This window comes from Schistocerca cancellata, chromosome 5 (assembly GCF_023864275.1).
Source record: "Schistocerca cancellata isolate TAMUIC-IGC-003103 chromosome 5, iqSchCanc2.1, whole genome shotgun sequence".
Classification (NCBI taxonomy): Eukaryota; Metazoa; Arthropoda; class Insecta; order Orthoptera; family Acrididae; genus Schistocerca; species Schistocerca cancellata.
In genome coordinates, this window is record NC_064630.1 from 614,064,149 (window position 1) to 614,208,327 (window position 144,179).

The 144,179-nt window shown below is 41.1% G+C and overlaps 1 protein-coding gene across 5 annotated transcripts; it reads left to right on the plus strand.

The window, feature by feature from the left end:
• The first annotated feature begins 3,331 nt into the window (after window positions 1-3,331).
• Window positions 3,332-83,521, plus strand: LOC126187641 (retinol-binding protein pinta-like). 5 transcript variants are annotated; one of them, XM_049928839.1, is made up of 8 exons: window positions 3,349-3,416; window positions 3,609-3,726; window positions 12,385-12,554; window positions 34,265-34,424; window positions 39,065-39,314; window positions 48,704-48,814; window positions 62,081-62,186; window positions 83,233-83,517. In XM_049928839.1, exons 3-8 carry the CDS (start codon window positions 12,404-12,406, stop codon window positions 83,382-83,384), a joined length of 930 nt encoding a protein of 309 aa, XP_049784796.1. In that variant the 5' UTR covers window positions 3,349-3,416; window positions 3,609-3,726; window positions 12,385-12,403; the 3' UTR covers window positions 83,385-83,517. The 5 variants fall into 5 exon arrangements, with proteins under 5 accessions (XP_049784797.1, XP_049784796.1, XP_049784799.1 ...); XM_049928840.1 differs by lacking the exon at window positions 3,609-3,726 and having other exon boundaries at window positions 3,332-3,416; window positions 83,233-83,518; XM_049928842.1 differs by lacking the exon at window positions 12,385-12,554.
• Window positions 83,522-144,179: the final 60,658 nt, after the last annotated feature.

The window sequence follows — 144,179 nt, forward strand, 5'->3', positions numbered from 1 at the left end:
ATGCGTAACAAGGATCCCAAAAAACTTTCCAGGTGTACGCCTGAAGCGCCTTCTGCCTCTGTCAGTTACTCTGCACTTTAGAAAACATGCCATGGCCATCGTACTAAGAAATCCGCAACCCAGTTACCAATTTTGTTTGACGTGGTACCAAGTAATATGTTTCTTCGGGAGCCAAGAAATATTGCATCTGCCTTTACTTGGTCCACGGCATTCCGAATGTCATGTGAGAAAAGCACAGGACTGGTTTTCGTATTGTCGATGTTTTCGGATGTCATGCTGATTGGCAGGGACGAGATCATTCCGATTGAGATACGTCATTATGTTTGAGCTCTGAATATGTTCTAGAATGTTACAACTGATGGACGTCAGTGAGAATTTTGCCGATTAATAATGTTATGATTATGGTTGGCAGCAGTGACCTATGCTTTTGCCAGTCAATAGCCACACTTTTTTGTACGGCCTACAAGTGATCTACGGTACAATGTGATACTCATCTGCAAACTCTGTGTAGAATCAGACAGATATCTCATTCGGCCTTGGAGTCCTACTTAATTTTAGCGTCTTCAGCAGTTTCTCAACGCAACTGACGATTATGTAACTCATCTTCGCAGTGGTACGAAAAGTAAAGTAGGCGGTAGTTTGGTATTTTCCATAGTAATGGCACATTTGAATAAGTAATTCCCATTTTCTGTTCTTCTTTGCTACCCTCAGTTTCAGTTGCTGTGCCACTGACACCCTGTGCATATAACTATAACTTTCTAGGGTTTTTGCTAGAGTTCTTTCGATGGTATTTTGATACGTTAGTCGTCGAAGGATTCAAGCGTTCCTCTCTTTCCAGCCAACTGCGTTTCATTCAGCCTCTCTCTATCCCAGGTCCTATGTTTTGTTTTAAATCAGTTTCTTTAGAAATTTCTTTACAGCGACTGTATCCCATGGAGGGTCTCCACTGTTGTGAACATACCAAGTAAGTAACTATTCAGAGCATGGTCTATTATTATTTAAATGTTGGGCCGCAGTTCTTCTACATGCTCCTGTCCAGAGGTTAATGTATTGAGTTCCTCTCCGAACTTCCTAAACGCGTGCACCTTCCTACTTCTTATAGTTGTCCTCTGTACTTTAGTAATTATTGTTGCTACAAATGCCTCGTGGTCATTCGTATCAGTTTCAATAAGGACATTCATAAAGAGATCAGGTCTGTTTGTTGCCACTAGGCATATTTCCATCATAAGTGCGCTCCTGAACTTTCTTTTCTATGTGTTTCTCAGGGAATGTGACGCAAGATGTGCTGTCTTCTCCCAATCACTTCATCGCTGTGCAATCACTACAACCAATATTTTCTATAATATTTTTTTCACTCGTTTTCTGCCCTTCTCATTTCTCCTGTCTATCGTCCCTCCCAAGCGCAAGCTAACTATTCCTAGATATCGTAGCAAGTTAGCTGTTCCTAGATACCATAGCATGTGTCCCACTAATCAATGAATTCCTCTTGTGTCTTCCAAAGACTTCCTTACTCCTCTTGCTAGTATTTCTTGATTTCGTACTCTTATCAAATTTTGTTGCAGGTATTATTTCAATAGCAACGTTCGTGAAGTTTACGTATAATGTTGCGCTGTACGAACATATATGGGCCATAGATTTTACTGCCGAAATAATCGAAATTGTAAATTTGACTAAGGTTTGACTTTTACAGATACTTTTTATTCCAGTAGAGTCACTTCATACAAGAGTTATATTATAGTCAGAAATGCGTGAGCTATATTTTGCCGACGTCTTTGACGTTTCATCGCAGGGCGCTGAGGATTATCTTCGGCGCCAAGCATATTCTGCACGCGTAGTGATAAACTGCCTGATTTTCTGTTATTTAAAGTAGATTCCATTTGAATATCATTTCCAGACGTGTTAAATAGAACCCAAAATTAAGTGTACCCCGCCAAAATTAGCAATTTTTCCATAAAATCGGTAATAGATATGCGGATCCTTTGTACTACATTATTTTTTAATCATTTGTACAAAACGTTGTGCGGATCACCTTTTCTGCAGTGCGTTCAAAGGTTTAGATTTCTTAACGGAGTCGGATGACTCATTTAACCTACGAATTAAATCAGTTTCTCTGATATGTACACCGTCTTTTTGTACTACTTGTCCACGTGGTGGTGCAATGATTATACAACTCCTTCTTTGACTCGAGTTTCTTATTCTGTTATGATGGTTTCAGTTATCTTACGTATCATTCACCTCCTATATTTCAACAGAAATTGTAGCTAACTAGGAATTACCAATCAGTCCCATTATAGTTATGAATTGAGTCTTATGTCCGCCACCGGTAGCTGAGTGGTCAGTGTGACAGAATGTCAATCCTGAGGGCCCGGGTTCGATTTCCGGCTGGGTCGGATATTTTCTCCACTCAGGGACTGCGTGTTGTGTTGTCCTGAACATCATCATCTCATTCCCATCGATGCGCAAGTCGCCGAAGTGGCGTCAGCTCGAGAGATTCGCATCAATCGAACGGTCTACCCGACGGGAGACCCTAGTCACACGACATTATTTTATTTTAATTCAGTCTTATTACATTTATTTTTTTATACAGGGAGTGCAAAACCTTTACCATTATTATGAGATAGAGGAGTTGCTTTTAAGCTTACATTTATAAATCTGCCGAAACCCTCTGCCACTATGAAATGCGTATGTTTCAGCAGTTCTCTAGTGACGATGTTTTCTGTGCAGCGCCGGCCGGAGAGGCCGAGCAGCTCTAGGCGCTACAGCCTGGAACCGTGCGACTGCTACGGTCGCAGGTTCGAATCCTGCCTCGGGCACGGATGTGTGTGATGTCCTTAGGTTAGTTAGGTTTAAGCAGTTGTAAGTTCCAGGGGACTGATGACCTCAGATGTTTAGTCCCATATTTCTCAGAGGCATTTGAACGATTTTTTTTATGTGCAGCTTTTCTGTTTTCTAAATCTTCCAGATTGCTTATTAAGTTCCGATTTCAGTTACGTCAACTGAAGTTTCTTCTGGCATCTTTGCCTCTGAATCTATTTCCTCTGATTCCATTGTTTCTTGTAGAACTCAATACATTTATCTTCATGTTTCAAGTTATATGCACTTAGTCCTTAATTTAGAACACCAGATTTCTAAGATTTTGTCATCAATGAACTGGTTTAATTTCTTCTGTTTAACTGTAGCCTGTCAACCAAGATGATGGTGTCTATTCATTCCTGAGTACTCTGGCTCCGTGAATACTTTTATCATTTGTTATCATCTAACAGCGGTTCAACAAGTTACGTGTATTCCAGAGTGAACCGCTTGTGCAACATTTTCGCAGTTCCTGCCATAAAACCGGTTCAGCAGGTTTTCAGCAGTAGCTCTAGGTCCGTCGCCGCGTGCGGAGCAGTAAGACAGCTGAGGACCATTCTCTGACGGTAAGTGTTTGCGCATGTTTATCTTTGTATAGCTACAGTCCTTGGCGGCCAGTTGTTGTTTTTCTATTTTGAGTTTGTTGTGAAACCATATGAAATAGAAAACTCATACAATTTTAGTTGATTCCGAACGTAGTCTATTCAAATTTTGTTACGCTGACTGAGTACTACATGTTGCTTTTGTATCTGAACTAGTTGTTAAGTGCTCAATGGGACGCTGAAAGTGACAACAGGGAATGCAGCAAAGGAAATCAGTGTCCACCGCACTAAGAAGACTGTGACGTTTTACGTCTACGATGCCAAAAAGATATTAGTGAGTACCCAGTGAACTTTTAAAAATTTGTTAGAGCATAATTAATTGAAACTGATACATATATCGAAAACTGTAAGGATTTTCGGCGTACTAATAGAAACAATATAGAAGACGGTGTCTGCACTGGCGATTCGTTCCCAAATAGTGAAAACTAGCAGTCAATAACATAGGCCTGCAGCACATCGTAGGCTTTAAGGATTAACCTAAAAGGTACTTTTGTACAAGTGATACCAAATCTCTGAGTCTCTCCTCGTCACTCTGACATGTAGAACCTGCACAGACACCGCGAACTGATATATATGTCAGATGCGCCTTTTGTCTTTCAAAACTAATTTTGTACGTGCTGCATTGTGTAGTTAGACGTACTTCCCTACTATTAAGTAAACCTACGTCTCTGCCGAGTTTTTGCGTGATGACTGATGAGTTCATTTCTAGCTTTGTTATCTATAAACTCTCTCCATCCGAACACGATCCCGACCGACCGCCGTGTCATCCTGAACCGATAGCCATCACTGAAGGCGGATATGGAGGAGCATGTAGTCAGCACACTGCTCCCTCAAAAGTTGTCAGTTTTCGTGTTCTCAGTAAGCTAGCTCTCCAATTGGCCTCACAACGGCTGAATGCAGCCAACTTTCCAGCAGAGCTCTCATACTAGGACGGTACCCAATCCCAGTACTAGCTAACTACGACAGCGCTTAACTTCGGTGATCTGACGGGAACGGTTGGCTTGTTGTCGGTGATCAATAGGAATTCTAACGTGCTTCTGAATAAGCGCATTTTCTACAATTTCTTCATCGTTTTGTAAAATGTAATTAGTATTATTTTTAGTTCCGTTTGGGCCTTACCGTCCAATTTGCGTTTGACATATACAGAATTACCTCACATTTCAGTTGTCACAAAAGTTTTCCACTAATGAATCGTTCTTAATCTGTTGTTCTATTTTCGCAAGAAGCTCCTATAGATTCTTGGTAACATCGGTTATGGTCGCTTCTAAGTCTGTAATTATTCTTAGTGGTCTTCCTCTATCTCATTACACAGTGAGCACGTTAATGCAAAATCTAGAATGATTTTCATAAATATATTTCGTTTCTTTTAAAACAGGTATCAATGTTCTGACAATAATTAAATATCTGTAATACTGAGTTTAATTGTCTTGTTTTCGATAAAACCCACACCTCAATTTTCTCCTTGTTCACTTCCTCCGTAGCAAAAGACATACATCTTGATTTTAACTCTATTTCTCCTTCGTTTGACTCTGCACTTCTGGGAATCATTCACTTTCGGTCTGACTTCACTAAACTATCCTAGAATCTTTTAGTTCCCTGTCTACGCCGCTGTAACGTTACAGGGCCTAAGGACCTGACTGAAACAGTCGAGCAGTGCTAAAACTCGTCAAAGCAATGTTCGCCACCGTCTAAATAATTCTTAGTCTCAGATTCTACTCCTTAGTTTCAATGACAAATATCGTCATTTAGCAGTAAGTCTTTCTGACAATCAGTGTCGTATTCGACGACAAGAGCAGCATATTCTAATAACCTGAAATTTTCGGGTAACATGAAACTGTATACCAGTTAACTGAGAGAATTTATTTATTTACACGTCATTGAGGAGCAAATCCCCAAGGTCATGGAACGTATCAGTACATGAATTTACAACATAAAAATAATAACAGATAAAAACTGTTTATGAACCAAATACGTCAAGCCGTAAGTTTAAGTAAACGCAATCAACAGTAAAACATAAGAATCAGTTTAATTTTTCAAGAAACTTCTCGACAGAATAGAAAGAGTGACCGATGAGAAAATTCTTGTTCCGGTTTAAAAGTGTGTGGATTACTGTTAATATTTTTGAATTTTTGTGGTAGCTTATTGAAAATGGATGCAGCAGTATACTGCACACCTTTCTGCACAAGAGTTAAGGAAATGCGATCAAAATGCAGGTTTGATTTCTGCCGTGTATTAACACGAGTGAAAGCTGCTTGTTCTTGGGCACAAGCTGATACTGTTAACAAAAAATGACACTGAAGTACACATATATTGAGAGGCCAATGTCAAAATAACCAGACTAGTGAACAGTGGTTGACAAGAATTTCGCAAACTTACACCACTTATTGCCCGAACCACCCGTTTCTGAGACCAAAATATCTTCTTAGAATGGGAAGAGTTACCCCAAAATATAATACCATAGGACATAAGCGAATGAAGATAAGCAAAGTAGACTAATGTTGATGTCGAACGATCACTCACTTCGGATACCGTTCGAATAGTAAAAATGGCAGCATAAAGTCTTTCAACAAGATCCTGAAACCGGACTTTCCACGACAGTTTACTATCTATCTGAACAACTAGAAATATTACCTGCTGAGTTTCACTAATCAGATGCCCATACTGTGAACTTAAAACGTCGGGTTTCGTGGAATTGTGTGTTTGAAACTGTAAAAAGTGAGTGTTACTGTGATTTAATGTTGGTTTGTTTTCTAGAAGCCATGAACTTATGTCATGAACTGCATTATTTGAAACCGAGCCAGTGTTACACACAACATCCTTTACTACCAAGCTAGTGTTATCAGCAAACAGAAATATTTTAGAGTTACCCGTAATACTAGAGGGCATATTATTTACACAAATAAGGAACAGAAGTGGCCCCAACACTGATCCATGGGGCGCCCACCCCCTCCCCCACCCATTCGACCGTACCTCACTCAGACCACACCTCACAACTATTCTCAACACTGTCAATACTGACCTTTTACTGTATGTTGCTAAAGTAATAGGAGAACCAATTTGAGCTACTCCCCGTATTCCGTAATGGTCCAACTTCAGGAGCAATATTTTGTTATCAAAACAATCAAACGGCTTAGTTATTTTAAAAAAATATGCCTTGCGTTGGAAATCTTTCGTTTAATCCATCCAGAAGCTCGCAGAGAAAGGGGTCTGTAGCATTTTCAGTTGTAAGGCACTTCCAAACCGAACTGTACATTTGATAGCAAATTGTGTGATCCAAAATGATCAATTATCCTTTAATACACATCCTTGTCAATAACATTAGCAAACACTAATGGCATAGAAATAGGTATAAAAATCTCTTAATGATCCCTTTCTCCCTTTTTATAAAGCCGCTTTACCACTGAGTACTTTTATAGTTCAGGAAACTGACCATTCCGAAAGGAAAAGTAACAAATATACCTAAATTCAGGGCTAACATGTGCAGCACAGTACTTTGATATTATGAGAGGTACTCCATCATATACATTAGCATCCTTAGTCTTCAGTGATTTAATTGTTGAGTCAATCTCCCACTTGTCTGTATCACAGAGAAGTATTTCAGACATCAATCTCGGAAAGGCAGCCGGCCGCGGTGGTCTAGCGGTTCTGGCGCTGCAGTCCGGAACCGCGGGACTACTACGGTCGCAGGTTCGAATCCTGCCTCAGGCATGGGTGTGTGTGATGTCCTTAGGTTAGTTAGGTTTAAGTAGTTCTAAGTTCTAGGGGACTTATGAACTAAGATGTTGAGTCCCATAGTGCTCAGAGCCATTTGAACCATTTTTTCGGAAAGGCACTTGCCAAGAGAGTTATTTGATTCCTTGTAGAAAATAAATTTTTATTTAATTCACGGGCAATGCTCAGAAAATGATTGTTAAATACTGTACATATATGTGATTTATCAGTAACAAAAATATTTTTACCACGAACTTACTTGATATCGGCTACCTTGTGGTGCTGACCAGACACTTCCTTCACAACTGACCATATGGTTCTAATTTTATCCTGTGTAGTAGCTATTCTATTTGCGTACCACATACTCTATGCCTTTCCAATAACATTTTTATGCACATTATAGTCCTGTATGTAAAGGGATACTGTAGCTTGATTGTGACCACTTCCAGCATTTTGATATGATTCCCGCTTCGTTGTGCATAATATCCTTATCCCACTAGCCAGCCAGTCAGGTTGCCTTTTACTGGTAGTACCCCGTTTCGAATGTTTTAATGAAAAGAAACTCTCAAAGAGCATGAGAAATGTGTTAAGGAAAGCATTATATTTGTCATCAATGTTATTGGCACCATAAACATTCTGCCACTATTGTTCCGTGATGAGGTTTAGAAAACACTGTATTGGCGTTGGATTAACTTTCCTACATAGTTTCTAATTATATGTGACATTTGCTTGGGTACAAAAGTCTTTTGTGTTAAAATTTGTGCATCATGGCCCGAAGAGCAATTCACCCTTTTGCTAACAGAATGCCCATCTACTAATGAAGAATGAATAAAATACTATCTATGGCTGTGCTACTGTTCCCCTGTACCCTAGTTGGAAGAAACACAGCCCGCATCAGATCATATTAATTTAGGAGATCTGCCAACATCCCTTTTCTTGCACTTTACACATAATTAGTATTGAAGTCACCACATATAACTAATTCTCGTACTTCCTATAAAGTGAATCAAGAACCCTCTCTAGTTTGAGGAGAAATGCTCTGAAGTCAGAGTTATCGGACCTATAAACAACCACAATTATAAGTTTAGTTTCACTAAATTCAACTGCCCCTGCACAACATTCAAATATTTGTTCAGTGCAGTGCCGTGATACGTCTATCGACTCAAATGGAATACGTTTTTACGTAAGTGGCCACTCCTCCACTCCGCAATGATCTCCTTGAAATACAGCCAGCTAATCTGTATCCTGGTCAAGGAAGGCTCTGAATTGTCCAATTATTTAAGTGGTGCTCCGCTATACCAATAATTTCAGTCAACATCTATAAGCAGTTCATTAACTGTATCTCGAATACCCCTTGCATTTTGATGAAATATGGTAAATCCTTCTCTGCTTGGAAACATGACGTCCTCTGGAGGTTATTCCTTAGTTAGAGGGATTTTCTTTAAGCAGGTATACCTATCAGCTGACTTAAATCTGAGAGAGGTACAGTACAATGACTGGGTCTACACGTTTCTATACCTTTATTCTATGCAGTACTGATAGCCGCTTCAATACAGCTCATATCAGTTCATACGTCGTTACTTACGTAGTAACGTATTCAAATTTTAGAGAAACACGATTCGGTGTCATATCGACCGAAATGTTCACAGGGAAGGTATAGTTCCTCCTTTCATAATAGTTCCTAATTATCATTCCTGTGGACTTACTAATCCGGCAAACTTTCTTCAAACTCAGAAGAAAGGAAACTCCTTCAAAATTCGAGATCATAATTAACATTTCACTCACAACACTGGAAAAGTCAGGAAGAATGGCGAACTCGAAAAATCAATCATATTTCCTAGGCTTAGTCTTACAAAAACGAGGTTTAAAAAAGTACCGATTAAAAGTTAAATCAGCTTATCCTGTTGTTTTAACTGTTACCTCATATTTTCTGTAATAGGATACATAGGGTATTAGTTATTTCTTGAAGGAATATAATTTCATCTCACTACTTCTGTATATTTCCTGTGTACAATATTTTCCACTAAACACCTCTAAATATGTGTTCTGTGGTCTGTTACGATCAGATTCGATATGTACAGAAAACTATCGTTGAGAAAGATTTTAGCTCGTCGGAAAATTCGACACAGCACCTGCTGCAGATGTTGTACAACCCTAAATTCCTGCAGTTTTGAATTTGTTCCATTACCTCATCGACTGGTATCGTAACGGCGGCTGCAATAATAGCCGACAAACTATGACAGTTCCTCCATCGTCTTGGATTTAAACTGGGCACTGCGTGTGCGCATCCAGCAAGAAACGTAAAAGATGTTTTCCGATACGGTGTGTACCACTTCTGCAATGATCTGACAGCTGACGTAACGTAGTCGTTGGTTTAGTATATCTGTAGAGTCTTAGGCTAGATGCAAAGTTGTGACGTCCTTATAATTAATACCACGAAATTTCGACATGAATGGAAGTTGATTAGAACACATTTCAATATTTTTGTTTCTGTACCCAAACGTTTAGAGGGTCGCGTCTTATTGCAACACGCGTAGGATTGACTATGTATTGATCTTGAGCACCTGGTATAATTTCGTTATATTCTATATGTAATAGTTTCTTTGTATAATTGTAAATCATCTGTTGGCTATGCCATTAAATTCTGCTAACTTGTCTTCTTTATGACGCAAGGGTCCTTTTATTGCCAAGAATACCCACAAATGTTTGGTGTCTATGTGTATTTTACATTAAATGGAAACAAATTTAGATTGTGCAATAGAGGGATCAGTCTTCAATTTTAGTTTCTAATATACAATATGTTTTAGTCAGTGTTTGACCTTCTGCCTAAGTTACTGATACTAGTTGGGGAGTTTAGACATTTTTCCATGGTGTATGGGTCATCCATACAGACAGAGTATCGTGATATATTATTTTAGTTTCTATTCTGTTATCAACAGTTCCAGAGAGAGCTGTATTAAAAAGTTTCCGATGCCGCTGAGCAATTATCATACAATATTTCTTGAAGGAATACACTTCCATTTCAGTACTTCTGTATATTCCCTGTGTACAATATTTGAGCTTTCGTACCATTATCGAGTACAACGCTAAAAGTAAGAATACTAAAACAGCAACACATGAAGTAAAAAGATCAAAAAAATTACGATGTATTAGATGGAAGTCGGTGTAAAGTTAAGAGATATGCACTTAGACCATTAACGTAATTTGCTGTGTACCGTGCAGGGTGACATATTATTTCACGTAATTATCGAGTACAGTGCTAAAAGCAAAACATGCAGATAACAATCCATAAAGTAAAACTTTTGAAGTAAGCTAATATACAGTTACGAGAGATGAACTTACTTCTTAGACCATTGACGCAATTCTGCTGAGCACTGGCTGGATGAGATTTACACAGTTCAACACATTTGCTTAACATCACGTAAATGGTGCAAAATTAACATCTTGTAGGAACGCAGCACATTATCGTACAAGCATACCATATATGGGAAAATCACCTCAGTGCAGGTAAACAATAGACTAGCAAATGCCTTTAAGGTATAACTATGAAAGTGATGTCAAGGAACGTAAACTCAAGACGACTTGACACATTAAAATGTAGAAGGATCACAGATACACTGAGGTGATAAAAGTCGTAGGGCAGCGATATGCACTTATAAAAATGGTGGTAGCATCACGTACACAACGTATAAGAGGACCGTGCATTGGCTAAGCTGTCATTTGTATTCAGCTGATTCATATGAAAAGGTTTCAGACCAAATTATGGAACTAGAAGCATCAGAAATTACATTTCGGAAATCGTTAAGGAATTCAATATTCGGAAATCCTCTGCGTGAGGAATGTGTCGAGAATATCAAATATCAGGCATTACCTCTCACCATGGACAGCGCAGAGGCTGACGGCTTCTCTTAACGACCGAGAGCAGCGGCGTTTCGCATAGTTGTCAGTGCTAATAGATAATCAACAGTGCATGGAATAACCGCAGAAATAAATAAGGGGCGTACGACGAACGTGTCCGTGGGAACAATGTGGCGAAATTTGGCGTTAATGGGCTCTGGTAACGGACGACCGACGCGTCTTTGCTAACAGGACGATATCACCTGCAACGACTCTCTTGGGCTCGTGACCATATTGATTGGGCCCTAGACGACTGGAAAACCGTGGCCTGCTCAGATGAATCCCAAAATCAGCTGGTAAGAGCTGGGGTTCGAGAAGGGCGCGGACCTCACAAGGACATGGACGCAAATTGTCAACAAGGCACCGTACAAGCTGGTGGTGGTGGTGGCGAAATAAAATACAAAATCCAAAGAATCATACACGACGATATAGTAAACTCCATAATAATGTAAAGAGTACTAAATATAACAACAGAACTGAAAGAACAGGAATGGGGGAAGGGAAGCTAGTGGGAAAGGAGGTGGGGAGAGGAACGGGAGTAGCTATTGTTACGCTACCATCTAATAATTTTGTACTTTTTTTCGTGTGTTTCTTACAGAATTTGTTTCCTTTATTATTCATAATATATGTGCTCTTCATGTTATTAACGATCCGATGTTTACAAGTAAATGCAAAGATGATGTTTCAGAGGGCCACACCCAAAAGTAACCACATACTGTACGGTTCGATAAGACCTAATGCTTGTAAGCTTGTATCATTTGCATTTTTGATGTGTCAGGTCTTCTAGAGTCTACATTCCTTGACATTACTTTCGTAGTTACATGTTAAAGGCATGTGTTAGTCTCGTGTTTACCTCTTTTGGACTGATTTTCCTGAATAAGATGTCCTTGCACGATAATGTACTGCATTCCTACAAGTCATTATTTTCTACCATTTATATGATGTTAAGCGAATATTATGCTGCACAGTACTATTTTTATTTCATATCTTACTATTTGCATATTCCTACTTTTGGCACTGTACTCGACAATGGCGTGAAATTACGTATGTATTTGTTTAGATCCTCTAACTGTTTAAGTCACTTATCTTACAGAGGACACCTGAAACACTGTAACATTGTAGCAAATGAAAATCCACATCACCACCCAGTTTTGATGGTTACATTGTATGGTTGCATTGTACACGAATTGCGATACTAAAACATGCAACACAAGGCACCACCGCCAGTTAATCTATCGCGTTTCCTTCGCGTGTAGCATTACGACCTAGGCTGTAATATGCGACAGAAAAATTGTACCTGAGGTGTCATTCTTTTGTGTTACAGGAAGTTTACTTCAGGAAGTATGGCTACCGCAATCGAATTCAAACTTCCGACGGAGGAACAAAAGGCGCTTGTTCGGCAAAAAGTGGGAACGACTGAGGAAGACATTCGACAGGCTGTATCGAGCTTACGCAGCTGGCTGCTGGCACAACCTCATCTGCCCCACCTGATAGGTCAGTCACAAAGACCGGTTCAGCGCGGAAACTCGTTTCCGTGAGCAAGGTCACTAGGCAGCGGTTACGTGACATACGTCCGCCATGACAGCGGTAATGGTAGTAGTAGTAGTAGTAGTAGTAGTAGTAGAAGTAGTGGTAGTAGCAGTAGAATATGTTTTGTCGTTATAAACCAAAGAGAACTGCACGTTCTGATTGTGAGGCAATACTGCCTTGAATACAACTTCAAAAGGAGGACGCACAAAAGATTGTTACTTGCGTTGATCTGAATCATCGTCCTCACGTGCAGAACAAAAATATCACTTGCACTAACAGTCTTACAATAGAGGGACGACGTCCTTCACCACATTCATTCAATAGACACAAGATCTAATTTTTTTAATCTGATAAGAGTAATCTTTTTATTCTCGTTCTTCTGCCTTCAGTGACCGGTACAGTCAATATAAATGTAGAAAATGGGTTGTTTATTTCAGTACACATAGTCGTGATCGCATTAAAGTTGTTTATTTTTATTTTTCGCTGACCAGTTTCGATCTACTAAGAGATTCATCTTCAGATCTTATATTCGTTGATGAGCGTAGGAACCGTTGGTGTGGAACAGGTCTATCTGTGCAGGTGTGGAGAACGCTGGATTGCTGCTTTCACAATAGCTTTGTTACGGAAAACCCTTTGATGAGAAAGCTATGAGCTACACACGTTTTATCATTTGTACAAATTGTGGTCGGATCTTCTATTTTGCAGCATATTCAGAAGATTTCCTGCCTTGAAGTAAATGAGAGAATTACGTAATCTGAGAATAAAATCATTTTCCATTATAAAACATAGAGCTGTATTACTATTTTTTATTGGGGAAAGCCGATTTCGGTCCAATATCAGACCATCTTCGGGTCTCAAAAGCAACTTAGTTATGCATTCTCACAGTTGCAATACCAATTGCAACTTGTATTTGTGGTGTCACCGCCAGACACCACACTTGCTACGTGGCAGCCTTTAAATCGGCCGCGATCCGTTAGTATACGTCGGACCCGCGTGTCGCCACTATCAGTGATTGCAGACCGAGCGCCGCCACACGGCAGGTCTAGAGAGACTTCCTAGCACTCGCCCCAGTTGTACAACCGACTTTGCTAGCGATGGTTCACTGACAAATTACGCTCTCATTTGCCGAGACGATAGTTAGCATAGCCTTCAGCTACGTCATTTGCTACGACCTAGCAAGGCGCCATTGTCAGTTACTATTGAGATTATGAATAATGTACCATCAAGAGCGATGTTCACCATTTATGGATTAAAGTTAAGTATTCCACCAGCTACGTCAGTTTTTTCTACAGTCTAGTTTCCGTGTCCTGTTCCAGACCTCATGCCAGCCTGCGTGAGCTAAAACGCGTGCCTTTCGGCTTCCTCTCATACCGGCGTTGGCTCTCCTGCCAACCCACAACAGTAATAACTGTGTGTGTATAACGTTTATATCCTGACAATGTCAGAAAATGTTGTGTGCGCTGTGTTAACAAAGAACTCAAAACATGATAACAGGGCCCAACAGTCGTCTTTGTTGTTGTCAGGACAAAAATGTTATGCACAAACAGTTAATAATAGTGACGGAATGGTCTGATACTAGACCGAGATCGATTCTCTTCAATAAAAAAAGAGTAGTATAGCAGTTTATTTTATAAAGCACTTTTTAACCTCCCTAAAGGCTGTTCAACTCCGCCTACACAAAATGTTTCAGTTTTTTACCGTGTCTAGAAGGCTCTCTTTTAATCTGATTTTGTAACACTTCAATTTAGGCCTGTGGTTTGGGGGCAGTATCACTGACTAATAATCCAAAACATCCTGGGTTACAAGTCCAGCCTCTGATTAACCTTTCAGTAAAAATCGTCATTAATGGCGGCCGAGGACCTCTTCATTCTACCAATGACCTTATTAAGGACGACAGAAGAGCAGAAAGAGTTTCAGGGCAATCTGTTCCCATTTGGGAGGTAACCTGCCCCCAAAAGGCAGAAGAGTCGGAAATGATCCACAGAATGAGGATTTGGAAGGCAATGGAAACCACTACATTAAGAAAACACAGGGTCATAGCTGTATGTGACCTGTATAGTCGGGAAAGTGTCATGATGATCTCTCCATTGGCAAATGATTCTTGGTTAGTCCTCCATTCGGGTCTCTGGGAGAGAACTGCCTGCAGGGGAGCTATACAAGAGTAGAAGATTATTCGGTGCAAGGGTACCCTTCTACAGATCGGGCCATAGGAGATTTAGAAAACCTGAGAAGCGATACGCTACAAATGGCTCTGAGCACTAAGGAACTTAAAATCTGAGGTCATCAGTCCCCTACAACTTAGAACTACTTAAACCTAACTAACCTAAGGACATCACACACATCCGTGCCCGAGGCAGGATTCGAACCTGCGACCGTAGCAGCAGCGCGATTCCGGACTGGAGCGCCTAGAACCGCTCGGCCACCACGGCCGTCTATACGCAAAGGGACAGTGGTTGTCATTTAAATGAAAGATGAATTTAAGTTAATATCAACAGAAGATGGAATGTGTGTGAATGTAGTCTGTCTCAGCGTACTAAATTATCAATGAGAAGCTCTCAGGTTTCCAGGAAAATGGCAACATTAAAATACCGCGGTACTTTCATACTGATTCCGGGATAGAAACCCGAAAGCTTTTCATCGGCAGGGGAAATGCAGCAATGGGAATAGGATTCGTTATGAATAGGATGGGAAGGCAGAGAGTCAGTTATTTCGAATAATGCAGTAACAGGATTGTTCTTATCGTTATCGGCAGGTAACCAACATAAGAGTAATAATGCGGGTATATATGCCGACATCATAAAAAACAGAACATGAAGAGATAGGAAATACCTATTAGGGCATTGGAAAGGTAACAGTATGTAAATAAAAATGATAATATAATAGTAATGGCTGATCGGATTGCTAGGGCAGGGAAAGGAACTGAATACGTTTTACGGGCGAATATGGACTCGGAATTAAGAATGAGAAAGGAGAAAGGCCAAGAAACCTCCACAGTCAACCTCAGCTGGTTATATCGAATACACTGTTCAAAAATTGCAATAGGACGCAATAGGACGCTTGGAGACTCGGGGAGATACCACATGAATTATATCATGGACAGGTAGAGATTTTGAAATCATATATTGAATTACATAATAAGGTGAAAAAAAACAATGGAATACCTCCTAATATCGTGTCAAACCTACTTTTGCTTGGCGTAGTGGAGGAACCCGACACAGCATGGCCTCAACAAGTCGTTGGAAGTCCCCTGCAAAAATATTGAGCCACACTGCCTTCATAGCGCATACAATTGCAAAAATGTTGGCGCTACAGGATATTGTGCACGAAAAGTACTCTCCATTATGTTCCATAAATGTTTCACAAGATTCATGTCGGGCAATTATGATAGCCAAATCATTCGCTCGAAATGTCCAGAATGTTCTTCATAGCAATCGCGTACAACTGTGGTCTGTTGACGTGAGGTCGTTGTTTGGAAAAATGAAGTCCGTGGATGAGTGAAAATGGTCTCCAAGTAGGAGAACATAACCATTTATAGTCAATGATCGGTTCATTTGGACCAGAGGTCCCAATATTTCCATGTAAACACAGCCCACACCATTATGGAGCCGCCACAAGCTTGCAAAGTCTCTTATTGACAACTTGGATCCGTGGCTTCGTGGGGTCTGCGCCACATTTGAACCCTTACCATCAGCTTTTACCTATTTAAATCGGGACTCTTCTGACCAGACCACGGTTTTCCAGTCGTCTAGAGACCAGCCGATATGGTCACGAGCCAAAGAGAGGCATTGCAGGCGATGTAGTGCTGTTAGCAAAAGCGTCGCCCAATAACGCCAAATTTCGTGCCACTGTCCTAGCGGATACGTTCGTCGCACTTCTCACATTGAATTCGGTGGTTATTTTTCGTCGTCTTGTTTGCTAGCACTGACAACTCTGTCCACAAGCCGCTGCTCTCGGTCGTTAAATGAAGGCCGTCGGCCACTGCATCGTTCTTGATGACAGGTAATTCCTGAAATTTGGTATTCTCAGCACACTCTTGACACTGTATCTCGGAATATTGAAGTCCCTAACGATTTCCTAAATGGAACGTCTCATGCTTCTAGCTCCAGCTCCAGCTCCACCAATACAATGCTCTTTTATAACTTGTGTACGCAATAATACCATAATTGGTATATGTGCATATCGCTATCCCATATACTTTTGTCATCTCAGTGTAAAGTGTACCCAGTAGCAGGTATAGCCTCATACCACAGTTTAAAGAAGGTTGAGTTTTAGTAGAATCGTCAGGTAGAATGTGGGTCAACAAAGTACTGACGAATTGCTATAATGAATACCACAAGGTGTATTTCAGTTGAAGACCAACAGACCTCTCTATAAAGGGCAATGACAGGAGATGCGCAGACGAATACATGTACAAGGAAGATACTGCAACTAACTTTGGCTAACAGAAGAAATCTTCGACTAAATAAGGCACTATAAAAACTTGGAGAAGAAAACGTATAAGTAACTAAGGAATGTAATAAATAGGAAATGCATGGAAATAGCAGCAGAAAATATTTCACGGCCGGAAATATCATTCCATTATAATTATCCGGGCTGTTATGCCGTGGTCGGTTGATGAATGCTGTGGTGATTCCCAACGTTTCGTCTCCGACTGCGGGAGACATCTTGAAGATGTCTCCCGCAGTCGGAGACGAAACGTTGGGAATCACCACAGCATTCATCAACCGACCACGGCATAACAGCCCGGATAATTATAATGGACAGAAAATATTGCAACAAATAGAAAAAGATCTGCTTCTCCCAAGGACAGAATGAACGCCTTGAAAAATGAAAATAAGTTTCGGTAAATTTAAAGCAAATGCTTCAACATTTAGCGTGGAGGAGGATATCCTCTCAACAAGAGAGAGGACCAGTCTGATGAAGTAATAGAGTAAGACATGGGAGTCGATGTGAAAAACATATGGGAACTTGTATTAGATTCAGAGTCCAACAATGTTTTGGAAGACTTGTTGTGATCAGATAATACAGCAGATTGATAACTGTATTGATGTCTAAAATCATTGGGGGAACTGACATTCGTAGTTGGTTCCTAATATTTGTTAAAATGCAGACGTACCAGCACCCTTCCTGAAAAATATCATCCACACATTTCTGAAGTTAGCTATAGTCGATGAGTCCGAGAACAACCACACAGTCAGCATAACAGCTCACGCATCAAAGGTGCTGAAGAGAGCAATATAAAGAAGAATGGAAAACAAAACTGAATATCTTAGGTGATGAGCAGCTTGGCTTTGGAAAACCTAAAGGCATCAGAGAAGTTGCCCTGACGTTTCTGTTGACAATGGAAGAAAGTCTTACGATAAATTATTATAGAATTTGTCGATCTAGAAGAAAAAAACATTCGACGGTATAAAATGGTCCAAGACGTTCGAAATTCTCAAGAAGGATGTGCAAGCTATAGAAAATACCGGATAAAATGCGATACGTTAATGGCGATGATTAAGGGTTTGGGGAGCAAGGACAGTAGGTGTAAAACAAAGAAGGCACGATAAAAACGAAAGACCGAGAGCAAGCAACGAAGGAAGTAAAATATACATCCATGAGTTGGATTCAAATTCAGATTAAAGTAGTATCTGTAGTAATATTTACTGATGGCTTTTCTTCCCTCTGGGAGCCGTAGAGGAAGACGGAGTCTGGAACATATACTCCGAAAAAGAAACTGAAACGTTGTATGTAACCCCTACTTTAATATGAAGAGGCTCAGTGGTTGACAATGGACTGACTCTTTAAGACAAAAGACTGATGAAAAAAAAGAGAGTTGTGGAAGTTCAGTGTGGTACAACACCGTGTGAAAACACGAAACCCACTTGTGACTGGTAGAAATAGGATTCAGACTCCTTTCGTCTCATCCGCAACTGTTTTATGCTGTTTTCGCATATCAGCTGAAACATATACTGCGATTATTGCTTGGTAAAGATCATGACGGTAGTCTTTCATCATCCTTTTCCATAAGGAGCTTATGCTCTGTACAATACCTAGGTAGCTGCCTGGTCATGAAAACTGCGTCTTCCTTCTTATTTATCTTTATCTCAGATGTAATTCTTATGGTGTTCTCAGTCTAGCAGAGACGATGTCTGACCTTGTCATGTATTAACGTGGCTTTCTCACAGCATTTTTTTTTATTTCCTGTTGTTTGCGAGTGTAAGGCCGTGTATTTCTCAAGCCACGGAGAATTAAATAAGGTAGCCTTCATTTTCTGAGTTTCGTTTAGAGTTCCGTTTCTTCTTAAATCGCGCGAATTTTGACGGACCAGCGCTCAAAGAAACTAAATCAGCATCTCACTACCGAATTTTAACAATACCCATATATCGCACAGCGCAGAAGCTCTATATCTGATCAAAGTAATAGTGTAAAATTTGATTTATTTAACAATTTATTTTGGTGGCATTCTCTAGAGCAGGGATTAAGAAATCTTTTCTCTGTGGGGACATTTTGAGAATACCGGTACTATTATGGAGCACTTAGTTTACGTTGAAGATTAATAACATTTTCTTTTTTAAATATGAGAAATACTTGCTTTAATCAGTGATTACTTCAAATTTAAATAAATAGTAATAAAAAGGTCCAAATGAGTTAAAAAAATAGTCCCTTTAATATGTCGACAAATGATCGCCATAATGTTAACGATAACAGCTTTCGGTGGTGCAGTTACTCATTTCCTGCGGAAAATCAATCTCCTGCAGAACACAGTTTGCGAAACCTTGTTCTAGAGGATAGTGCATCAAAGCAGATTTGTCCATGTCAGTGAACAGTTCGTGAGGTCACTTGACTGTAAGTTACGTTGCTAAACCATAACTACAACCGAGATATTCCAAATCAAGCAAAAGACACATCATATTTAATAAAATGTGCCGGGCTTTTTTGCGGTGGTCGAATGGATTTCACACTGAAGCACAACGTGTTGCCCCCATTCGTCGGAGACATTCTCAGGGAGGAACGTAGCTTTGTTGAATGTCCGATTCACACACTGGATCGCTACTGACAGCAGCAAAATTCCACTTCTGCGTGCTTCCGCGCAGTGGTGTGACGCCACATGTTTTGAATGCCCAACCGAAATTGGCATTTGTCGACTGCCACCGTCCGCCGTTGCTTATCACCCCATTGTGGAAGATTGGAACACATCTTTAGCACCGAAATCCAGATGTCATTCAGTTCCACGTCCACTTTCTTCCTACTGAGATTCATAGGGTGTTTTACAATTTTACAATCTCTGTGGCCTTTCTGTGTAGCCTTTCAGAGTATCCTCCTGTGACTGTCAGCACTTGAGTCTCATCAAAATTAAAGTGACGATCTCGTTCCGCAAGGCTGGTCTGTTAATCTCCTCTCTTTCGCAGTTGCCCTTTGCTCTTCTAGTCGTTTTTAACCGTTCTTTTGTAGTATTCACATGTATCTGTCCACGACTACAGTGAATCGCGTAAATTCCTGTTTTCTTATTTTTTCCCCCAGCGGTTGGTGAGAATCCTTGTTCGATTGGAGATGATCTAGTATCTCCCGGGTGTGTAGTTTACCGTAATCTACGACTTTTTTTAAGATTTTTCCTACGCGATCAGCAACGTCCTTAGTGAAAGACAGGGAAGCTTTCGACTTCGCCGGCGCTTCAGCATCGCTATGATTTCTACACTGTGGTCTTATCTTTCTTTTCACCTCATCGAACGTATAACTATTCTTCAGCAATGCTTTGTTGAGAATTTTTTATGATGCCTCATTTTTGTTGTGGGTGGTGCTTCCAGTCTGTGTTCGTGGGTTCCGGTACGTGGATGATACGTTTGGTTTGTGGCGGGATTGCAGAGAGGAACTAGGTCGTTTTCACAAACATCACAAATGGGTCACAATAAGTACGTTCTCATTTTCTCTCACTTAATATTATGTAAGTGCATTGGTCCAGGACAGATGGTGAATTAACGTGAATGGGTTGGTTTTCAACGTTCCTTGTGTACTGCGAACAGCTAAAAATTACCATCGTTTCCCCAGATGACAGAGTTGCCTTATGCAGAGCAAAAGTTAGTGTCAAGATTGTTTGGGTCCAACGTGCCAAATATTGACGATGTCTGCCAATTAGCGGTCACAAATAGGTACCAGCTCTTGTGAACACCGATGTGCATATGTATGACATTGATTCTGTCTTACCAAACTTTCCAGACGTGGCAGATTTCTTATGTTTGGTATCTCGGAGTTGGGGGAGCGATGGATACGCAGATGCCCTTCGCTGCACGAAATTTAACGAAACAAGGAAGAAACAATCGGCTGTGCGAGGGGTACTCATAAAAAGTTTTAGTTTTCATCACGAAAAAATAGACATACAAAATTAATTTTTAGTTTATCATTCCATTAAGAATGCGGATGCTCCCAACGACTGTGATATGACTTTCAAATGATAGAGCACAGCAATTAGTCGTCCTTTTCTTCCGTGTTTTATTACTCAATTATCAATGCAGTATTTCATTATATCAATGCATGTCCTAGTACGTCAGTCCACTATTATGTGGACTTCTGTGACAGTTCGTTCAAGACTGTGCTCTATCATGTAAAAGTTTCTTGTTTATTAGCAGGTTAATGCCAGCAGTCCTGGAGCACATTGAAATGCCGCGCCGTAGTACCATAGCACATCGCTAAACGACCCGAGAGAAAAAGGAACATCCCACTGACATATGCTAACGCAAAAAATAAATATAGCAACACCAAGAAATGTTGATGTAAAGTAATGGAATACATTTGTTAAGGTAACATATTTAAGTGATTAACATTGCAAGTGACAGCGCGAGAAAAGCCATTGGATATGTGACATGCTGGTACATTAATATCCAGTGTAACAACCCAAATGTTGAATGCAAGCATGCAGACGTGCATGCATTGTGTTGCACAAATGCAGAATGTCGCTTTGGCAGATTGACGTCCATGCCTGTAGCACTCTGTCAGTCTGTAGAGGGACAGTTAGTTCAAAAATGTTTAAATGTGTTTGAAATCTTATGGGACTTAACTGCTAAGGTCATCAGTCCCTAAGCTTACACACTACATAACCCACATTATGCTAAGGACAAACACACACACCCATGCTTGAGGGAGGACTCGAACCTCCGCTGGGACCAGCCGCACAGTCGATGACTGCAGTGCCTTAGATCGCTCGTGACAGTTAGTGCTGCTTGTGCATGACACCGGAGTTGTTGTCCGGTTATGTCCCATGTTCATTCGACTGGAGACTGATCTGGTGATTGAGGAGACCAAGGCAACATGTCGACTCGCTGTAGAGCTTGTTGGGTTATAACAGCGGTATGTATGTGAAGGTTATGCTGTTGGAGAACATCCCCTGGAATGCTGTTCATGAATGGCAGCACAACAAGTCGTTCACCAGACTGACCGACAAATTTGCAGTCAGTGTGCGTGGGATAGCCACGAGAATGCTCCTGCTGCCATACAAAATCGCACCCCTGACCATAACCCCATATGAAGGCCCAGTGTGTCAAGTATACAAACAGGTTGGTTGCTGGCCTTAAATTGGCCTCTTTCTAACTACCGTTTCCCCACTTGCCCTGAGGCATAACCAGCTTATCAGACAGCAAATTTACCTCCATCCGCCTCTCCAATGAGCTCTCACTTCACGCCACTGAAGTCGCAAATGGCGGTGGTTTGGGATGAGAGGAATGTGTGTTACAGACCATCTCTCTCGGAACTGTCCTTGAAGTAACCGATTAGAAACTGTTCGTTATGTCACTTTGGGGCTACCTGCTGCTTAAATGGCTGTTGCAATAAAGTCATAAACCCAGCACCATTGTCTTACCTCTCTGTAATGCCAATTGGGTGTCCAGAGCCTGGTCTTTTTGCGACCGTATATTCATATGACAACCGCTGCTAGCAATCATTACAGTGGCTCCATTCTTGTCAAGTCCTTCTGCAGTATCGCAGATGGAACACCAAGCTTTCCATAGCCCCATTACTCGACTTCGTTGAAACTCAGTAAGGTGTTGATAACGGTGTAGTAGCGGTATCACTGTTTAAGACAGGAAAACGTTATCTTTGGTGAGATATTTCTGAGCACACAAGTTACAGCCAGGTGCAGGCCTGTTGACAGTAAGTTGCGCTGACCAGCGGTTGCGAAGTAAAATGGAGGCCACAGGGCCGTAGACACTGAAACGTCCCCTTAGAAAAAATTATGAATTACTGTTCTGATAAACCTCTTACATTATTTGCTTTTCAAACAGCTGAGCAAAACTGAACGTACTCAAACATTCACCAAAGTGACACACAATATTTTTAGCGCAACGCAATCTGACTTTCAGTAATCGCTACAAAGAATGGCCCTGACTAACATTAACCTATACCTTTCACAAATCACTTACCTCACAAAAATCTTCGTTACTCGAACTACTGCAATTCAGCGAGCGCCACTACTGCCAGCTAAATAAAAGATTCAAACGACTGAAGGGTCCGAGGCTCGTGGTCGTGCGGTAGCGTTCTCGCTTCCCACGCCCGGGTTCCCGGGTTCGATTCCCGGCGGGGTCAGGGATTTTCTCTGCGTCGTGATGACTGGGTGTTGTGTGCTGTCCTTAGGTTAGTTAGGTTTAAGTAGTTCTAAGTTCTAGGGGACTGATGACCATAGATGTTAAGTCCCATAGTGCTCGGAGCCATTTGAACTATTTTGAACTACTGAAGGCACTAACTACTGATAGGCATAGTTAGCAAATGAAAGATTTTGATAGAGAACAAACAATGTATTTACCTTAATATTGTTGAAAATTCATAATATACATAGCGGTTCATGACATCCAGTCTTACAAATTTCAGAACTCCGCCATTTCTCTCCCCACATCCACCACTGCTGGCGGCTCACCTCCAACTGCGCAACGCTACGCGCTGTTAACAGCCAACTGCCCAACACTACAATGGCAGACAACAATGCAAACCAGCCACAGACTGCACACAGCACAGCCAGTGATTTTCATACAGAGCGCTACGTGGCGTTACCAATATAAAAACGTAAACAGCCTACTTACAACACGCTGAAAAGAGTAAATGCAGCAGCTTGCATGGCGCAAGTTACAGGCAGAAGGGGCCCACTGGCCCAACCCAGGTGTTATGAGTACATGACTCGGAGCAGTGTGGTAGCAAAACAGAGGCGCACAGCCGCACATAAATAGGCGCCGGTTCACTAACAAGGTATTCAAATGTGACAGAAGATGGGATATCAGTGATCCAACACATGGCGGGTCGCTGTTTCGACCCCTTGAGGCCAACGTGGGTCCGCAGGTAGGCAGTGGCAAGCCACGCCATGGCTCGCTACCTTGGACAGTCTTGTAGGCTCCCAAAACATGCCGGAGGCATCCCGAGGCGAGGGCCACTGATTCGGACGCTGGATCGACGGTGCTTGTAGTCACCGCGATCTTAGCCACGTCAGCGAGGAAGCACGCAGCGGGCCACCTTGCAGATCCCATTGGGTGGCGCTGAGGCATCTGGGACGAGGACCACTGAGTTGACTGCCAGCGTATCCTGACATCGCAACACCTCCGTGGCTGTACAAGGCCGACACACAACAGTGCATTGCACAGGTCGCTAAGGCAGCCATTCAATGTCAAACCATTTCACAGACAACTAAGTGGTGTCCTTAGCATTGTGGGGCCTGCTGATGCAGACCGAGAGGAATGGGGAGCACTGTAGCCGGAAATAATAAAGCACTTTGGAAACTCAGACAAGTTTTAATATGGCGCATCCTTACAGTTTCCATCCACGTCCAACGTTATAATCTACATTTAGGGTCACAATAGTGGGCATAGTCTGTACAGTACGACATTTGAGACCACTGCCTGCATTACAGTCCCAAATTGTTATGAGTATTGACTAATTTTTCTTTTTGAGTGTTGGACGATTTCTTTCTCTTTTTTTTTGTTTGTGTTTAGAGTATGGCTCCTTGCTGACCATTTTAGATGTTTTGCGTAGGCATAATGTTTTTGCCATTATAACTGTTCGTGTGTTTGGGGCAGTAAGATGTTGTTTTTCGTGGCATTTAATTACTTTTGTATTGGTTCATGATGATACTGTGTATGATGATATTAAGCTGAAGGAAGTCTGCTTATTCTTGTCCTTAAATGTTTTATTTTGTGACTAACTGGGAATGAAAACAACACAATGGCAGAGTCAGGGATGCAAGGTGTGTCGGAACAAGAAGTGCTACGGATTTTGTTGGAATAGGTAGCACCATTGACAGTGGACAATACGCAGTTGAGAAGGGAATTAACATCTAGAAGTTAGCAGGAAACCGCATCTTCAAAAATGTTCAAATGTGTGTGAAAACTTATGGGAGTTAACTGCTAAGGTCATCAGTCCCTGAGCTTACACACTACTTAGCCTAAATTATCCTAAGAACTGTGCCCGAGGGAGGACTCGAACTTCCGCCGGGATCAGCGGCATAGTCCATGACTGCAGCGCCCTAGGAAACCGCATCTGATCAGTAGTTTTTGCCTAGGGTGGTGCAGAAGGAGATTGACCCAGCTGCCACAAGTTTGATTATTTCGTTTTCTGGCAAGGCATCTGAGGATGTGCGTTCGTTTGTGGAGGATTTGGAAACTTCACCTGTGATGAATGGTTAGTCTGATGAACACCTGTTACATGTAGCCAAGATTAGATTAACGGGTGAAGCGAAGACGTATGTAACGTGTTCTGAGGCCTCAAGGAAGGCAGGACAGTTTAAGCAGTTGAAGGAGAGGCTTTTACAGAGGTACAAGAAACAGAATAGCGCTCGGCACTTTAGAGAGAGGTTGAGTACCATGACGAAGAGACAGGGGGAGACGGTAGAGAAATTTGCGGACAGAATGAGAGAAATTAACGAGTATACTTATGAGTTGAGTCAGAGCGATGAAGCGAATGGTGTTCTGTTGCAGGAGGCCAAGCAAAGGGCACTTAATGTATTTTTGAGGGGTTACTGGCGTATATGTCGCGGAAAGTGCGTGAAGGGACTATAAAAGATTTGTTCAAAATGGTTCAAATGGCTCTGAGCACTATGGGACTCAACATCTTAGGTCATAAGTCCCCTAGAACTTAGAACTACTTAAACCTAACTAACCTAAGGACATCACACACACCCATGCCCGAGGCAGGATTCGAACCTGCGACCGTAGCAGTCCTGCGGTTCCGGACTGCAGCGCCAGAACCGCTAGACCACCGCGGCCGGCAAAAGATTTGTATTTGGCCATTCAGGTGGCAATTCAATGTGAGGAAATACACGTGGCAACGGGGGTATGTGACAGACAAACAGTGATTACAGCAGGCATAAAATGTTATGTGTGTGAGAGAGGGGTGGAAATCAGCAGTGTAGGGGGTCGAGAAGTGGAGTTAGTAGAGCTGGACAATCGTTAAATGGCAGAGGGGGCCCAAGACCCACCTACGGGAGCTCCCGTTTAATTTCAATGTTACAAATACGTTTGCACACGTGGAATCTTCAGTGGTAGGATCTATAGGAACTAAAACGTTTAAAATTTTGTTGGACAAAGGGGCGCAAGTGTCAGTGGTCACTAAGAGTTTAGTGGGATGATGGAAGCTAGACCCACCACGTTGTAGGTTGCGTGGAGTGGAGGATAAGGAGGTCACACCTTTGGAGTCAGTGGCAGTTGAGTGTCCAATAGAGGAAGTCCGATTTGATGCATGCATGGATGTAGTACCCTGAGTAAGTGAGGGCTACGACATGATCTTAGGAGTACATTTCTTGCATCAACATAATGACAAAATTGACTTTGGACAACGAACTTTGGAACTTGGTGGAATGTTATTTCTGCTAAGGGAAGCTGTTATCAATGCAGAGCTGTTGCGAGGGGAATTCAACGTAATGAACAAACCAATTGAGCCAAGTACATTGGCCTTAGGGCTTAATTCACATGAGTGCAAGTCTAGTGGCACCGTTAAGTCGCTTTGGGTAAGTGTAGAGTCAAATCTACCTGTGGGTAAGGTGTGTGTTATTGAACCACTGGAGGATAATGAATTTTGGGATTGGGTAGGTTTTTTTATTTTGTGAAACGTAGTATTGTACACGTACAAGATGGAAACGACGAGAGAGTAATCCCAATGAACGTGGATAATTTTAGCACTGTAGATGTGAATTTCTGAAAAGGAGTTTTAGTAGCGAATTTGGATGTACCAGTTGACAGAGATTGGTGTTCGAGAGGTAGGCGTAGCGATCGACCACTAACTGCCTATAGAACTGCATTGCATAACAAAGTTAAGCATTTGAAAGGAGGAGAAAAAGAACACATGGAAGAGTTGTGGGAGTATAAGATTTGTTTGTTCCCTGAGGGCTGTTACCAGCATCTCCATTAGTTCAACATAGTATACCAACAGGGAACAAAGCACCTGTTTACCATAAACCATACAGAATACCGAGGTATCTTCAGCAGATTGTGTAGGATTTCATTGACCAGTATCTTTTGGAAATTATTATGGAGCATAGTAATAGTTGCTGGGGAGCGGGCATTGTCATTGTACCTAAAAGATCTATGGATGGAACAAAGTAATTCACGTTCTTTGTGACTACCAATACCTCAATAATAAGACAGTGCTACAGAAGAATGCTGAAGATTAGATGGGTAAATCACATAACTAATGAGGAAGTATTGAATAGGATTGTGGAGAAGAGAAGTTTGTGGCACAACTTGACCAGAAGAAGGGATCGGTTGGTGGGACATGTTCTGAGGCATCAAGGGATCACCAATTTAGTAGTGGAGGGCAGCGTGGAGGGTAAAAATCATAGGGGGAGACCAAGAGATGAATACACTAAGCAGATTCAGAAGGATGTAGGTTGCAGTAGGTACTGGGAGATGAAGAAGCTTGCACAGGATAGAGTAGCATGGAGAGCTGCATCAAACCAGTCTCAGGACTGAAGACCACAACAACAACAACAACAACAAGACAGTAACGGATGCATACCCCATAACAAACATATTGGAGACTTTGGATCACTTAGGACTGTGCCAGTAATTTTCTACGATGGATTTGATAAGTTGTTATCATCAGGTAGAGGTGTCTCTAGAGGATCTTCCAAAAACTGCTTTCTCTGCTGTGGGAGGCCATTACCAGTCCATCAGGATGCGATTCGGTTTGAAAAACGCTCCGGCAACGTTTCAGAGGTTGCTGGACAGTGTGTTGAAGGGTTTGTCTTGTCTATTTGGATGCCATTATAGTGTTTTAAAGAAGCATGGATCAGCATAGACAGCAGTTAAGGGAGGTCTTCATGAGGTTAAGAGCAGCTCATTTGACGTTGAGTCTAGATAAGTGTCATTTTGCATTGGAAGAAGTAAAACATTTAGGTCATATTACCAGTAAGGTTGGAATGCGATCAGATCTGAGGTTGGTACAGGCTGTAAGGGATTTTTGGGAACGGAAAACAGTTAAGGAAGTGCAATCATTCATCAGAATTTGCAGTTTCTATTGAAAGTTGGTAAAGAGTTTTGCAGATTTGGCGTAGCCATTGACGCGATTGTTACGGAAGGTTGTGAAATATGAGTGGACATAAGAGTGTCAGAAAGTGTTTGACAAACTGAAAGAGGTGTTATCATGAATTCTGGTTCTTGTGTTTTCAGATTTTGAAAATGAATTTATTTTGGCATGCGATGCATCGAATCAAGCATTAGGGTATGTTCTTAGTCAGGAAATTGATGGGAAAGAACATCCTGTAGCCTATGTGTCCAGGCAGCTGAATGTAGGAGAGAGAAATTACTCAACAACAACGAGGGAGATGATATGTGAAATCACATATTTTAAATATTATTTGTATGGGAGAAGATTTTTGGTAGTGACAGATCATCCTGTGTAGAAGTGATTGTTGAGGTTGAAGGATACGTCCACTAGACTCGCTAGGAGGGCTGTAAGGCTAGTGAATTTGACTACGAGGTGGTGCACATGCCTGGGAAGAAGCACAGTAATGCGGATTCACTGACAAGGGAACATCCCCATCGCACCCCCCTCAGATTTAGTTATAAGTTGGCACAGTGGCTAGGCCTTGAACAACTGAACACAGATCGATCGAGAAAACAGGAAGAAGTTGTGTGGAACTATGAAAAAATAAGCAAAATATACGAACTGGGTCGTCCATGCGTAAGATAGGCAATATTAAGGGCAATGTGAGGTGAGGAGCTCTGTGGTCCCGTGGTTAGCGTGAACAGCTGCGGAATGAGAGGTCCTTGGTTCAAATCTCTCTCGACCGAAAATTTTAACTTTTTATTTTCAGTTTATGTGAAAAACTCATATGTTTTCATCACTTTTTTGGAGTGATTATTACATCCACAAGAAAACCTAAATTGGGCAAGGTAGAAGAAACTTTTCACGCATTCGCCAAGTGTACTAGTTAGGTGGGTTGACAACATATTCCTGTCATGTGACGCACATGCTGTCACCAGTATCGTATACAAAATATCAGACGTGTTTTCCTGTGGAGGAATCGGTTGACCTATGACCGTGCGATCAAATGTTTTCGGTTCCCATTGGAGAGGCACGTCCTTTCATCAACTAATCACACGGTTTTGCAGTGCGGTCGCAAAACACAGACACTAAACTTATTACAGTGAACAGAGACGTCAATGAACGAACGGACAGATCATAACTTTGCGAAAATAAAGAAAGCAAAATTTTCAGTGGAGGGCAGATTTGAACCAAGGACCTCTCATTCTGCAGCTGTTCACGCTAACCACGGGACCATGGCGCTCCTCACCTTACATTGCCCTTAATATTGCCTATCTTACGCATGGACGACCCAGTTTGTATATTTTGCTTATTTTTTCATAGTTCCACACAACTTCTTCCTGTTTTCTCGATTGTGCCAACTTATAACTAAATCTGAGGGGGGTGCGATGGGGATGTTCCCTTGTGAGTAGAAAGATGGCGAAAGTAGAAGTCATAGGTTATGACCTAGCAATATGGCAGGAATTACTGGACACTGACAACGATTTTAAATTGTATCAGATAAAACCACAATTTAATATGTATGATGGTCTTCTATGCTGGGAAACGAAGTTAGGGCCAAGGGTAATAGTGCTGGCAGAGATGAGGTTTTAAAAGAAGCACATGAACATGAGTTAACTGGTCATGGCGAGTGTAGAGCCATTAATAGGAGAGTGGCGGAGAGGTATTGGTGGAGAGGCAGGAAAGCAGATGTGGATCAGTATGTCAAGAATTGTATACCATGTGCACAGACAGCAGATTTGAGTCAGAAACAGATACAGCTACAATGATTGCTGGAAGAGACATGTCCCTTTTCTATGTTGGGAAGTGATACCTTAGGACCTTTCAGTCGAACACAATTGGGGAAACGATTTGTTCTGACAATAATAGACCATTTTTCGAGGTATGTGGAGACGGTGGCTATGCCAAATCAACAGGCAGTAGTGGTCATTCAAGTATTAATAAACAATTGGATTTTGCGAATCTGTGCACTGGAGAAAATTATTACTGACCAAGGGACCAGCTTCATGTCAGATTTAATGAAGGAGCTGTGTAAGTTGTGGAACATCAAGAAGTTGAGGACGAGTGTGTAGCATCGACAGACTAATCGAAGGACAGAATGGGCACAAAGAACAATCGGGAATATGCTGTGTTTCTATGTGGATTCTCATCACCATCAGTGGGATGAGTATTTGAAGCATACTGATGTGCATTCAATGTAAAATCGATACCAATACCGATTTGTCTCCATATGAGGTCGTGTACGGGTGAAAAATGCTGTCACAATTTGATTTAGTGAATGTACAGAAATGAAGGACCAGTGAATCTGTATGTACATTCGTGAGGACGATTCATGATGTTTGGAAACAGGTACAAAAGGCGAATACGAAGGCTTTGGAAAGGCAGGAAGACGCAATGAAATGGAAAGGAAGTCTACCGTAGTAGAGAGTAGGGCAATGGGTAATTCTATCCGCCAATATACACCAAAAAGGAACACGAAGAAGTTTGTCACGAGGTATCAAGGGCCATACCAAGTTGTTGAAACCACATCCCCCGTTAATGTTATGCTGAAGCTGCCAACTAGAACAACGATAGTACACATTGGGCGGTTATGGCCATTTAAGGGTTTTCCAGATGTGATTCCAGGTTTGTCAGAGGAAGGAAAAAGGGAGAAAGAGCGTGAATAGAGGCATTCAGTGCAGAGAAAACCAAGAAGATAGAGTACAGCATGATGTACCATATACTTTGCGATCCAGAAAGTAGTAGATTATTTGTAGTTCTTTGTTTTCTTGTTATGTATCATTGGGTTTGCGTCGATTAATTAGGCATTGTATTTTCGTATGTTGTATATATTTTCGAGTATTGAAGAGGGAAGAAGGGCAATGGTGATCCTTGTCCTCATGTCACAGAAAAGAGGAGCGTTGAGCAAGTTTGTAGAAATAAAAACTGAGGAGGTGTTGCTGATCTTGGCAGTTAACAGCCAGTATGCCGAGATGACAAGTGAGTAATTATGTAGCTGCCATAGTGGGAAGGTAACAGTATGTCCAGTCAGGGTGATAAGCACCAGTCTGGACACATGCACAGTGTAGTTACTTTTAGACAGGAGGGAAGAAATGGACTCTCCAAGGGACATCATGGAGCCAAAATTGAGCTTGCAATGTGTCGGGATGCATTGGAACCTCTCCACCTGCGAAAATTAATAGCAGTAGCAAGTTGTTTTGAGCAATGAGCATTTGCAGAAACGAAACGTATAGGGCTTGAGGGGAGCGGAATTTTAATCAGTGGAGCTGCATGTAACATAATAGGACCAATCTTCTATCTGCTAGCGTCAATTTAGGGAATCACGCAATTGAATGTTACACAGTCATGGCTGTACTGCCCAGAAGCAACTTTAGAGTTTTTACAAAGGCAGAATCCGACCTTGTTAAATCAAACTCTGGAGTCAGTCAGTTGAGACCCGTAAACCAGTTCATTTCAGAGCAAGAGGGGCGCATATCAGCTGAACAGCTTGTGCAGGATATCGCTCGATATAGGGAAAGGCAACAATATGTAACGATCGTTTTGAGCACCTCTGTGCCAAGTGCCATCACAGCCTTAATTATATTGTGTGTTTCTTTCATTCTGATCAGGCAGAGAGCCAATTCCACGAGGGAACCGACAGTAATCCAAATCACTGTGATTGAATACTGAGGGCATAAGATGGGTCGGTAAGAGGTTGATCGAACATTAAGTGGAGTGGTCATCCAGTAAGGAATGTTTACGTTTTGTCTCAGGTCATTTGTTTTAAGAGGACTAGACCACTTCTAAGTTTCCTAACAGTAGTAAATGTGTCAGAAGTACGTGTCAACCCAAACAAGTTGAAGAGTAGTTAGAGGTCGGCCCAGGGACCGGGTCTTTCCCAAGGGGGGAATAATGTAGCAGCACCACCGTTTAAGATAGGAGCAGGTTAGCTTCAGTGCAATATTTCTGAGTGCTCAAGTTACAGTAAGTTATGATACCAGTGGTTGCGGAGTAGAATGGAGGCCACAGGGCCATAGACCCACTGAAAAGATTAAACACAGCAGTTTTCATGGTGCAAGTTACAGGAAAAAGGGGCCCACTGGCACAACACAGGTGTTACGAGTACATGACTTGGAGTGATGCGTTAGTAAAACAGAGGCACACAGCCAATCATAAATAGGCGCTGGTTCACTAGCAATGCATTCAAATGTGGCTGCTCTCTGGGATGGTGGGGCATGTCGCACCACCAGCTACACGCAGCAGCAGATGAGGCCCCAGCATTCCAGTCCATGGTGGGTCGCTGGTTCAACCCTCTGAGGCTAACGCGGGTCCACAGCCAGCCAGCAGCGGACCACACCACGACTCGCTACCACGGGCAGTCTTGTTGGCTCCCAACACATGCCAGAGGCATCCCGAAGTGATGGCTGCAGATTCGAATGCCGGATTGTGGCCACTTGTTGTGACTGCGATCTTAGCCATTCTGGTGAGGAAGGACGCCAAGGCCCGCAATGCAGCTACCAGCAGGTGGCGCTGAGGTGACATGGATGAAGATCACTGAATCGACTGCCCCCACATTCTGATGTCGCCACAACTCCGCGGCGGTACAAGGCCGACACACAGCAGTGCATTGCACAGGTTGATGAGGCAGCCATTCCATGCCAAGCCGTTTAGTAGACAACTGAGTGGTGTCCTCAGCATTGTGGGACCTGGTGATGCAGACAGAGGGGAATTGGGGGCACTGTAGCTGGAAGTAATAAATCACTTGGGAATCTCGGACGAGTTTTAATACGGCGCATCCTGACAGTTTCCCTCCACGTCGAACATCCCCCTACAGGTCTTTATTGCCTTAAACGCGTTCTTGACTAATATCTAGTTTACACGTCGAGTCTCAAAAGTATCTAACGCCCACGACATTTACAGCATGTGTTTTCCATCAGTGTAATTTTTTCTGTCAGTGTAATTATGGCTCTTTAGAGGCACGCTATGGTACCATGGCGCAGGGATTTCAACGTGTACAAAGATTGCAAACATGTGCATACAAATTTATTTACGTATTGTATCTTTTTGAGGTGACATTTTTGGAACTTCAATTATTCTTCTTATGGGTACAACTGCTAGAGTGAATAGATATATACAGAACATGACATGAGAGTCCTCAAGTCCGATTCCGTTTCGACATCTTTTACCTCCTTCTCATGAGGGTTGGGTGGGTTGTTATAGAATACTGTTCTTTTTAACCAAATATCCTCACTGGCTATGAGTGGGGTTTTTGGGACAGGGTTTCAGGTTCCGGCAAACGCCTAGGAAAACCTCCCTAAAATCTTTAGTGGAACCAGCAAATTCTGATGACAGCCTGCTGAAATTGTCACTTGAAACAAATGAAATGGACTTCTCTTGATTATCTGAAAGACAGGAAAACCAAATAAAGTTACGCTAGTAGTCTATCCATAATTTTTACAGGCTTAAGACTGGATCCGGAATACGTACTGCAAGAAGCAAACATAGAGAAAATAACTCTCTGCAAGGAAACAATCCGAGCAAGATTTTGGTGACCACTTACTGAACTCCCTGAATACCAACTTAGCTTTCCCTTTAAATGGTGGTAGTGCTGTTGCATTCTTCTTAACAATAATAATTAAATGGACACCCTAGCTGTAAATAGGCGTTGATGTACTTCATTGAGGACATGTTGAAAATGTGTGCCCCAACTGGGACTCGAACCCGGGATCTCCTGCTTACATGGCACAGGCTCTATCCATCTGAGCCACCGCGGGCACAGACGATAGTGCGTCTCCAGGGACTTATCCCTTGCACGCTCCCCGTGAGATCCACATTCCCAACATGTACACACCACTACATTCGTAGTGCGCCTAATAGATGTTTGCCCATCATACTCATTACTCGTGGTAGATTAATCTACCAAGTCCCGTACGAGTTCGGGCATAGCGTGTGCGTTCGCACAAGAAGGTCAATGGCCGGGAAGCCATATTTTAACTATATATGACGGTAGTATCTGTTCCCGAAAGAATTACATCAACGCCTGTTTGCAGGTAAGGTGTCCATTTAATTATCATTTGATTTCTAGCAAAGCTGCATGGTCATCCACGGTAACTGTTCTTTCGGGAACAGATACTACCGTCATATATAATTCGTGTAATATTATACCATGCCAAATATTCCTTATTTTATAATTTTGCCAGACGATGGGCGCCTGGAACGTATGTACATCAGCTGCAAATGCAGCATCGAGAAAAGTAAGAAGATGTTGGACGCCTACTATACACTCAAGAACAGATTTCCGGAGCTCTTACTGAACCGGGACCCTCTGGGCGACGACATACAAGACATCATAAAATATGTGTAAGTCAATAGTTTATGATGATAAAATATCGTATATCACAGAAAAAATTAAATATAGTTATTTGTTTTGTTATATAAAGTATTCTACTTGAGAGATATTTATGCCTCAAGTGATCTCTCAACCATTACATTATTATAGAATTTTAAGTACTGACATTGAAAATGCCGTGATTAAATTCAATATCTGGTTAGCTCCATCAATATGTATTATTTATTTAAAGAGGTATCTTGGTCTCGAAGTTCCAAAAAATGTTTTTAATGCTTATTTTGTCTTAATAATATGTGATAAAAAGTATTTTGTCAGGAAATAATTTTTTATAACTGAAAATCACGTTTGAATCGAAGCAAGCATACGCCCATTCTAGACGTACTCGGCACTTGGCCGTTTGCGACTCCGATCGATATATCTTTCCCCGTATAGCTGTTCTAACATTCTACATCGAAAAATATATCGATATAAATGATGTACTAGCGCCCCTGATGTCTCAACTACAAGCTTTCGACAAAAGTTAGATGAAAAATCCAGTCATGGCGATAGCTTATCACAGAAGTCCAATGAATGACAAACCGCAGCACGATTACTGTTCTGAAAGTTATAAACGGAAGGAAACTGACATAAACAGGAAAATGGACACTTATGATCGTAAACCACTACTGATCAGTGAAGTTATTGAAGCTATTGTGATGTGCACAGACATCTGACTGACGACACTTTGACGGAGAGATGACTTGGAGCGTGAAACACTGAGTTCATTAATTTGGACTTACGCCTAAATCACGTATTTTCTAGTATAAAAGTCGTACAGATTACTAACAATAGGACGTACGTCATTTTTAAGGACATATGAAAGGTTCCTGCATTACATTCAAGTCATGGGAGTGATTATCGGCGCCACAGCTTGCTCTTTCATCAAGAAATGAGACCAGAAACCTCTGAAGTACGAGGGTAAATCAAATAGTATCCGCAATTTAGTTATATTTTTGTGTATTTGGTTGTACCGTCGTTTTACTTTGATCACGCATGCTTTATTTATTTGTTGTTATATCTTTTCAATTTTCAAGTTGCTAGGTTCATTATCGCTGCCGTGCTGTTAATCATGGCTGCTCCGCTGTCTATATGCACCAAGGAAGAGAAACGTTCAGTGGTCGGTTTTTTGTCGTCGGAAGGCCGAAATTCGTCGAAGACTCTCGGTACAGTACGGGAACAGTTTTTTCCCACAACTGAGTGTCTATGAATGGATTGAAAAATTCCGAAATGGTTTTCACAAGTGTTACGCACGATGAAGGAGCCGGACGACCGTTTACCGCCACAAATGAGGAAACCATTGAGCGTTCACGTGAAATGATTGTCTTAGACACACGATTAACTATTGAAGAAGTGGCACGTCATCTGAAAATTAGTCACGGTTCTGCCTGCAAATCATCCACAAGTGACTTGGGTTTCATAAAGTTTATGCAAAATGGGTCCCAAAACAGCTCACACAGTTGCATAAACAAACACGCTTGGACATCTGCAAAAAAACATTTGGATCGATATGATAAAGAAGGAGACGACTTCTTAGACAGGATCATTACTAGTGACGAAACATGGAGAGCAAACGGCTGAGTATGGAATGGAAACATCCAAATTCGCCGTGGAAGAAGATGTTCAAGACCCAACGGTCCGCAGGAAAACTGATGCTTACGGCCTTTTGGGACGCACAAGGTCCAGTACTGGAACATTATGGGGAAAGGGGCACAAAAATAAGCAGTGTACGTTACAGTGAGATGCTTACCGCCAGGCGAAAGCCTGCAATTCGAAACAAACGCCGAGGATTGCTGTCAAAAGGTGTTGTGTTGTTGCACGACAATGCCCGTCCACATACTGTTGCCCACATTGCTGAAACGCTCCAGAAACTCAAATATGAAGTACTGGATCATCCTCCATATAGGCCAGATCTTGATGCTTCTGACTTTCATTTGTTTGGTCCACTCAAACAGGCATTAAGGGGCCGTCGATTTGTCTCTGACGAAGCAGTGAAAGAAACGGTGCATTCCTGGCTCGCAGCTCAACGACAACCTTTTTTCATGAGGGAATCAGGAAGCTTGTACAACAATGGATCAAGTTCGTTGAAACGCAAGGAGACTATGTCGAAAGATGATGTTCTTGTAAGTTTCCTGTTTGACTGCAATAAAATTTTATAACTACTTTGCGGATGATAATTACCAATTGGCGGATAATAATTACCCCCATATTAGGAACGGCTCTCATTCCAGATTAGGTCTGTGGCTAAGATAATTGCAACTAGAAAGCCTCGCGTTTCTGAAGATGAGATGTTCGGAGAAGAGGAAGGTTCACTTGTAACCTCCCCTTCACTTATCGACCTTAATGACAGTGAAAAATTAAAACGCTTGTACCTAATGGAAATTTGGGAAAAGCAATCGTCACCGAAGTTAATTTGTCGGTTAAGAGGGAGGAAAGGGTTACATCTAAATGAAAGGAAAAATGCCAATGAAACTGGTGGAAATTACTTTTGAAAAGGGGTAAAGTTAATAAAGAAAGTAAATGTGCGGCCATTACGTTAACAATTAACTAGCGGTAATTACATATTTGAGATATGGGGGAAATTACGGTCGCCAGTCCTATGGACAATTACTATAGTAACTGAAAAGGAAAGGTTATTACACATATAATTAGTACTAGAAGCGTGGCAACTGAAGGTTGACACGTGTAGTGTGAAAACTGAAAGTTTGTCAAAAGTAATAAATTTCACTACACTCTGTCTTAATTTAGCAAAAGAATTAATAAAACCGGAAAATTGAAAGTTAATTTAGTGACTGAAGTTAATAGTGAGCTTTCTTTCTGAAGCACATCGAAATTCAGTAAAATACGGTTAGTCTTGGACTACCTCAACAATCATTTCAAAAGCTACTGGAATCTACGCAATTTAGAAATAAGAGATTTAACTTTGATCTTGAATTAAACGATTCTGAACAATTAACAATAGTAAAATTTAGTACATACCAAGCTGAGCTGCAGTCACAGGTAAGCTAAAATACGGTAACAAAATTCGCTCTCTTAATTTGTGACTGTGTAATCTGAATATTGTAGCCAGCTATGAATACCTTAACTGAACTTTGAAATTAAAGCAGTGAAATCGAATGATGCTGGCGTTTGAATTTCAACGACACTCGGGTTCATTCCGGAAAAGGAAGGGACCCTGCTTGGTAATGCAATTGGGACAATGAGCAACAAAGGTAATTTTGTGATGCAACAATTTTAAAAGCTGAGGTCTGCCATACAGTTCTAAAACTTTATGTGCTTCCAGTCTTCCTTGTTGGTTGATTGAAGGTTTGAAGCCGTCGATCGAGGAGGTGGCGACAGACACTCATTGTCGGCCGTCGCTGTTGCAGAAGCTGGATGTTGGCGCGCCTCCTTCTCGACACGGTCACCAGGCGAAACGGGCTCTTGATGTGCGCCAGCTAATGCTTCCCGTCCGCGACACCGTGTCAGAAACTATCATCGCAAGTCGAGTGCAATTACATACTGTTCAACCCCGAAAGCGCGGCAACTCGCGGGAGCATCACACAACACACCTGCTCCACTGCACCACCCCAGCCAAACTCCCTCTGCTTTGCCCGCACTCCACGCGGCAGAGTTAACACTACCTAAGATCCTAAACATTTTGGTTCTCCACACGACCTATTGATGTATTCGTTCGATAGCATAGTTTTCCCTAGGCCAGACCCAGCGTATAAAAACAAATAATATTCACAAAACAAACCAACACATATATATATATATACACAAACAGTAAAACAATTACAATATATAAAGAGACAGAAATGTCATATCTTCAGGTGACAAAATAAGGAAAAATCTATAGTACAATAGATGGAAATAGAAGGATATGCATTTCCCGCATTACACACTGTATGGACAATGAACAGCAGATTAATGGAAAGTTGAAATGTTTTAAAGGTATACAGAGAAAAACTAACTCAAAACTTTAAATAGCATTTCTCAAGTCAAGTTTTTAAAGTAATCTGCACGATTAAAAAACAGCTTGGTAAAATTGGATGCCGATTTAGATTTAATAAAATGGGCAGTTGTAATTTTAGCTTGAACCTTAAAGGGAAAATGAATTTTTCATAAATTTTGTTATCTGTTTTCATTTAAAGGTAACAAAATAGGTCGATTTTCCGTACATACATTTTCAAGTGGCCGCCATTTTGAACTGCACTTCAGGAAATTTAATTTTCGTTGTTGATGCTCTAGGTAACTGAATTATGATAACGTACATATGTTTAATCTTGATTGCAGACATATACTTCACCCTCAATCGTACGAACTGTTAGGGGCGCACTGGTTTTTGGCCGCCATTTTGTGATGTATAGGCTCGTAAATATACAGTCCAAAAGATATTTAAATAGTGTTCAACATATATAATTTTATTTGTTAACAACTATTTGTATGAAAAAATATTTTTTTGCTTAGAAAATGTAGAGCATGAACATAAAATAAGGCACCAAGACGGGAAGCCCCTGTTCGTTCGTCCTTGGTACGTGCCTAGATCACTCTTTCGTTTCGAAAACTCTATTCAGTGTATGATGTAGACGTTAAGCGATTTTTGCCTTAGCAGTTTGTTACTACTTTGCAGGACTCTGGTAATAATGCCACGTCTCACGGAGGACGGTCACCGAGTAACCTGCCTCACTGACATTTGTCCCGACGCAACGAACATGGAGATGTTCATGGTGTCTAAATTGAAACTAATGGCCACAGAATACATTCTTTCATTCGACTATTCTATTGGTTACATTATCATCATGGATATGAAGAATCTTTCAGCTGCACATGTAATGAAGATAGGCGTCCGTGACATTCGGGCACTGGAAACTATTGTCAGGGTGCGTATCTCTCACGAAATATTAATGTTATGAACAGTGTGAATATATTGCTAATAATGAGAGATATTTTTCTCTTTTTCTCAATTCTTTTCTTCCGTTTTATTTATTCTGTACGTACAGGGTGATCAAAAAGTCAGTATAAATTTGAAAACTTAACAAACCACGGAATAATGTAGATAGAGAGGTAAAAATTGACACACATGCTTCGAATGACATGGGGTTTTATTAGAACAGAAAAAAAAGTTCACAATATGTCCGACAGATGGCACTGGACAGCAAAACTGCTACCGTGACGAGTGAGAGGTACGCCGTTATGTTACAGAATCGCATCGTTCCCAGCCTGGCTGATAAACACCTGCTGGAACGTACGATGTTTATGCAGAATGGCGCCCACCCCATATTGCTAGACTTGTGAAAGATCTCTTGCACGCGTCCTTTGGTTATGATCGTGTGCTCAGCCACCACTTCCGTCATGCTTGGCCTCCCAGGTCCCCAGACCTCAGTCCGTGCCATTATAGGCTTTGGGGTTACCTGAAGTCGCAAGTATACCGTGATCGATCGACATCTCTAGGGATGCTGGAAGACAACATCCGACGCCAATGCCTCACCATAACTCCGGACATGCTTTACAGTGCTGTTCACAACATTATTCCTCGACTACAGCTATTGTTGAGGAATGATGGTGGACATATTGAGCATTTCGTGGAAAGAACATCATCTTTGCTTTGTCTTACTTTGTTATGCTAATTATTGCTGTTCTGATCAGATGAAGCGCTATCTGTCGGACATTTTTTGAACGTTTGTATTTTTTTTGTTCTAATAAAAACCCATGTCATTCCAAGCATGTGTGTCAATTTGTACCTTTCTATATACATTATTCCATGATTTATTCAGTTTTCAAATTTAGCCGGCCGGAATGGCCGAGCGGTTCTAGGCGCTACTGTCTGGAACCGCGCGACCGCTACGGTCGCAGGTTCGAATCCTGCCTCGGGCATGGATGTGTGTGATGTCCTTAGGTTAGTTAGGTTTAAGTAGTTCTAAGTTCTAGGGGACTTATGACCACAGCAGTTGAGTCCCACAGTGCTCAGAGCCATTTGAACAATTTTTTTTTTTTCAAATTTATACTGAATTTTTGATCACCCGATATATCTTTGATGGTTTAGAATATTATTTTCTGTTCAGTTTTGTTTTTTAATGCGATATGTTACTATGTTTTGGTTTATTTACATTGCTGCAAGAATCTCTTCCAACTCAATGTGCAAAAGTTTTAGAACGTGTTTCATTTTCTTTGTAATGCTTATGTGCAATGCGCTGTGCAGAGTCAGTTGCAATATGCAGCACTATTGTATGAAAAGAGAAGTGAGGGCGATATCGACAGTTGCATGCGAAGAGTGCAGACGGATGGTGTACAGTTTTGTGGGATCCGTGTGGTTTAGCTTGTGTAATCGTGCTAGACTGAAGCACATAGAAATTTATGGCCGCGTTCCTTTTTTTTAGACTCTTAACATTGTTAGTTTCATTCAGTAATATAAACAGCAGTGACAACGTTTGCGGGAATGTACTATTATTGTCCTGAGAACTGAACTATTTTGCAACTAACGGAATTGTTTAAACTAAATACTTTCGAGTTAATATCTCGTGTGCAACTTAATGAGCTACCACGCGCACTAAAACATTAACTATCGCCGTGAAGACTTTCAGATTGATTGTAGTGTGTGGCGCTGTTCTCGCCAGAACTGTAAATTCGCGATCGTGATTGTTAAAAGCGTATGGTTCGTAATATCAATATCATTGGGTGGAATTGAATAAGACACTGTTTTCAAACCGTGTAAGGAACGTCAGACTCAGACCCATGCGTATCGAACGTTGTAATCGCTCATATACGAAGTCAAATCTATACAACGATTACGTCCGACCAGCCAGTGACCACAGAAACGCGAAGTAGGATAATATTTTCTCATGGTGGAGCCTATCTAAACTGTGTTTACGTTTAATAAGAAATCATACTGTGGTAACCTCATTGTCATGTGCGAGTATATTTGTCTTCTACAGTTGTATCTAAACGAAATTATCGTTGTTTCTTAATTATTCACGAATGTATTTGTGAGAGTTTTCGTGTTAAATGTTCTACTGATGTTTGTAACAAGACTTTTACATGGTTCCTTTCGGTAAGTTAGGAAAGTAATACAGGTTTCCTTTGAGTTTAAATAACCGAATTCACGGTCAAAATTACGCAAAGCAGGTCTCTGAAAACCGGTTTCTTCGCAACAGGCAGTCCTACAGAGATGTATAGCTCGGAGTATACGATCGCGTCTGATGCATAACCGAATCTGACTCCATTTCTGCATTGACCATGATTATATTCATAATGAAGGCCATCTATCACTAACCATTTAGTAGATTTCAAAATTAAAAAAATTCGCTGTCATATTTCTGTCATTGTAGTCAATTAGAACTACAAAATCTATGGAAGCAAGTATTTCATTATCTAGTTGCTGTGACTAATTTGTTTGTAGGCGTAGTTGCTATCTAAATGCCTGCCTAGTTTTTCTATTTGTTTCTAGTGATATCGCTTGACAATATTACGTAATGTACGCTGAACAGAGTAGTGGAGCTCCGAAAAGAAATTCTATGTAGAATTACGAACTAGCAGCCATAGTGGTGACGAAAATCTAGATGTAAATGTTGCCAGGAAATAAATTAAGAAGGTGTTTTGTCCCTACCTTCTAAACGAGTAATTATTTTAACTATATTTATATGAATCCGAAAGTGGAATAAATTATTAAATTAAGATAGCTTAGTTGATATTATTATTTGTTATAATTCTACGGATGGCAGTTGAAGATTAGATGGTTAGATGTAATAACTAATGAGCAGATAATAAATCGAGATAGGCGGAAAAACTTGGCACAAGTTGACTGAAAGAAACGCTTAGGAAGCAAAGGTAGTTGCACGCTCTGTTCCAAACAGAGCTCGCAAATGACCACATGCAAAACTTAATACATATTAGCGAGTCTGCAAAAAGAGCGATGCGCAAAGCTTACGGCAACTACCACCGTCACACCTTAGCAACCTGCCTTGCCCAGAACTCGAGAAAGTGATGATGATGATCGTTTGGCGTCATCGGCTGGGAGGCCCCTCGCGGGGCAGGTCCGGCCGCCTTGGCGCAGGTCTTATTACATTCGGCGCCACATTGGGCGACCTGCACGCCGGATGGGGATGAAATGATGATGAACACAACACAACACCCAGTCCCTGAGCGGAGAAAATCTCCGACCCAGCCGGGAATCGAACCCGGGCCCGGAGGACGGCAATCCGTCACGCTGACCACTCAGCTACTGGGGCGGACTCTCGAGAAAGTGTAGGTCCTACGTAAAACCACTAAGTAGATCTAAGGCTTCTATCCAGTCACTAGTTGATAAGTGTAGGGGAAAGGGGGGGGGGGGAGCATAAGAGAACAAAAGCCGAAGTTTTAAATTTGGCATTCAAGAAATCGTTCACGCAGAAGGATTGTAAAAACATACCGTCGTTTGACCGTTGCATGGACTCCCGCATGGAGAATATAGTAATAAGCATCACTGGTGTAGACAAACAACTAAAAGTATTGAAAGTAAATAAGTCACCAGGTCCTGATGGTACCCAAATAAATTCGGTTTTGCGAAACGTACTCTACAGCATTGGCCCACTGGAAAAAAAAGGGGCAGGTCACTCCTCTGTATAAGAAGGGTGAAAGAGCTACTCAGCAAAATTACAGAAGAATGTCCTTAACGCCGGCCGGAGTGGCCGAGCGGTTAAAGGCGCTACAGTCTGGAACCGCACGACCGCTACGGTCGCAGGTTCGAATCCTGCCTCGGGCATGGATGTGTGTGATGTCCTTAGGTTAGTTAGGTTTAAGTAGTTCTAAGTTCTAGGGGACTTCTGACCACAGCAGTTGAGTCCCATAGTGCTCAGAGCCAATGTCCTTAACATCCATTTGCTGCGGCTGAACAGATTCTGAGTTCGCATATAACAAATTTCATTGAGAAGGAAAAGCTTCTGTCCACAAATATGCACGGTTTTAGAAAGCATCGCTCGTGCGGAACTGTCATTTCTGGCATGAGATCCTGAGAAGCCTTAATGAAGGCCGACAGGCGGATTATATATTCCTAGATTTCCCTAGAGCATTTGACACCACACCACACGACACTGTTGATTGTTAACGAGGGTACAATCATACAAAATAGGTTCCCTGGTATGAGAGTGGCTCCACGAGTTCTGAAGTATCGGAACCAAGTACGTTGTCCTCGACGGCGAGTGTTCATCGGAGACAAGGGTATGGTCAGGAGTGGCCCACGGTAGTGTGGTTTTCTATGTACATAAATTTTCTGTCGGACAGGTTAAGCAGCAGTCAATGATTGGTTGCTGATCATAGGAAGGTGTCGCTGTTGAGTGTAGGAGAAGAAAAGATGAGTTAGACAAAATTTTAGTTGGTGTGGTGACCTGCAGCTTGCTCTAAGTTAAGAAAAATGTTAGTTAATGCAGAAGAGTAGGAGAAACAAGCCCATTATGTTCGAATACAGTACCAGTAGCGTGCTGCTTGACACAGTCTCGTCGATTAAATGTCTAGGCGTTACATTGCAAAATAATATGAAATATTTTTCCAAAGAAAATTCCGCACTGCCTGTATCAATGATTTTTATTAAATCTGCGACCGGTTCTGCACCACTTATCGGTGCACCCTCAGGCAATCTGTACAAAAAATAATATAATAAGAGCTCATATAAACTATTCAATCCCTCAGTTCTGAGGTATAGACTGAACATTTAAACAATCAGTTTTTTGAATGAGACAAGAAAGTACTCACATACGCTATTTATAACAAGGTAACGCTGAGCATTGCCCCGTAGCCACTCCCCAACATTCACGTCCAATATACCGTCACCTGGTGAGAGCGGTAGTTAAAATTTAAAAATCTTTTTTAAATAATTTTTAAATGATAGGAGCGGCAATGACCTAGAAAATAAAAATAAAATACGATGCTTATAAAGCTCCCCTAAACACGAACAACGAAGAGCGCAAACAGTAGCATCAATCGGTGATATGGTGACCCGCTATCCAGAACAACATGCGGGTGTTACACGTGGAAAATAAGGACAACACCCTTAATGTTTTGGAAGAGGTTGAAATCCCATCGCTCCTCACTTAATGCCCAGATCGCTCTGAGGCACAAGGGTCATTTAGAAAATTTTGAGTACTTAAACAGGTAGCTTTACCCCTATAGTTCTCTTGTTGGTAGGTTCTGTCCTATATATTTTTATGCGTACTCAGGGCCTTACGCATTCAGAACCACCACATTTGGGTGGCCGGTGTGGCCGAGCGGTTCTAGGCGCTACAGTCTGGAACCGCGCGACCTCTACGGTCGCAGGTCCGAATCCTGCCTCGGACATGAATGTGTGTCATGTCCTTAGGTTAGTTAGGTTTAAGTAGTTCTAAGTTCTAGGGGACTGATGAACTCAGAAGTTAAGTCCCATAGTGCTCAAAGCCATTTGAACCATATTTTGAACCACCACATTTATTATTCTTACGGTTTTAACTAACTGCCGTATTTTATATTGGCCACCTAGTATGGTATTAGACTTTAAAAAAAATAGACATAAGAATTTGTTTATGAAATGTTCAGCACCCCTCCCCTCCCACCCTCTCTTCACATCTTGTACACGTCATCCGGCCTCTGGCGTGTCCAGTGTCGCGCGGCTCCTCTCAGCTTGCACGGTAAGTTCTGATATGTTTACATGGCCCTAATTCCGCTGTTTGATCATGTAATGGTTGCGCTGTTCGTCGTTCGTGTTTAGGGGAGTTTTATCAGCATCGTATTCTTTTTATTTTCTTATTTTCTAGGTCATTGCCGCTCCCATCATTTAAAATTTTTTAAAAAAATATTTTTAAACTTTAACTACCGCTTTCACCAGATGGCGGTATATTGGACGTGAATGTTGGGGAGTGGCTACGGGGCAATGATCAACGTTACCATGTTATAAATAGCGTATGTGAGTACTTTCTTGCCTCATTCAAAAAACTGATTGTTCAAAAGTTCAGTTTGTACCCCAGAAATGAGGGATCGAATAGTTTATATGAGCTCTTTATTATATTATTTTTTGACAGATTGCCTGAGGATGCCCCGATAAGTGGCGCGGAACCGGTCGCAGATTTAATAAAAATCATTGGTACAGCCAGTGCGGAATTTTCTTTGGAAAAATGTCGAAGTTTGGCTGTGGTTGCCCGCCCTACAAAACAACATAATATGAAATGGAATACTGGGGGAGGTGAGTGGCAGACTTCAGGTTGTTGGAAGAATTTTAGGAAAGTGTGCTTCATCTGTAAACGAGTCCGCATTCATGACACTAACGTGAACTGTTGTTGAGTACTGTTAGACTGTTTGGGATCCGCATCTTGTCGAATTAAAGGAAGACATCGAAGCTATGAGGAGGTGGGCTGCTAGGTTTGTTAGTGGCAGATTCGAACGTCAAGCAAGTAGTACGGAGATGCTTCTGGAACTCAGTTGGGAATCACTAGAGGGAAGGCGACATATCGAGAAGCGCTCATGAGAAAATTTAGATAACGGGCGTTTCAGACTGACTGCCGCCAACGTAAATTTTTCTCGTAAGAATCATGAAGATAAAATTAGAAGAGATTATGGGCCGGCCTGCGTGGCCGAGCGGTTCTAGGCGCTTCAGTCTCAAACCGCGCGACCGCTACGGTCGCAGGTTCGAATCCTGCCTCGGGCGTGGATGTTTGTGATGTCCTTAGGTTGGTTAGGTTTAAGTAGTTCTAAGTTCTAGGGGACTGATTACCTTAGATGTTAAGTCACATAATGCTCTGAGCCATTTTTAGAGATTATGGCTCGTATGGGGCATACAGATAGTTGTTTTTCCCTCGCTCTATTTATGAGTGAACAGAAAGGAAAATGACTGGTAGTGTTATAGGACACCTTCCGGCACGCACCATACGATGGGCTTCCGGAGTATGACTGTTGATGCAGATGTAGGAAGAAAAGATCACTAGAGAGGATTCATCCTGAGGCATCAAGGAATCGTCAATTTGGTAGTATAAATGTGAGTGTTGAGGGTAAAAACTGGAGGGAGAATAAGGCAAGGATACGGCAAGCGCATTCAAATTGGTGTAGGTTACGGTAATTGTTCGGAGATGATGAGGCTTAGATGGGTAGGCTAGCGTGGAGAGTTTCATCAAACAAGTAAAATTTGTACTGAAGTAAAAAATTTATAATCATTAAGTTAGGATAGCTTAATTGATACAATAATATTAGTAGTACTTGTTGTACTTGTTGTTGTTTATGTTATCTACTGACTGTCTCCTTTGAGAATGATATTACATAATAATAACGATTTACGAGGGTGAGTCAAATGAAAACCTTGAATTTGTAAAAACAAATCGAAATTTCGCGCCGTTGTCCTGTAAGTTGGTAGCGTGCTACAAACAGCGTGCAGAATCGCTTGTAGGTGGCAGCATAGTGCAGATGCACACATGCCGTCGCAGTGTCAGTATAAAGATTGCTGCCCCACTTGCGACTTGTACCATGGAAGAACAGCGTTCCGTTATTCGGTTTTCGCGTAGTGAAGGTGTGAAACCTATTTAAATTCATCGACGAATGAAGGTTCAGTAGGGTGATGCATAGTTGTCTCAGCAGCAAGTCTACGAATGGAGTAGGAAGTTCGCAAATGGTGTGGCTTCAGTGGAAGATGCTCCTCGTCCAGATCAGGCACAACGAGTTGTGACTCCACAGAACGTTGCAGCAGTTGAAGCCATAGTGTAGGAAAACCGCCGAGTGTCACTGAATGACATTGCAGCATGTTTACAGATTAGTCATGCGTCAGCACACTACATTGTGCGTGATGTGCTCCAGTTTCACGAAGATGGGTGCCACGGCAGCTGATTCCTGAAATGAGAGAACGACGTGTTGATGCTTGTGAAGAACTTCTTCGGCGCTTTGAACGAGAAGGTGACGGCTTCCTTGCAAGAATCGTTACTGGGGACGAAACCTGGGTTCACCTCCACCAAACCGGAAACGAGTGTCTTCCTTATCCACCACACTCACCAGACCTGGCCGCAGGCGATTTCCGTATGTTTGGACCACTCAAAGACGCAATGGGAGGAAAGAAGTTCCGTTCTGAAGAAGAGGTACGCCACACGGTGCATGAGTGGTTGCGCGGACTACCAAAAGAATTTTTTTCTAGAGGAATTTATACACTTTGTAAGCATTGAGCGTGGGGGAGATTATGTTGAAAAGTGATACAGCCTTGTACCACTTCTGCACAATAAATAATATTTAAAAAATATTTAAGGTTTTCAAAAATGGTTCAAATGGCTCTGAGCACTATGGGACTCAACATCTTAGGTCATAAGTCCCCTAGAACTTAGAACTACTTAAACCTGACTAACGTAAGGACATCACACACACCCATGCCCGAGGCAGGATTCGAACCTGCGACCGTAGCAGTCCCGCGGTTCCGGACTGCAGCGCCAGAACCGCTAGACCACCGCGGCCGGCTTTAAGGTTCTCATTTGATTCACCCTCGTATCTTACAAATTAACACATGCGACGAGCTGCTGTGCAGATATTCTGTACAACTGAATTCAGCTGTCGCCAACGGTCTTCGATATTATCTGCGGGATTATAAGTATTCATAAGTGCAGTTTTACGTCATATTCCTCACTCTTGTATTGCTCTTCGTCTTAATAACGAGCAAGAGGTTTGGTTAAAAATTGTCCCATTTTAAGTAATTTTGCTCCAAAATGTAGGTCTTGTTAGGAAAACTCATTCGCCTTTGATTAGGTGCGATTAAGCATAAATTTTTGTTAAAACTCACAAATCAGGTACTGAATCTATTCTGCCGAATATATCACATATTTACGGTATTAATATCATATCCAAAGAATGTTCTAATTCATGTACCTCTGTCCGACCCGTAACGATGTTCCCACACAAATAATTCCTTCGATGATGGAATCAGCGATGTCTCAACTTGCTTCACTGGAGCTCCCGCAGGGTTCTTTTACGGGGTGTATTTGGTATTTTAAAAGATGGAGAGAGAGGGAAAGAGAAAGTTTGGGGGGGGGGGGGAGGGGAATCGGAGCAAAGGAAAGGGGAGAAGAACCAACGTATACATGGAATTGTGCACGAATCGCATTAACTGCTTCAAATGGAAGCTGCGCACGAATTTAAGAACCAACATGGGACTTAATCTTAAGTCTAATGGTTGGCAGCATAATATGATTTTCACCTTAAATTTTTCTCAGATTGACTGATACGTTTCACAATATTAATTAATCTATATCTATGTGTTGCACTGTAAACTAACGTTGTCCCTTTTGTTTTCATGTGCATTTCACAGAGAGCATATTCCCGCCGTATTGTGGCCGTACACTTGATAAATGCACCGAAGGTAATTGATATGTTACTTTCAATCGTGTATCCAGCCATTCCGGAGAAACTGCGGAGCAGGGTGAGTAAGTGGATTTGACTACAAGCGCTCTGGTAATTGGTTTTAATGATAGCCCAAAAAGCAGTGATGTTCGCCAGTTTATATGTATTATGTAATAAATTTGATTTGCAAAACCACTGAAGTTTCTCCTTTGCCTTAACACGTCTCTGACTGGAATATGACGGCACGAAACTGAAATAAACAACCATTAAGAATAAGAAATGAAAATTTCGAATTTATGAATTACAGGACGGTTATTTTTAACTGCATATTAAAAGAAAAAGCGGTATATTTATTCGATAATCGGTTAGTAAGCACATTTGACGCTTCTTAAACTACGCAGACGCACCTGCTTATGAAAAAAATACTGTCGGTCACAGTGAATTTCAAACTTTTGTGTCTACTATCTTCTGTTTTATCATTCATAAATGAATTTCTGCTACTGAGATAGCTCCTAATTTCAATGAGCAACGATTCTGTGTCTGGCTTCGATCGATGTAAATACACTAATCAGCCTTAAATACACCAATCAGCCCCGTGCATAGTTAATTTTTATGTCTTGTGAGTAGCAAATGATTGTTATTACTCTTCCGGCCGCGGTGCCGAGCGGTTCTAGGCGCTTCAGTCCGGAACCGCGCGACTGCTACCGTGGCAGGTTCGAATCCTGCCTCGGGCATGCATGTGTGTGATTTCCTTAGATTAGTTAGGTTTAAGTAGTTCTGAGTTCTAGGGGACTGATGACCTCAGATGTTAAGTCCCATAGTGCTCAGAGCCATATGTGTGTTCTTACTCTCAGTATTAGAAATGTAGCAGTTAAGCAACTAATTTTCCATATTCCAGACAATTATGACCCACTAAGTTATTGAAAACGAAAAATGTTACGTCGGTAGTAATAGTATTGTTGTTGAATTATTTACTAAATGAACACAATGAAGTGAACCGATTGTTACTTTCACCGAAACAGTACTACAGACGCTATTTCACATTCTGAATATGCAACAATCGTATAATACAAGATACTTCCTGCCCCGTTAGCTCCAGTAACGGGTTTCTCTATTAGACTGTTCTTAAGTATCAAATAATTATTTCACACCAGCATGAGTGACTCTTCTAGAGTCCTTAATCGTTCCTACATAATGATTGTATCCATCTAAAACGTTTCTGACCCGTGCTTCCTCCAAAATGTATTCTCGTAACATTAACGTATTTTTCTAGGTATTCCACGTCTTTTATGTTCAGTATTCAAATTACCTTTGCGTTTAGTACATCCAAATTGCCTTCTTATCCTTGGACGCACATTCTTCCCGAATGCTAACGTCCACTTATACTGCTCTCCAGTATTGCATTGCAGAAATAAAAGTTAGAGACGTCTCTCCTAATAAGGCTGTTACTGAGATCGTAATGTTTTTATGGATAGCTTTCTTGACGAGTCCTAACCTTTCATTTGTCTTTCTTGCTTTCAATGTCAGCACATTTCAACACAGCTTTGATATCTTTCCTCTTATTTTCAACTTTTCATCACGTGCTGCCTCTTTCTCACTGTTACTCATTGCTTGTTTTCTGCTGTTCACAGTTGCACCCTAAAAATAATTCATTTTAATAGTTTGCAAAAGTCTTCATTAAATACAATACCCTGGGTATCGGCATCCAGTGGCATATCGGAATCTAAATTTGTCCTTTGCCAATCCCACAACATTCAGTACTGTTACAGTAGAACTTTTGTGTTTCACTACGAATATAGAACCAATAAAATGCTAACAAACGTGATTCGGAAGCTGTTGACATTTATAGAACGCTTTATATCTTATATTTAGACAGTTATTGTGAGCAAATTTTGGAAGCGAGTAATCCATCTGTTCTTTTACTAATTACCACCAAGAGTAGGGATCGTTTGAACTTCAGAACCCGATATTTGCCAAAACGACGCTTAGTAGACTAATTTCTAGAATATTTTTCCTGTATAATACAACTAGCTGACTACCTGGCATTGCAAAGGTATGCACTTAACCCAGATTCTTAGCCCATCTCTACCTACTCCCCCCCCCCCCCCACCTCTTTACCTGTTACCCGCGCCCTCTTCTCTGTCCATCTCCTTCACCTCCTCGCGACTCCATTCTCTGTCTTTCTCCTCCTGTCCCAGTCTCTGTCTGTCTCCTCCTGCCTCCTCTAATTGCTCTGCTTCTCTCCATATCCTCCATTCCCCACCTCCGATTCAATCTCCAGCTGCCTCTCTCTCTGTCCATCTCCTGCTCCCCTTCTCTCGGTCCATTTCTGCCTCTTCTCACTGTCCATCTTCTCTTCACTTTATACGTTTATTTGTTCCTCACCCATCTCTATGCCCATCACTTCTTCTTCCCTCTTTCAGATCATCGCCTACTCCACACTCTCTATATCCATCTCTCCTCTTTCCTGTTTATCTGTAGTGATTTTCTTCCTGTAGCTTCTATTTCAGGCAGTTCACTCTCACTGAAGGCATGTCTCCTGAACAATGTGCCCTACAGTGGTGTAATTCGGCAGATATATTTAGTGGTGTATTTTTACGCTGTCTGCGTAATGTGTTGGAAATAGAGTTAGTTGACAGACGAAATGAAGCATAGCGCATGACGCGCCATTTCTTCATTTAGCTCAGTGTTTTTGATGTCATATCTATCTACTATTCCCCCCTCCCTCCATTTCTCCCCTCCCATTTCTTTGTCGGTGAGTCCTCCTCCCTCATATCTGTGTTCAAGTCCACATGCTCCTCTCCCCTTTCCTCTCAGCCTTACCACCTCCACTCCACTAGAAGGTTGCTGGTACATATTCCCACAGTATTTCTTTACAGCTAGTAATATGTGTATCACGTTTGGTTGAAATCAACGCAGATACTTAGGAGAAGCTTTGCCAGAACACGCACATGTTAATATGCACTGACGGAAAGAAAGTGGCAAATCTAAGGTGGAGTTGTGCGACATAAACCAAAGTTAGTCATCATTCGATGACATGTATTCAAAGTTCGCGCTAGTCGTATAACAATGGATCTAGTAGCGTTATTATGAGGATGCAAATCTAATTTGCTTTAAAATGAGAAGTGTAGCGTTCGTGTGCGTAATTACCTTTGAGATTGGACGCGATGAGCTGAAGTTAATCAAGAACGCCTTTAAGGCGACAAAGACACCATAATCCACACCTAACAAAGATTGAAATAGGTAATGTAACAGGGTTGCGAGAAGCTGGATGCATCTTCTCTGATATTGCAGAAAGCCTTGGCAGGAACATAGCCACTGAACATGACTGCTGGCAGCGGTGGTCACGGGAATGTAAGATCGCAAGAAGACCGGTCTGCGAACTGCCGCGTGGCACTACTGAGAGGGTGGCTCTGGTGCATCGCACTGCGTCCACAGCAGCAATTGGAGCAGCGGTTGCTACCACAATGAGACAACAAACTGTTACAAACCGCTTATATCAAAGACATTCTAAGACAGGCCCCCCTGTAGAGTACATTCCACTCACACCAAACCACCGCCATTTGCGAGTTCAGTGATGTCATGCGAGAGCTCACTGGAGGGCAATGTTGAGAACTGTTGTGTTTCCTAATGTAGGCGTGTTCTGCCTCGGTAACAGTGGCATTGTTAGGACGCCAATTTCGGGCCTGCAGCCAACCTCTCTGCGTACTAGACACACTCGACCTACACCTGGAATTTTGGTGAGGGGTGCGATTTCGTATGACAGCAGGAGCGCTCTCATGGTTAGCCCACGCACTCTGACTACAAATTTGTACGACAATCTGGTAATTCGGCCTGTTTTGCCTCCATTCATTAACAACATTCCTGGTGGTGTTTTCAACAGAATAACGCTCGCCCTCATACGGATGTTGTAACCCAACACGTTCTACAAAGTGTCGACATGTTGCTTTGGGTTGCTCGATCATCAGGTCTGTCTCCAGTCGAATACATAAGGGACATGATCGGACAACTCCAGTGTCATCCACAAACAGCATTAACCGTCCCTGTATTGACCGACGAAGCGCTACTGGTATGGATGACCATCCCACAAATTGACAGTCGGCACTGGTGCAACACAACGCGTACATGTTTGCGTCCTTGCATTCAACATTCTGGCGCTTACAGTTGCTATTAATGTACTAGCATTTTACATTTCCAGGGGCTCATCTCACGCCTTCATTAACCAGTGATCTTGCAATGTTAATCGCTTAAATATATTACCTAGCAAATGTATAACCGAAATTTCATTACGCTACATTGATTAGAATTCGGTGTTGAGATTTTTCTCTGTTAGTGTATTGCAAATAGCTTTAAGTACTATGGGACTTAACATGTGAGGTCATCAGTCCCCAGTGTATTGCACATATATTTACGAAAATACATACATATTTGTACACATATTTCACCTGTATCTCTAGTGAATTTCTTCCTGTAGCTTCTATTTCCGGCAGTTCACTCTCACTGACGTCATGTCTCCTGAACAATGCGTCGTACAGTGGTGTAATTTGGCAGATATATTTAGTGATATATCTTTGTACTGTCTGCGTATTTTTTTGGGAATAGAGTTAGTTGCAAAGACGAAATAAATTAAAACATAGCGCATGACGCGGCATTTCTTCATGCAGCTCAGTGTTTATGAAGTCATATTTGCTGATCTACACGTTTTTTTTTCCCGTCTGAGTGGTTTGATACGGACCGCCAACATCTTTGTCTCAGAGCAGCACTTGCACCAACTTCCTTAATTATTTGCTGGATATATTTCAATACGAGTTTTCCTCTACAGTTTTTATACTCTGCATCTCCCTCTAGTACCACGGAAGTTATTCGGCGATGTCTTAAGAGATATCCTACAATCCCGTCCATTCTTCTTGTCAATGTTTCCTTACATTCTGTTCCTCGCCGATTCTACAGAGAACCTCTTCACTCCTTACCTTATTATCAGTCCACCTATTTTTCAACATTCTCCTATAGCACCACATCTCAAATCCTTCGATTACATCCTGTTCCTGTTTTTCCGTAGTTTATATTTCACTACCGTACAATGCTGTGCACCAAACGGATATTCTGAGAAATTCATTCCCCAAATTAAGGCCTATAATTCATACTAACAGCCTTTCTTGGCTAGGAATGATCTTTTTGCCAATGCTAGTCTGCTTTTTATGTCCTCCCTGATCCCTCCGTTATGTGTTAGTTTGCTGCTTACTTCGTGATTACCAATCCTGATGTTAGGTCTTTCGCTGTTCTCGTTTCTGTTACTGCTCATTACTTTCGTCTTTATTCGATTTAATTTCAATCCATATTCTGTACTCATTATACGTTTTCGCTCCATTCCATTTAGCAAATATTTTAATTCTTCTTCTTCTTTCACAGGGGACAGTAGTGTCACCAACGAATCTTATCATTCATGTCCTTTCACCTTGAATTATAATGCCACTCTTGAACGTTTATTTCCGTCATTGCTTCTTCGATGTATACATTGAACAGAAGGGGTGTCTTACACCCTTTTTAATCCGAGCATCTTCGTTCTTGGTTCTTATACATATTGTATATTACCCATCTTTCCCTGTGCTTACTTCAATTTTCCTAACAATTTCGTACATCTTTCACCATTTGACATTGTCGAACGCCTGTTACAGGTCGACAAGTCATATATACGTGTCTTTAAAGCCAAACTGAGCGTCATCTAATACATCCCAAATTTTCTTTTTCGTTCTTTTGTTTATTATTCTTTTCGGAAACTCGCATGTATGAGTTGTTTAGCTGATTGTGCGATTGTTCTAGAACTTGCCGGCTCTTGCAATCTTCTGAATTCCGTAGATAATTCTTTTCCAAAAGTCAGATGGTAAATCGCCAGACTCGTACATTCTGCACACCATTTACCCGAGTGATTCTAGAAATTCTGAATGGATGCTATCTATCCCTACTGACTTATTCGATCTTAAAGCCTGGAAGGCTCGTCTAAATTCTGATTCTAATACTGGATCCGCTATCACTTCTATACCGACTCCTGTGTCCTCTTATATCATGTCATGAGATAAGTCTTCACCCATATAGAGGTCTTCAGTGAACTCTTTCCACCTACCCGCTCTTCCTCTGCGTTTAACAGTGAAATACAATTGCACTCTTAATGTTACCAACCTTACTTTCAATTTCACTCAACGTTGTTCTGATTTTTCTGTATGATGAGTCAGTGCTCTGAGCAATCATTTCTTTTTCGGTTTCCTCACATTTTCATGGAATTATTTCGCCTTCGCTTCCGAACACTTCCTGTTTGCCTCATTTCTAAGTGTCCTTATCTCTGTATTCCTGAATTCCCAGGGACGCTCTTGTACTTCATTCTTTCACCGATCAACTCAAATATTTATTCTGTTACCCACGGTTCTTCGCTGTTACCTTCTTTTTGCCTAAGTTTTTCTTTCCAACTTTTGTAGTTGCCCTTTTTAGAGATGTCCATTCCTCTTCAAGCGAACTTCTTACTGACCTATTCCTGATTTCAGTATCTATACCCTCAGAGAACTTCGAGCGGATATCTTCATTCCTTAGTAGTTCAGTATCCCACTTCTTTGAGCACTGATTCTTCGTGATATTGATTAATTTACAGCTTACTTTTCATCACTACTAAATTGTGATCTGCTTCAGGATACGCCTTACAATTCAGCATCTGATTTCGGAATCTCTACCTGACCATGATATAATCTTATTTAAATATTCTCCTGACCTTTCCCAAGTGTAATTAGTCTTTCTCCTCTCTAATTCCTTGTACCAACCCCTTATTCCCCTGTAACCATTTCTTCCACTTTTCCCCTACAACCGCATTCCAATCTCTCTTTACATAGTGAATTTCTCGTTCAATAACCTCACACACTTCCTCTATCTATTCATCTACGGCTTATTACTTCAGCACGTATACCTGAATTATCGTTGTCAGTGTTAATTTGCTATCGATTCTGATGAGAACAAACCTATAACTGAACTATTCACCGCAACTCACTATCTGACCTACCTTCCTGTTCATAACGAATCCTACTCCCGTTATACCATTTTCTGTACCTGTTGATATTACCCTAAACCCATCTGACCAGAAATTCTTGTCACTTCTCCATTTCACTTCACTGACCCCTACTGTACCTAGATTGTGCCTTAGCTTTCCCTTTACAGATTTTCTAGCTTCCCTACCACATTCAGGCTTCGGACATTCCACGCCCTGACTCGTAGAGGATTCCGCTTTCGTTGGTTACTCAATTTTTTTCTGATGATCACCTCCCCCACCTCCCACCCCTTGGCAGTCCCATGGTGACGATCCGGATGAGGAGCTAGTCCAGAATCTTTTGCCAATGGGGATATCATCACACACTTTTTGTGTTGCATATCCTATGAATACACACTATGTGTGTTTAATGCAGTGGTTTCCATTGCCTTCCGCATCCTTATGCCGTTGATCATTGCTGATTCTTCTGCCTGTAAGGGCAGTTTCCCACACTAAGGGCAAGAAAGTGCCCAGAACCTCTGTCCTCTCCTCTGCCCTCTTTGACAAAGCTGTTGGCAGTACGAGGGTAAGTTCTCATGCAGGAAGTCATCGCCATTGCTGACGATTTTTATTCAGAACGTAGTCAGTAGTGGTGTTTGAGTTGGGTATCAATGACGTTTTACTTACTAATCAAAGAGGGTGTGTTGTCGAGTGACAACTTTTCCGGATACATTTAGCGGTATGGGCAAATACTTTTTGTCAAATACGTCGTGAATGCAGTTGCTACTAAAGACGTAATAAACAGTCAAAGCCGATCCGGTATTTTTTCACGCATCTCAGTGTTTATGATGTCGTCCTCAACTGCGTTTGCCGGCCGGAGTGGCCGTGCGGTTCTAGGCGCTACAGTCTGGAACCGAGCGACCGCTGCGGTCGCAGGTTCGAATCCTGCCCCGGGCATGGATGCGTGTGATGTCCTTAGGTTAATTAGGTTTAATTAGTTCTAAGTTCTAGGCGACTGATGACCTCAGAAGTTCAGTCGCATAGTGCTCAGAGCCATTAACTACGTTTCGTACAATAATATAATTTTCCACGTAGATTCTGTGGTATATAAAAATACTGTGGCAAAATTTGTTTTTTATCCAGTTAGTAGTAAAAAAGCAATAAATTACAGCGTAGTGTGGGAGTTTCTTGCATTAAAGTGGAAAGCGTTAAACTTTTTTACTTCCATCATTTTGTGGGGGCTACTAGCGACAAAGGATTTCGTAAAGTTTGGAAACTGTGTGTGAAGATTTTTGCAAATCACTATGTCCTCTCATTTTCAAATACTAGATGAATAAAGTGTTCGAGTGTCGTAAGCTACACAATTTTTCACTTTCTTCCCGCTCCTCTGATAGGTATGTGGTTCTTATCGCCATAGTGATTCTCTCCAGACAGTAAGGCACGTTCAAAGTTAGCTGTAGGGATTATGAGGGGTATCTGTGGAAATTGTGAACTGTGTCTATTAAAATTACGCGAATAATAAACTATTGTAATTTACCGCAAGGTGTCTAAGGCCCTCTCCTCAAATGAAAGTGTGCAATCTGTTCTCCGTTAGGCAATCGATCTGTTCATAAGGAATATACTTTATAAAATTCAAATTTTACTTAGCAAGCGATTAAATAATAAATAAATAATTAAATACATAGGCTTGCATGAACTGTACAAGGAACAAACGATGTCAAATGTATCCAATGAAACAGAGTTTGTGATATGTGGGATAAACCATTAACAGTGAAATTTAGTTTAAACTAGATTTAAAATTTATTTTACCTAATCAAATTAGAAAAGCACTGCATAGTTATATAAAAACGTAACGATTGCTGGTGCCTGCTTGACATAGCCACTTCAAATTCATAACAACACCACACAGTAGACAGAAAAGTGCCTAGAAGAATTACATGCACCACAAACACATATAGTCTGCAAAAGGTTTGCTTCACTGGCGTAAGTAGGGAAAACTCAAGCCGTGGAATTGAACGAGAATTACGATCCGAAATGCAGACCAAATCGGCAGTGCCTGTAAAACACAGCACGCACGTGCAGGCAAGTATAGAATAAAAATGGAAAACCGAAGAACTAAATGCTCGTTTGTTTTTCAGTCACGTGGCCCTAGCCACACTAAGTCAGACCAAAAAGACTTAAATATTCCGAAAATTCGGTTAATACGTGTTAATACGTAGGAGAGACTACCCATATAAGGAAATTATCCCAGAATAATTACAAGATGAAACAGATACCAAGAGCACGTGGGAGTGAGCCAATAGAGGCACACCCACTGACAGACGGAAATTACGGAATACCGCCGAAGCTAAGGAAACAGAAGAAGAAATAATATAAGACACACACAAACACATGCACATTCACGTTGGTACTAATTCTAATTGAGACTAGGTAGAGTTCGTACACCACGCATCTATATTTCTGGTTGAAGATAGTAACTACTAGTAAAATCAAACAATTACAAAAAAGCCTAAAACTTTTGATTTCGAATGAAATATTCTGCATGATGACAAAGATCTGAAGGTAGAAAAGAAATGAATTAAAACTTCGACTAGACTGAAACTCACACACAGACTCAGTTTGCATATTGATTGCTGCAAACGAGCTGCCATGGGCAACCTCTCTCTTCAAAATCCCAAGAGCGAGTGAGCAACACCCAGACCTAATCGAGATCCCAATTTACAGGTAGCGGACTTTGTCAAAGAACACCCCTCCGCACATTGCCAAAAGCACAATAGCGCTTCCACTAAAAGGGAACGAAACCTCTTTGCCACCATCCGACCTTACACCAAAGCTGGAAAAAATGCCACAGTAGCAGATAAGAAGTTTACCCGTCACCAGACATTTACGGAAACTCGATATACATACGCCTTCAAGCACTCTGTCATTCTAAGAAAGGAGTATAGCAGTACAATATAAACACATTTAATTAACTGTAGAGAAGGTGTAGGAAGCCCAGATGGGTAAGAAATTAAAACACGGATATAAAATGAGACATAGAATAAATATAGATTCAGCGAATGTATGAGTTGTGGCTAATTGGACATGCTTAGCTGGTGATTACTTTTCCTGGGGTGTCTACTGAATTGGTATAAGGACATGTGAAATTATGTTACATTTTATTTAAACATTATGAAGGGGCTAATATCAAGACCCTTCAAAATGTGTACCAAATTTGCTTGAAATCGGGCCAGTGAGTTACGTGGAGATGTGGAACATACATACATAAATGTGTATACAGTGTATCTCCCCGAAGTGATCGACTGTTCAACTTGACTGACAGTTCCATATATCAGTGCATTATTTCGAATAATAAGTAATCATCTCTATCAGGAGATAAGGGGGAGCCGGCAGCAGTGGCCGAGCCGTTCTAGGCGCTTCAGTCTCGAACCGCGCGACCGCTACGGCCGCAGGTTCGAATTCTGCCCCGGGCATGGATGTGTGTGATGTCCTTAGGTTAGTTAGGTTTAAGTAGTTCTAAGATCTAGGGGACTGATGATCTCAGGTGTTAAGTCCCATAGTGCTCAGAGCCATTTGAACCATTTGATAAGAGGGGAGCAAGACTAAAGAAAAATCAAGACACGTTCATAGGACTTGTGGACCTGAAGAAAGCGTTCTACAATGTTAAATGGAGCAAGATGTTCGAAAACCCCAGACAAAAGGGATAAGTTACAGGGAGAGACGGGTAATATACAATATGTACCAGAACGAAGAGGGGATAATAAGAGTGGACGACCAAGAACGAAGCGCTCGTATTAAAAAGGGTGCAAGGTAGGGAGGCAATCTCCTCCACCCCCCCCCCTCCCCCTACTGTTGAATCTGTACATCGAAGAAGCAATGATGGAAATAAAAGAAAGGTTCAGGAGTGGAATTAAAATTCAAGGTGAAAACATATCAATGACACGATTCGCCGATGACATTGGTATCCTGAGTGAAAGTGAAGAAGAATTACATGATATGCTCAATGGAGTGAACCATCTAATGAGTAAAGAATGTGGATTGAGAGTAAATAGAAGAAAGGTGAAAGTAAAGAGAAGCAGCAGAAAGGAGAACGGCGAGAAACTTAACATCAGGATTAATGGTCACGAAGTATATGTACTTAAGGAATTCTGCTACCTAGGCAGAAAATAACCAATGATGAATGGAGCAAGGACATCAAAAGCAAATTATCACTGACAGAAAGGGCACTTATGGCCAAGAGAAGTCTACTAGTATCAAACACAGGCCTTAATTTGAGGAAGAAATTCTGAGAATTTATGTTTGGAGCACAACATTATATGGTAGTGAAATATGGAGTATGGGAAAACCGGAACAGAAGAGAATCAAAACATTTGAGGTGTGGTCTTACAGGCGAGTGCTGAAAATTAGGTAGACTGATAAGGTAAGGAGTTAGGACGTTCTGCGCAGAATCGCGGAGGAAAGGAATATGTAGAAAACACTGACAAGGAGAAGGGACAGGACGATAGGACATCTGTTAAGACGTCAGGAATGACTTCCAATGGACTAGAGGGAGCTGTTGAGGAAGACAGAGTCGGAATACATGCAGCAAATAATTGAAAGCGTAGGTTTCCGGTGCTTCTCTGAGATGAAGCGGTTGGCATAGGAGAGGAATTCGTGGCGGGCCGCATCAAACAAGGCATAAGGTTAAAAATAAAAAAAAAGTTGTACATTCTTTAATGGACCTTTATGTACATTTAGCGGGCAGTGTGAAATCTGTACTTAACAGTGCAAAGCTAGTCGGAGAGCTAATGTTCCACACTATGATCACCAATGAGACAAGGTTGTGACTATAAATACCCAAAAAAACTTGGTGAACTAGAATTCCCAGAGGTGGTAGTATGAAGTAAAACAAGAGAAAAGTCTGGTAAGCACGGGCTGTAAAGTGCGTAGCTTAAGATCTATGAGCTTGTTCATCTTCCCATCTGTGACACAAGAGTCTAGCTCTTAAGATATGTGTTTCAGAGCCGTGTTTATAGAGTTTTTTCATAGGTTTGGTCCATGCTGGCACCTTCTAAGTGTTTGTCAGTGAAGTTCTGATTTAGTATGCGGAATTTAACCAGGCTTGCTTCTTTTTAAGAATTAGAGATGTTTCCGAAACAGATTTTGGTTCAATGTTTTGGAACAAAATAAACAAGACAACATAGAGAAAAAGGAAACCAGTTATTAATTTTGCTCAAACTGTACAGTGGACGGTAATGTTTAAATTCCCAAAAGTTTAAAAAAGTAATAAGTGCAGTAGGGAATAGGAAGTAATACGTTGGTCTTGAACTTCGTAGGAAATAAATGTTGTCAAGTTTGAACTTTCTCCTAGAATGAGCAAGTTTTTGTTATTCCGATATTTGTAAATGTAACTTCAACATCATATTTCCATATTTAAGATAGTGTATGCGGACATAGACACTGAATCTGTAAGTTCTCGAGTCATACAGTACTTCTAATATTCAGTTATTGTACGTATTTTAACGGTTAAAATGAAATACGAATGCATTCCAAAATTGTTTATTACAAGTATTGGATTGTTACAGTTAAATGCTTAACATTAACGTGTTTTCAGCAGTTCCACGGTTTCTAAATTAAATTTTCCCCATAGACAGTACTATTTGTATACTACCTGTTTTTGGTAGTGTTACTATGGGGGCATAGGTTTCTATTGCCATCATTCCAAACGTATGCAAGGACGATAAAAATTTATGCACGTTTCTCCACGTCCTGTGCTACGTTTTAGCCCTCACATAGGCGATATCAACTAAATATACAGTATGAGTGTTTCAATAATATTATTCGACTACCGTTGTGTCTCTAACTACGAGTATAAGGTGACTGTCGGAAAATTTTCAATAGGTGCAGAGCCTAGCACTTCACACTTCCACGCCTGTCTCAAGTGGTCATGATACCGATCTGCTACGGTCCCCAGGAAGAATATCAGCAGTTCCCTTAGACCATTGAGGCAAGGATCACTTATTGTTTTAGTTACTGTGACTTTATTAAAACGAAGGCTCCATCATTACTCTCTCGCAGGCTTTGTTGCCTCCTTCTTTATTGCGTCCTTACAATAGGTTCTCTACTACCCCCGCGCTCATTGAGCCTAAAAGTCTCATGCATTGCGTTCCGTAACGACAAGCTTATGTCATTCCAGTCAAGAAGTGGGATACTAAAACAAATAACTTAAATTAAACGTGAACCACTTCACACAAGTTTTTCCTTGCTCTTTGTAATGCTGTATATAAATGTGGCACGCTCCTAATACAGTGACAGAAATTGTGTGAAGTCATTTACCACTAATGAATTACTTGCCTACAGATTCACGTCCATCTCCCGGGATCGCAAGAGTTATTCAAACATGTGGACAGAGATCTGGTGCCTAACGAAATGGGTGGTACCGGTGGTGCTTCACGGGACCTGATGGGTGAGTATAACAACAGACTGAATTTCACGCTCAGTTGACGGTAGGGTAGTAGGGGAGAAAAAAATCTTAGCAGCCCAATCTCATATTTTAAGGAGACCGTTAGGTATAGAACAGTAAGAAATCTCTGCCGCCAAGTAAAAATTTAGGCACGTAAATTAGTCGATTTATTAAAAAATAAGTGCCAATCTGTAATGTTTGAATCACTTTTGGTGGGTGAACTAACAAAAATTTGTGGAATTCAGCTACGTCAAAATCTACCGATATTCCTCAGACAAACACTTGCACTCCCATAAAGCAGCAGACTACCTTCATGTCAAAAAAATGTTTCAAATGCCTCTGAGCACTACGGGACTTAACTTCTGAGGTCATCAGTCCCCTAGAACTTAGAACTACTTAAACCTACCTAACCTAAGGACATCACACACATCCATGCCCGAGGAAGAATTCGAACCTGCGACTGTAGCGGTCGCGCAGTTCCAGACTGTAGCGCCTACAACCGCTCGGCCACTCCGGCCGGCCCTTCATCTCAACAACACAGTAATGACACTGTGCTATATACGATTAAGGCAAAGTAAGGGATGTTTCAAAAGATACAGTACAATTCAAATGTGCCACAGCATTCAAACTTATTAAAATATTCACACTATGTTTGGCTTATGTGACGCACTATCTCGCAAAATTCTTAAGTCATTCAGTCAATTTCAGTACGTGCATGTGTGCTATCACGCACAACATCCAGCCTGTATATAGGATCTATCCAAAGTCGGCGCAACATATCCTCAACGAGTGCGGAAGAGGCAGCAACGATGTCGTTCTTTAAATCAATGGTATGGTTGACAGGCGTTTGGCCGACTCTGTTCTTGACACACCCTCGTAGAAGCCCACAGGTGTAATGTGAGGGAGGGAGATTGAACCACACCTGTCTTTCCAGCAATCTGGAGTAACCTGGACTAGAACGTCTTGCACAGTCTAAGCGCATTGTAACTCTGCACCGCCTTCTTGGAAAATTACTGTGTCTTGGTGCTCAGCTAGCTGTGGCAACGCAAACAGCTCCAGCACGACATGGTAATTGGTAGAAGTAACCGCCTTTTCTAAGAATAAAAGTGGTCCTGCAGTGCGATCAACCACCATACCAATTCAGAATGATTGGGTCTCAAAAGCGAGACTTGTATTTGTTTCCCTTACATCGCAAATGTAATGCTGCTTCGTCAAAAACTGTTAGGTATTTACAAAATTGTCACCCTCTTTTTAAAGGTGAAGGACGTCCAAAGTGAACTGCATAGGTTGTGGCTTGTCGTCTGGTTTCAATGTGTACAACTGCTGCAATCGTTTCCGAAGGGCCTAGTGCAGGGTCGCCACAGTGCTTTGCTGCTCCCGCGACGGCCTCCGAACAGATTTCTGCAATGAACGTTGAAAAGCCAAACATATCCGTTCTGTGTCGGCTGCACTTGTTCGAGGTTGCTGCTTCATATCAACGCTTCATGTCTGCACAAAAATTCTGTACCGCCGACGTATCGACGTCCGCAAAGATGGGTGGTTCCTATACCGTACTTACACGTTCCTTTGGATCTCTTTGTCCGAACTGATCTGAATACTCCACTCCAAACAGCAAGCTTTTTCTTCAGACGTTGTCATTATGCTTCACTCAAGACAATCTCGAACACACACACACACACACACAAACAAACGTTTACGAATTTGTCTGTCTTAATTCATTTTCCTGCTATAGAACATTGAAATTAAGCGCAAAATTTGAGACATCCTCTATTTATTTGTTGACACGTTCAGCGTATGGTTTTTGCTGAAAATATGGTGGTGAGCCCTATATTCTCTCCCTTCGCATTCTCAGTCTCCATCTATACTTTCCATTACCACTCTTGAATAATTTGCCACATTAATTCCAAGACTGACTTGTAGATTAAACATTAACTGACTCTCTGCACGTTTCGTTGCTCACCTCTCTTTAATATTCGGCACTGAATGTATTTGCTGAGGCTGGCTTCCTTTCATTTAATATCCACTGTTACAGAAAATTTTGTAAACAAAAGCCGCTTCCATAGTAGACTGTACTGTTTGAAGCGCTGACTCTGCGGCCCCTCCCGCCGGAGGTTCGAGTCCTCCCTCGGGCGTGTGTGTGTGTGTGTGTGTGTGTGTGTTTTGTTCTTATTGTAAATTAGTTTAGGTTAGTTTTGGTACCTTAGGAATTCACACAATTGAACATTTGATTCGCTAAACGATCTTTAGTGGTTACGTGACCGTGGAAGCTTATTTCCATGACACACGAGAGATTACCGCAACTTCAGGTTCTACATTTACATTACTGCTCTGCAATTCACACTTAAGTGCTTCGCATAGCGTTCGTAGAACTACTTTTAGACTATGTCTCTTATTTTATTATAATGGTCATAACCCCTAATGCATGAGGGAGACATTAAAATATTCACGCGTTCGGAGGGGAAAGTTCGTGAAAACATCTCACCATATCGAAAACCACTGTTGCAGTGATTTCCATCTCATCCACGAGGCTCTCTCCACTGTTTCACAAAAATGGGAAACGAACTTCCTTTCTTTGAACTTCTTAGATGTTCACCGTTAGTCCTATCTGGTAAGGATCCCATACTGCACAGCAATACTTAGAAGTTGACGGACAATTATAATGTAGGCTGTCCGGTCAGTAGGATTTTAGCATCTTCTGAATCTTCTGCAAATAAAATAATATCTTTGGTTAGCCTTCTCCACTCTATTTTCTCGGTCATGGTTCCAGTTTAAGTAGTTCATAATTATAATGGATAGGAATTTAGTTGAATGGCAACCTTTAAATATGTGTGATTTATCGTGTAACTGGCTTCTTCTTTTTGTACCAATGGTTCCACACCCACGTTTAGGATGAAATGACACTTCCTGCACCATACATATATCTTGCCTAAATCATTTATAAATTCGTTTTGGTCCTCTGATGACATTACTAGACAGAAAACGACATCCACATTTGCAAACAATCTCAGAAGACTGCTATAATGGTCTCATTCTTAATTTATATACATTAGGAAGAACGGAGGGTCTGTACCACTTCCTTGCGGAAACCCCGATATCACTTCTGGTTCAGATGACTTCTCGTCATTTACTAGGAACCGAATGTACAATTGTAAAATTTACTGTATAGTCAGTCACTAGTTCTGTAATTTGGCATATCATGGTTTAGTAGTGAAGGAGTTTGTGACTGTAAATCTGCAACTTCCGTAATATACTATGTCGTTCAGTACGAAACAAGAATTTTTCACTATAAGGCTCGCCGGCCGCGGTGGCCGAGCGGTTCTAGGCTCTACAGTCTGGAACCGCGCGACCGCTACGGTTTCAGGTTCGAATCCTGCCTCGGGCATGGATGTGTGTGATGTCCTTAGGTTAGTTAGGTTTAAGTAGTTCTAAGTTCTAGGGGACTGATGACCTCAGATGTTAAGTCCCATAGTCCTCAAAGCCATTTGAACTAAAAGTCTCATGCTCAGTGGCGGATAGTTCGTCTGTTAACAGCATGAAGTTGCTCAGTCAAAACTTTATTCTATGCTCTCGTACTCAGAGGAATTTCTACCACTTATAATAATCATACTGGAATGCAAAACTCGACACCGTATTTTCCCCGTATATTGAATAGAAAAATCGGAAGGTAACTTGCAAAGTGAGCTAAGTTTATTAGTTAATTCAAGACTCATTTAAAAATTAAGACGTGTTCTGTTTCAAAAGAAGTGAAGCATCCGCGAGGAGAGGAAGAAACGATGTGAAAATTCATCACCTGAGAGGGTATGTGGTTTTGTTTCACTCATTACAAAATCGAGGCAAATTTGCAAAGATCTAGGTAATATGAGCTAGTTATCGGTATGACTTTGCACTCCTTCTCGCCTGGATATATGAACTGATACGACTGGGGCTTTTCTATAAGGCCAATGTATCCTTTCCTGACATAAGATGGATCAGAACTTGTTTAACTGGTCCTTTATGTGCTAGACACTGGAACTGTATCGGAATCGCGTAAGGGCTGGTCCCACACACGTCGTATAGGAGACAGATCAGGGGATCTTGCTGGACGTGTGAGTACCTTAGCAGCACACAGACAGTAGTAGTAGTAGTAGCTGTAGTAGCTTTTTTCATCCGTAGATCTCTTTTTAAAAGGATATTGGACATGTCAAAGTATTTACAAGTTTAGATCAATTTAAAATAAGCTAATTCGTATACACATATATTTACAGACTTCTAGTTAGAGACACTCATTAGATTTATTCCTGGTATACAATACTTTTTTACAATAACTTATTAAATAATGTCATGCCATACTGTTCAGTCATATCTCACTATCAGTCACTGCACACACTATACACACATTGTTTCATAACACTACATGCATTACACACGCACTGTACACGTACTGAACACGTACCGAACACGCGCTGCACACTCGCTGCACACTCGCTGCACACGCGCTGCACACGCTGCACACGCGCTGCACACTCGCTGCACACGCGCTGCACACGCGCTGCACACGCGCTCTGCACTCGCGCTCTGCACTCTCGCACTGCACTCTCGCGTTACACTCTCGCACTACACACTCACACTCTCACTACACACTAACTACACTCACTACATACACTACACACACACACACACACACACTGGTGATCTCTGGGTCATTTTCTGTACCACAACTTCCCATTTGCTATCCTGAAAAACTGAGTCAGCATTCCTCCATAATGAGTGAGATGTTGAGCCCAGAAAGAGGAAGAGGTGTTAGTACTGTGCTATGCATAGCTTGGGGGTAAGTATTTCTAGAAAGGAAAAAAGAAGGGAAAAAAATAAGGTGAAGGTATTATATGGAATGTTGGATACTTTATAATCATTATTATTGTTATTTATTTCTATAAATTTTTTATCAAACCCCTACTCTGTTTTAACTAAGAAATCCTCCAATGTATAAAACATATTGCATAACAGGTACGTTTTAGCTGCCTGTTTAAATAAGTGTAGTTTTGCAATTTCTGTACTCTCTTTTGGTAATTTATTGTACAGTTTTATTCCTTGGTAGAAAATGCTGTTTTGAATTTTATGTTTATCTTTTCTTGGTAAATGCAAGTTGAGTCTATCTCTTGTTGCATGGTCACGGCAGAGCTGTTTGTGCAGTAATTTTCAATGTTATTTTTGGTGTGTACAACTGACTGGTAAATGTATTCACATGGAGCAGTTAAAATCCCCAGTGTTTTGAACAGATCTTTACGATGAGCTCGACTAGTATTTTTGGTTATTATTCTTATGGATCTTTTCTGGAGTTCGAAAATTGTGTTAATTGTGACATTCTGTTTGCAAGTACCTTTGTGTGTTTACACCACTTCTACTGAGAACCAATATTCATTCCTAGAAATTTTACATTTGTTACACAGTGTATAGAGTTGCCATCTACATTAAATTTAAAATTGTAATCTTTCCTCTTCAATCTGAAATTCATGACATTAGTTTTCTTTATGTTCAATGTCGCTTTATTAGTTATTGAGCAATCATGCACTTCCCTGAGAGTTTCATTTTCTTTCTCGGCAAGGAGTTCTCTTGTTTTCTCAGTGACTATAATATTGCTGTCATCACCGAAGATAAATTTTTCACCATGCATAACACTAGTGGGAAAGCCTTTGATGTATCCTAATATGCTACCTTGCGGAACCCCTATATTAATGTACTTTGATTCTGATAAGTGTTTTACTAAATGTTTAGATCTATTTGAAGTATGTCTTATGTCTACTCTTTGTACCCTATCTGTTAGGTGTGATCAAAACCAGTCATTAGCTACCCCTCTTATTCCTCTATACAGAGGCAAGTGCCATGTGTGGGCCAACGTATTCTCTTAACATATGGCACCATCATACTGTCGCGTGAGATGCAACACACAAGGACGTTAGACCGCCGTGATTTACCATTGTGGTGTCACAGTTTCCTCAATCACTACCAGCCATGAGCTAAAAGAGGCATGATTCCAGAACTAACAACGCTATGCCTCCACTAAATATTTATTCCAGGTCAGCACCACACACGTCGACAATGGTAACCTGAGGCAGTACGGAACCCCAATTCATCACTGTTCACAATGTGACGGCGTTCATCAACAGTCCATGTTTCCTCGTCAAGGCATCACACCAGACGCAGTCGGTGGATGGAAACTCACTAGTTCATCTGCTGCTAGATGTCGACAGTGGTGTGGGATTACACAGAAGGTTGCAGGGAGTCCACAATTATTCTTGTAAAAAAAATTTTTAGTACCGTGGTGGGTTCATCAGAACAAATTACTCTTACTATGGTATAACTTTCCAGCCGTTCATACCAGCTTATGGTTTATAATGATCATTTGACTAAAACTACCAGGGAAGAGAATTGTGAAAATAAAGAACAGCTGAAAGTTCACTATGAATTTTAATAAAGTACTTTGGTTGTCGGATGGCAGGTGGAGGTGTGAAGTGGTTACATGTGCTCGGTTTGTTTATATGCACTAACAGACTTGGTAACAACATCAAACACTAGCAAGAAATGCACCCTGGTGGTAGTACTACATATCACAGAGAACTGCAGCTCTAATCATGCACATACACGACGATGGAGTGTATGTGTACGCATTTGTATTGGCATGTGGTCATTTCTTCTGAAAACGTCACTTCTTGGTCAGGCAGAGCATATCTCGACTGATAACCACTCTTCATTCATATACACAAATGACTTAGTATTTACTGTTGAGTCAATCTGATTAAAGCAATACTGGGTTTTTAAGTCAGGTCCGAAATGGGGCGGGAAGAGACGGGCCACAAACTCTTTTATGAAGCTAACCACCACAGCACTCGCCATAACAGATATAGGGAAACGACGAAAAGCTTTAACCGGGATAACTGGAAGGGGAACTGAAGCCCTTAAATCCTACTGCGCTTGGATTACTGTAACCAACACTCTCTCTCTGTTTTTGATGTTCGACGCAGTCATGTCTAGATCTTCCAGTTCCCTTAAAAATCGCTTTTATATTAAATTTGTTTACGTAATGCGATACAGAGGGATTCTTCACCTTCTGATTTTCCCTAGCATTTATACCGTCTAGTGTGGAATCCACTTTTCCTGAATTTGGAAAATTTTATTTCATTATTTAACTTTGTGGCTGAACGGCCTTCCTGACACAAAAGTCGTCAAGGTGACATAAAGGAGGGATATGGTGTGCACCATCTGTCTGCGAAACGTGTAAACTTTGCTCTGTATCTGATGATATTTTAACTCTGTGTGGATCGTATTGTCTGGGGTGGAATTTAGGGAGCAGCCGAGATTTGCCTAAACGAGATTGGGATACCGCCCAAGAATCACACCCAGGATTGACGACATACCAGCCACTAGTCGTTAATCCTCCATGTAGATTCGATCCTGATTTGGTTCATCTACTTTACCTGCGTGTTAGCGCTCTTCGTGCTACGCTATATGAGCAAGGCGGATAGAGATTAATTGTTAACCTAAATTGCAAGATTTTAATTTCAAAATGTTTTAGCTACCATGGTGCTTTGAGATGCTGGGAACGTTATCTAATAGAGACTTCATCGAGGAACAGTAAATTTCATTTATTCCCTTCTTCATATTCCCAACTTTACATTTTCCTTTTCCACTGAGCTGATCTCACGAGTGTCAAACCAAGAGCCGAATAGCTCCTTATTCATGCACTTTACGAGGACGGAGGAGTTAATTTAAACCTGCTCCTGCGCCATCTTCTATTTTTCGAGTAACAAGTCATCATGATATGCATAAGATGTCTTTCGGTTTGTTGACGCATGAAGGAAAGTTCAGTAAATATTCTTATCAGAAGATCAAACAGACTACGAATTTTGATTAAATAGAATTGCTCTGGACATTCCAGTGCACATTTGAAATGGTAGCCGCTCTCTTTCTCTCTTTTATACAAATGTTATGTTAAATACTCTACCTAAAATATTGCATCAGCGTATTTCATCTCTTTCACAAAGATGACAAAGACTGTACGGTCTCGTCGGTGAATTCCATCTCTCTCTGTGTCGTGTTAAATACTGCACCTAAATTTGGACCTTAACAATAAATTTCTAGCTCATCTTTTATGCTTTACCCTGTCATTACTTTCAGTGTCATAAGTCGAAGAACCTTAAGTTGTATATGCTAATTACCGCTCTTGCAACTGTAATGAAAATCTTATTAAGAACAGGCACGTTTCTGTTTGTCCTAAAGCCTCTTCAGTGGTGAGCTATTTTCGTTAATTACTCTTTTATACTTCTTTTACTGCTTGTATGTGTTGAAATTTTGCACACAGCACTTTAACTGCCGTAAATATATTCACTTGTCTGCGTTAATAAATATCACTGTGCTCTTTCAGCTTCTCAATACAGACATGCGGATATATTTAGTCCAGTGAAACTTCTATGTGCTAAATCCCAACACATACACGTGGAAGAAGAAAAAGAATGAAGTAAAAATCAAAAACCCTGAAAACTGCAGATGATGTAGAATAAAGCGAAACCCATCTGATATTAATAAGACTTTCCTTACTGTTGCAAAGACAGTAATTAACCATACAACTTGTATATCTGCAACTGTGGAAACGATGTTGAAAAACAAAGATGACAACATGTAGAACCGTGAGTGTCTGAGAGTAGATTCACTTCAAGAGCTTATCTCAGGGGTTTGAGGATCACGCGTTTTTGTGTTTCCATCTTACATGCCCATACATTCTCCAAAATCACAGTTAACAGTTTTAAAATTTCACACACTCAAACACACACACAATCATTTTCATTCATCTTCTATCACATATTGCTGGCCCCAAGCTGTATCATATTCCATGATTCTTTTATTTCTACGTTTTCACATATACAGTAAAATCACAATATTTTATTACATTTTCATACAACAAAGCAGTTAAAAATCACATTTAATGTCTTTTTAAATTTTTAATTAATTTATTTTTGTAAATTAGTGATAGATTCACCATTAAACTCCTCTTCCACTAATCCATCCCCATTCTTATATACAAGCGAAATGTGATACATGTTATTTACAGGGAAACATAAGGTATCAGATCATGTATCTACTTCATTCCTGGTGTCCTCGTAAATATTTGAGTTTTATATGATAAATTAAGCTATCCATATCTGTGTTAAAACAGTTTTACTTGCTTTGCTGGAAACTTGTTCAGTACTTATCCATAAGAAAAGTCTAAGTTACGAGTCTATGAAATATCTAAAATCACCTTTCCTACTACTATTGGATTTTCAAACATTGCATTAAATATGTATAGTGATTGCTAAATTTTCGTTACAAATAGTGCAGCTTTGAAATTTTTTAAAAATCAATTTAGCTGCTCTGTATCGCTCTTACAACAATCTTGCTAGTTTCCTGCCCATCATCTTTCATACAGTTTGGATAGTTTTATCAAATATACTATTATTCATAAGTTCGACACCATTCTTCTCAAAATCATTGCTTGCACTCATACATTTGTTTGCAATTATCTTAATATATGGATTCGTCTAGGGACTCTGTCTTAATGATATACTTTTATGAGTCTTTTGTAATGTCATATACACTCCTGGAAATTGAAATAAGAACACCGTGAATTCATTGTCCCAAGAAGGGGAAACTTTATTGACACATTCCTGGGGTCAGATACATCACATGATCACACTGACAGAACCACAGGCACATAGACACAGGCAACAGAGCATGCACAATGTCGGCACTAGTACAGTGTATATCCACCTTTCGCAGCAATGCAGGCTGCTATTCTCCCATCGAGACGATCGTAGAGATGCTGGATGTAGTCCTGTGGAACGGCTTGCCATGCCATTTCCACCTGGCGCCTCAGTTGGACCAGCGTTCGTGCTGGACGTGCAGACCGCGTGAGACGACGCTTCATCCAGTCCCAAACATGCTCAATGGGGGACAGATCCGGAGATCTTGCTGGCCAGGGTAGTTGACTTACACCTTCTAGAGCACGTTGGGTGGCACGGGATACATGCGGACGCGCATTGTCCTGTTGGAACAGCAAGTTCCCTTGCCGGTCTAGGAATGGTAGAACGATGGGTTTGATGACGGTTTGGATGTACCGTGCACTATTCAGTGTCCCCTCGACGATCACCAGTGGTGTACGGCCAGTGTAGGAGATCGCTCCCCACACCATGATGCCGGGTGTTGGCCCTGTGTGCCTCGGTCGTATGCAGTCCTGATTGTGGCGCTCACCTGCACGGCACCAAACATGCATACGACCATCATTGGCACCAAGGCAGAAGCGACTCTCATCGCTGAAGACGACACGTCTCCATTCGTCCCTCCATTCACGCCTGTCGCGACACCACTGGAGGCGGGCTGCACGATGTTGGGGCGTGAGCGGAAGACGGCCTAACGGTGTGCGGGACCGTAGCCCAGCTTCATGGAGACGGTTGCGAATGGTCCTCGACGATACCCCAGGAGCAACAGTGTCCCTAATTTGCTGGGAAGTGGCGGTGCGGTCCCCTACGGCACTGCGAAGGATCCTACGGTCTTGGCGTGCATCCGTGCGTCGCTGCGGTCCGGTCCCAGGTCGACGGGCACGTGCACCTTCCGCCGACCACTGGCGACAACATCGATGTACTGTGGAGACCTCACGCCCCACGTGTTGAGCAATTCGGTGGTACGTCCACCCGGCCTCCCGCATGCCCACTATACGCCCTCGCTCAAAGTCCGTCAACTGCACATACGGTTCACGTCCACGCTGTCGCGGCATGCTACCAGTGTTAAAGACTGCGATGGAGCTCCGTATGCCACGGCAAACTTGCTGACACTGACGGCGGCGGTGCACAAATGCTGCGCAGCTAGCGCCATTCGACGGCCAACACCGCGGTTCCTGGTGTGTCCGCTGTGCCGTGCGTGTGATCATTGCTTGTACAGCCCTCTCGCAGTGTCCGGAGCAAGTATGGTGGGTCTGACACACCGGTGTCAATGTGTTCTTTTTTCCATTTCCAGGAGTGTATTTTAAGAAATAAGCTAACAAGTAATAAAATTATAAACAGCCGACCAGTTGCAATGGATAAAGAAATCTTTACCTAGGTTTCAACAAATTTAATTTTGTCTTCTTCAGAAGAATTTTGCTGAAACCTAGGTAAAGATTTCTTTATCCATTGCAACTGGTAGGTTCTTTATAATTTTATTACGTGGAACCGTTGCTGTTGTGCAGCTATGTTTAAAAAGCTAACAAGTATTTGAAGACATCAGCATGCAGTAGCATGTCAGTTTTCAGACATATATCGGAAGACTCTCAAAAATTTCTTAAATTTTAATAAATTCCACACCCTGCCAGTTCTTTGCTTCTTATCTTCTGTTATAGATTTACCTGCTAATAAACTTAATCTTCTCAATTAGAGGCAAATGATCGTCTAGTAAATATGAGTCATTACTGACATACTCAAATGGAAATGTATCGTTCTGATTAATTAAGTTAACATCGTATTCGTCAGGATAATATGGCCTCATTCCTTTGAGCTCATATTACTGCAAGTAAGATGCACACTTTCAAGAAAACGTATCAAATATTTAAGTGAATCTATAAATCAGAAATTTATAGCGCATCTCCTCTATTGATGCAAATGGAATGAAAACTGCTCCTTTTACTGCACAAAAACAGGCGAGTAGGCATATGATAGAACGGAACTAGTTTCTCGACTTACCTGGCAGCTTCAAAGACAAGAAAACATGTTGTGATATTCGCACTTTTTTACTTGTTAGTACAGGGTGTCCGATATTAAACTATTAGGCCTAATGTACTGGTTAATCTTCTCTAGTGAAGCGGCAACACTGTCTCGAAAGTTGAATACACAGGTTTTTTTTCAGAAAGTTGAATGCAGCCGTGTGTCCGTGCGTCAGTTTTTGTGAGAAGCTCGTATTGTTGAGTTGTAACAAGAATGCAATTGCTTGCAGTAGACTAATGAATTGATATTGTGGAGTGTTACATAAAGACAGGCTCAACCAAGGAATGTAAATAAATGTTTCAAGCAAAATATTCTAATTTGAAACACCCCAGAACCAGCACTTTTTTTAGTACCCATGGGGTACCCATGTCATGTAATACAATGCATCGTGTCAAATTAAGTAACATGATACCTGATGTACCTAACGTAATATCTTACAACATGACACATGCCATCATGTCATCTAACGCGTCATTTGTCACGTTGTGCAGTATGACATAGCGTGTCATAAAAGTTTAGGATTCATACATCCCCACATTGGGACACTTCCAACTTTTGATGCCCCTTCAGTCCCGGATACTTCCTATTGTAGATGCAGCCCCCCCCCCTCTCTGTACAAGCACATAAATTTGTGTCTATTTGTTGCTAAATCCTTCGCCAGATATGTAGCAGAGGGTGGATTTGGGGAGAAATGGTCCCCGCAGGAGAAAAATCAACCCCTACAGTCAAATCAAAAAACTGTTTTAGCATCCCCTGAGGAACAAATCCCCCGCCAGAAATGTTATCCACACACAAAAACATTTTTAGCTATTACATGTATGCTCTTCAGCCATATGATATTATAATTTAATTTGGCTGACGAATCCTCTAGACTTCAGCATGCAGGTGCGCCAACACCTTGCAGCTAAGACAGTTCGCTGTACTGGGGAGCGAGGGTTAACTCGTAAAAAGCGTGAATATATCAAGACGTTTTCATTTAAATGTCTTTGAGGCTATTAAACAAATCGAAAAGCAAATTCCCGTCTTTCACATACCTAACTCTGCCCAGAACTTATTCACCTTTTTTTATACTACGGTTGAAGCATTTTTCATTCTGCTTCCCAACTTTTACTCTACCATAATTTTGATATTCGACCACCATAGCTTGGCACCCGGTGTAAATTTTTGTTGACTCGGGAGATGTCTGATCCAGTAAAGGTTTTTTATTGTCTTTCGATTCATGTTGCTTATATCGTAGCAATGGATGAAGGGCAACAGGAAGGCCATTAGTTTCATGTATTTGTCTACCCTCATACAAAATTTCGACCGATACACACAATTTTGAAACCTATGAGTGGCATGCATATAAAAACTCAGAAAAAACTCTTTTGTTGTACGTCAAATCCAAATGACGCTAGATTACTGGCAGTGAGTTTTGAACTTTATTGTAAGTAGGCATTTTTTATTTATTTCGTTCACTTAAGACCGTTTCCACGCATGCTCGTATAAACGAATTGTACGTGCTACATTTAACTCCATTTTAAACCACCGCGTGTCGACAACTGATAAAGACTATTGGAAAAAAGAAAATTTACTTTTGGCTTCGTCTATTTATCTACCTTCGGGCAATGTTTGAACCGATTCGTAGAAGTTTCAAGTACAGTAGTGGCGCGCGTGGTAAACGTACTTTATACATGTTTTCACGAAAAAATTCCAACGGTGCAGATACAGACGAAGTCATTAGCTGAGCATTAATTTCAGCCCAATTAAAATCTTTTGCAAAAGGAATTAATCAATTAGTACGAATTGCGTGGGCGCCAGTTCTGTTCGTTATTCAGACGTTCCGTAGTTTACTGTAACACAGCTACACTAAGACGGATGTTAAAATGGCCATGCAAATGACTAACGAAAAAATTTTTACCCCTTGTTCGTAGCTCAAATAGGAACCGACACCCAAGAGTCCCCCTCCCCTCCCCCCCGCCAAACCGAGATACTGCCTGCCGTATTTTTATTGATATTTGTTAAAGCACTTATGCGAAGTAACGATACTCTTCTCAACGTATACAATTTCTATTGCTCCATATTAGGTGATAGCAGAGGAATGTGACGTGGATTTGTTTAAATTTTACGTTGCCATCTGTCATCGTTAGTTCACATAGGTTTGAGATCAACAAATGACCATCGTAATACTCAGATAGTGAAATACGCTAAGGTAAGTGGTATATACAGGCGTTAGTAGTATCGTGTACCCAAGGTATAAAAAGGCAGTGCATTGACGGAGCTGCCATTTGAATTCGCGTGAAAACATTTCCGACGTGATCATGGCCGCACTACGGTAATTAACAGCCTTTGGACGCGGAGTGGTAGTTGGAGCTAGACACATGGGACGTTCCACTTGGGAAATCGTTAGAGAATTCAATACTCCGAGGTCCGCAGTGTCATGAGAATGCCGAGAACACCATAACTCTTGCCTTACCTCTCACCACGGACAACGCAGTGGCCGACGGCCTTCACTTAACGACCGAGAGCTGCGGCGTTAATGTAGCGTTGTCAGTGCTAACAGACAAGCAACACAGAGTGTAATAGCCAGGACGTACGACGAACGTATCCGTTAGGACAGTGCTACGAAATTCAGCGTTTATGGGCTTTGGCAGCAGACGACAGACATGAGTGCCTCTACGAAATTCAGCGTTTATGGGCTTTGGCAGCAGACATGAGTGCCTCTGCTAACACCATGACATCGCCCTCAGAGCTTCTCGTGGGGCAGTGACCGTACCAGTGGAACCCTAGACGGTTGGAAAATCGTGTTCTGGTCAGACAAGTCTCAAATTTAGTTGGTAAAAGTAGATGGTAGGCTTCTAGTGTGGTGTCGACCCACGAAGCGATGGACATAAGCAGTCTACAAGGTACTGTGCAATTTGGTAGTTGCTCCATAATGGTGTGGGCTCTGTTCACATGGGATGGACTGAGTCATCTGGTCCAGTGGTTATGTTCGGCTACGTGGGGACAATATGCTGCCATTGGTGGACTTCATGCTCCCGAGCAACGATGGATATTTTAATGGATGACAATGCGCAGTGTCACTGGACCACAGCTGTTCACAATTGGTTTGTAGAACATCCTGGACAATTCGAACGAATGATTGGGCAATTCAAATCACCCAACACGAATACTATCAGACACGTATGGGACATAATCGAGAGATCCGTTACAGCACAAAACCAACACCATCAACACTTTCACTTTTATAGCTGGTTGTAGAGGCAGCATGGCTCAATACTTGTACAGGGAACTTTCAACGACTTACTGAGTCCATGTCACGTCTAATTGCTGCTCTATGCCGGCGTAAAGAAGGTCCGACATGGTACTGGGTGGGGGATGGAGGGGGGTTCTCATCACTTTTGTCGCCTCAGTGTATACCGCTACTTCAACGCTAGTAGGACAAGATACATTTGCAGCATACCTACATGGATCAGGAAAATGGTAGTGATTTTTGTGTTTCACATCTGTTTCCATAAATGGTTATCGGCAAAAGTAACAGACATCTGCTGTGTGAAACATTAATTCTTCTTCAGGACTCATGTCCATCTTTATATTTAGCAACAAAAAAATCATTAATTGCCTCAACAATCACGTACAGCTGTTCAGCAGACGAAATCTTGGACTCGCTACCTCTGTAGAATTTAAACTCTGAATGTCCTTCATGGTACGTACAGTGTATGTAATAGGCTGTACTGAATGGTGTGTTAGATGTATTTGATTGGAATAAGAACCAGAGTTGCTGCTTTGATTTTAAGTAGCAACTCTTTCCAGCATGCATTTTACATTAGCGTAAATTATAAAGGGAATTAGTCGTTAAAATTGGTAAATTTTATGTACTCATTCCTGCCATACTGTTGACATTGCTGACGGTCTTAAACTTCATACGTCAACTGAGCTAGGATATGAAGTGATGCTGTTACATGCATGTTTCTAACGGCTTTTTATGTGACAGAAATAGTATGTAGCTGTATTAGTAATCCCTAACATTGAGTTTGTGTTTGCTTAGTGACATGTAACGGTACAACACGAAATCCTTCCTAAATTTCGTTTTGTACAACCATGCACTCATAATGAGAATACTGGGCATTAACAGAGGTACTTTCGTTCTGTTTTTCCAATATGTACACTTACTTCAGCTCTGTAGGAAACATTATTTTAGCAATATTTAATTTGTTTGCATATGGATAATAGACACCCATTGTGTATCCTTATTTACAGGATGTAAATCTGTTACAATTGTCCATTTGAAACCGGTGTTGTTGTGTAAGTCAACATTTATCACTGCCTTTATTAGGTATCATTTCGGTAGTTTTCTGTAGAGTCCTGTATAAAAATTTTTCATTTGAATCAACATGCAGTTTAGCTATTTCTTTAAATTTCAAACTATGATATCCCTCATCAAGAATCCCACTTTCCTTTATAGTGATCAGTTACAAGTTCCGAACTGCTGATTCCAGCGAGTCAAGGCTAGTTCCAGTAAGTTAAATGCTTAGGCAGCAAGTTCAGACTTGCTAATGTCTGCTAAAGAGTTTGATGAGCCTGCAGATTTTTAATTTCTTCCTAATACGAATTTAATTAATGTAACTATTTTGATGCTTCTCAACGTAAGAACTGCAATAATAGACTTTTCACAGATTAATTATTCCTGACCAGTTCATACATCAGTTAACACAGAGAGGAAATAAAAACCAAAAAGTCACTCCGGCAATGTAATATAAAGCAATCAGGCTGTCACGTTAATCTGCGGACTAACAGGGGTGCATGACTGAGTTATAACGTAGACCTATCTGATTACACTGTACTCAAAGTCCAGCCACGCTTACTTGGACTGTTAACTTTACCTAATTGTTCTTATTATGCATTAACTCACACGCTGCACTCTCATGTATGAAAAGTTATAAGATTTGCATTCAAAGAACGGCAGTCAGGGTGAGTTTGTTACACCATCAAATAAAGAACCAACTAAGACTGTGAATGGAAAAACGTTTCTGCGGCCGTTTATCTCGAGTTTGGTGCGTGTAAATTAGTTACAACAATTATGCACAGTACCACTCATCGGAGTTCACTGAGCTTACATGACCAAAAACTAATTTTTATTAACAGGACACTTCCACCTTTGCCAAAATATCTGCTCATGTATAAAATCACCGCTACACTGCTGCTCTGTGCTCTTGCCACTCTTTGTCCTGCTATACGTGACTAGAAACGAAGCATCAGGATAGTTTTGTTGCCACTACGTCATTAGTGATGGTCTATTAATCACAGTGAAACAGTATACATGTAGACAGTCAACACCGACTGACTTATGGGCAGTAATCTGAGTGATGGCATACGACGTGTCGTAAACTTTGTTTATTGCACTAACTTCATCTAAGGCTGAAAAATATTGTTACCACCAAAGTACGCTTTCACAACACCAGATAAAACCACTGTCTACGTGACTGTACATATTCAGACTCGGCTGACATAAAATTAACAAATAAAATGCTTATTGGCAACTGAATTGGGATTCATATTTGATGCAGGTCCTGCTGCAGCGCATGCCATATGATCTGTCATCCACATTTATCACTTTTTGAAGTACTGTAACGTAGGACAAGCAACTTTAGTAATATTTTCCCTTACTGTAATATAGTGTCCTACATTGGTTCCATCTGTAGGGTTTCTTTCCGAAATCTATCTGAAGCAATGTCTTTTTAATACTACCTCTCAAAAACTGTAAATCCTGGGTAGACTATTTTTCCTTTCCTGGGGTTCAAGACCTGTTGCAGACTCATCTTCTTGTAGCTAGGGGTGTCTGCCCCCTCAAACTACATCTAAATTTTAGTTCTGCCCAACACATTGTTACGCAAACTCTCCTGAAAACTTTCTAACGTTGTACTCTGTGCTCCAATATGATGAAGTGCTATTCTCAGATGATTAGAAGCCCCACGGCATGACAATGTGCATTTACCTGTCGCTTAATACAGCAAATTCTAATCCCAGTACTTAATTAAAATTGACACAAGTGTTGATATATACTTTGATCACAATGCAATTTTTACCAATCGATCTTAAGTAAAATACGTTACACATGTTGTGTTCCAATCTTCTTTGTCATCTTAATGGGCCATCATGATTCCAAACCTAAGACAACGCGAATGAGCCAGGTCAGTGATATTACATATAAATGACACGTCTTAAGTCGACTGAACTCCACTGACTGGAAGAGCAAGCTGTGTTACAAATGAAATTCCAGAAATGCTTTATAGAAACATCAGTCATTTTTAATCAAGCATCAGTCATACAATCCTTACATAATTGGTATGACTGGAGGTTATGATAAACAAGTTAGCATTTTTAAAACATCTAAACTAGTGATCATAACTGTCTGACGATAATGTTACACTTCCATATGTCTATAAAAATTATTTTAAAATGTCGATACTATGTAGCTGCAGTTTATCAGTCATCGATGATTCACAAAAATGCACATATATAATATAAATGGTACGATCGTTGCTCACTACAATAAATGTGACATTATTAAATAGCAATGGTCAGAACTGTCTGACTAAAATGTTCCACTTCAATTTATCTATCAAAATTATATGAAGTATCTTCTTGTTCATCAAGCCTCATTCATTTGTATAAGCTACATGCATCCCACAAGTAGTATGATTCTGCACAGTTTATGATTTAGGGTAACTTAGTGCTTGGAGACTTTTCTGCAGGTGACTGTGCTCTGCCTGATTAAGTCGCCTAGTGGCGCATCACTAAATGTCTCCTGAGTTGTGGATCGTCGTATATCCGTAGGATCGATTTGAAGCGGTCAGTGTGTGTCTAGTACCATCTTTCATGTAAGATGTTAGTTCTGTTGACGTCTTTAGACGTAAAAAAGTTTTCTTGATCACTTTATAGGATCTATTCATTCCTGATACATGAATTTTTATTGGAACTCATTCCCGTTAACTACACTATAATAAATATGTGGAAAAAATGTATTGGCAGTATCTTTCCGAATTTTGACACACTTTTAGGGGTGTAAATACTGCAATGTTGTAACATCTACACGTATTTTTTACAGACATTTTGGATTTAGTGTATCGCTTCACATACCAGCGACGTAATAATGTTTTAGAAGTATGTGCCGTTCTGTACTTTAAGATGACTTTAATGTCAGCAGCGTCAGGTGTGAACTCTTGAGTTTGTGAACCTCATGCACTTAAAGGTCCCTTATCTTACAGCACTGGAAGTAAATTAAAAGGAAATTGTATAGGATCATGAGACATAGAGTTTACTGATGAAGCAGTAATGTATTTGACATTAATATTTTAATGAAGTATAAAAACAGTTGTTAATGTTTTCCGTTACAAAAAAGAACTGTAAAGCACTCTATCTCACTTAACAGACAATTAAAAATTGCCAAGGTGTCCACACTATGCCCACTAAATTGCCTGGTCAGTACTATCCAGAGTAATAGCAGTCATTCTATCAGTTGACCATCATTTCCGTAAACAGTAGTATCTAGGGTACTGACAGGCACCTTGTAAATGGACTATCATTGCTTATCAGCCCTCCCCCCCCTCCCTCCACCACCCAATAGTATCCAAGGTAATGACAGCTACCTTGTCAACTGATCATCATAGCCAAACTCAGCAGTATCCACGGTAGTGGCACTATATACTGACCACCTGTGCCCCATCGAATAGCATCTAGGGTAATGGCAGTCATCCAGCCAATTGAGCATTATTGCCCTCAAATAAGTATAGTGTGTGTGTGTGTGTGTGTGTGTGTGTGTGTGTGTGTGTGTGTGTGTGTGGTTGTGTGTGTGTGTGCACGCGTGCGTGCGTGTTTGCGTGCGTGAGTCTTGTGTGTTTGCTTACATATTTATGATCTGGAAATAGCGTAAGTTACATCGATAAAGCTTTGCGTATTGTTAATAAATAATTCAGGTAGTTTGGATACTTTTGAGCATGATGCCACTTTATGCTAAATTCGAATCATTCAGAGACTTCTGGACATGAAGTCATCTTGAACTGCATTGTCTGCGAGATTACAAAGCATAACTGCGCTAGTTCTGTCATTTTGGAATTTTTAAAAATTTCCTTCCATTTTAAATAGCACAAAAGGTCTAATTCGCCATCTAGAATTCTTTCTGTTTAAGTTCCTTCTACCGTCACCCCGCATTTTGAATTACCAGCCACAACCATTTGCAATTTCTTTATGTCCCAGCACCGCCATCTTGCAGTTTTGCAATGTACCTTCACCGCCACCTTAGATTAACCACAACTGCAGTAGTAACCAGCAGTGCAGATTTAACTGTGCACTGGAATGTCCACAGCCATTCTACTTGATTCACCTCTGCTCCCTGTAAAAGCCTAAAATTTATGCATTTGGGCTCTGAAATCGATGGTATGCACGTTTGCCGACATTATGGATGAGATAAAAAGAGAAATGACATAAGCTATGTGAGAAATAGGACGTTTTGCATCTCTTACCAACATCTTTATTTATCTTGTTACTGGATATATGCATTCATAACCATGAGCATGTACTCAAGGCACATCATTGAAACAAGCGAATGTTTTTCTTTGTTTTGGTTACAATTGCGTATTCTATTTTCTAGGCATCTGCCACCTTCATATGAACACTAAATGGCTTCTCATGTTAAAGTAAGCAGCGTGGACAAATAGCCCTAAATAACAAAGTAAAGAAGGCCAAAAATTATTTCCAAATACGGGAGTGCAAGTAGAAAGTAGCAGAGCTAACGTGGTTACGAAGTTTACGATACTGTGTTCAGTATGTCTGTCAAATAAGGTTCAGCATTTTCTCTTCAGAACAGGGAGAGTGTATGGCAGTGTGTTTGAGGTATGCAGACACTTAAGAGCTCATCAACTTCATTTGACTGCTTCTACCTCGTTGGACCAGCAGCGTGGCGTTAAAGTGATTATTGTAAGAAAAATCATTCCAGCATTAATAACGTCAATATAGAAAATGGAAATCAGAATTTTATAAATAAATATTTTAACGCCGTTTCACCAAAATAAAAGACTTATATATTAACCACAACTGTCGTCCTAACCTCATCCGAACACGACATTAGAATAGCGTGACAACTGTCCTACAATGCTGGCAAAAAATCCATATTTAACCTTACTAATAATGATAAGTCAATTTAAAAATTATATTACAAACTATAAATCTGCGCCATTTATATTGCTATTTAAATGCTAGTCAGACAACATATGATGTTGACTAATACGTCTAATACGTCTAATACGTATCTAACGTTAATGTTACAGCTGGCCTCATGGATCGGATGGTAGCACTCAGGGACTGGTACAGGGAAGAAGACAAACACGTAGTGGACGAAACCAGAAGACCAGCAGACAGCCAGTATGATTACGAACTTTTCGGCGTGGACGGGTCCTTCAAAAAACTGCAGGTGGACTGACCGAAACGGTTTCTTCATGTCAATTTTCTTCGTGATTGTTATAGTACTGTGATCAGCACTAGTGACGAGTAGATAACCTCTTGATTAAGTTTGTATGTTTTATAAGGTTCCATACTGTGATTTCCGAGACTTCAGCAATTCGATTTGGTATTGTGTTGATATTATTTTAACTGCATGTTTTCTTACTTGTTAAGCGTTCGAAGAAATGACCGTCTGTGATTGTTAGCATTAAAATGATGTTCTTAAAAGAACCATGATGACTGAGATTCAATACCCTGCTGCTATAAACCACATTTCCGCTTTTAATTGTTCTCTAGTGAATATACAGCTGAAAAAAGTTGTTATTGTTCATATAGTACTTATTTTTCCAGTTTCGTTTGAGATAGCATGAGGAATGTACACTACATGAGCAGTTTAAGTTGAACTACTAAAAAATGTAACTATAGCCAGCATGTTGTGTCATACAATGATCAGATATAGTGACAGAATTTTGAAAACGCTAAGGGACATGAGTAGAGCCACTGTTTGACAGTTCATTGTCGTCTGAGTCAAATAAATATGTCAGCAGAGAGTGCTTGCCGGGAGCATTTGTTTGACGTGTCAGTGGGTGCTTGTTGCAATAGATTAATAACTAATGGGTCATGGTCAGATATGTTTTATGTGTGCATCTCAAAATGTTAATTACCCTTCAAAAGACCAATATGACGTTAGTGTTCACTTGTCATAATGGGAAAGAGGTGTTGCAGTAAGATGAACACATTATAGTAAAGATATTAACAGCCAGCACAGAGTCCAAAGTGTGAAAAACATCATATTTATCTACATACATGCTCGACTTATTCTCATCGCGTGAGTGGATATTATTGTTTCATCAAATATAACTTCTTCGAAGATAACCACATGTCTTATTTCTACGTATCTTTTGTATGTTTGTCACATTTTAATTTATGGCATTGTGATACTATTCAATCTATTTTAAGATCTTGATGTTGTATATATGTTGTGTGTTTATTCATTTATGTTGCTTTTTGATAGATGGGATTGTTTTTGATAGTTATTAGCTGTATTTGACATGCTGAGGCACAACTGATAATGTCACTTCCCCACAAACACCCAAAGTGCGCAATTGAAGTCAGTATTCTTTTTGTTGTGCAAGTGATGATTCTTTTTATGAACAGGAACTGTGTGACTGACAGACCAAGTGTACATAGATAAATCACATTGCTTGAACTCTCAAACTTCTGTGCCAAAATCTTAAAAGTCCAAGAAGTTGTGTAATAGTTAACTATCAGGAGCTCAGGATGAGTGGGACGTGTAGGCCGCTACAGGTATGTGAGACATGCCTAAGACCCCGACAAGGACAGCTTCACTGAAGGGGTCGTCATACTCTGGAAGGGTCACCCCATTTAAAGTCTAATTTACAACATTAGGAGTGCTGCCTAATAACAAGTAGCTGAGGGGTAATTGCGCTAAGCACAGGCAGTAAAGTTACAAACAAGCAGGCTTATTGCTGCGTGGATGTTTTCTTCACTATTCAGGCTTGCAGACATACATTTGATGCAATGCATAGTGGTGTATTTCTTGTAGGGGAGAATGCAGGCAGTGGTGGGCTTCTACAATGAGGAACAGCGTGAGAATGAGACAGGACTTACTGTGTTACACACCATCCACATGGCATCGTTCACTGGGTGGTGTTGTAAATTGCGTCCACTGATGACGAAGAATATGTGATAGAAAGAGAACAGAGTGAGGGAAATGGAAAAAAAACTATGAAGCAATTTGAGCATAAGAGACAGAGATGACCAAGAGAGCACAGAGTAAAGAGACAGGGGCTAGTGAGTAAGTCAGACATTTCAAGTAATTGAGCAGCGTCTAAACGTATGGGAGAGTCAATAGACATCTAGCACACAGATGGTCAGTCGTCAACGAGTATAGGAAGGGACAATAAGCTGACAGAGGTGAGAGGGTGTGCAGGCAGTCCGAGCAATCAGAAGAGAAAGTGAGTTTCCGTTCCTGAGGCCTGCCAATCTGTTGTCGACTCAGTCTGTGCGCGTTTGAATCACATCATAGCACCGATCTCTATTGTCCGTTTGTCCTCCATGCTGAATGTATGACGATTTAAGCATGTGACTGCATTTTCTGGTCCGACCTCAGCCTGCAAACATTATGCTAACTGCAATTATGTGTGACAGTTACCGCAAACAATAGTTGTCAGGAGCAGACAATAGGTGTCAGGAGCGCAATAACAGGAAGATCGCAATGGCCACTGAGCACACAATACCTGGAAGGGATGAAATTAACCAGCAAAGGAGAAAGGACAAATGAAGCCATCCACGCTGTCGAGGGGAAGATGTGGATCACTGAAGTTGGAAGATGCCAGTTGTCAACCTGCCGCTACACAAATAATGAGGTGGAGTCACATTGCTGTGCTGACCCTTCATTTACCACACACATGTTTATCCAAAACAAACTTCACTTCGTTGAGTGATGAGACGAGACAGTTCATCCCTCCACCTTTCTTAGCTGTTTACTAAGTCATGTCTATGATCAGGTAAATTGGCCTTGACATTCGTATCTGTAGCGCCAGTATAGTAACAAACGTAAATGTTCTCTTGTTTTAACCATTTAAACCTTCCGTTCTAGTCACCTATACTGAAGAAATGAACTGTTCAGATCGATACGACCTACATTCAAATAGGACAAAAAGCTTCTAATAAACCATATTTTCGTACAGTTGACATCGTTATATTCCAATATATTGTTGAAGAATAATAATAGTAATACTCAGAACTTAATTTTCAAACAATTCTTATAAAAACAGTAATAATAATGATGATACAAAGAACTTTAACTAAGGATATTCTCATTTTAATATTCTCACACGAAAAGCATGAACCAAAGGATTGTTTTCAGTAAGGCATTCTTATTAAAAATCATTACATTATTTTCCTTCTTTCTTGCCTTTTTTGTTATTTTACTTGCAGTTTGGACACATGTAGTCACAATATCGAAAAAAATCATAGCTAAGAAACAACAGTTTTCGATACAGAAAGTTATTTTTGAAAGCTTTAAGATTTGTTTTCTAACTTTTCTCTTACACCTTGCACTTTGGAGACAAGTTGGGACCACGTATTTTGCAAACATGGTTATTCCATTTTCCGCACAATATATTTGTTTTATTGTCAGTGCTTGCTGGAAAGAACTCATAGATTGCATGTTCAACGGTAATTTTTTTTTACTGATTCTGACACACCATATTTTCAGGGATTTGGATGCTCCTGAACCTTCTCAGAGAGTCTTTCGTCCTTCGGAAATGCATCGTTGATGCAATGTGTTCTGCACCAGTAACTTTCTAAATTACTCCAACAAAATTTTTCTTTTCGTCAATTTTCCTACATTCGACATTAGGCTCATCTTATGTACAAAAGCATGTGTATTTGAAGCAGAAACATCACCAATACTGCGAAAAACAATTTTGGGCCACCTATTGGTTTTTCGTTTGCGTGTATGTGTTCTATTAGCTAATCTAGTGTACCTACAGCCCCTTCCCCTGAATTATAATACGAAATCAGTTTTGTCTCCTTATCAGCCCCGTCACTGATTCCATCATCATGATGGAGTGCCCTCATTACTGCAACATCCTGTTCCTCTTAGGGAGATTATTGACCACAGTAGTGTCATTCGTGAAGTAAAACGAAGACCTATGAGCGTTCTATTTGATCACATTTTGTGGAAGCTTTTTTTTTAATTACGTGCAGTTCACAAGCGACTAATTTCCTTTTCAGGAGCAGCTGCTTCATTGTTGTATAACGAAAGAAGTTTTCATATTTGATAATCTGAGCTCGCAACTCAGAGGTAAGATCATTAATCACCCTCATTTCCTGATACTTTATGGTGCTGCTCCGCTCTCCTTTCGTGTATGAAGTTGTGTTTTCGGAACGTATGAAGCTTTGCTTTCGCACAGAGTCCTTGTTTAAATCCTATTTTTCGCCAGTTTACTTTCTAAATACTGTTAGAATAGGGAGCGACGTCGAAATGCTGCTAAGAGCTCGTCGACGTTAACAATTCCTGCTGGATTATAAAGTTTAAGAAGGACTTCTACCCACCACTTCCATATACTGCAAACTGCAGGAAATTTATCAGTATACCACATAAGTGACACTACATTGATTATACCAAACGCTATATATGTCAGTATTAAAATTTATTTTCAAACTATTTAAAATATTTTAAGACATTATTGCATATGTATTGCTCAGACATTTGCAGACAAATTGACTGAATTTCATGAAGCTGTTTTGGTATTTAAATAATGAAAAATGAAATTTATAACTATTGTAGTCATATATATACCTTGATGGAGTAGCACAGTTAAGTATTTGTTTTCATTGTTACCTGATCTGTGCACTAATTTCCGTGATTTGCATTAATTATAATTTTGGTTCCCAGCATGGAGTGATCTGCATTTTAATTTCCTCGATCCAGTGTCAGTTTCTCAATTTGTTGTATATTTTGACGCACAACATGGGGTTGTGATTTGATCATATCCTCCGTTTATTGTTAGTGTGAAGACTTGAGAGGTATGAGACATGGAACATGATAAACTAATGCCAGATAGCTGTTTAGAAAATGCTGACGTTCTGTGTGCAATGTAAGGCACATGAATAGTAAACGAAAAATAATATCACCAAAATAAATATTCAAAAAATAAGAGTTAAAAGATAAATCTTAAAATTTTGTCTCATGAATGAACAATATGTTGTAGATTATTTATTTAACATACCCCATTTCATTCTAATATTACACTTGTCAAGGATAACGTAAATTCTTTTCTGCAGGGTTCCAAGTTAATAAAGAGAATTACTTACGCAGTTACAACATGAACACTTCTTTCAAAATATAAGATTAAAAGATATGAGGACTTAACAGTTTACTGATATATCATATTTAACTGTACATGTACAGATCCTTATCTTGTTGCGATCACAAATCTAGACTTCTAACTTCTATACAAGTTCTTCAGGGTGTGTGTGAAATAGGGTAGTTGACACCAATGAAGTGGTTTACAACCGAAAACTTTAAGGAATTTCAAAATTTATATAAATCTGTTGTCAATTTATCAATTAATTAGTTTACTGAGCAGACTGTGAAGAAAACTAAATTGCAATGCAAGAAGTTAATGTTGTGGGAGGAGAAATTACAATTGTGAGGTTCGCAGTGACGCTGTAATGCTGTAATTTAGTTAGAGATGGCTGAGGATTTCGATCAGCGGTTGAAGTAAATGGGTAATATCTTAGAAGGAGGTTACAGGATATACACCAACATAAGTAATACAAGGAAAATTTAATTCGGTGATTTAGATTAGTTGACGAGACAGAAAAAGTACTAGACGAGTTTTCTTATTTGGACAGCAAAGTATCATGTTGCCCAAAGTAGCGAGGATGTAAAATGGCAAGCTGGTATTATTAAGGAGAGTTTTACTTGAATTGAGACATTTATTGACATTAAATATAAGTTTAAGTGCTAGGAAATCTTTTTTGAATGTATTTCTAAGGAGTGTAGGGTTGTAGAGAAATGGAATGTGGATGATAAAAAGTTCACAAAAGGTAATATAGAAGTTGCTAAAGTACACTGAAGAATAGATTAACAGATTGGTAAACTAATGAGGATGTACTGAGTGAAAGAGGTAAAAAAGAAAGTCATGGCCCAACTTGAGTAAAGGAAAGCTTATTAGGACACACCTTAAGCCATCAAGAAATAGTGAGATTGGCAATGGAGGAAAATGTAAAGGGTCAAAATTGTATATGGAACATCTTATAGTTTGGTAGAGATCTGTGGGTAGCTGGTTGTGGCAGTTATTTGGTGACAGTGATGTAGTAGACCAACGTGTGGTTGTGTGTTGAGGAGTTTGTTTTTCCATCTTATGTTTTCCTGCTGAAGTTGTCTTAGATGTCGTTAAGGGTCAAGACCAAGAACCCTAATTGGAAGCTATTAATGTTGCTGTCTTATGTATGAGGTGGTTTCTTATGTAGAGGCCTATTTAGGGATATTCGTCATTTACATAAATATTTTTCTCGTGTTATTGAAAATGTATTTCTATTCTGTCATCAGAATACTTCTGATGTTAAATAAAATAATTTTTAAACTTAGTCCCATGTCAGCACAAAACCCTAGCCCACTTCCTACTCCAGATAAATCCTGCGCTGTATTTGGTAGCAGTGTTGTGCCGACAGGGGTGTAGGCTGATAGTATTAAAATATAGATAAGACACTGTGTTTTGATCTACTGTGTAGTGTTTGAGGATTGCTGATTTCTTAGCAGTGCCTTGTCTGCAAAGTAACCGGACTGACTTCACCATAATAGTGGAAGATTGTGCCTCATGATAGGTATGAACTACGAGAAAGGGAAGGTAAGGTGTGGCAGATGCAGTTTTCTAGGATTACACACCCATTACCAGCAATATTTAATAATGAGGACTACCCTACTGTTTCCATACCTGACACTGTGATGTGCTCGTACAACTGTTGACAGACGAGAAGGACGTGTTCGGGCTCAAGGGTGTGGGACGTTTGCAGTTAACGTAACTGCACGCTAGTATTAGTCTAGCAAGTAGGATAGCAAGCGCCTTCCACAAGGAAGGGGCTACTGTAATAAGGGTACACCTACAGCTATGTAAATAGTAGTTCCAGCAAGAACTATGCGGAAATTAATTGAATCACATTATGGGAGCAAACAATGATTAAACGAACAGTTTAGAGAGTATATTAAAATATTTGCATTGCTGCAGATGCATTTTATGTCCTGACCACGGAGGTCGAAGTGTTGGCTAACATAGAAGGCAATAAGGCAGCAGAGTGGTAAAGGGTATGTCTACCCACTTCCATTGTGCGTTCAGTGATTTAGAACATCTAGCATATGAGATTGAAGGGTTTAGGTATGTGGGTCAAGGCAGGGAATGTGATCCCCTGTAAAGGGCCAAAAATGAACTAAGTTTCCGAGAAGATAATTTAAAACGCAGATGTTATTTCCTACGTGGGTGAGTGCGACATTTTTTGGAGAGATTCACACAGTGGGAGAAGTGGGGTTTCAATGATACAGAGTAGTGTGTCAGTTATATTGGTGCCCAGGTAGGGATAAAAGTCAGGTTTGTACATCAGCAGAATAGAACGCCTTTTGTCTGTTTGGAAAGTAACAACAAACGGATGTGTGGACTGTCAGCTGCTGGTAGCACAGTCACGCAGGTAGTTGATGAGTGGTTTCGCTCTCATCAAGCAGTCTTCGAGTGGTGAATTTGGCATTATAAGGGTGACCGCCAGTGTTATTGCGGATGGGTTAAGCCACATGTTTCAAGGACCTCCTGAGGAAAGTGAAGGAGATGGGGCAGGATAATAAGGTGTGGGGTGTGTATTATATTTTTGGGGACTTTCCTGTGTTGTTTGGGTACTGCCAAGCACCAGGATGAAGAAGAGTACCTGAGGGTAACTAAACAGAAAATAGGAAAAAAAGGCGAAGCTGTATTCGGTACGGAAGGCAATACTGCATTGTAATCCTAGGAGTAGTAGTATAGCCATGAGAGTGGCACCTACGGAACTGGTACCCATGCTGTTTGCTTATCATCAATATTTCCCATTGGGCATACACTGGTATGTACTTAAAACACACAAGATGATCTGCCAACAGTTAACATGGAAGGATATGGATGGAAACATTCGAATTACCGTGCTAGCGCGTGCATTTCATTGTCAAGGCGCCACAGGATACTAAGCGTGGTACACGACCTTGGAAGCTAGTTCAACACTCGGTGGGTCAATTTCCGAAATCACAAACAAAGAACAAGTATGCTCTAGTAGGCATAGATACTTTTTCTAGATTATCTTGGTTGTTTCTCACTGCTATAATGACCGCAAAATATGCGATATACTCGTTGAAGTTCCAGACAAACCTACTGTTTGCGGGGAGAGTAAACAAACCCAAAGGCAGCCTTGATCGCTTATGATCTCTCTGACCACACTCAGTGGGATGAAACTGTGGAATGGCTAATGTATGCCTTTAATACAGCTGGGCATGAGACGCATGATAGCATGCCGAGGGCACTGATGTTTGTGGTCGAGATTTATGGTCCACTGAGGATTTGTTACTGGGCAAGAGATTCCTCAAGGAGGCAAGGCAGAGGTGCCACCGGTGCCGGTATAATATTTCGGTGCTCCAAGAGGCTCAGGCTCATGATAAGCAGGAGACGCCCGAATCCACTTATGGTCGGTGATCGAGTAGACATCAGAAATTTGGCAAGCTGAACAGAGCGGAGGCCAGGTTGACGTATAAGCTTCCTCTTCGCTGTAAGGGCCCTTTAGAGATTGTTACATTTCGGCCCTCTGTCACGGTTGTTACTAAGGGTGTGTCGACATCTAAGGAATGCAAGTCACACATCCATCAGCCGAAACCATCTTATGAGCAATGGTTCATTATCGTATACGTGCGGCCTAGGTTGTTACCAATGGTTGGTTGTATTCCGTCTGCTGATGATAGAGCTGTCAAGAAGATTTATCCGCAGCTTGACCGAGAGGTTAGCGTTGTCGCACCTGGATCACGGGGTCCCAGTTTCTATTCCCGGCCGGCATGAGGATTTTCTCCACCTAGGGACTGAGTGGGTCTTGTGAACCGGAAATAAGTGTTATCCCCCACTTTTAAACCTTCAGGAGTAGGAAAATTTCCCACCTCGGTCCCCAAAACCGATATTATAATAAACTAAACCCTTAAATGATTAAAATAATAATCATAACACTTCTTCATCATTTCGTCATCATTAAGGAAATGGCGAGACTGGAATGCGAAAAACTGGGTATTTTTACGGGCGCTGATAAGCACGCTATTGAGCGCACTAGGACCTATTTTTTTATTATTCAAAGTGTATTATATTCTATGTAAGTCTGCCGGCTTTCATGGCCGTTGTCACTGATGTTAAAATCTTCTGGGTTATTAGGCCGCGTCTTGTATATTCTAAAATGTTCGATGTTTCGACCCCTCTGCTGGGATCTTCCCTAAGATCTTTTGGTGCCCACTACTGCAAGAACACTACCAGAGACGAGTGTCGCGTCCACTTATAGCATAAGCAGAATTTTAAAGAAAAATGGTATTCAGACATCTTTTAGTCAAAACAAAATAAAATACATTTTCCTACGGAAAACGGATGCACCTGATTACCTCCACAATGCAGGCGTCTATCAAGCGTCATGTGGCTACAGCAAAGTGTATACAGGCGAAACTGGAAGAACTGGTAAAGGACGCATTAAGGTAAACGAACAGCACATGCGCTAAATCAAAGGGAAAAATCGGCAGTAGCGGAACACACGAGAACTGTGGCTCTGACATCGATTTTAATAACGTACATGAACTGGCTAAAGAAACAAACATTTATGGAAGGAAGGTCCCAGAAGCGGTTGAAATTTCTAAGAATGCATCTAATTTCAATAGAGAGGACGGCTATAGGCTTCCGGCATCGTGGTTCCCCGCCATCAAGGAAGTTTTACGCGACCGTGGTGTAAACAACGCGCTGCAAGTCACCTCGGCGGACAATAATATTTTGAGTAAACATTCCCCCTCTCTTGCTCTGTCCTTTTCGAATCTAGCCGCTGACGACGACCAACCACTAGCGGTAGCAGGCATTTCAACCAATAACCTTTCTCCAGCATATGTGTGGAATAGTCCCTTTCTGTCCAATGACGATGACCGCCAATGGAATCCACAGGAGATGAGCTACCAACGCCCCTTCTTCTGCATTAGCCTATGACTATGGCCCACCAATGGTAGCCATATGAATTTTAACCAATACTATCTCTACTCCAGCACGAACGCCAAAAAACTCCCCATTTATAAGTGGACGCGACACTCGTCTCTGACAGTGTTCCAACAGTAGTGAGCACCAAAAGATCCTGAGGAAGATACGGGCAGAGGGGTCGAAACGTCGAACATTTAAGAAACATGATGCGGCCTAATAACCCAGGATATTTGAACTTCTGTATTATATTCTGTTTTCAGAGGTATTTTGATGTTAAATAATATAACTGTTAAATTGAGTCCCAAATCTGACCTGCCTCCAGCTAAATACTACGCTACATTTAATGAAATAAATTGTGATGAGAACTATGCCAACAGTTATCAGGTTGCGTCAGAAAGGCTTACCCATTGCACACTATCCAGAATCACGCAAGGAAAATACTCGTACCATTCTCACAAGGAAAGCAATGTATGTAAGTTACACGTATATCTACTCATTGCTCTATTACCCTTTTATTAAGTCGAAATGAGGCTCACTCATTTAACTGAACACTGTGGTCAACATAGATTTTGAATTGTAGTTGACAGCTTAGGATAATAATGACAATGATAATTAATACGGAGCTGTAGGTTAACCAGTCTCGTACGTTGTCAACCGTGCGGCAGTAAAAGTATTTATAATAGGTCTTTCACCGCCAGAAGTCTACCGGAAGGCGCAGTGACTTTTAAGTCCAGTCTTACTAGGCTGTGGGGACCAGCTGGCTATCGAGGCAGATAGCACGAGCCATTGTTCGCGCTTCGGAACGTGATAAACGGACTGCCAGAGCTTAGGCGCTGTCAGGCATACGCTGCTCAGCTGACAACATCCTGTAGACCTCTGCTCGTCCCTTGGTACATCTGTAGCTATGAACGAATCCCTCCTGCAGTCAACATCTCTGATTTAACCCGTGCTACCGACATGTCGAAAAATTATTTTGACACCGGCTGGGTTTCGAACCATCTAGCCAGTGTCCTACGAAGTGATACCGCAGTACTTAATTAGACGGTAAAGGAAATTAAACTAATGGTGCCTTGGTCACCTTCCATTTACACTATTGGCCATAAAAATATCTACACCACGAAGATGACGTGGTACAGACGCGAAATTTAACCGACAGGAAGAAGATGCTGTCACATGCAAATGATTAGCTTTTCAGAGCATTCACACAAGGTTGGCACCGGTGGCGACACCTACAACGTGCTGACATGAGGAAAGTTTCCAACCGATTTCTCACACAGAAACAGCAGTTCACCGGCGTTGCCTGATCAAACGTTCTTGTGATGCCTCGTGTAAGGAGGAGAAATGCGTACCATCACATTTCCGACTTTGATAAAGGTCGGATTGCAGCCTGTCGCGATTGCTGTTTATCGTATCTCGACATTGCTGCTCGCGTTGGTCGAGATCCAATGACTGTTAGCAGAATATGGAATCGGTGGGTTCAGGAGGGTAAAACGGAACGTCGTGCTGGATCCTAACGGCCTCGTATCACTAGCAGTCGAGATGACAGGCATCTTTTCCGCATGGCTGTAACGGATCGTGCAGCCCTGATTCAACAGATGGGGACGTTTGCAAGACAACAACCGTCTGCACGAACAGTTCGATGACGTTTGAAGCCGCATAGACTATCAGCTCGGAGACCATGGCTGCGGTAACCCATGACGCTGCATCACAGACAGGAGAGCCTGCGATGGTTTACTCAGCGACGAACCTGGGTGCACGAATGGCAAAACGTCATTTTTTCTGGATGAATGCAGGTTATGTTTACAGCATCATGATGATCGCACCCGGCGTGATGGTATGGGGTGCCACGGGTTACTCGTCGCGGTCACGTCTTGTTCGCATTGACGGCACTTTGAACAGTGGACGTTACATTTCAGATGTGTTACGACCCGTGCCCTTACACTCATTCGATCCCAGCGAAACCCTACATTTCAGCAGTATAAAGCATAACCGCATGTTGCAGATACTGTACGGGCCTTTCTGGATACAGAAAATGTTCGACTGCTGCCCTGGCGAGCACATTCTCCAGATCTCTCACCTATTAAAAACGTCTGATCAATGGTGGCCGAGCAACTGGCTCGTCACAATACGCCAGTCACTACTCTTGATAACCTGTGGTATCGTGTTGAAGCTCCATGGGCAGCTGTACCTGTACACGCCATCCAAGCTCTGTTTGACTCAATGCCCTGGCGTATTAAGGCCGTTATTACGGCCAGAGGTGGTTGTTCTGGGTACTGATTTCTCAGGATCTATGCACCCAAATTGCGTGAAAATGTAATCACATGTAAGTTCTAACATAATATATTTGTCCAATGCATACCCCTTTACCATCTGCATTTCTTCTTGGTGTTTCAATTTTAACCGCAGCCATGGTCTCCGAGCTGATAGTCCATGCTGCTGCAAACGAGGTCGAACTGTTCGTGCAGATGCTTGTTGCCTTGGAAACGTCCCTATTTGTTGACTCAGGGTTCGAGACGTGGCTGCCCGATACGTTAGAGCCATGCGGATAAGATGCCGGTGATCTCGACTGCTAGTGATATGAGGCCATTTCGATCCAGCACGGCGTTCCGTATTACCCTGCAGAACCCACCAATTCCATATTCTGCTAACAGTCACTGGATCTGGACCAACACGAGCAGCAATGTCGCGATACGATAAACCGCAATCGCGATAGGATCCAACCGACCTTTATCAAAGTCGGAAACGTGATGGTACGCATTTCTCCTCCTTACACGAGGCATCACAACAACGCTCCACGAGGCAACGCCTGTCAACTGCTGTTTGTGTATGAGGAATCGGTTGGAAGCTTTCCTCATGTCAGCACGTTGTAGGTGCCGCCACCGGCGCCAACCTTGTGTGAATGCTCTAAAAAGCTTGTCATTTGCATATGACAGCATCTTCTTCCTGTGGGTTAAACTTCGCTTCTGTAGCACGTCATCTTTGTGGTGTAGCAGTTTCAATGGCCAATAGTGTATATGTTTCCGCTTGTGTCAACCAATACATTGCTACATCCCACGTATATCTCGCGAAAAGTCCATGACGGCAAAAGTGGAGTTTAGCTCTCTCAGACTTGCGCTTTTCATGGACTGAGGAAAATTTTTCTTTATGTGCTAATGCTCTTAGGCGATATTTTAAATGATTTTAGATGCAAGATTTATACGAAAATATGTACCCGTTTTGAAATATATCTTGTACACTTGGCTTCATTTTATTGGCTGAAATAATTAATAATGAAATGTTATCCATGGAAATAAGAAAACGATCATTCAGTAATTAAGATGCAAGATAACAATAACATTCTTGTATTATAAAATGGAGTATAGCGAACCCACCACAACCGTGTATTTTGCTGATCACAAACTGCTACACTGACTCGCCGGTATTTTCCTGGTGGCGCCCAACAGTTGGTAGCAGTTGCGAATGATGGGAGGGTTGAACATTCGCAAATATGTATCTCAGATTTCCAATGGAGAAAAAAATTTCTGTTGCCGGTAAGATGCAGTAAAAGTTCATGTACACAATTGTAGCCACAGGGTCTGAAAGGGTTAAAAGTAATTCTTTCTAATTTAAAGCTTTCTAAATAAAACTAACACTATTATCATTCTACATCTTTATTCATCACGTCCGCAAATTTGCAGCCCTCTGCCGTTAGGGGGCTCCTCACTGTATCCCGTAACATCTCGGTGAGTGTAGAAAACCGCGATCTATTATCGAGTTTCACGGATTCTTTGTGTTCGCCCTCACTTGGAGCACCGTCTCGTTCAGCACGGTAATGCCAGACAACACAGGAGCGCTGCGACGTCTGAAACAGTCCGACGCCGTGGGGCCGCTGCCACTGATCATCCTCCATACACTCACGACTTGCCCCATTCGATTTTCATCTGTTTCCAAAACTTAAAGAACGTCTTCAAGAACTTCGTTTTGACAGCAAGTAAGCGGTGCAAGAGGAGGTGAGTTTGTGGCTCCGTTGACAAAGTCAAACATTCTTCAGTAGCGGTATGAGCAAACTGGTCTCTCGTTGGAGAAATGTGTTCGTTGGCACAGTGACTATGTTCTGAAACACAAATGTAGACTTGGAAAACAAAGGTTTAGACTGTAAATAAAGTCTGTTTTATGTAATAAGACTGAAGAGTTTTTCATAAAATATTCGTAGGCTTAACTATTCAGCACGCCCTCGTAGATGTAGATCTTCCTTTAGTGTAACACTTCAGCTTGCGAGCCTGCTACTACAATTTTATAATGTCTGTGACGCTGTTCCGAACTTAAAAATAAATCATCTTAAAGTTTTTGCGGAATAACCTGCATAGAATAATATTTTTTCCAAAATAATCGCACCAAGCAACATAACAATACAGATAACATTTGTTGTGCAGGCTTTACAACAGAATAGAAATAAACATATACATCAGTGTTATAGGAATTATGACATAAGTAAATACATAAAAGATCAGAATAACTTTTGAAACATCAACTTTACACATGAGCATTAAAACAAAAACGAATAAATAATGTCTAAGCATATTTACAAGGTAAATAACATATTATTAATGCCAATTATATTTGAGGATAACAGTATTCCTCATTATAGTGAATGTAGCTTAGGATTAGAAAAATTCTACAACATAAATCGTATCACATAAACACATAGAGACAGGAAGAACACAAATACACAAGGGTGCACAAACATATTGCGGAATAATACAAAAGGAAAGGACAGGGTTCGTTTTCAGTGTAACATTTGGTACTGCAGTCCAACCCAAAACTTCAATCCATAGATCTTTCGTCTTATTTCAACCTTTGCTTCCACCAAAAAAATCCTATCCAAGCATGCTTTCTGTATTTTTCTCGTATAACCTCTCAGTGCATTTCTTCAAATTCATCGCAACTCATTCTCTTATAGGCTACCCCCTTCTTAAGCTAACTTAAATCTACTGAGCGCAGATGCTAAACTAAGGAACGAGGCAATGCAGCAGCATAAAACAATTAACACAAACATCAATGACAAAAAAATTTAAATAGGCAAAGCAATTGCAATATTACAACTAATATAAGGCACTGTGCAGCAAACAAGAAAAATAAATCAGTAGTAAACTGGCATAGCAGAGTAACACAAAGTCAAATTCAGTAACACTATGCCTGGCAAACAGCAGTAACTTATACCTAAACATGACAAAGCTCAAGCAGAAAAAATATTACAGTAAAAACAACAATGCAGATAAGGGAAATGTATATTCACATCTTAATGTCTATGTAATTAAAGTGGTGCACCACAAAAACTAATTCTATGAAATAAATTACCAAGTACTTGAAAAGAAAATTATGTATGCAGTTCCTGTGAAGGGAAATGTCCTTGTGCTCCCTCATTTTTTGGGAAGTGTATTACAAAATTAGTGTTTACTGGATCTGTAGACAGAAAATATTTATATTAGTACATCTATAACATTCTATTTTAACCAATGCTGCAGTGCAGCTAGAAACTAGATATTAAACAAAATGAGCAAATCTCTCAACTAGAAAGACAATAGATGTAAAATGTTTCTCATCATTTCATTAGGCATTTTAGTAAATATCATAAATTAAGAGCTCCACAGTGTAATCATACGTTTTCAAGTTTGAGCGTGTAGTATTTGCGATGCTTTCGACAAAGAAATGTCAATAGTGAGGATAATGGCTTCCTTTTTTTTCTACCTGTGCCTCTGAAAAGGCACACTAATGGCTTTTTTTTTTCAGGCATCTGACACAGCTGGGCGCCCATGACGCATTACGTGCAGGTGGTCACTTAACTTTCTTACGGAAATATTTTTGACAGCAGTTTCCGCTACAGTGACAGTCTCATATACAAATATTTCACAGGTCAAGAATTTGCGTTAAAAATCTGTAGAAACAAAATCCTATAAATATAACAGTGTCCAAAAAAATTTCGCCGGCATTGTGATACATTCACGCATGTACACACATTTCATAACTCTTAAGGTACGATTCTTGGTTTCCAACATCCTTTATCACAAGTCAGAGTCCCTAACCACTACTCATTATTCCTTACCTTATTACACATATACATATTCGTCGACACTTCTTCAATATTTCATCATAAGAAATACGTAGCATAAATAAGTTCCTCTTATATGGTAGCATCATCTTATTGATCACAAACATATCTCAACAGCATAATACACATCGTAGTCGTAATAATATCATAACATCTCAGTCAATTCTCAAAATCGTCGTAGCTTCCTCCAATAATTTCAGAACCAAAAAAAAAATCTCTGCTCATTTCAATAGTGTCATCTACCTCAAACGTACTTTAAAAATCATGATCCCATACCAAATACATCATTCAAAGCTCTCATAATATCACAATGGGTCCGAAAAAATATGAACAGTTCACAAAGTACAGACAAAATACAATTTCGTAAGTGTGAAGTTATCCAACGGTGTAATTACGTAAACATCTGTCACTGCCATAGTAAAAAAGTTTGTCTCTCTCAGTTAAATGATCAGATAGCTGTGTAATTTGTGTTAGAGAAATATGGTACCGATGTGTAAAGTTGTATAAGCAAATACCATGTTAGCTAGGGCTCCTTGTGCTTGCCAAACACATGATACACAAAGTAAGCGTGTACCCCCCTGAGGATTAATGTAATTATACCCTCAGGCGTTACAGATTACAAGAATGGAATGAAATGTGTTACTGAAAACCTTTGTATCATTGTACTTCAAATATCTTTAAAGATAAATGATTTAAGTACAAAATTAATCACTCAAATACGTGTCCTGTAGCGCTAAATGTGCGTCTTGCTGTAAGATAATCTCTTGGGAAGTGTCGTAGTTATTGTCCTCCGAAAGCTAAGTTCTGCAGAAGTCAATGTACTTACCTCATGATAAACAAAAGTGAAATGCATTGCGTATAGATATCTTAGTTATTACGCTTATTTTTGTGATGATGAAAGTACTGTGCTGTAACGTATTGTTGTGCTACGGAAAAGGCTGTCTCCTTATAGCTATACCACAAAAGTTACTACTAAAACATGTTTTACTTTCCAGAATAATTCAGAAAAACTGTGCACATATAAAACAGAAACACCGCAAAAGCAACATTGAAAATTGTCACTCATTAGTAGTGTCGTGATAAAATCGTGTAGCTGTCACATAAACTAACCACTGTCTCATCTGGTATCTCACAGAAAGTATTTTAAATCCAGAATGTATTTTCAAGTAAACCAAAATGTTGCATTAAAATCTCATTAGCAGTACCAGTATATGTTCTAAGTATGTGTGCCTTATAGTCGTTACGTAATCGTGCAACTAACAAGCAAGAATGTACACACACAATAACACTGTGTCGTCTGTTCACTATAACAAAGTTCTCTTGGTTCTTGACTGGATATCTAACTTCAAACATTGTTGCATGGTAACAGTTTCTAAGTCTGACAATGCATACTAGAAATGTGAAGTGAAACGTTTTATGGCAAAGACAAAGTTAAAAAGCAGATTATTTTTCAATAAACGGTTTTACATGTGACATGTGGTGTAAACCTTTACTCTTCCTAGTACGCCGAGTTCAACGTGAACGGAATTATCATGCGGTATACGTCGGTGAGGAATGCTAAAAATTTTCTCAAGGTTAGCGTCTATGTTATTTTTCTCTGAGCCAGCCGGCGCACGCAGCTGCCTGCGGTGCGAATCATTGTCTGTTCCTTTGTTGGCGCGCGTCGTTATTAGGATTTGGAGGTCTAACTTCTACAAATTCACGTTGTCGAAAGTGCCCTGCTCATTTACACCCCGCCAGTTCTGATGAAATTCAGGTCTGTCGTTATGATGATCTCGTCTGTCGTCATGTCGGTAGGTTCCATAGTTTCTTTCTTGTAGGTCACGTGGTGGAGAATTTCTCCCTAAATCGTAACTGCGCGCTGGACCGTTGCGTCTAAAGTTATTCTGTCTCCCTTGATAATAATTATTTTGGTTCCCATATTGTCTGTTTCTTTGATTGTTTCTGTGATAGTCACTACCGCCGGGAGGTGATCTTTCCCTGTAATTATTACTGCTCTGCCAACGGTTGTCATACGGGTGATGTCTGTTTTGGTCACGATTTACGTTGTAAGAATAGCCTTGTCGTGTCCATTTATTATTTCTGTCATCGCGGAATTGTGACAGATGTGACCTTTAATTGTTAGCCAGTGATTTTCATACAGAGAGCGCTACGTGGCGGCGGCGTTACCAATATAAGAACCTAAACAGCCTACTTACAACTATATCAATACTAAAGTTATCTTAGTTCGTTAGACCTTCGCTATTAATTTACTGGTTCATCAACAAAACATTTCTTTAAACACCATTCTAATATAGCTAGTTCTGCAAATAATTATTTACACATTTTTTTAAATTTTGATTTCGGGACACTCGGATTGCACAACATTTGGAAAGGACCCTGTCTAGGTTAGTTGTGAGGGTAATTAAGCGATGGAAAAGTTCTGGTAAAATTTAGGTTATTATTGCACCAAACAAACACAGTTCACTCTCTGATCGATACGAATACAGTACTCAAAGTTTCAACCTGCTAGTATCGATGCGGTGGTTGGCGGGCGGCAAGATGGCGAGACACAGAGCACACACACAACCACAGCTATGGCTCTTGACGTATCGGCACTTTAATTCTTATTAGCGTCGCAATACTTTTCCATTTAGTGCCTGTGGAATTTTGCCATGCTGTGTGGGCGTTGGAACGGCATACCCGAGGCTCAGTGAAGCTATGTCTTCCAGGAGAGCCTCCTCGCTCCAGAAGGTGTTGCTGAAACCAGTGCCAAACTCCAACTACTACTGAGCCCGTTGTGCCGTGCAGTGCCCGCGTGCATTTTCCCGCGCTCGCCTGCCATCCCACCTTCTACCGCTCCCTGACAGACCGGGTATTCACCGGAGGTTTTGCATTCTACATATCCTAACACATTGCCTACGTATGGAAAAGACACACAGTTACAATTTTAAACATCTTACAACTGTTTCAACATTTCTTACATTTCGATTCTATTCCAATATTACTTGACATTCGACATAAACATTAATGTTCACATTGAAACTTATTTACAGTTTTCTTAACATAATGGGATGAAACAAAAAGAAATGAAATCAGAAGATTAATTACACAAGTTTATCGTAAAATCAGGCGAAAAGAATAACTTATATGTACAATAGTACAGAGTCGTTGTTGTTACAGTGTGAATTATTAAGGGACGGAACTACTGAGGTCATCTGTCCCTAGACTTAGACACAAGTTAAACTAAATTAATCTAACTTACGCTAAGAACAACACACACATCCATGCCCGAGGGAGGATTCGAACCTCCGGAAGTAAAAATCTCCTTCACCAAGAAGGAGTTGTGCGATATAAAAGAAAGTTCATAGGTGTGCTTCCATACCTGTAAGATGACGTCTATTCAAATTTCACATTAGTCGCTATAACAGTGGAGACAAGAGCTCCACTTAGAGGAAGCAAGTCAGGTCTGCTTTAAGTACACGCTGTAACGGTCATGGGTGTTAGTTATCTTTGCCATTGGATTTGGTAAGTTGATGTTAGTCAAGAACGCCTTTAATAAGACAATGACGTCATTATCAACAGCTCACCCAATGTGAATGAGGTCGTATTACAGGACTACGAGAAGCAGGATGTTTATTCTGCGACAATGCAGAAAGACCTGGCAGGAATGTAGCCACAATACAGGGCTGCTGGCAGAGGAGGTCACGGGAATCTACAGTGGGAATTGCGTTGGTTAGGAGGAGGCCACCTAAGGGTTCCACCCGACCTGTGTGTGTGCTAGACAATTGTAGATACACCTGGAGTTATTGTTTGGGGTGGGATTTCGTATGACAGCAGGAGCACTCTCGTGGTTATCCCATGCACCCAGATTTCAAATTTGTACGTCAACCCGATTATTCGACTTGCTGTGCTGCCATTCATGAGCTGCATTCTGGGGGGTGTTTTCCAACAGAATAACGCTCAATCAGATAACGCTGTTGTAACCCCACATGCTTTACAGAATGTCGATGTGCCTTGGCCTGGTCGATCACCAGATCTGTCTCCAATTGTGCACATATGGAAGTTCGTCGGACGACAACACCAGCGTCATCGACAAACGGCATTAACCGTCCCTGTGCTGACTGATCAAGGTGCAACAGACTTGGAACTCCATTCCACAAACTGAATCGGGCATCTGTACAACTTAATGCTTGCACCTTTGCACGTTTACATTCAACATTCTGGCAGTTACACTGGATATTAGTGTACCAGCAGTCCACATTTGCAATGGCTTATCTCGGTCTTAATGTTAACCCGTGATCTTCCAACGTTGATAACATAAATATATTACCCACATAAATGTGTTTTCGAAATTTTATTACACTGCATTAATTGGTGCTGTGATTTTTTTTTTTTTTTTTTTTTTTTGGAAGTGTAGATGTTAGCAGACAGTACTTCAGAATGAGTTACTTTTCTTTAAATTTCTGGAATAATATTTATGATCTAAAACGATATAATGTTACACTATTGAGTGACTTGACACCATTAGGTTGGTCTAAAGCTAGCGTGAAGTCGTCAAATTTCAACGAACTTCTTGTAACTTTACGTTTTCCAGAGCCGAAAACAGCCAATATCACAGTCATATTCCAGGTATCTGTTGACAGGAATTTAGTTTCCACACCTAAGCTCTCTACAAACAAAACAGATGTCACCTACTTACGTTATGAGGGTGAGCCGATAAATAAGTCTCGCTAAATGGGATCGAGGCATCACTGCAGCATGTGCCAGCGTCAGTTTTATTTTTGCGACACTTCAGATTCTCTCGGTGTATTTCTTGCTCGAACAGTCCACGGCTGTACTGCCGGTCCATAGTATCCAACCTGCACAATATTTCTGCGATCAGACATGTCGCCATTGTCAGGTGAGCTGACGAACTGAGCTGAGGGCGGGCGACCGTCTTAAATCCCCTCCCCGTGCGAGGCGTTCTCTCCGCGGTCCGCGCCCACAGCCGCCCGGCGGTGGTCTCTGAGACGCAGGAGTCGGCGTCTGTGGTGGCGTCGGTGTCATTGCCTCGTCCGACCTGGTCACCCGTTCGTTTTCTTTGCTGAGCGTCGTTTTAATTAGACTCATTGCTAGTTCCCATGCCTTGCTGAGATTATAGATGCAGTCTCAAGTGATGAGTCCGTCCCTGGTACTGCTTTCCATAGCTTCTCTAACGACGCTGTCCCAGTATTTAGATGTCTGTGCGAAGACTCTGGTATGTTGGTAGTCCATTTCGTGGTTTTCACAGTGCTCTGCGACTACCAACTAGAATCTACAGAATTACGAACAAGATGAGGGCATTTACCCACATAAGGACTTAGTAATTCGGCCAGGTATATGGCCAGTAAATATGTAGGTGCCCTAATGATGCTGACAATTGTGCGTAACAGCACCCCTTCTTTGTGAACCACCACAGACGCCGACGTCAGCGTCTCAGCGACCGCCGACGAGCTGTCGCTGGCGCGGACCGAGGAGAGAACGCCCTCAGGAGCTAAGTTGCTGCAAGGGTCCGTCATCGGCCACTTGCTCTACTCACTGTACACCGCCGACGTCCCGAAGAGGCAGGGCGTGCATGTTGCGCTCAACGCGGACGATACGGCGCTCTACGGCAGAGGCATCAACGCGAGGCTGATGCGCAATCGGCTTGCGACGTCCTTGGAGCTTGATCCACCAAATGGCTGCTCAAGTTTAACGCAGCCGAAAGTCAGGCGTTGATCTTCACTCGGAAGAAGATTTCTGCCGACCTCCAGCCACTCACAAGGGAACCTCCCCATCGCACCCCTTTCAGATTTAGTTATAAGTTGGCACAGTGGATAGGCCTTGAAACACTGAACACACATCAATCGAGGAAACAGGAAGAAGTTGTGTGGAACTATGAAAAAATAAGCAAAATATACAAACTGAGTAGTCCATGTGCAAGATATGCAACATCAAGGACAATCTGAGCTTAGGAGCGCCGTGGTCCCGTGGTTAACGTCAGCAGCTGCGGAACGAGAGGTCCTTGGTTCTAGTCTTTCCTCGACCGAAAATTTTACTTTATTTATTTTCGCTAAGTTATGATCTGTCCGTTCGTTCATTGACGTCTCTGTTCACTGTAATAAGTTTAGTGTCTGTGCTTTGCGACCGCACCGCAAAAGGGTGTGACCGTGTGATTAGTAGACGAAAGGACGTGCCTCTCCAATGGGAATCGAAAACATTTGATCGCAAGGTCATATGTCAACCGATTCCTCCACAGGAAAGCACGTTTGATACATTCTATACGACACTGGTGACGGCATGTGCGTCACATGACAGGAATATGTTGTCGTCCCACCTAACTTGTACACTTGGCGAATGGGTAAAAAGATTCTTCTACCTTTCGCGATTTATGTTTTCTTGTGGATGTGATAATCACTCCCAAAAAGTGATGAAAACATAAGAGTTTCACATAAACTGAAAATGAAGAACTTTTCACTCGAGGGAAGACTTGAACGAAGGACCTCTCGTTCCGCAGCTGCTCACGCTAACCACAGGACCACGGCGCTCCTTCGCTCACCATATCTTTGATGTTGCCTATCTTACACATGGACTACTCAGTTTGTATATTTTGCTTATTTTTTCATAGTTCCACACAACTTCTTCCTGTTTTCTCGATTGATCTGTGTTCAGTTTTTCAAGGCCTATCCACTGTGCCAACTTATAACTAAATCTGAGGGGGGGTGCGATGGGGAGGTTCCCTTGTCAGCATCATGGGAGGCCCCACCGGACGCTACCTAGGCGTCACCCTGGACCGGCGCCTGACGTGGAAGGCGCACATCGGGGAAGTAAGGGGTAAAGCGCTTGTTGTACCCCTTACTCAACCCAGCGATGACTCTGTCCCCACACTGTGGCATAACTCTGTACCTGACACTAATCAAGCCAGTGTTAAGAGTACGCTACTGTGGTGTGGGGCAACGCTGCCGGCTCATCAATTGCAAAGCTGCAGACGGTCCAGAACAAGGCGCTTAGGTTAGCGCTTCAGCTGCCACGAGACTTCAGCACCGGAGAACTCCACAGAGTAGCGGGAGTACCACTGCTCAAACACCGATTCCGGCAGGCGGCACATCAATTTTATGCGGCCGCCCGGATATCGGAGAACTACCTCGTCCGCAACTTGGGCAACCAAGTCCACTGGCGCCCGACTACAAGGTGGCCATACCTGTTGCTGGAGTAAAGGCACGCCGCAACTTGAGCAAGAAGAACTAATAGAAGCAACGCAAGCGTGAGGAAGATTCAAACGAGAAAACAACATCCAACACACCCAGGAAGAAGTAGGAAAGGCGTCATCCGCTCATCCTGCAACTCACCAGAGTACGAAGCTCCATCAATTTGCGTAGCGTAACGGAGGAGCTCAGTTCGTCAGCGCACCTGACGATGATGACATGTCTGATCGCCGAACTATTGTGCCCGTTGGACTCTGTGGATCGGCAGTACACCCGTGGACTGTTCGAACAATTTTCGTTTTTCTTTCAACATTGTCCCCCAGAAGAGTTAAAGAATTATCCCATTGGGTTGATTTTATACATCTTCCGCAAATGAGCTGCATGGTGTGAGTTAATATATCCTCTTCAGTTGTATCCTTCTCTCATTATAAACACGACCGATTCCGGGACAATTATATTCTGTTCGTCAGGTGTACAAATTTAATAGTAGGCAGGTGATCGTATGCCACGCGCACCTGATTGCACTTTGGAATAGGTGGAGGCGACGGTGTGGAACGAAGTGATGCGAACGCGCAGTCCCACCTGAAGTTAGGAACATAATTTTTCCGAAACCGGCAGTGTTTGTAATAAAACAGAGTCACGTCTGAAGTGAATATTTTCAGTCTCACTTATCCCATCATTTCAAGAAGTCCTGAAAAGCCTACAGCACGGAATTATTACGGCAGAAATTGCACTGAACGGCTGACCTCTCCGTCTCAACAAGTTTACTTGGCTCCTTAAATTGCTGAAAACGACATGACCGGTTTGTCATGGGTATAGCGAAACATATCTGCACGGGGAAATAATGTGCCATAACTGCGAAAAGAGGGCGTCCGGAACACTACTTATTTGTGATTTTTTCTTGAACTTTGTTGAATAACTGTATCTAGGGCACCACAACTTTACATGAAATACAGTTCTAACCACATACCAGACGAAGCCCGCTATGAAAGTCCTCTGCGGAAAGACCCATCATGGCTCACAAAGATTGTGTTGTTATAGTTAGGTAATCAATTAGAGCACACCCATCACATTGCTCTGACTGCAGATGTTTAAGCGTTGGCTCCGAAATACTGCAAATCGGCTACCTTCCACGCGACATGGGAGCGAAATTTAAAACTATGTGCGATATTCTGGCGTTTCCGATGTATTTATTGACTCACTCTCATACATTGTTAACAGTGATGCACAAGGTATCGAAGTTCATAAAAAATGTATGTGTAGATACGTGACATAAATATATAAGAGACTTGGTAGGCAGGTTGTTTTTACAAATATTCATATGATCTATCTATTGTGACATACAGTTGCTGCTCGTAGTATTCCTATTGATACCAAAATTCCCTGTAGTGTATGTCATTATCCATGCATCACTGAAATTAGTCACACTAATTCAATTACAAAACTGTTTTAGTTTTCGTGGGCAGTTGCTGACAAATTTCCTATTGGCTTCTATTTCGCTTTCTTCGGCTCAGTTTCGTTTGATGATTTTTTATGACGTTTCACCTGCGCTAGTGGCTGGCATTGTTAAAACTTCACCTTCCATTGCTGGTGGCAGACTGGAGTCGACATCGCGACCGGAGGTTATATGTATCCGGCGTGTCAACATCCGTGTTCATTCCCTCTGTGGTTCCCCCTTGTTACCTTTAGCGTTAGTTCGCTGCCCATGATCCGTTTACCTTGAGGATTCCATTTTCGTGTTGAAGCTACTGTAAGGTTTGTGGATTCCTATAGCTTCCCTGAACTAGTTGGTGTGGTAGCTCTTCTCTAGACCACGATCTTCCATGTTGACGAATTTTATTGCATTATCTTTCTCACAAAGCGCACTACCCACCACTGCCGATTTCTCCACCTGTACCTGCCTGAAATGCGGCATAATATGTGGTTATCCTGGTGTTGATTGGTCATTCAGTCTTTCCAAAATAGAGCTTTCCAGTGTATATGGTATGCGGTATATTTCCAACATTGTAAGCTGATCTGGGACTCTCCTTGATCTTCTTTGGCAATTTAGAATTAGTATTTACGGCGTGTCAGCTCATTCTGCTGCCGCTTTTGTCCATCACCCTGGGTATGAACAGCGAGAACTCCGTCTCCGAGTGTTTGATTCGGTGACATCACTTACGTGATTGGTAGTACTCATTGTTCGTTATGACGCTTGCCAGGTGCTGCATCTCGCGTCTGCGGTGCTGCGGCACACATATTCGTCTTGCGCGAGTCGCGACTGTAATAAACAACTTTCTTTTCTGGCTCGAGTGGTGATTTGACAGTTTGTGCTGGTATCGGTCCGGTCCGTGTGTGTCGGTTTTATTGATGCGTGTGTGGCGGTTTTCAACACAAGCTGCGTCCTAGGTTTTACGATCCTTCGTAGCCAACACATCTACATACGTTAGCTATTGACCCTTTTCTGCCTCCACGGTGCATTTTATTTTCGTATAGAGACTGTTCAGCCCCTTTAGGAATCCACCAAGCTGTTTCTCACCTTGCCGGCCTCAGTTGCCGCGCGGTTCTAGGCGCTACAGTCTGGAACCGCGTGACCGCTACGGTCGCAGGTTCGAATCCTAACTCGGGCATGGATGTGTGTGATGTCCTTAGGTTAGTTATGTTTCAGTACTTCTAAGTTCTAGGGGACTGATGACCTCAGAAGTTAAGTCCCATAGTGCTCAGAGTCATTTGAACCATTTTTTTGTTCCTCACCTTGGGTCAACTAACGAAGGTATCGTCGACGTATCTGTACCACAGCTTTGGTTTATAAGGTGCCAATTCCAACACCAGTACTTCTAAATGGGAATGCAGAATGGGACGAATAGGATACAATTTCGCCTCTAGCGGTGAAGAGCGTTGAGAGATTTAAGTACATTCTTTATATCTGCATTCTATGTATTGTCAACGCACTTTGTGGAAAATGACTCCCCCACCCCGCAAGTATTGTTTCGCCAGTTATTGATATGGCGTATTCCAGAAGGGTTGGTATCAGTTTGTGAAACACCCTGTAGTTGCTGCTTATGATGTAGTGGGGTACAGAGAGTGGAAAGTCGCTTGTCCGATGACCTACGTTCCCTCAATCTTCTGCCTCCATCTTGTAACATCAGAACACGTTTTATACCTCAGTATGGGTCTATTGCACTTATAAGTTAGATATGGTACGCACCCATTCCAAGTAACAATAAACATTAATTTAATACCATTAGGGCACTATTTTCAATAATCCGCGATATTTTTACTCTCTGAAGCAATGTGGAAGATAGTAGTCCTTAATAAAAAATGAATAATACCTTTCTGCAGTTAAACTAATGTTGTTCAATTATGCACTGGGAAATATTCTCGCTATAAATCTTGATTTTCGAATTATTCAAGAAAAACGCTCTCCCACATGCCGTTCACACACCAATAGCCAGAATTTTTAGCATGTTGTTAACGGCACTGCTCCTACCACAGTACAAATATATTTTCGACTAAACGAATTTCTCCTCGTGTTTATTTCGTTGACTAGACTACTAGTGGACTGAGTAACATGAATTTCGCTTGACTTAAAGGTTTTTTGCGAGATCAAGGAGGCATGTCGATTGTCTGAACACCTCTAGTGAAAGCGTCAGAAAATAGAGGCAAAATCGAAAAAAATTTTCTTGTTAGGTTCGAAAACTTCTGTAGCTCTTACACCGTATAAATTCAATACTTTTCGCAAAAAAGTTGCAGAAGTATTGGCCCATATTGAGTTTTTTAACTTAATACGAGGTAATTTCATATTAGTGTCTGAAAATGTATTTATATATCGACTGTTTCGTATGAGAAAACATAGCTTAGTTAATGGTATTCGTGATATGGTTGCTTAATTCTGCAAGAAAACATTTTTCGAAAAGTAGAACGGGCAGAAAATTAGTGGACTGAAAGATTATTCATTTCTGAAACTTATGAATGACTTCTTTTCACCACATAATTTCAAGGAACTCAACACCTCTCAAACGAGCGACGATGAACGGGAAACGGTGTTTACATCTAACAAGGGGAAGGCCTCAGACACGGCCAACCGATTCGGCTCAAATTTGGCAGGTTGCTTGTGTACAACCTAAAACGAAGGAATCTAAGATTTTTTGGTCAATACCCCCGCGTTTTTGAGAAAATCATCCCTAATGGTCATGACGAGCAATCCACTCTAAATTGCAAGGATCGATAGATAATTGTAAATAGAGCATTTTTCATCATCAGGTATGGGATCCGCAAACTCAAACTTCTCCAGAAATCAAGGAAAGAAACTTTTACAACTGCCGCCTCTGTACCCACACGGTAAACACCTTTCGCCGACGGCGCCGATAGCGCAACGGTTGTCCGCAGCTCGTGGTCGTGCGGAAGCGTTCTCGCTTCCCGCGCCCGGGTTCCCGGGTTCGATTCCCGGCGGGGTCGGGGATTTTCTCTGCCTCGTGATGACTGGGTGTTGTGTGATGTCCTTAGCTTAGTTAGGTTTAAGTAGTTCTAAGTTGTAGGGGACTGATGACCATAGATGTTAAGTCCCATAGTGCTCAGAGCCATTTGTACCATTCTTACCATTCCTGTTCTTCATAGCCGGCACGGTAACTCAGCGTGTTCGGTCAGGGGGTTCGCTGCCCTCTGTAATAAAAAAAAAATTGAATTAATCGATCAACGACGAACTGAAACGGGTGCCTTGCGACGTCCGCCACGAGCTGATACAACGAACAAAAATGAACAAAATGAGATTTAAAAAAAAAAAAATCTGGCCAAGGTAACTGGCTGCGAATCGGAGAAACCGGGTTCGAATCTCGAAGACACCTAGAGGGTGTTTTTCTTTTCGTTTGTATTTATCCATATGTCAATTAATAGGGATAGGAGGGTTAATAAAGTAAGTAAATCAATAAGGAATGATAATAATAAGGTAGTCAAATTATTTTCTCAAACCTCTTGGGATAGTAAGTAACTTAAATGATACTCCACGTCACATTAAAAGGGCTCTTCCAGTCACTGTTACGTGTCCTCATTTTCTTCGAACAACTAGATGGATAGACACTGGACTCGCATTCGGGAGGACGACGGTTCAATCCCGCGTCCGGCCATCCTGATTTAGGTTTTCCGTGATTTCCCTAAATCACTCCAGGCAAATGCCGGGATGGTTCCTCTGAAAGGGCACGGCCGACTTCCTTCCCTAATCCGATGAGACCGATGACCACGCTGTCTGGTCTCCTTCCCCAAACCAACCAACCAACTAGATGGATGCAGTCTTTCGACAGCTGCACTGTTCCTTCCGAAGAGCCGGCGAAAAACAAACTTTGTTTACATTTAAAAATATGTCTTTATCGGGAATTAATTTTGATGCGTACCACGCATACGATATCATCACCTGAAAAATCAGTGCTGAAAGTTGGTTATGAATTATGCTGTGAATAGTTATTGCATCCGTGCGGTTGTGCAATTCCCGCTGGGTTTACAGAAGCACACTGATATTCGGAAGCCGGGAAATAAAGTTTTTAACCTGGCGATAGAAATAAACATCACACGGCTGGCACACAGGTGTGCAGTTTGGCGGCATTACTTTTACTGTGCACTTCGACTGACCCTCACCAAAAAATGGTTCAAATGGCTCTGAGCACTATTGGACTCAACATCTTAGGTCATAAGTCCCCTAGAACTTAGAACTACTTAAACCTAACTAACCTAAGGACATCACACACACCCATGCCCGAGGCAGGATTCGAACCTGCGACCGTAGCAGTCCCGCGGTTCCGGACTGCAGCGCCAGAACCGCTAGACCACCGCGGCCGGCGACGAGCTAATTACTACAAACTACATACAGTACTCGTCATATGTTACTTGCGGTAAAACACTGTATTCATTCACAAAACGTATTTCATTCGTCGCGTTAACGATGGAGAAATCACTACATGTATCCGCAAGGTTCGCGGCAGCCTAATGACGGGAAACAACTCTTTCCGATTGACTTCTATAAGGCTCGTGCTGGACACCTTCACTCTTCCAGGTTCACAACTATGATATAACGAAGAGGCAGCCGGGACGACATAACTCTCCCCGCTTGCATTCTGTCCCGTGCCTCGCTGTAAACAAGCGTCAAAAATGGTTCAAATGCCTCTGAGCACTATGGGACATCACATCTGAGGTCATCAGTCCCCTAGAACTTATAACTACTTAAACCCAACTTACCTAAGGACCTCACACACATCCATGCCCGTGGCAGGATTCGAACCTGGGACCGTAGTGGTCACGCGCTTTCAGATTGAAGCGCCTAGAACCGCACGGCCACTAGCGGCAGGCGTAAACAAACGTAGCGCGGGTGGCTATCTGTGATCCCTCGTGAGGAATTCGGGGCACTCTTACTCGGAGTTGTTTTCATGTGACAAGGCTTAAAAGTTTAATACTTTACTAACTCACGCCGTTTGGAAAATAAGTTTGCCTACCTTATTGTTATCATTACTCATTGATTTACTTACCTTATTAACCCTCCTATCGCTATAAATTGACATATGGAAAAATACAAACGAATAGAATAACATCTGCTAGGTTTCTTCGAGATTCGAACCCGTGTTTTCCGACTCCCAGCCAGTTACCTTGGCCGTTGCGCTATCGGTACCGTCGACGAAAAGCGCTTACCATGTGGGTACAGAAGTGACAGTTGTAAAAGTTTCTTTCTTCGATATCTGGAAAAGTTTGCGTTTGCAGACCCCATATCTGATGATGAAAAATGCTCTATTTACAATTATCTATCGATCCCGGCTGTTTTGAGTCGATTGCTCGTCTAAACCTTTAGGGGTGAGTTTCTCAAAAACGCGAGGTTGTTGACCCAAAATATCTTAGATTCCTTCGTTTTAGGTTGTACACAAGTGACCTGCCAAATTTGAGTCGAATCGGTGGGGCCGTGTCTGAGGCCTTCCCCTTGTAAGTGCCATATGAATGACGTGAGCAAAAATGAAAAATTAGCGTTCTTTGATAACTCACTTGTATAAAGTAGGGGAACATGATATCAAATAGAAGTACTCGTCAGCACTGTTCATGTCTCTGAACACCAGCTTCCTCCTATTAACTTTTATTTTAACGATGCTGTGTGTTAAGATGAGTACTGAAACTAATCCAGTAAGACTCACCAATAGCGATTTATTTTAAGATAGTAGTCAAGTGCACAGCTTAGATATTATGTCCAAGTGACTTAAGAACCCAAAAGCTAACCCGAGAAGCCTAACATAAATTCGTATACTTCAGTTTGTATTTAATTCTTGGCATCGCTCTTATTGAAATATCTAAATTTGACATATAAACATGTCAAATAACATGCAAACATTTCGAAGTCGGCAAAGGTGCCTACGGAGCTCAGTTTACTTACTTTATAAGGCAACAAACGGGGGATATTCAGTAACTAACTGTATCAACATTTGGCAAGCCAGAGCCGTAATACGAAAAATTATTTTCGCTTATCGTAATTTCGTTACAATCCCCCATCCACAAGGAACACATGTGGGAAAACTTGGCTTAGTTCTAGCTGGAAAAAGGGCATTCATTGTAATGTCATCTGCAACACGACTTTCAAGACGGATAATCATTGAGTTTTAATGTAACACACCGCTCCAAATATGCAGCGCTAAGCATTATTGAGATTAAAACTTCCATTTATGTGAAACGTTTAAAGATTTTTGCACTGTAAGAAACGAATTAAAAATCAATTCAAATTAGAGATTAAATACAAAAACAATATATTATTTGGTATAATAAGCAGCAAATTACTCACTACATAGTGCTATAATGGATCATTAAAAAAATCTGTGTGGAATAAATATGCCGAGTAGCGACAAAGATTAATTTATGTGCGTGACAGTAGCGTAGAACAAGCCATAAGATATTGTATCCCAGGTAATTTTTGTTTCTAAAACAAAAGCACAAAAACTTCAATACTGCTTATTCTTCTTTTAAAGTTTGGATAAAAAGATGTTACCATAATCTAGCAGGCGGTGTATATTTTTTCGGATGATAAAGTAAGTCACCAAAAACATTATGTTTTATTTAAAAAGATAGTATCGCGACTCCATTTGCTTCTGTCATGACGTGTTTGTATTTGTATATTAATGTTTCGAAGCAATCAGCCAAAATCATTTATGTAGCATTATGGCGCTTAACTGACATTTTATCTCAGGTCTCGTATTATAGTAGGCGTCCTTTCAGACCCAGCAACTTGTGTCTTCTAAATATCGGAGTCTGATGTTTCGTCCTGCGACCATAGAAATTCTAATTTGTGAAACCGCAACTCTAACCTGTAAAAAGTATAATTATATCATTTTATCAATAAATCAATCATTATTGATTACGTGCATGAAAGGACTATTGTAATTGTGAACTAATGTCTATTTTATTAGTTGTTTTACGCTACAAAACTGTTGATGTTCAGAGAACCACTGAAACCGATAGTTAAAATTCATCTGACAAGGAAAAGCAGGATTGATAAGAGAAGAACCAGAAAAGTTAAGGTGCAGCAATGGTTAGCGACTGCACATTAACAAGAGCGTATATGTGTCGTAGATTTTGTTATGTGAAATGATGTTTAGTTTGAATTTCATACATAATTTTTAATTTCAAAAGAATGGTTCAAATGGGTCTGTGCACTATGGGACTTAACTTCTAAGATCATCAGTCCCCTAGAACTTAGAACTACTTAAACCTAATTAACCTAAGGACATCAAACACATCCATGCCCGAGGCAGGATTCGAACGTGCCACCGTAGCGGTGGCGCGGCTCCAGACTGTAGCGCCTGGAACCACTCGGCCACCCCGACCGGCTTTTCATTTCAGAACTCATACATTCAAACTGCAATATAGTATAACAATAAAACGTAGAACATTGTTTTTACAAGATGGCTTTGTTTGGCTACATCAGTCATAAAATGGATTAAGAAAATAATATTCAGACACAAAAATTTTTAAATTTCGATTAATACATTTTCGTAGCAGAGGACGGCTAAAAATTAGACATTTGCTCTCAGAATAAAATTTAATTAACAGAAGTTTTGAACAGGGATGATTAAAACAAGTGGAGAATTAGTGCAACGTTGAAAACGCAGATCCTCACATGGACAATGTTGTAGGTAACGGAAATGACCAATGCGTGTTACAGAATATCACAGAAAATACACAAAACGTACTCAATTATGAAAATCTATTAGGAAATATGTTTAGTAGGATGACTGAAGCTACGTCAGAGACTTTGATGGGGCCGACGTATTATTATTACATGCGATGACTCCGGTAAAGCCTGCGCCGTCGGCAGACGTCACTGACCCATTACATATCATATTAAGCTAACTGGGTAACCTGGACACCATGTAGACTGGACACACTGAAACTGATCTCACTACTTTAAAAATTAGACATCTTGAGATATCAACAGAATTAGTCACATTGCAAAACAGTAACACTGCTTTAAACACCAAAGGTGGCGAAATTAACTCTCGACTCACTAATCAGATTACAGGTTTACACACAGAGATTAAGACACTTAGTGAGCAACAGGACCAATGAGCTGCTAAAACTGAAACTTTGTTTAATAAGAATAATAAATATGAGGATCAGTAAAAGTTACTTGTATCTGACGTTGAGAAGTTGTATTCAAATCATGATACTTTAAGCAAACAAGTAGTAAGTGTTGCTGAGGAGCATGCTTCTGTAAACACACGTATCACAGAGCTAAATGCCACGGTAGATACCTAAAAAAATTCTTTGAAACATAGTTTCGACAATCACTTAAGTGAAGTTAACAAATATTTTCACACTTGGCTGGAGGAAAAGGATAATTATTTTGAACGTCGTTTACAACACAATTTGCCTACGATTATTATTGATACAGTTAAAAAATTTTGAAGAGTGATACACGTACTGTACATTTTTCATCACAAACTGACAGACAGATACACCAACAGTCAAGTGAATAACATACGTAATGAGCACACAAGACATACGAATAGACAGAACGGACAGAATGGTTTTGACCTTAATGCTAATTATAGACATTCTTGTGATCCCGATCAGCAACAACAAGTGTATGGACATGTACTGCCGTCATATAGCAGTAATATAAACAACATATCGTCTCATATGTATATGGGAAACGAGCATATTTTAAATCAGGGGGCAGACAGGAAACGCATTAGCAGAAGTGTTACAGGTTCAAATGGCTCTGAGCACTATGGGACTCAACTGCTGAGGCCATTAGTCCCCTAGAACTTAGAACTAGTTAAACCTAACTGACCTAAGGACATCACAAACATCCACGCCCGAGGCAGGATTCGAACCTGCGACCGTAGCGGTCTTGCGGTTCCAGACTGCAGCGCCTTTAACCGCACGGCCACTTCGGCCGGCAAAGTGTTACAGGATGAAAGTTTATTGACATACAGGCAATTCTAAGTCCTCACCCATGGAAAGTGAACAGTCCGTCCAACTGTTTCCCTGAAAGCTTTTAGAAACGCTTTTCCCCGTACACGGACCGATATGGTTTGTCATCGGATTTATACAAGTTGAAGCAACCATATGGAATTGTAACGTTCCCGATCGTTGTACATATTATGAACAATTTGAACGAGCACTTCTGATCAAATTCTGGTCACCTTCGAAAAATAATGTTCCAACCAGAACCGTTCAATTCACGGCAAGGTAATCTCCGTCGCTACTTGGAGAAATGTTTCAAGATGGCACATTACTAGGATGATCGCGTGTCTTCGCGAAACGTAATCCATGTATTAAAAACACTATTACCATTCCACATTAGGGAAAAGTTCATACAGATACCAGATCATCATGCATAACAATTTCTTTCGGTCTTAGATTCACTTGATATCATTATTGAAGACATGCGGAGTGCGCGGAATAACAGATACGGGACGTCTCAGTCAGAAAGGCAAACGGGGCAGGTAAGTCAACCAAATTCACGTGCGCAGAATAATGTCAATTGCGTGGCACAGCAAAACATGCAAACATATCTGAAAGTGTACAATAATGACAATGGCACGCATTCAAATGGAGGCAATCCAAAGAAAAAACGAAAAGCTGGGAACAATAAAAACAATTATCGACGTGGAAATAATCACAATCACGGTCAACATAGCATGCAAAACTCACCGTATCAAAACAACGCGTCATTATAGTATTACGGAAACAGTTACGGACGTGGTGGTTTCTCATATTTTAAGAGCCAGCGAAGTCATTGGGTACCACCGACAGATGTTATGCAGCGGAACAGTAATTTAATGAATCATGGTCAACCAAGCAACAACAACACAACGGATCAAAGCACAAAACAAGGAGCATCCTATAAAAAGGCATGGATTATGCGAAAGGGCTCTCTTAACAATGCCGTCGAATAAATAGTTATCTTCAGAAACACAAACCTCAGAATGGTTTAAGTGTGTCTTGGCACTTAACAAACAATATATATGATGGAAAATCGTCAAAGACATAAAAAATCATTGAAATGATGACATCATTAATATATATTGTAAATATAAGCAACATTTATTTTGTATGTAAAAATACTAATTGAATTTATTGCACTATCTGTTATATATTTACCTCGTTATTTCTATATTAAAGTGTATGATTTCCTTTCCTATTGATGATCTTGAAGTAGCAGGTCAGATGTTTAACCACGAGTGACGAAGTATCAATGGGTTGCACACTATACTGTGCGAAGACTGGGATACAGCGAGCTACTGTGCATATTGGAGACCGTTGAAATATGCACGTTGCCTGACATCGGCTATGACGTATTCTGCTTGCACTGAGACTACAACCAATCGCCAAGAAACTCAGTGCTAGAATTTAAATATGATTACAGTATAAAAATGTAAAAGGTAACTGGTATATGTATGTTTCTGAAGAATATTGTAAACAAACCTTAGAAGCAAATAGTTCGTCTGTAGTTACATAGCCTCACTACTTATGGGCTGTATAAAATACCATTAAAAACTCTGTGTGGAATAAATATGCCGAGTAGCGACAAAGATTAATCTATTACATGAGACAAGCGTAGGAGGAGGCGTAGGTGAGAGTACCTCTGGTAATTTTTGTTTTTAAAACTAAATGATAAAAACTTCAATAATGCTTATTCTTCTGTTGCAGTTTGGAGAGGAAGCTATTACTGTAATGTAGCAGGTGGTGTAAATCTCTTTTAGATGAAATAGTAAGTCACTAAAACCATTGTGCTTAATTTAAAGAGACAGTATCACTGCACCGTTTGCTTGTTTCATGACAAGTTTGTATTTGTATATTAATATTTCTAGCACTCAGCCTAGATCATAGATGTAGCATTATGGCGCTTAACGAACATTTAATCTGCGATCTCGTGTTGTACAATGCATCCTTTCAGACCAGCAACCTGCGTCTTCTAAACATCAACGTCTTATGTTTTGTCCGGCGACCGTAGAAATTCTAATTTGTGAGACCGCAACTCAAACCCGTAGTAAGTATAATTATGTCATTTTTTCAAAAAGACAAATTTTAGTGCCACATTATATTTTTGCACCGTGTAAATTTATTATCCAACACATCGTTTTCTTTTGAGTTTCTATATTTTCACAATCAAGTAGTTCATTTCACCAAACTGGAGCTAATCTGGTACAGTACAGAGATACAGGATTCGTCCATGTCCTTTTGATGGCGTCGCATACCTCTTCAAGTATATCTGCGTAACGTCTCATCAGAAATTTACAGGAGCGACTATAATGTCATTTTTGCAGTTGAATATCCAGTCATCGTGTACAGTGACCTCCAGTAATCAGCTAAAATGAACACAGTACCATATCCTGCTATTGACATTTATGCCGTGTTAATTCAGTTTTTGATCCGTTCGATCAGTTCCATCCATGCGCTATTTTTACTCTGCCAGGATGGAGCGTCGAGGAACATGAACGTATTTCCTTGATCGCTGAGGACATCATTTAACATGTTTTACTGGGTTCACAGCAGTTGTATTTGATGCTGAAGAAACACACAATTTTCTGTTTGTGTCGCAGAGTGAATAGTACCGCATTTATCTATTCCCTTGTTATTCTGAAAGGGGCACTTTGGGGTAGTACAATTTTCTCTCGTTGCCCAGTGTCCCCAAAAACCAGTTCTCTAAGAAGAATTACTACAGCAATAGCTACCAAAGAATGACGGATAAAAATTTCAAATTGTTCTCATTAATTTTTAGCGTTAATTTCATATGAGGCTGAAGAAGAAGCATGTAGCCCGACGATACAAACAGTGGTCAACAAATTTAAATAAATGACAAGGTATTGTTGATTTATTAGGGAACTATATATAGTTTTTGAACCCGAATGAAAAGTCATTTTACTGGTTATACTTCCTCTGAATCCATGATGTGATGAGATTCAGTCAGTGAAAAATGTTTAAGTTCACTGTCATTTGTTTCCAGTAGTGGGTTGATTCTCACAGGTACTAACTAACGTAGGGTTGAAAGAACAGATTTTCAACAATACTCAAGCAAGCATAACAAGTAAACAGAATTTCATTGTTTTCCAAAAAATCAATGGACGTCCAGTCCTGTCATGTGTACCATTAACATAAAGCTGGTGATAAACGAGTTAAACGAAGTCCAGTAATTCATTACTTTAACATAAGCAGTTAGGGCAAACACTGACAAAATGTTCATAAGGTCTGTTAGATACGGTATGTTACATATACCTCAGAACTTATATATAAAGGGCGATCAAAAAGTTTCCATTCGAAAGCCGTACAGTCTAGAATTGGTATGCCAATCAGGCGAAATTGCCGTGAGTACTGAGGTAATTATTGCTCCAGCCCATCAGGTGTCCTACTGCGTGAAAAAGTCATTAATTACCTGATGCATATCCTGTACGACAGGAAACGTCAATCGTTCAAGGTCTTTTATGAGGATCGAAGACGTTATACTCACATTGGGAGATATCAAGCCCATAGTGCGGATTCTCGAGTGTGTCCCACATAGATTGGCATAACTTATGCCTTATGATATTTGCGATATTACGTATTATTTTGCATATTTATGAACTTGGCCACCATTCCACAACAGTGGTTTTCGTCAGACAAGCTGTCATATACACATTCGTCATTCCCCATGGATGTCTACCGGTGTTTGGCCTTCGGCAGCGAAGAAAAGAATAACGGCTTCTTGGTCCTGTTAGGACTCTTTCGGCAATAACGTCGTAATACTTCACGTTTTTGCGTTTACCGCATGCACTTCGGAAAGACATGATTGTTACACTAATCCCTTGCCTACATGTCAGTACTTATACCCGCATCGGAGTAGTATTATATCGCAGCAAAGCTTTCAAATGGAAACTTTTTGACCGTCCCGTATGTTTTACTATGGAATGTCGGGAACCTTATTTCTGTGTCACAATTATTTGAACAATAGAGCGTCTATAAATTGTGGTTTGCACGAAGTTCTAGTACATTCTAGGAACTGTCTTTTGTCATTTAAATGAAATACTGTGTGAGCAATTATTGTTCATTTTGTTGGTTCCTTGAAATTAACACAGGAGGTGCAGTAAATGTCTGGCCATCTTCACTTAAAATTTGTATTCCTTCGCATTCAGAAATACCCAAAGAAAGGGCGAGTATTTCGGTACTACAAATATGTAGCAACTTCTTAGTCACAACTTACAACTTTACTTTGTACTCTATTGTTATGGAGCATTAAAAACTCACCATTACAGTCGGAATAATCTATTTCCTGTTCGTAAAACAATTCTATAACAGTGTGAATGATTCGCCACTGCAGACCTTGCTATGATCGTAAGAGGGACGAGTGACGTATTTTCTAGTATGCGAAGTTCTTATTGCTACGATCAACAGCAGGTGTGGCACAGGAGACAAATTCCACAGGAATCTAAGGTATCCACCTCCGTTATGCCTCACCGACTCCACGTAAATGGCTCGCAAGAATCTCGCTGAGTTCGTGCAGCTTAGAAACTCTGCAAGCGCAGACTATGCATTAAATATTAACGGCCCTATTAAAGGCGAAGAAATCGGGACGCAAACACAAACTCTTTGCCGAAACAATATTATCTGAATTTAACGACGTGATCACGTCGTTAGTTCTACAAAAACTTGTGAGATTAATTCCCTCATGCACGCTCCATAGAAAATAGCTTGTCTCTTCCTTTCGCTCGGATTTCTACGGTTATGGCTTCCTTGATAGAGGCGTCTCGCATCGTTGATAAGACGGGAACTGGAGGACAAAGGGGTGCAAAGTTATCATAAAACCCAGAAGACTGCGAAGAATGCCGCGGACCCAGAAGCAGTCTACGTTAGCGACCTGTAGCTGAATTAAATTTTCGCTGTCTTTGGGGCTGCTGGGGCGGAAATCTTTTGAGATTAGACAGCAGGAGGACACCGGCACTGGCTGGGTCCTCACAGGCACTGAAACGTCTTAACAGCATAATTTTTATTCGAGGAATTAACACGCAAAAAAGAGATATTCGGATTGTTGAGTTGGATCGTTTCGTGAAGTTCATCATCTTTTATAAATGAAGAATATTAGCCACTTTTACGAGCAACAAATTTAGTTAACATGACATACGAATTTCGCTTTTTGGTAACGACAGTTATTATTTTTATTATTTAGTTAAAAATCCTAGACTTTAGCAGATAATGGGAGAGCGACCTTCTCCATATAATAGTACGACAAAATCCTGTTGATCTGCGTAGCAACACCTGTGAGAGAATGCAAGAACAACTTAATAACATTTAAAAAAAAAAGAAGGACAACAATAAACAACGGACATAAGCTCTCATTTCTATGGATCCAGCATTAAGGTCGTTGAGATTCTGCTTGGTGTTTAAGATTCGATGGATAATGATCTCTTCGCCGACAGAGCAATGATCTGCAACTGGATCACTATCAACAGACATAACGACGTGATTAGGCAACATCTCTAAGGTTACTGTGTGGTTGGAGACAAAGAAAGAGCAGAATGTGTAGGTAACATAATGTTGCAAAGTGGCTGACAACTTCTAGAAAGACATACGACGCGTTTAAAAAAGAATGAGAGGTTAGAATTTCTTCGATGGTGATGCGATTGAAGATGCACAAAAGCAACTCGAACTGTGCAGTGATGAGGCAGAAAGTCGTCCGTCTGGCTGGCAATAAGGATATTTGACTCCTGCTCCTCTTGACGTTATTTTCAATGGGCCCACCTCTTTCAATAAAACATTTTGAATTCATAATGAACATGTGCGATATTTCATTTATCTATGTTCAAGGCCATACCTTTCAACACAGTTTCCATCAAACTTTACTACAAAATATTTCATGTTCTAGGCTCTCTGAAAATCCTAATCATAATACGCAGAGAGGAACAGCAGCGACGACTACATGCAGCCTGAGAGAGACAGGATGTAAGAGTAGGGTTTAGTGTCCCATGAAACCTACATTTATATCATTTGTATATTTAGAGGATAATTTTAACAATGGTAATTAAAATATACTTTGGAAATTCTGAAGACAGTTTGATTAAAGTACAGAGAGAGAAAGAATCTCTATAGTATTGCTCGTACAGAAACAAGACGGCAGTTATAATAGTTGAAATATATGAAAATGAAGCAGCAGTTGGAAAGGAGTAAGAAGAAGTTGTAGTTTAAAAAAATGGTTCAAATGGCTCTGAGCACTAAGGGACTTAACATCTATGGTCATCAGTCCCCTAGAACTTAGAACTACTTAAACCTAACTCACCTAAGGACATCACAAAACACCCAGTCAACACGAGGCGGAGAAAATCCCTGCCCCCGCCGGGAATCGAACCCGGTAACCCGGGCGTGGGAAGCGAGAACGCTACCGCACAACCACGAGCTGCAGACAGTTGTAGTTTACTCTCGATGTTATTCAGCCTATACAGTGAGCAAGTAGCACATGCAACCATCGTAGATTTTGAGAGGGAATTAAGGCACAGGCAGAAAGGAAAAATTTGTTTCAATTTCGCCAGTATAATTGCATCTCCGTCAGAGACAGCAAATGACACATAAGAACACTTTAATGTAATGAATAGTGTTTTGAAAATTCATTATAAGAGGGACATCAACAAAATGAAATGAAAACAAGAGCCGCGGAATGTAGTCGAATTATACCAAGCGATGTTGAGGGAATGAAATTGGTAAATTTGGAAATAAGAAATTGAAAATAGTACTTTTGCTACTTAGGCAGGAAATATTTAGCCTTAAACATAGATGTTATAAAATCAAGACTATGAATTACAAGAATAATATTTCGAAAAACAGAAAATATGTTACCATCGCACATAAATTTATTTTCCAGGGTTTTTTCCTGAATGTATTTGCCTGGAGTAGCCTTGTAAGGAAGTGAAAGATGGAAGATTAGCAGTTTAGACAAGAAGATAAGACAAAGCCTCTATAACCCACATCCTCGCAAAGAAGCGATACAGTAGTGACTCTGCAAAGTAAAGGAGAACACACGGGCCGGCTCTGTGTGGCGCAGAATGAGTAGACAAAGTAAATGACTTATCTGGAACAAGGGTCCCATAAGGAACATTAGCAAGTAATCCTGTACTTCCTGCTATACTCCAAGCCAAAATATTAGCATTAGGGAAAGCTTCAACGCCAACATTGTCTGCATGACTGCCCCAAACAACAGCCAAAATTAGCAACGTACTACCAAAACACACAGGTGAACTCCATTCGTAATCCACAAAAAAAAGTTACGGCCACTCATAAGCTGTTGCTTATTAAACTGCCAATTCAAATCAATGTTTATTGCTCTCAGTGTCCTATACACTGGAAGACTGCGTCGCCAGCGACGACGATACCCTCGTCGCAGAGGCGTTGCTGAGGCACGTTAACACGAAGTGAACGTACAGAATGAGTAGCGTCTGCAATGGCGAGTCAGTTGCTGTAGTTTGAGGGAAGTTCCTCCAGAGGGCTGTGAAGGGCGCCCTAGAAGTTGCATGCGTGGTGTCCTTTCCTGGCTGACGTAGAGCACATACTGTAATAATAGAATAGCCGTCGTGGCGATAACGAATGGTTGCCGGATGCGATCTACACTATGTGATCAAAAGTACCCGGACATCCCCAGAAACACACGTATTTCGTATTAAGTGAATTGGGACGCCACCTACTGCCACATACTCCATATCAACGACCTCAGTGGTCAGTATACATCGTAAGTTCAGAATGGCACGCTCCGCGGAACTCACGGACTTTGAACGTGGTCAGGTGCTTGGGTGTCACTTGTGTCATACGTCTGTACGCGAGATTTCCGCACTGTTAAACATCCCTAGATCCACTGTTTACGATGTCATAGTGAAGTGTAAACGTGAGGAGTCATGTGCAGCACAAAAGGGTACAACGTCGAACTCGTCTGTTGACTGACAGAAATCGCTGACACTTGAAGAGGGTCGTAATGTGTAATAGGCAGACATCTATCCAGACCATCACACAGGAATTCCAAACTGCATCAGGATCCACTGCAAGTACTATGACAGATAGGCGGGCGGTAAGAAAACTTGGAATTCATGGTCAAGCGGCGGCTCGTTAGCCACACATCATGCCAGCAGATGCGAAACGACACCTCGCTTGGTGTAAGGAGCGTCAACATCGGACGATTAAACAGTGGAAAAACGTTGTGTGGAGTGACGAAGCACGGTACACAATGTGGCGATCCGATGGCTGTGTGTGAGTATGGCGAATGTCAGGTGAACGTCATCTGTCAGCGTGTGTAATGCCAACAGTAAAATTCGGAGGCGTTGGTGTTATGGTGTGGTCGTGTTTCTCATAGAGGGGGCTTGCACTCTTTGTTGTTTTGCTTCGCACTATCACATCACAGGTCTACAGTGATGTTGTAAGCCCCTTATTGCTTCCCAGTTTTAAAGAGCAATTCGAGGACGGAGATTGCATCTTTCAACACGATCGATCATATGTTCATAACGCACGGCCTGTGGCGGAGTGGTTACATGACAATAACATCCCTGTAATGGACTGGCCTGCACAGAGTCCTGACCTGAATCATATGGAACATCTTTGGGATGTTCTGGAACGCCGACTTCGTGCCAGGCCTCACCGGCCGACATCCATACCTCTCTTCAGTGCAGCACTCCGTGAAGAATGGGCTGCCCTTCCCCAAGAAACCTTTCAGCGCTTGATTGAACGTAACTCTGCGAGAGTGGAAGGCATCATCAAGGCTAAGGGTGGGCCAACACCATATTGAATTCCAGCATTACCGATGGAGGGCGCCACAAAATTTTAAGTAATTTACAGGTGCCCGGATACTTTTGATCATATAGTGTATTGACAGAGGTTCTGCATACTGGCGACCACAAACACCAGACGGAGTCGTCAGCGACCCTCCATAATAGTTGGCTTCGGTTGTGTGTCTGGGCTTTGAAGTTGCTGAATTTAAGTAGGTCTAAGGTATTCATGGGTTTCAAAAAATGGTTCAAACGGCTCTAAGCACTATGGGACTTAACATCTGAGTCTTCAGTCCCCTAGACTTAGAACTAATTGAACCTGACTAACCTAAGGACATTACACTCATCCATGCCCGAGGCAGGATTAGAACCTGCGACCGTAGCAGCAGCTCGGTTCCGGACTGAAGCGCCTAGAATCGCTTGGTCACAGCGGCCGGCTTCATGGGTTTACGATTTGGTTGTTTCAAGAACAGAATTTTAACTTTTCAAAGTTTATTATATGTTTCTTGACCTTTTAAACGTTCTTCGGATGAGGGAACGCCGGCCGGAGTGGCCGTGCGGTTCTAGGCGCTACATTGAGGAACCGAGCGACCGCTACGGTCACAGGTTTGAATCCTGCCTCGGGCATGGATGTGTGTGATGTACTTACGTTAATTTAATTAGTTCTAAGTTCTAGGCGACTGATGACCTCAGAAGATAAGTCGCATAGTGCTCAGAGCCATTTGAACCACTTTTTTTTTTATGAGGGAATACTTATTTTAGTGCTATAAACTTTCAGTGGTTCTTTGAATATAAGTGGTTGTGATGCTTGAAGCGAGTTAAGGATTAAGGCCAGCCTGTAAAGCGTTGTGGTTCTCTGTCAGCTGACTATACTGAGTCGAAATTGAGCTCACACGTGTAACAAGCGTGAAAATTTCCCCTTAAAATAAATATTTCCTGTTAAAAAGTAACCTGGCCCTAAAAGTTTTGTGGAAATTATGTTTCATTACTGGTTCTTAAAATCATTTAATTTAATTTATTTTCGTGCCATGATTGGCTACATAACTCTCAAACAGGTTTCCTTTAATTATGTTGAATGATTGTCTGCCAGTGTAAGTTTTGTAATGTTTTGATATTTGTGTGTTTTACATTTTGCCTGTATCCGATATGTGTTAACGTATTCTGTGAAGATACTGGTCAGCAATACCGTAGGAATTGTTTGTTTGGAAGCTAGGCCGTTCGTTGCGTCTCTGTCATTTTAATTGTTTAGCTACTGAGATTGTTATTGTTGGTAATTAACTTTTGAATAAATTTACACCGTTTATATGTGTTTCTCTAGGTTTGTGTGCTTACGTCTTTGTGTGTGGTACAACTTGCTTGAAAGAGAGAATCGTTTGATAGGACATATCCTGAAGTACGATAGAATCGTCAGTTTGGTAATGGAGGGAAAAGTATGTGTGGGGAAGAGGAGGGGGGAATATGGAGGGAGAACAAGGCTTGTCTGCAGTAATCAGATCGAAATGAATATAGGTTGGAATAGTTATGTAGAGGACGGACTAATGCGACGAGCGGCTGCTACTTCCCACTGAAGGTCGCAACAGCAATAACAACAAAAACGATGAAGGTATCGTTAGAGACGAAATAAGAGCTCTAATTGGAGAAAGAGTTCGGTCGCGTGCATTTCAAAATGAAAATGTGCTGTCTCAAACCATAGCCTGGTGTCAACAACCAGGCACTTGCCAGTACGAACTGGCTAAGCATTTAAGCCATGCCACCTGCTCTACAAGTATGACCCTAGCACTGGGGCAATATGTGGCATTTCGAGAACGTTCTGTGGTGAATGGAGGTCTCCGTTCGTGGCCTCAGTCACATTTACAAGCATTAGGGACGACAGAGAAAAAACTGATTGTGTATGAGGTGACCATACTGACTTGGGACATTCTGCTACCTACAACAACTCTTATACAAAAGTGTTAAATTTCGATTATTCTCTATGGCGTGTGTAGCAATTAGGCCAGGTGCGAATTATATCATGGAAGATAAATCTTAGGTTAATCAGAGTAGACCAGACTGTAAATTTAACTCGCAGAATACTTATGCTAAAAACCACAAAGATTATATCTAAATGTTACCCTTTTTTTAAATAAAGGTAAGAAAGCGTGGCCTTTCGCACTTGAAGTTCTTTGCTTCTTGCATTTCCTTAGCAAGCAGAGTTGTGGGTATTTGCTTTGGGTAAAAAGTTAAATGTTCTAAATATGTCTGCAGTCATTTGTAGAGTCCTCTGGAACCATATATTTTAATTTGGTGTAACGGTTTTAACATTTCAGGGCAGTGTATCAGAATTGTGCACACATTGTTTGGAAGCAAAACGTCCGATAGCTTATTGCGTCATGTTGCTTTAGTTTTATGTGCATATAAAGTGGAATCTTTGCGTTACTTTTCTACAAAGTCTGATTTCACACTTCTGGCCCTTCTGTGCATACAGGTTAATATAATACATTTTCACGGTCAATGCACACAAATAGTGGCAATCTACAGTAGCCTGCACGCCCTTATACATCCAGATGAAATCAAAATCGCGATGGTAAAAGTAAGATACTAAAGCTGATGGAAGACAACCAAATAACAATAAATTTTGATATGCGTGTTAAATTGGTATCCGCACCGTGCCTTCGCTCTTGTGGCGTGTCTTGCTCGTGCAAACTTTTCTTAACTGCATTGCACATATCTTGGTAACAACTAAACGTTTTTCCATATTTTATACTAAGCAAAGACCACATTACGTCCGTACATAGTAACATTCTATATTTGAGATGTACATGAGAGAACAGGGTTATCACCATAAGACGTTGTTTATAGACAAAAGATGCCATTCCATTTACAGTTACGCGAAAAGTTCCCTTGGGAAGATGAATACCTCGTCCTGAATTGTACTTAGTGTTGAGGCCTCTGGCTACGCCTGCCATATAGATATCCCTTCCGACAGCATGAAGTTGCAGATTGCACGGCCCGCAGGCAAGCCTGTGAGCAGCGTGAACCTCGGTTGCACCTAGGACTACGGACGGGAGAACAAACGGACGATTAGCTCATTATCTCCGAGAGAGTCAGCCAATAGCATGGATTCGATGTAGTAATCCGTTAGTAACCTGTTGACTGAGGGCGGCAGATACACTAGCAGTTGTTTTCTGGATTGAATTGCATTCACAGTTACGAACTTATCAACTAGTGCTATAGATTAATGAGGGACGCCATACTAGATTGCGCCGAATTGGGAAACAGATCTGCTACTGGGACCACCACAGCAACCGCATATCCTATACGAGCTTAAACTCTGGAGGATGTTTACTACTGGAAGTGAGAGCTTGATCACTTTTCGTCTGTCGCGTAAAACATTCTCTGATTTCTTGCCGCGTCAGTTCAGAGTGAAACCTCGAGCATTGTTATTTCAGTCTCCCACAACGGGGGCGGGCTGGCAGAAGACAAAAACCGCTCTTTCGCCAAAGGTTACAAATATGTATTTAAAAAGGGTTAAAACATATGAATGGCGACAAAAACAGATGATTTTGCAAAAAGATACATAGATGGACATAAAAACAAATTACAAGAAAAGAGAATTTGTAAAGTACGCATAGATGCAAATACTGATGGTTTTTAAAACTCTTTTGATGATTTTATACTATAGTTCAAATGCAAATGACTTTGAGCGTGAATGAGTTCATAATGTAATTGTGATGCTAGGTGATAAAAACTGCTGGTATAATACCCTTATAAAACCCAAAGAGATGTTCTGATAAGCCGGTAATTACGTCACGCTTTCATAGACGGTGTCAACATCTGCGCCGTTGGTAGTTCCGTCAGCAAAACGCTGGATGATTGAGTGATCTTATCTTATAACACTTTGCATAATGTCCTTGCTATGTTGTTTCGAATGGCGGAAAGCAGGGAGAAACTGCACTCGTTATTGCCGAAGGCATACGGCTCTGGAGCATAGCTTAATGATGGTGGCATCCTCTTCGATAAATTATTACGGATGTGGAATAGACCCACTAGGATCTCTGGGCAAGTGCTGCTCTCGATGATATCGACAAGAAGTATTAAAGATATCTACGTGTCGGACTATTGAATGTCAGATCCCTTCAGCGTTTTAGGATCAACGGCCATCTGACTCGTCTGATGCGATCCATCACAAATTCCTCTCATACGTCAGCCTCTTCATCTCAGAGTAGTACTTGCAACCAACGTCCACAACTACTTATTAGATATATTCTAGTCTGTCTCCTGCTGTTGATTTTGCCCTATGGAGTAGCATATAAGTCATTCCTTCAGATCTTAACACCTGTACCGTCTTCACAGTAATATTTTTACATTTTCCTGTCTCACCGATTCCACAGAAAACCTACTCATTTCCTGTTTCATCAGTGCAACTGATTTTCAACATCCTTTTGTAGGAACGCATCTCAAACTCTTCGACTCTCAACTTCTCCGGTTCTCTCACAGTCCATGCTTCACTTCCATACAATGCTGTGCTCCAAAACAATGTTCTCAGGTAATTCTTCCTCAAGACAAACGTCTGAGACTAGTAGAGTTTCTTTGACCAGATGTACCCTCTTTGCCTGTGATAAACTGATTTCTATTTGTTTCTTGCTTCGTCCAGTCTGTTTTTATTTTATTTTATTTTTATATTTTTTAATTTTTTTTATAAGGCTTTCGCTTCGTCTACTTTGTGATCCCCAGTTTTAACCTTAAGTTTATCGCTAACTTCCGCTAACTACCGCTAACTTCTTCTACTCCTCACCACTTTTGTATTTCTTCGATTTACTCTCCATTCACATTCCATGGTCGTTTAACTGTTCTTTCCATTCAACACGTCCTGTAATGCTTGTTCACTTTCAGTGAGGATCGCCGTCTCATCAGCGAATCTTATAAAGGACATTTTTTCGCCCTGACTTCTAATCTCACATTTGAACCTTTATTTATGTCCCTCATTGTTCCTTCGAGGTACAGATTGAACAGAAGACCAAATCCTGGTCTTACACTCCTCTTAATCTTAGCACTTACGTTCTTAGATTGCGAAGCTTATGGTTCCCTCTTGTTTCTTGTACGTATTCTGTACTATCCATCTTATCCTATACCTTCCTCCTATTTCTAACAGAAACTGACCACCTTGTATGATTTTACATTGTCAAATGGTTTTCTAGATCGATGAATCCTACGAAACTATCTTGACATTTTTTTAAAAGTCTTTCTACCATTATCAACAGCAACGACAGAACTGGCATTCTAGTGCCTTTATCCTTTACTAAACCCAAAGTGAACGTTACCTTCTTTTCCATTGTCCTTATAACCACTCTCCAGCTACCTGTCCGCCAAGTCTATGATCAACAAGAGGCATCAATTGCAAAATCTGTTAAAGTATTTCTCTGGACAGAATGGTCCGTTTATGTCTGTAATAGATAATTTCTCTATACGATTATTCCAAAGCGTGGATTAATATTCAGAGGGGCTTGCTTTGAGTGTTCGGTTTACGACATGCTGTACTATTTAGGCAGTCTTTGACTGTTGCTGTTATATAACAAATCATCAGATGATCACGTGTGTTCTCCGCAGTTTCAGATGGTACACCAAGCGTCAGTTATCATTACTACTTTTTCTTGGAATAAATATTTAATTTCGAGTAAGGAATCTTTTCAAAATTCCGGTAAAGCTCGTTCTTTTGTTTCCACACACAATCGACAAGACACAATCTGTGCGCCCTTTAGTCAGATGTGGTGTAATGTAGCACAATGTCACTCCTTACCAACTGAAAACATGGTATGAAACATACGCAATTATTTATGTCCCATTTGCCATAGTTCCTCTTCAGATTTTTATGACACTTTTGTTTATATATATTTATTAGTTGATCTGACCACGATATTCTTTCTTGTTTCGTGTTTCTCATTTATATTACCTCCTGTTTCCTTCTAAAGTTAAGAATGGATTGTTACCAAATAAGGTGGCTTCCATTCCAAACTATATTTTGATAATATACAACTTCTAAAAAATAATTAATTCTTTAACTTTCATTTATAGCAATAAGTCAAAGGAATTTATTCACCATTTAATCATTACATTTGGTGGAGTCGAGCTGCACTGCACAACGTATCATAGAATAACTTAGTATACATTAAAAGAAAATAATGTATACTACCGCCACTTTAAACAAGTCCTTCCTAAAATGCTAGTAAATCTCAACGACTTCGACGATTTAATACAGGAGACTGTGGTGTTCGACTGAGGATCCCATCAAGTTTCTGTTCTCCTACAGTTGATGCTTCCGTAAATTCGCAGACAGGATCATAAACTCGCCTGTGCGATCTCATGTAATATCATACGCAGAATTTGACTCCTCACTTAATCGTTAGTCGTTTCTGTCAGTTATGGTTCCATATCTCGATTCAACTACGATCATTACTGCTAACAGTCTCATATTACATCACCCTGGAACCGTTTACCACCGACAGAAGAATGGGTTTTTTTAGTACTTGTAACAACAGTTACAAAAAATATCGTGATTAGGTGGGTGGGGAAGGTCTCTTAGCTTGATTTGAACGACGAACCGGAGCTGACGCCTAGGCAAATGGTGGGAATCGATTGATTCCTATTGCAAAAGATTTCAATTGGTTTGAAATCAATGATCAGCTAAAGGCATACGTGCCGTTCGGATTTTATATGCAAACAGATGGGCGCTCCGTGGAACTCACGGACTTCGAACGTGGTCAGGTGATTGGGTGTCACTTGTGTCATACGTCTGTACGCGAGATTTCCATACTCCTAAACATCCCTGCGTCCACTGTTTCCGATGTGATAGTGAAGTGGAAACGTGAAGGGACACGTACTGCACAAAAGGGTACAGGCCGAACTCGTCTGTTGACTGACAGAGACCACCGACAGTTGAAGAGGCCCGTAATGTATAAAAGGCAGACATATATTCAACCATCACCCATCCATACTGCATCAGGATCAACTGCAAGTACCATAACAGTTATGCTGGAGGTGAGAAAACTTGGATTTCATGGTCGAGTAGCTGCTCATAAGCAACACATCAAACCGGTAAATGACAAACGAGACCTCGCTTGGTGTTAAGAGGGTAAAAATTGGACGAATGAACAGTGGATAAACGTCGTGTGGAGTGATGAACCGCGGTACACAATGTGGTGATCTGATGTCGGGTGTGGGTATGGCGAATGCCCTATGAAAGTCATCTGCCAGCGTGTGTAGTGCCAATGGTAAAATTTGTAGGCGATGGTGTTCTCGTGTGGTCATGTTTTTGTGGAGGCTTCCACCCCTTGTTGTTTTGAGGGGCACTATCACAGGATAGACCTACATTGATGTTTTAGGCACCATTAGCTTCTCACTGTTGAAGAACAATTCGGGGATGGCGATTCCATCTTTCAACCCGATCGAGGACCTGTTCATAGTGCACGGCTTGTGGCGGAGTGGTTACACGACAATAATATCACTGTAATGGACTGGCCTGCTGAGAGTCCTAGCCTGAATCCCATAGAACACCTTTGGGATGTGTTGGAAAGCCGACTTCGTGCCAGGTCTCACCGGCCGACATCGATACCTCTCCTTAGTGCAGCACTCCGAGAAGAATTGGGTGCTGTTTCCCAAAAAACATTCCAGCACGTGATTGAACGCATAGCTGCGAGAGTGTAAACTGTCACCAAGGATAAGGGTGGTCTAATACCACATTGAATTCCAGAATTACCGATGGAGGGCGTCACGAACTTGTAAGTCAGCCAGATGACCGGGTACTTTTGATCACATAGTGAATATCCCTCGCTCCGTCATCGCGTGCTTAATGTTTATTTACGCTTTTGTAATTCTGACGATATTCGTGGTGAATTGTGTTCATTGAAGTCTGTTTTATTCTACGATAATCATGGGTAAACATAAAGTGACTTGAAAACCTCTGAAGGCTTTTAAGGAAAGGAGAAATGTTGGAAAGCCAAAACTGGGTGTTACTACCGTCGTCAATAAAGAAGATAACCAAGTGTGTGAACCTAACCTAAAGTGACTTGAAATCCTCTGAAGTCTTTTAAGAAAAGAAGAAATGTTGGAAAGCCAAAGCTAGGTGTTACTACCGTAATCAATAAAGAAGATAACTAAGTGTGTGAACCTAACCTTGCTAGTACACCTGCCCATTAGAATGAAAGTGAGAAAGAAAGTACTTCGCAGAGGAAGCTTGGTTCAGTTAGTGAAAAGTATGAAAGTTTTACGGACTAATCTGATGTGTATGAAATATTTGATCTGTCAGTTCTCAACGGAATTTTTGCAAACTGTTTAAAATGTATTCAGTGCAGTGAAGTTGATCTGGAACACTTTATAAAAAATAACGTATGACTTGCCAGTGAAATGGAACTGATGTGTCGTAAGTGTTCATACATGACCACCTTTTCGAACAGTGTTGAAGTAACTCAAAATGAAGAACAGGTAGCAAAATTTATGAACACAACATTAGACTTGTTTATCCATTGCGTAGAATTGGTAAGGGTGCTACTGCAGGTGCAGTTTTCTGTGGGATGATGAATCTTGCAAATCCCTCAACCAATTTTACGAACTATAATAGATTTGTAGGGTCTAAAGTAGATGTCTTTATAGAATCTATGAAGAAAGCTGTAGACAAGTCAGTAATAGAGAATAGTGGTAATAGAGACTTGACTGGCATAAACAGGGACATACATCTCTTCGTGGTGTGGTATCTGCCACCAATATGCATTGAGGGAAAGATCTAGATGTGGCAGTAATACCTAAATATTGCAGGTGCCCACAAAAAAAAAGGTAGACATGAAAATAATTAATGGCACAGCTAACTATAGTGGCAGTAGTGGCGGAATGGAAGTGGCTGATGTTACCAGTATATTTCAATATTCTCTTCCGTGTGATAAAGCGCGATATGTAAATTACAGAAGTAGTTACATGAATATCAAGCGTTCAGATGACTAGTATGCGTTGGTAAATGAGGGGATGGCTGAAAGGTGTAAGGAATATATAGGAATGTATAATGTAAGTGAAAGATATATTGCAGAAACGAAAGAGGAAGTAAAGATTATATGGGAGTTGTGGCAGTGTGAGATGAATTTGACAGTGCGATGAAAGATTGAAGTCGAATCAAAATGATTCGAGTAGACGACATTCTGTGAGAACTCTGGGGAGCCTTGCTGGAGCAAACCACGATAAATCTATTCCATCTGGTGTGAAAGATATTTGAGAGTGTCTAGTAAAATGTAATAATTTCAGTTCCAAAAAGGCAGGAACTGACAACTGTGAACGTTAGAGAACTACCAGTCTTTTCAGAAAATACTGACAGCAACTATTTACAGATGAATGGAAAAAAGTGATAGAGGCCGATATCGAAAGAGATCAGTTTGAATTTAGGAGAAATGTAGAAACACGTGCGGCAGTACGGTCTTAGACCATAAGTTAAACAAAGGCATGAATGCTTTTGACAGTGTTGACTAGACAACACTGTGAAGTTTTGTAGGTACCAAGCACAAAATACGTGAAGGGGACGTTTATCAACAACTTTCAGAGAAGCTAGACTGCTCTTATTGGTAGTCGAAGAATTCGAAAGGGAAGCGATTTTAAAAAAGGGAGTGAAACTGGGCTGTAGCGTCTCCGATATTATTCAGTGCGTACAAAGAACCATCTCTGAAGGAAAGCAATAAGATGTTGGGAAACACATTTAAGTGCAAGAAAAAGAAATCGAAACGTCGAAAATTTCTTATTACCACTATTCTTTCATAAGAGTTCGCCCCCTTAGTTGAGTGGTCAGCGCGTGTGAGTGTCATGCAATAGACCTGGGTTTGGTTACAGACCGGATCGGAAATTTCATCCGTTCGAAGACTAGGTGTATTGTCGCCCTGATCATCATTTCATCATCGTCGACGTGCAAGTCACTGAAGCGGGGTCAGATAAAAAGACTTGCACCAGACGGTCGAGTATGTCAGATGGAATATCCTGACCAAAAACGCCATATGATCATTTCATTTCGTTTCTGTCAGAGACGGCGAACGACTTACGAGAGCAGTTGGGCGAAACAGATAGCGTCTTCAAACGGTGTTGTAAAACGAACATCAACAAAAGTAAGACAATGGTTATGAAATGTAGTAGACTTATTTAATTGGTTCTGAGGTAATTATATCAGGTTAATGAAAGTAGTAAAAGAGTTTTGCTGTTTTGAAAGCCAGATAATTAATTATGGCCGAATTGACGGTGATATATAATGGGCAGTATCAGTAAGCAAGGGAAGATCTGCTGAAAAAGAAAAATTTAACAACGTGGAATACAAATTTACATGTTACAAGTCTTTTATGAAGGTATTTGTCCGGAGTGTTGTCTTGGATAGAAGTGAAACGTAGACAAGAATAACTCAGGCAACAAGAGAATAGAAGCTTTTGAAAAGTAGTGCTACAGAAGAATGCTAATGACTAGGTGGGTGCAAGTAATTAATGAGGAGGTAGTTAACTAAAATGCTGAGGAAATTTACTATAGGCGCAACCTGACGTAAAGACAAGATCTGTTGGAGGGGTACATCCTCAGACATCAGAGATTCGCCAGGTTAATAATGAAGGGGTGTGTGTTTGTGTGTGTGTGGGAGGGAGGGGGGGGGGGAAAGCGGTGGATGTGTGTGTGCAAGAGGAGGGGACGGTAAAAACTGCTGAAGCCTGAATACAATAAGCATGTTCAAATTGGTGTATGTTGCAATGTTGCAGAAGTTATGCAGTGATGAGGCTTGCACAAGATATATTAATGTGGAGAGCTCCATATTCGGACTGAAGATCGTAACATCAAGAATGTCACTCTTTATTTCTAGGAGAACATAGATTACTTGTTCCATTAAATTTTCACTACTGGTCTACACCTCGGTAGAAAGTCGCTTGCCGGTACCCTGTGTCTCGTTAGTGAATATATTGAAGAAGCAGCAGCAGAAACTCCTCAAAAATGCCAGACATCTACAGCGAAATTCTGCAAACCACTATGAAGTTCATTCCGCAGGTTACGCCCCTTAGTACCAGTTATTTGGGTAGGTGACTTTTTCCCTCTCTGCCGGAACGTGAAAAAATATTCTGTAAAGATTCACAACTTAAGACGTCAAGAAGGCTTAAACCTAATGAATTGTGTGAGAAAGATGTGGTTGTCAGTGTAAGTGTACACAAAAACTGTATCACTACACACATCTGGTGCAACACAGCTAAATAAAGCATTTGCCAAGAAAATGATCAAAGGACCAATCATATAATAAATTGTTTCATAAAAACGTTTCTAAGAACTTTTGCAACATAGTTCGTAGGAAAAAAAAAGAAAAAAATGCAGCAGTAGATAAAATTATAATAAAATTATTTCAGTAAAACAGTCTTCATCTCATGTAAATTATTAATTTAATACGATGGCCGGTTTGTATCTCTTATAGAACCGCCCACAGACCATTTTACCCTGTGGAATAACTTAATACACTTTCTTACAGGTCAGAATGTTTCTCTGTAGAATCATAAGAATAAAATTACATAAAAGTATGGCTGATATTCACTTCGTGACGTTTCTGCCGCATACAGATAGTGATGACGGCGTCTAGTCTCGTAGATGTGTCGTGCCCATATTTATTTGTAGTATGTTTACTGAGAGCTTGCAGTCAACACAATTCAGCTACAGTTGTTACAAGAAGACAGCCGCCTAGGAAAGAATATAGTCTAGCTTAAAGATCATTCCTGTCAGTTAATTCGGTATAGCAGTCTTCCCGCTTAAAAATCAGACCAATCAATGTCGGAATAATGAAGTTTGTTGGTAACCTACAAACAAGAAGGAAAGACAGAAAGGAGAAATGCAATGGACGATGCGGCAGACTATAACCGTTAACGAAAGCAATAACATCTTAAAATACCCATAGCTGGAGGTTTTATTATCGACAGAAAACGTATACTGCAGCCATAAAGAGTAGAAGGCATCAATGCAGACTATCAATTTAACCTTGAAGTGTTTACTTTGCTCTACGTCTAATAAAACAGAAACACTTCTGTTTCCTTGTAAAGTAGTTCTTTCTCGAAACATCAAGACAAAAACACACGAAATTAAAATAAGTATTCCACCTGCATCAAGATCTGAGACAAGCAGGACGACTGAAACCTAAATTAACATTCTCAATGGTAACCTGCATACATTATCACAAGGACACATTTCAAAATCGGCTTCCCTAGCTGAGTCCTAAATTAATCCAATTAGCCCCGTGATTCACAGTACCGGTTGAGTTTTTTTGTCTTGCTGAGTTTATAGAACGATTAGGAAGAAGACACATCCAAAAGCGATTGGCATATCGATCTGTCAGCGCCCATATGAAGGGAGCCACCATTTTAGGTATTCACAATAAATTATGCAAGTAATCGAAGAATATTGTCATTGTTGTAGGTGAGCTGACAACGAAACTGGGCTCACTTACAATATTGTGCATAAATGTGTACCTTTCCCACCCATGTCTCAGTGAGATACAGCTTGCAGCACTTCGAGACTCGATTTACTGTAGCCGAAAGGAGCCTCCTCGAAGATCATTACAACGATCGGGCGTACCCTGGGCAAATTTAGGTTTTTGCCTAACGGCCAATCCTTTCAACACGATGACAAAACCAAACGGGTCTTATTAAAGCCAACTTTGACGATAATGTCCATAAACAATGAAGGGCTGTCACATGAGAAAGAGATGTTTCTCGCTGAAACATGTACAAGACAAAACTGTCATCTTCTACTAATTCAAGAGACCCATAGTGGCCCCAACAATAGAAGATCGAAGATCGACGGAATAAAATTAGTAACCGAAAGACCACATGGGCAATAAGGCTAAGCGGTCTTCGCCAAAACGGACTTAGAGATTATATCTACAGAACTGACATCTCAAGAAGACATCGAAATATTGACTGTAGAGATACAGTCCTGTACAGTGACTTCTATCTATAAGCCACCGAACTGAGAGTTCAGATTCAAAGAACCATCCAACGTCGGGTTACAACCAACGAAACTTGTAATGGGCGATTTCAACTGCCGTAGCTCAGCCAGGGGTACAACCACACAGACAAAAGCGACGAGGACTTCGAAACCTGGACTCAACTGGACCGAAATCAATACACGATCCCAAATTTCCATCCTCCTTTAACAGCAACACGTGGAAGGGCGGATACAATGCTGATAACGTCTTCGTCAGCGATCACATCGCCTATCAAACCAGGAAGGATGTGGGATAACCCCTCCCATGTACACAACATCGACCCATAATATGTCTGGAGAAGCAGTTTTTAAACCAGCAACCACCCAGTTCTAAAGATGCTTTGTTTTAAACGTGCCCAGTGGGACAAATTCACCGAAGAACTTGACAATGAGGTGCGGAACCCAGACGCGAGCCCCGAAAAGTATGAAACATTTATTGAATTAGTTAAAACTGTCTCATTCAAAAACATCCCCAGATGGTGTAGAACTACGTATATACCTGGCCTCGTCGGAAACGCAAAGGTTCTCCTGGAACATTACCAACAGCTCTTTGAGGAAAACCGTTTTCAGAAGAAACATTTGTGGCCGGAGAAGAATTCCTCCAGGCCATATAAGACTCAAGATGAGCGAAATGGTGTAACTTTATCACAAGTCCTGACATGAAACGGAATTGCCGAAACGCCTGGAAATTTCTCAAAAACGTCAATAATGATGCCCCAACTGACACTCAAAATTCACATAAGGTCACACCAAATCAAATAGCACATCAGCTCCTACTCAATGGCAAAACCAACAACAAACACGCAAAAAATAAGCTTCAGAGATTCACTCAAGAAGAAGACCATCTAGGCACTCATTTTACCCTGGAAGAATTAGACGATTTCGTCTCTCTAATGAAAAATAGTAAAGCTGTTGGACTAGATGATTTGCACCCAGAGCAAATAAAAGTTTTCGGGTTCGCTACCAGACGGTGGTTACTAGCTCGGATGAACTAATGCGTCCTTGAAATTAAGATCCCAAAGATCTGGGGGAAGGCAAAGGTGGTAGCTATACCAAAACCTGGAAAGTGCCCCACAGATCCCATAAATGTTCGACCAGCTCTATAAAGTCCTAGAAAGGATGATTCTCAGCCGTATCTTAGCACATGTAGACCAGAATATTATTAAAGAGAAAGCAGGGTTCCGCTCTCGGTGGTCATCCTGCGGACAAATTTTGACCCTCGCACAGCACATAGAAGATGGCTACGGACAGAAACAATCACAGGGACAGCTTTTATCGATCTTACAGCCGCGTTTGTCACCATTTATAATAATAAGTTAAAATCAGAAATATATAACACCACGAACTATTACCGAATGGCAGGCCAGACGTAATTTTGTTACGCTGCAGACAAACAGGAGCCGATGGTGGAACCAAAAAATGGACTACCTCAAGGCAGCGTCCTTGCTCCACTGATGTACAACATCTACACCAATGACGACTCGTAGGTCGCAGACGATAGAGTCTTTGCTGCTCAGGGCAAAAGATTTGAAGAAATGGAAACAAAACTGACAACAGTGCTTGAGAATCTAGCTGACTACTATGACGATAACCACCTCAAGCCAAACCCAGCAAAAGTCCTGGTCTGAAATTTTCACCTGCGCAGTAGAGAGGCCAGGATAAAACCTGGATGGGACAGCACCTCTCTCACTCGACACACCAAAATCTCTTGGAGTCAAACTCGACCGCACTCTCACTTTCAAGGGTCACTGTTCGGAAACAAAGATGAAAGTGCGTGCCAGGAACAACATCATCCGCAAGCTTACAAATGGTAAATGGGAACACTGCCTACGGTTCTCCGCACGTCAGCTCTAGCTTTTGTGTTTCTCCGCTGCGGAGTACTTGGCAGCTGTAAGGCAAAAATCCACCTATGTAAAACAAGTATTTATAACTTTGAATGGGACAGAACTAATCATAATAGGCTGCCTCCACCCAACTCCCACAAACAAGCTGTATCAATTTATGAGCATAGCCCCTCCCGACATGAGAAGGAGAACAGCTGCAGAGATCGAGAAACAAAAAACAAGAAACAGATCCTAAGGATCCAATATTTGGACACTACCACCAACCTAAAAGACTTAAATCAAGGAAGAGTTTTCTACAAAGGAGTGATCCAACACCTTTACCGCCTAAAGCACGACGAGAAGAACTGTGGTGATACTCGGAACCAGGAAGCCCAGGGAACATCTCCAGGGAAGAACCTACAGAGGAATGACCATTGTGTTTTTCATATAGCTCTGGCGCATCGAACTGCATCTGCAGCAGCTTTTTGAGCAGCTGTTGGCACCACAGTGTCACAACACACAAATTGGGCACTTCAAGGAGAGCTCCGAGCCATTCGTTCCACTGAAACCCAAACCACCGCCTTTAGCGACTTCAGTGGTGTTAAGCGAGAGCTCATAGGAGGGCGAGATGGAGATCCTAGGTTTTCTGATGAAAGCTAGTTCCGCCTAGGTGTCAGTGATGGCCGTGTGTTGATCGGAAAGAGGCCAGCTGAGGACCTGAAATCAATCTGCCCGCTTGCTAGACACACGGGACATACGCCTTGAATTATGGTCGCGGGTGCGATTTCGTCTAACAGCAGGACCGTTCTCATGGTTGTTCCATGAACCCTGACTGCAACTTAGTACGTCAGTCTGGTGTTTCGCCTTGTTGTGCTGCCATTTATGAACAGAATTCCAAGAGGTGTTTTCCAACAGGATAACGCTGGCCCACATACCGCTGTAATAACGCAACATACTCTGCAGAATGTCGGCATGTTGCCTAGGCCTGGTCAATCAGCAGATCTTTCTCCACTCGAGCTCATACAGGACATCATAAGACGACGACTCCAGAATTACTCACAAACCGTATTAACCGTCCCTGTGTGGACCGAGCAAGTACCATAGGCATGAAACTCCATCCCACAAACTGACAACCTGTACCTCTACGACACAATGCATGCACGTTTGCATGCTGGTATTCAACATTCTGGCGGCTGCACCGGTTATTAATGCACCAGCATTTCGCATTAGCAATGGCTTGTCTTGCGCTTTCACTAACTTGTGGTCTTGTATGTTACCTGGGCAAATACGTTACTGAAATTTAATTACATTAATTATTTTTTGGTGTTTTGGTCTTTTTCCGTCAGTGTATATACGAAAGGAAGAACGACTTGGACATCGAAAACCTGACACTCTTAAAAAATTACATCCACATAGTCTTAGGTACTCGATTCACTGTTCCTAGAATTCCCATCCCCCCATGAACTATGGAGATTGCCATCGGTGGGGTGGCTTGTGCGTTTTAGCGATAAGAGAGCCATACTGTAGGTGTGAACACTGTGGAGGGGTATCAGTTGAGAGGCCAGGAAAACGCGTGGTTCCTGAAGAGGGGCGCAGCCTCTACAGTACTTGCAATGACAGTGGTCTGCATGTTTCACTGACCTTGTAACGTCAGCCAAAAACACCGCTGTAATTTTTCCCGAAGACTTGTAGCTCTACTGTTAGGTTAAATTATGTTGGCGTCCTCTTGGGCTAAATATTCTGGAGGTAAAATAGACCCCCAGGACGTCGTCATCAGGAGAATCAAAACTGGCATTCTACGGATAGGAGAGTGGAAGGTTGGATCCCTTAATGGGGCTGGTGGGTTAGACAATTTTAAAAGGGAAGTTGGTTCTGAGCACTATGGGACTTAACTTCTAAGGTTATCAGTCCCCTAGAACTTAGAACTACTTAAACCTAACTAACCTAAGGACATCACACACATCCATGCCCGAGGCAGTATTCGAACCTGCGACCGGAGCGGTCGTGCGGTTCCAGACTGTAGCGCCTAGAACCGCTCGGCCACCATGGCCGGCCTAAAAGGGAAGTGGATAGGTTGAGTTTACATGTAGCGGGAGTTAGTGAAGTTCGGTGGGAGAAGGAACAGGACTTCTCGTTGGGGATACGGGGTTGTAAATACAAAATCTGATGGGCTAATGCGGGTGAGCTACTATGAACAGCATATTGAACCCATTATCGCAGCCAAGATATCCACGTAGCCCACACATACCGAGTAGTAAAAGTTTATATGCCCATTAGATCCACAGATTGTGAAGGGATTAAAGAAATTCTTGATGAGAATGGAAATTATTCAGATAGTTAAGGAAGGCAAAATTTAGTTGTGATGGGGGACTGGAATTCGGCAGTAAGGAAACCAAAAGGAGGGGGGGGGGGAATAGTAAGTGGAAATAGACTATGGGAAAGGAATTAAAGAGGAGCCGGTTGGTAGAATTCTAAGCAGAGCACAATTTAATCATTGCTAACACTTGGTTTAAGAATCATTTGAGAAAGCTGTGTACGTGGAAGAGGCCTGGGGACACTGGAAGGTTTCTGATTGAGTATATAATGATAAGACAGAGATTTCGTATTAAGTCATCATTTGCAAGACATTTCCGGCGGCAATTTGACTCTAAACAAAATTTATTGGCTAGGAACTGAATATAACAAGTGAAAAATTTGCGAAAAGGTAGTAAATCAAGGGGACGGTACCTGGATAAGTGGGAAGAACCAGAGGTTGTTGAGAGTTTCAGAGAGAGAGTTAAGCAACGATTGACTGTAACAGTAGCACGGAATACAACAAAAAAGACGAATGGGTGACTTTGCGAGATGAAATAGTGAAAGCAGCAGTGGATCAAACAGGTAAAAAGACAAATCCCTGGGTAACACAGAAGATGTTAATTTAATTGATGAAAGTAGAAAATATAAAAATGCAGCAAATGAAGCAAGTGATAGGGACAAAAACGTCTAAAAAGTGAGATTGACAGGAAGCGCAAAATGTCTGATCAGGAATGACTAGCGGACATAAGTAGGGATTTTGAGCATATTTCTCTAGGGGAAAGACAGACATTGACTACAGGAAAAATAAAATGACTTTTGGAGGCAGATATAAGAATATCAAGAGATCAGATGAAAAACCAACCTAAGTAAGGAAGGTAAAGGGTGGAAGGAGTTTATAGAGGATCAATACAACTTGATGGCAATCTTATACAAATGAAGAGAACGCAGATTAAAATGAGATGGGAGATATGATACTGCCAAGAGAAACTATCACAGTACTGAAAGGCCTAAGTAGAAACACGTCCCCGGGAGTAAAAGACAATCCGTCAGAACTGCTGGTAGCCTTGGAAGAACCAGCCATGACAAAACTCTTCCATCTGGTGTGCAAGTTCTATGAGAAGCGAAATATCGTCAGACTTCAAGAATAATGTGATAATTCCAACTCCAAAGAACGCAGGTGCTGATAGTTGTGGATATTAGCGAACTGTCAGTTTAATTAGTCATGGTTGAAAAATATTAATATGGATTCCTTACAGAAGAATGGAAAAACTGGCAGAAGTCGACCTCGGGGAGGATCAGTTTGGATTTCGGAGAAACGTAGGAACACGCGAGACAATACTACCTCTATGACTTCTCATAGAAAATAGGTCAAGGAAACGCAAAGCTATGTTTATAGGTTTTAATGATGTTGACTGGAATA

Coding starts and splice junctions, on each gene's coding strand:
- LOC126187641 (XM_049928840.1), top strand. CDS start 12,404: ATGGCTACCGCAATCGAATTCAAACTTCCGACGGAGGAACAAAAGGCG. Junction 34,425..39,064: donor CAAGACATCATAAAATATGT/GTAAGTCAATAG, acceptor ACTACTTTGCAG/GACTCTGGTAATAATGCCAC. Junction 48,815..62,080: donor CGGAGAAACTGCGGAGCAGG/GTGAGTAAGTGG, acceptor ACTTGCCTACAG/ATTCACGTCCATCTCCCGGG.